We start from the raw sequence: 144,179 nt of genomic DNA, 5'->3' as shown, positions 1-144,179 counted from the left end.
TTTGCATGCACTTTTCCATTCATCTTCCACAAAGTTCTAGAGCAGTTCCCCTTTTGTCTATAGGGAAAACATGTAAAACTTTGGAGATGTGTGCAAAATTGGGGAGTTGTCACTCTCAATCCCTATTTTGTGAAATGTTCTTGTTCATGAAAAATGTTGATCACAAACAAGAATGCACATGGGATGTCAGATGAGAGGAGAGGTGATGACTGGAGAATCATAGCAAACTTGATTGCCCATCCCTAATTCTGAGGCTGTATTGGAATTTTATAGGCCATTGTAATGATGGTAAGATTATGTGCTGCACCACAAAAAATTAAAGTCTTCTGATTAGTGACTGTAAAATCTGTGTCAGTTGTACAAACATTCTGCGCAAGCTTTTCCTTTCAAAAGAAAATATTTTGAGCCAAAAGAGCCTGCCCTCTAGGTCCTATTGAAAGAACAGAAAATGATCGAAGCCACCACCCACAAACAGGTACTCGCAAAAGAATGCAGCCGGAAGCAGACTTGGATGTTAGCAGCTAGCAATGACTGAGAAACTGATATCTGATCCTTCTTTGGAAATCACTAAATTATTTGCTGGAGGGATTTTTCTGTAGCAAGAAATTCCATTAATTCAGCTTCTCTCAAGTTAAGTGCAGAGTGTTATGGAAGACACTGCAGTCTTCAGTGACAGTTAGCAACCATGGAGACAGGCATTTTAAGAAAACTTTACTAACTACAGGAAGCCAAGAACATAAAAAGTGGCAACAAAGTGTTCTTGCCTAATTACTCTGCAGCTCATCTATGAAAGGTCAGATCTGGGAGTAACAACCTATCCAAAGCAGCAAATATTTCGTAGCCATAGGAAATGCTAATATAATTTGGCATGTGGTTTACAGCACTGAAGTGATCTCCCTAAACATGAAAACTACAGCAATTTCAGCAACAGGTTACTCAAACCCAATGAGAAGTATCTTTTGAACGTATATCTTATTTTCAGGAAAACTTCATCTACTAAGTGTAACCTCCTAGTTTTCTGTTGCTGTTATTGTTGCACTGCTGTATATGTAAGTGTACAAATCTGGTTCAAATCTGGATATAATTTGGTTAGAGCTCAACCATGTAGTGCAAACTAGTGGGAAGAACTTTGGCCAGGTCTCCTGGTGCAACCCTTGTTTTCTCTCTATCCTAGATCTGTTAGCTGGGTCTTCTGGAAGAATTGGCTAAGCCGCATAATTGTAGCAAAGAAGAAATGGCTCATTCTTCTTGAATGGCAAAGAAATGTCACTGCCCTTTTCCCTGAGAAGAAACAAGAGAGATTGTACTGCATGCAGGGTGCTAGAAACTAGAACTGTGTGTGCTCTTGCCTAAAAGTAACCTTTTCCTAGCATCCCTTTTTGTTAATGTGATCATGAGCCAGGATTGGCAGATTGTTAGGTCAAACCCCTGTGAAATCCTTTCCTTTTCCTTATTCTGGAAAGCTTGCCCCCAAACTGTATTTTACTCTCTCGGTCATGTTAGGATTCCTTGTTTGCCTATCCCCAGCTTCCTTGCTGCTTCTGAATGAGGAAGCCCAGCCTCTATCTCAGCCACCAAGATACCCATACAAATTTATTTACAATTTAATTCACATTGCATATGTTTAACATTTTACATGCTGTGTTTGTTTTAAATTCTGAATGCTTCATCAGTTAATTTTTCCAGTTAACAAGTGCATATTCTAGACTCTTCTGTGTGTTTAATAAATACCCTGGTATTGAAGAAGCTGATGTGTGGGAGAGTCATTCTTCTAGATACCCTATTGCCAAGTTTAAATGTACCCTAATGAATGCATGAATGAGAGCCAGTGTGGCATAGTGGTTAGAGTGTCAGACTAGGGACCTTGGAGATCCAGGTTATAGTGTATATCCAGTGTATATACACATATATCCAGTTCCAAAGAATGTATCTGGGCCCCATTATGCAGCCCCATCAAGATATCCATGTGGAATGAAGATAGCAAGATCTGGAGACCCCATAGTAGGAGGCAAGAAATTTGACCAGGGAAAGTTGACCATTGGATCCTATGGGCCTCATGTTGCCTACCCTGTCTCATGATATGCATTTTTCTGTGGAAGTCTATGTATTTCTTGCATAGTTCTGCACTATACAAAAGTTACAAAAGGTGTCTTTCATTCTAACTGTGCTGCATTTTTCTTAAAGCTTGAAGTTCAGGCCCCACCAGGCACAATCATTGGCTATGTGAAGCAGAAGTGGCACCCATGTAAGCCTAGATTTTCTTTACAAAATGAGGCCAGAGAAGATATACTTAAAATGTCTGGGCCTTGTGTTCCATGCCGCTGTTTTGAGGATATTCTTTTTCAGGTAAGCTAACCTTTAAAAGCTGAATTGTTTTATTTTCTCAGCAAGACTGTTGATATTGAGAATATATTGTTTGTGAATGTTAACAGCACTGTGGTGGTTAACTGTATGAAGGAACTGAAGGAGCTTTGTTAGAAACAAACGAGCACGCTACCTCTGGCACTCTTGTTGCTTCAGCGTTCAAGCAGCAACCTACGATTATTGCATTCATAGATTGTTTGTGTGGTCACTCCAGGTTGTTTAGTCACTCCAGGTTGTTTAGTGGCTAAACATGCCAGAGATAACTCAATAACAAATAGTAGATTACTCTGAGTAGTTTGATTCCTAAGTTCTAAACCATACAGAATGTCCAGGTTTGTGAGCATAGTGGAAAGGAAAATGCACTGGAGGTGATGTGTTTGCTCACTCCTGATTGCAGCAACTCATGGGTTAGAAAAATTACCAATATGTTGATGTGCAAAATGTATCAATAAGCTGATCCATAAGTGCTGGAGTGAAGTTCTCAAAATACTACTTCCTGCTTTGCTCCAGCTCTGTGATTGTTGGTGTGTGTGTGTGTGTGTTTCATTTAGCTTTTAATAAATGTCTTACAATACAGTGTCCATAGATATACACATTTTAAAATCAATAATGAAAATCAACATACAAATTGTTTTAAAAATCCTACCATCGAGCATGAAAGACATGACAGCACAATAGGTTATATATGCACAATAGGTTATATACGCAACAACTAAAATCTAAAACAACTTTCAAGTATTATGGCATACTAAAATCTGTACAAATGCCTGTTTAATTAAGATAAGTTTCCAAAGAAGCAAAGCAAAGCAAAAACAATACCAGGCGAAACACTGGAAGCAGCTGGGCATCTGTTAAGAATACTTTAATGTGGAGTGCTGCATTGAGCAGGGTGTTTGTCCTGATGGCATTCTTGGCCTCTTCCAGGTCTATTTTATGATTCTGTGATTCATTATAGGTCTGAAGATTTCATTGCCTATAAAAGTGACACCTGTTGAACTAATAACTTGAAAGGTGGCATCTGTGATCTACACAATGAGTGCCATGATTGTGCAAAATTTCAAACCATTTATAGAAAGTTCTATGTAGCAGTAAAAAGAGTCAATGTGTCAACTGACCTTTCTATTCTAAATTATTTTGGAGTATACAACAATTGTATCTTTTTCTGAAACTTCAATGAAAACCATTGCATGCTTCATTTAGGCTTGTTGCAAAGGCACACAAACCTTGATTTTGTGAAGTTCTAAGTGATGGCTCAAAGGTTATTAAGGTTTTCATGCTCCATTATAACCTGTGGCAGCAAAGTTATGCGGTGCCTGAGCAGCTTCATTCTGAGGATAGAGAGCTGCCAGTACTCCAATTGTTGAAACTTTTACATCCTATGCACAGTGCCCATTTCTTTAATTATGGAACATTACTTGTATGCTTATGTTACTACACAGATTGGTACCCTAGCATGGGAAGTGCTTAAGGGGACCTTAATCCCCGTGGTTCCAATCTGGGTCAGGCTCTCCACAAGTACTGTTTACATTACTCAAAAGTCAACAGCTGTAATGCAACTTTCTGGGATAGGACAAAGGGTTAGATCTCTCCACTCTAGGATCTATACTGGGTGACATTTGGAGAAAAAAAGTTGGACAACCACCTTTAAAGTAACATCTAGTTTGATCCTCAGAGAGTTGTGAGGGGCTGGGGAGTGTTCAGAAGGGGGAAGCAGAAACATCAGACTTCACACTACCTTTCTGAAGGCAGAAATGTCATGCAAGGGTCCCAATCTTTTCTCTTTCTTTCTGTGTGACAGGTGAAGAAAAACAGCATATTGACACCCATTTGCTGTCTTTCTGGAAGCAGAAAAACAGTGGGAATGTCCCAGTCTTTGCTGTTCTTTTCTCTGTGGTACGAAAGGAATGTGTGAGGATCATGTCTCACAGTAGGACTAGTCACACATTACACACAACATAGATTCATACTCCATGCCTGCTCATCAAGATGGTTGTTGAGAATCTAGCTTTCTTCAGTTGATTTGCTCATGTGTAGGTTCTATAGTCTGGATGGAGTCACTGGGGTGGTGGGTGTGGGGTTGGGTGGACTCTGGGGGAAGGTAAAGAGCAAGAGAACCTGGAGAAACATTGTCCATGGGGTTGCAAAGGGTTGGACACAACTTTGCAACTAAACAAGAACCGTTCTATAGGCAAGGGATGGGAGTACGAACACATTCTGAAGTGCCATCCTCCCTCCATCACTGTTTGTTGCCCTCTATCCTCCTGTCTGCACAGGAGACTTTTCCTCCATATGTAAAATCTTCCCCAGGATTTTAGAATCTTGACGCTTGCCATTAAGTCCAGCTTGCCCAATGGAGCTCTGTCAGCATTTTGACAGCTTGGAAGAGGTAGCAGCAGGAAGCAGGAAACTGTCAAGTGAGACCAATGGGAAATAATTTTGAGGGCTACAGGAGTCACTCTGAGTGACTAACGGTCACTGATGAAAAGAGAGGGAAACATACAGGAGGATTCTTTTATCAACACCTATAAGACTCAGATGATTCCTGAGAAAATAGGTGTTTATTGACAACTATTGACATTTCTACGATTCATTGATGGAAAAGTTTGTGTAGATTTACTTATGATAAATTATGTAATACAATCACACTATATCTGAATTGTTTGAATATATCATTTGTTTTCATTAATATTACATATTATTCATGCTATCTTTTAAAAATGTTTACTAGGCACTTTCTTTTGTTGGATATTCACTCAGTAAAAATAATGAAAATCTTTTTTTTGAAAAAAGAAGAAACACTGCAGTGACAATTTTCCCAAACCTATTTAAAAACTAGGTGAAGGCACTAGATGAGATAGCCGTTCTTGGAACAATTTCTAGGAAGTGGACTGGCATGGCCAGAGAGGCTGCAACAGATGCCAGCATCTTCAACGTTACCTTCCCAGCAGATCTGGATATTAAAATGAAAGCAATTGTGATTGGGGCTTGCTTCCTCTTGGTAAGTCTTGAGGCTTGGTCTTTACAGTCAAATTAAAGCAGAGTTGCAGAGTCTCTTTCAGCCCAAGGGCTGACGCTCTCAGGAGCCAGAGTCTTTTGACCAAAGACAAAAAGGACAGGGACAAACCATCAGCCCACCAATGCCAGGCTGTTTACTTTTGGAGCTCTTACTTCAGTGCTCCCATATCAGTAGAAACTGGGTACCTGTTGTGCAATATAAAGACCTTTTTGGATTTCAGTTTGTAGTTCATCTAACTATTTTTCTTCTGTTTTGTTACCAAGGATTTCATGTATTTCGAACGGCAAGGAAACAGGAACAAACAGAACAGGAGAACTGGGGTGCATGGGGCTCCTCGGACATATGGACACCGCAGGCGTTAGTTTAGGCCCATGTTGCCTTATGAATACCTCAGAGCAATTACATTATCCCATGGCTTTTTTGATAGAATACTCTATGGAATCTGAGGGTGGGGGCATGGCAGGTTATGTTATATATTTGTACAACTTCCAGTTGTATCTGTACTGACAGTACCTATTGCATAATATGTCCTATAAGCAATTCAAAAGTTTGCAAAATACACTGAATATTTAAAAAGTATTACTTCAGTGCAGCAGGATGGCTGTGTACTTATATCAGAATAATAAGTATGAACAGATATTATGCATTATACTAATTTTCCAGAATACCAGCTGTCAACAGCAAATGGGGGGTCACTTTTTGCCCCTCCATTTCCAATTTGTGCTCTTGCCACCATTATGGAAGGACAGACACCTAGGAGGCAGCTAAACATCATTTCTCCAAGTTTACTTTGCTATGTCTCTTTTATGTTATTTTTTCTTTTATTCATATGATTCTTATGATTATATACTGAATGTTTCCAACTGTTTAGTGAAGTGAAAATTTTGTTAACCATGTTGGACTTCCAGTTGTTATACAACTAACATTAAATACCTACATGAAGCTAATGACAGCACTACTGCTTTGGTTTTGAACAGTTGCTTTAAAGAACCAAATAGTGAACACCTGCAAAGTAATCGTTGCACCCTGCAAGGGAAATCTCTGCTCATTAGAAAGTTGCTATGCATGAATTATCCATAACAATCCAGTTACCAATCCAACAAACTGGTGATGCCATGAAGAAAGAGCAGCAGCTCACATCCAGCACATGGGCTGTATTCACACATCATTCTGTGCTAAGCTGGGAAGAAGCCATGCTGGATGGATAGTTTGTCTTACTGCCCCGCAGAGGATATTCTGGTCCATAGCTTCTCAATATTGTTGTTCTTCTCTTAGTCTTTCTCAGTCCTCAAGCCTACTGCCAGCATGTAGTTCAGGGAGCTTTGCTGCCAAAATCTTCATGTTTTTGTTCCCTGTATCAGCTTCCTCTCTGTAATTGGTTGCTGGCTTACAAGGGAAATCCTCCCCATCCTCCATGGAAACACAAGCTTATCCCCACCTTACACTGAAGTAGGGGGAGCATAGTAATGTACTTTTTAAAAACTATTTTTCTGTCCTGAAATTTGTGCAATTTCCTTTTTTAGTGTTCTGTCTTCCAGTGTTCTGCCTTAATTGGGTGCTGCTTTTGCTTTTCCACTCACTATTCATATATATCTGACAGATTGCAACAAAGAGCTTACAAGCAAGTGCTGAAGACATCCCTTGCGCTCCCTGTGATCTTGCTAGTGCCCCTTCCATTCCCACTCATCACTTCACAACCCAAGGAATGTTCACTAGTGTGCATGTGATTTTTTTTTTAATTCTCTCTTGTGAATGAGCACTTCAAAGAGGATGACATTTACAAGGACATGGAGCTGGAAGTAAAGCTCTACACTTTAAGTTTATCTATGCAGTGCTGCTAGTCAGCTGTTTTTTTATGTATTTATTTGGGATACTTGCATGCCGTCCCATTCGCATAAGCCTCGGGTATTCATCCCAGGTATCTACTGCTGATGTTGTGATGAGAAGCTTTTCCTTTCCTGCTTCCAGCTACAGAACCTCTGGGTGGCACTGTGGTATAGTGGAACAGTGAAAGAGTGCAAATACACAATAGGAAATTGCTTCTTTCACTTTGATAGTTAAATGCCACTTTTGCCCTGCTCTAAAAAATGCATCAAAGGTTCTGGCTAAACACAGAGATAAAACTGCAAACATAGAAGTGAAACTCAGAATATTTGTGTGTGTCATTGAGTTATTTAGGATGCCATCTAGAGAATCCATAAACAACTATGAATAGGGCTTGATGAGCACCGAGTTGTCATGAACAAAATGAAAACATGTTATCCCCACAACCTTGTTCTCACTGCATCCAAGTGTGGAACTAAGCAACCCTCTGACACCCAGCTATGTGAGCAACCCATGATTTTGCAACCCATTGCAACCCATGATTTTGTGCTAATGTCCTTTTTTCAGGGTGGGGGGAATATCCAGAGAGATTCAGAGCTCAGGCCATATCAAAATGGAATGGAATGGAATGATGGAAGGATGGATAGATGGATGAAGGTCCTCAATATATGGGGCCAGACACATAGTGCTACCCTACATGGCCATCACTCAAAGGTTGAAAGACAACATAGCACATGGGATGCAGTCATCCCATCTTCCAACAATTCATTAGTTTCATAGAATTACAATAGTTACACTCACGAGAGAAACATGTATACATGAGGATGCATGATATCCACTTGATATTTATCTATGACTTGTACTCATGTTACTTTGGATATGATGGCTTCATTCTTGGTTCTTACTACCAGTGGTATGTGCAGGAAATTGCCATAGAGATGCATGTCCATTCAGAAAAACCTTTGACCTAGTAAAGGCTTCTGTTTGAGCAGAAGGAGAAGAAAAGTGATTTTCATTGATTCTCTTTCTCATGGTAGTCTGTCTGCCCTGCAAGTATCTTCTTCCGAAAGGTAGGGAGCCATCCTGAACGGCATAGGAGGTGGTGGGAGAGTGTAGCAGGAGAAAGGGAGAACTGGCAAAAGCAATGGTGCCTGCCCTTTCGTGCATGGAAGCATCTGCAGTATTCAGGATCCTTCTGTGAACAGAAAATCACTGGATGCAACCCTATTAATGCAGATGTAGTCTAACATCAGCACAGGCCTTTGCTGTAATTCTATGAAACTAAGGAAAGTAAATTTGGTTTTCCTAACTTTGAAAGCCACATTCCTTCATTCTGGAGGGAGGACCACATAACCATGCTGAGGATTAACGTAGTGCCAGAAACACAAGGGATCTTTCTTTTATCCGCTAGGCTGCAACACCACTCCGTTTATTTCCCCGTTCATAAATCCAGGCTTTTGAAAGTATTATAAGATTTTCAGCTTAGAATGTGTTACTTAATTCCTTCTGGTTTAGATAAAACTATTACATAAAACATTTATAGCATGAAATTCCCAGATGGCTTTCTGTTAAAGTCTTCTTCAGCTGTGTGATTGCTATAAATTACTCCCTCTTTCTCTCTCTGCATATAGGACAAGATACATTTATTGAAACTTTAATGTCTTTCTATAGGAGCTGAAAAGAATATTGACTGGTATGATGATATATTGCTAAAAAGAAAAATCTCATCTATCAAAGCTAAAATCATTTAATAAAACTATTTTTTCTATTACATTGACATAGAGAAATACAGAGAGAAAGAAAGTGATAATTCATAAGAAATGCAAATAAAATTTTAATTCTTTACAGTTTGTTGATATGATATCAGTTGCTATATTTTCTTGATAAATTTCATTTCAAAAATTGTTACTATGACTTGTTTAAAAATGTAAAAAAAGTGTATGTTTGTACTAATAGCTTGCTGTTAGCTTGAAATGCTACAGCATACTACATTTAAAGCATAAATACTAATGAATGAATGAATGAAACTGCTCCAATATAACTGCAAATATCAACCCCACCATATACATGTCCACTCAGAAGTACCTTCCATTCAGATTCAGTGAGACTTACTTCCTGGTAAACCCATTTAAAACAGCCAGCCTATGGACATCATTTATCAGACATATAGGCCTGTAAATTTTGAGACCTGCTAAGATCAGTATTGTAGCCTTCTAGACTACAGGTGTTATAAGTGATTTATTGCCAAAAAAGCAAATGCCTCATATGGGTAATGCAAAACTCTTTTTCAAGGACAAAATCTAGGCTATCCTCCTTGGCACATGAAGAATCTGTGACAAAGCAAGAATGAAGCTTGTTTCCAGGCCACAAATGGCCCCCGCTGGTGTGTCAGATAAGGCTCGGAATCTCGAAGCTATCCAGTATACTAATAACATCCATCCCATTTTCATTTTGTCAATGTCAACAAACAGCACCATCCACACACAAGAGGGAAATATCTTCTGGTGTAGGAAAACCTAATAATTGCAGTAATACAATAACCGAAAACTTGTGGAAGTAAAAATGCTGAGCAACTCCTGGTGGGGTAGGCTGAAGTACTCTGTGTGTGTGTGAGGAGGGGGGGGGATGGAAAATCAGGAATGGGGAGGAGTGAAATATCCCAGGAACAGAATGGGATATCCCAGGAGAAGTCATGGCTGCTTGGCTGTAATATTGAACCATGTGAGAAGTGTGCACTGTACCATCTGGTTGAAGAGTACAGTGTTTGTATTATCCTATTTCCAAATTCAGAACGTGTTATCCAACCTACCATAACAGTTGATCATATTTTGAGCGTCTCATGTGTTCTTAGCATACTTTTTACGCAAAATAACATTAAGTAAGCATAAATAAAAGGGAAGATGTAGTTCATTCAAATAAAGTAATACATAAAGCAAAGCCAGTAAACAACATCTGGAAAACTGTTCAAGTATCTCTACAGAAAACTGTATTCAGATGCATTCAAATATTCATTTAACATTGAGAGTACCATGTGGACAACAGAGGGCAGTGCTACCATAGTTTATTTCATATGTGTATTCTTTCAAGTTTGTTTGGAGTTCCAACAAATCTTGGAGTTACTGGGCCCATCTCCTCAGTGACAACATTATATCTCTTATTTAAAACTCTGACTTTTTCCCCCTAGAGTTGCTTGATACAAAGAACTGTTCTTCCCAGTGAAGCATCCAAATCAAACATTTCTAGACGTCAAGAACTCCTCGAAAATATTTAGAAAGATGTGCACATAACACCTGACTGTACAAACAAAATGAAACAAATATTTGTTTATTTCTTTAAGAGGCATTTTCCTGTTTATTAGGGTAGTGATAACAGGGGCTTCTGTTTCACCCAAGAGAGTAATAATAGTATAGCCTTCCCAGTAAATTTGACCCAGTGATGATTGCAAAAAAGAACAAGAGGTAGACAAATGTGAAAACTCCAAGCAGAGGGAGGTATGACATGAAAGCAGTCATGCAATCAAGTGAGGTATTTGTAACTCTGCTTGGGAACAAATCAATTTATCAATTAAATAATGGGAAACTAAAAGAGAGACAAGAAGAAAACCATGGAAAAAAGCCAGGTCAGAGAAATAACACTGGCAGGCCTCCTTCTCTGTGTTACAAGTTCAGAATACTTAAAACATTGAGGGTAAGATTCAGACTTAACCATATTTAAAGTGTATCCCCTGAAATCATTGAATATTCAGTCATCAGTCTGACATCAGTCCAGTTTATTTCAATGGAATCCTACTGTAAGCATGACTAAGCCTGCATGCAACTTTGTCAACTCCTAAAATGGAATTAAGAGTCCAACTAGATAGTCATTCCAGGAAAGTCAACCATCCAATGTGCTGAAACAGTGCTCTGTTTTCTCTTGGCCACAAACACACTGGCCAGCACCTTCAGCAGACTGGACTTGGTAATGGAGTGTCCTGAAATCAAATGGCATTCTGTACCTAAGGAATTCCAACATATTCCATTATACCCATGCCTCTTGCATATGTAATTTATCTGTTCCAAAGTTTCGGTAACCATCCCCTTTAATTCTCTTTAGACTTCTAGACCACCTCTTTCTCCTCTTTGCAACCACAAATGTTTACTTCTCAACCTTTTAGCTTCCTCTTTTTTGCAGTCTTCAATTACCTTGCCATCTTACAGTGGTTCAGTTCTTGGCCAAACATATGTTCTAGCTGTGCTAATGTGGCTTTATGTGCTCTGAGGCATCTGATACAGACTGTAGTTATACAATGACCATCTGATTGCTATGGGATTAGCAGATGATATAAGGTTTGATGTAACCCCATCCTCCTAGTATCAATCTTCAAATGGTTGTCCTGTGAACATAGCTGGTGGGTTTCACTTGAGGTGGAGGGTCACCACTTCTACAGTTTTGATTTGCTAACTCACGTATGGCTGGATAGTTGAAGAAGGATAATATGGATAGTAGTCAGTTGTGCTAATGGTCTGTGTAAATCAGCCTCTTATAAGGAAAAGGAGCAGTGCAAATCAAGTCTCGGCAGGATAGAAAAGGCATTACTAGTTATGGCTGTAGCTACACCCACTTTTCTGCTGTTTTGGTAAAAGATAAATTATATGACAAGCATCTTAGCCTCATACCTTGGAATATTTGAAAGGCCACAGTCCTATGAACTTAGCTTGCCCAGTAACTTAGTAGAGTTTACTTCTGATTGAATAGAGCTTACTTCTTATGAATAGAGTGGAGCAGAGGAAGTATGGTTCATACCCATGTTGCGTGCCTATTAAAAATAAAAAAAGCAGGAGATGCAAGGAACCTCCCAAATATTCAGAAAGCTCCACCTACATATATACTACTTCATTTGGTTTGAAACTCTACATGACATGAAAATAATTACCAATTTAACCATTTTTCCTCACTTAAGAAGTAAGTTCGGAATATACGCAGTTTCAGGCTTTATCAAACCTTCAAAAAATAGGTGTTCCATGTTCATTGCACAGGCATGGACCATGTTTATCTGGACTTCTTACTATCTGAGGTCATTGTACAGACAGCACTGTTAAAATGGAACCCTGGGAAGAAGAATAAAGGAAGATTTCAGCTCAGGAGTTTTAGCCACACACAAGTGCAGAAACACACATAATTATTTTTCAAGTGCTCCAATAACAAATTTTCAACCCCAATGCATGCACAATGTGTGGAGTCCTGAAAATCTGAGCCACATCTCCAAGCACTTCATGAATATTATTTTTATTCTGTTTTTTCTTCTTTTTTGGCAACCTAGAAGACAGAATACTAGCTATGCTGTTGAACACAGACAAGAACTTACTGTGCTGCTTCCACTGAGCAAACTGTGGAGAGACAAGGACAGCTCTGAGTTCATGTGAAAAAAAACCCTAAAAACTTTCAGAATTCAGTACTGCAGTAGAAAACACCAGTTAAAAACAAGTTTGCCTTTAGATTTCTAATTCAACATTGTGCAAAATCAGTTGTAACTGTATTCAGAATAACATTCAACTAAATAAGTATGACAACCATTTCATAATGTGATTGTGTTCCTTTCAAATATTCACCTGAATGTCTACTATATTTCATGTAAATATGTACTAGTAATGTGTGCTCTGAAAGAAAGTTTATGAAAAAATATTTTCCAGAGCAAACCTCACACATACCTCTCAGAGGAAAGTCAAACTGAAAGACTGAACAGACCCTTACATCTGTATCTTGCACTTAAGTCTTTTAATTTTTTTTACCCCAGAGCAAGCAGAAGGGGCCCAATCCATACTGTGCCAGCTGTGCCTACTCCACAGGAAGAAGAGAAAGAGAAAGAAATAAGTCATAGCTGCTAGATAATGTCTACTTTGAAACTCAGTTCTGTGGAACTTGCCTCTATCTCTGTCTCTGTCTCTGAGTTGCTACCTAAATGCCTTTGCTATGATGGCTAACTTTTCTACAGCTAGCTGGATAAATGTTTGTTGTGTATTTGGTCCCAAAATTAAGGGCCCAATGCTAGGCTCACTTATGCCAGATAAATACATTGCACCAGCATGTACTATCTAACACTAAATCATTACTGTTTTGGAGTAACACGGTGAGCAGGGAGAGCAGGGAGTTCCTGGCTTCAAAAATGAAATCACACAGCAACATGGGCCTTATGGTCAGCAACGCATTTCAGCAAAAGTATCTAGGAGACTGACACAGTTCAGATGTCCCACCGGGTAGGACTGATGGTGGAAAGAACCTGAATGAACCTTATCTAAGGCCTCTGGAAGTCTGGCTGGAAGTCACGGTCTTGTAAACCAGCAGCTTTTCCTCACTAAAATACTAAGTAATCTCATGCTGAGTCAACTCCGAACAGACAGCTCAAACTGGCTGGACGGAAAGCAGCCAACATGGAAAAAGTGTGTGAATGGCATACGTGCAACGGAGTTCATGTGCACAACGTTTATTTAAGGGAGTTCATATTCAGCTCTCAATGCCAATATCTTGTCTGTTCTCCAAAATTGCCCTATTATTTAAAAAAAAATCCACAATGTGCCATAAAAATGTCCTTGCTTATTAAAGCTGGGCCAATAATTAGTAATTTATGTCTGTTAAGGCTCATTTCATGTTCCAGGAATGGGATCTGTTTTGTACGTCCGAGGCTAGATGAGTGGAAAAGGCACTCTCTTTAAAACCTTCCCAATGCCTCTGAGTAACTTGTTTGTTCAGCTTCCTTTCCACATAGCCAGTCTTGCATTATACAGCGCAAGAGAGCACATCCTTTGCATGCAGAGGACCCAAGTTCGGACACAGGCTGCCTCTGGAAACCTATTCCAGGAACATTCTGCTGCATTCCTTCATCCAGGCAGAATGGACATGGGCAAGAGGCCGACACTGGCTTCCCAAGACCACGTGATGGCTTGTGTGCTGGCCCTGATTTGCCTTCAGCAACCAGCCCCCTGAGCAGAGTTGGGGCCGTTCTTGTTCTGGAGGCAGCCCTGACCTGTCACCATGCATGCTACTGTGCATGCATGTCTCATGCCGCATTGTGGTGTGGCATAGCATCTACCAGAGGGCTTTTCCTGTGTGGTAGGGTCTGCTGCATCCCACTTCTTCCTGCTGTGTCTGCCTATTACTGCTTTGCTCCCCCACCTGATTTTAGCTCAGAAGACACCTGGGAACTTTCTCCATTCCGCCTCTCACCCACAACATTGTTTCCCCCATGCGCCCCTCTCCTTCTCCACCTTTGCTTTGCTCTTTCAAAGCAGCATTGTGAGGCTTGAGGAAGAAGTACAGAGCTGTGAATGCCTAGTATCTAGACATGCTTGGTATGACTTTGCACACCATTTCAAAGACTCAGTTCAGTGATGGGGACATATCCACATGGGAAAAGTGTGTGCGTGTGTTTTCCTTCTTTTTCTGCTAGACTCTTTGAATCCTCTGCCCCCTTTGCAAGTTGCCTGTGTCAAGGGGAGGAGCATCTTGGCAGGGATGCCCCATTTAGTGGGGCCTCACCCCTTCTCCAAACAGCTCCAAGTGATGATGTTTGCTAGCTTGGAAGTGGCATGGTTGCTTCTTTAGTGACCAAGAACTAACTGTAGACAGATGCTTGGCCCAGTGATGAATGCTTCCTCATGAAGGAGAGTGGCTTTCCATGCTGGTCACAAATACTTGGATTGATATTTGAGTTCATATTACTTTCTGTGTGTCTAGAACCACTCTTGAGATCATTGCTTCTGAAATTAGACTGATAATCCAATGGCAAAACATGCTAATGAGTTATGCCATTGAGCCAAGGAAATGTCTCACAATCACCCTGTACAATCTGGCTTTCAGCATTGGCTATCTTCCTCTGAGTACAACCTTTGGAATAGGTAAGTCAATTCTGTAGAAGGGTTTCTGTACAAGAGAAATGACTTGCATCATCAATGAGTTCTAACTGATGGATGTGATCAAGGGGAAGGAAGAATGGAAAAAAATATGAAGGGCTTTTGCAGGCTGGGGTTTCTCAGGGTTAGGGTTGGGGGCTAGATTCTGCACACAGGTGTATTTTACTGCCAACCAGTCCAGAGAGGGGTGAAGAGTGCTACAATTGTAAATATTTTTAGAATATTGTTGTGAGCACTTCTCTCTCTTTTTCATTTCCCAGCAGATCAAGGCAAAAGGCATTTAACTACAGTCTTATACTATGTTTGGTGCCGACTTCGTAATACAGAGTGAGTAATATGGAAATCATTAAAAAAGAAACATCCATCAAGCAAATGAACTGTGGAATTAGTTTTGGTCCATGTCAGGTGTTGATTCCAAACTTAATTCCTCTCCATCCTTCAGCAACAGTTTGTTCCACTCCCAGTGAAGTTCAGACTGCTTGTGGGCTGGATGGTAGAAACACTGGACGAATCCATCTGTTTGATTTGGCAATGAACCACTAGGCCAATAAATTCACCCCTTGCCCTTCTGACCCTCTCTATTCTGTTTAAAGTCATTAATCCTGCCATTTCTTTGCCTAAACATTCTGACTCTGCTTCTTCTTCTAGTGCAGAGTTAGAGTCTGAAATTTCTGGCTTGGAATTCTGCATCTGGGGAGAATTGGGTTCAATCCCTTTAATAATGTGCTGCAAGTACTGGTGGACTCCAAGGGGAAATTTCTAGATACGTATATTGGGATTTTTGGGTGGAGTCATGTTATTGACATATTCTGGAAGTCTTCCTTAGCCGACAAACTGGAGACAGGCATCTTTTTCAGAATCCCCATCACACTTATCAATGGGAAGCCCACCAAACCCCTGATCCTGGGTGATCAGACTTTTGTTTTACAGTTGCTGCTAATGGTGCCCTATGATACCTACAGAACTGCCAAGCAGAACTTCAGCTACTACCACAGTTGAGTGTGGTGCTCACCTTTGGCTGCCACAAGGCATGACGGTGGTCCCCCTATGACCTGGTCAATGTAGATGATAATGGTGGACAGCGATAGTGAACAAAAATCAGTCTCTCTGCATGTCACAGATATTTGGGGTACTGGAAAGTAGCAAGCGAAAGAGAAGGGAGACAAAATAAGCCAGGAATTGGAAAAATAAACCCCAATTTTTCTAATCACTTCCTAGACACTTTTCGAATAGAGCAAGAAACCATGGATTAATTAAACTTGTATGAATCTGTAATTTGCCAGGTCAAGTCAGGAAATATTTTTAGCATAGGAAAAATAAACATAAGAGTACAGTTAGTTATGAAGAAATTAATTACACACAGCTTTGCAAATGCTTTCTTATTCACACATAATTACAGACAACAAATCATTAACATTTTCAACAATATGGTACAGAAGGGTGTTATAAATCCCCTGGAATATTCAAGAGTAGAAGCAAGTGGGTATATAGTAAGGAGTTTTAAATCGAATCCTTATAGACTGTAAACAGTTGCAATCACTTTTCCTTTTTATTTATTTATTGTTTCATAGAGGAGCCTTCTCCAAACTGGTACCCTTCAGATGTGCATTGTAGTCCAGCACATTGGGATGGTGCTAGGTTGAGAAGTTCTGGCATAGACGAAGATAGCTAGATAGAACAGAGATTAAGTCCATTCATACTGCTACAGTGCTAAAGATGTTTCCTAAACGGATAGACAATCCTTTGCCATGTCTCTTAATTCTTTGTGTCCCCAAAGGTCAATAAAAGCAAGATTCCAGTGGATTTTTATAAAACTATGGAAACTTGGAGACCTTTTGTAAGTACAGTTCCTTGTTAGGATACCTGTAATTGTATAAGTGGAATTTTCTTGCATGTCTAAGTACTTTTATACATTCGCAGTCTTACTGCAGTCTGGAATACTTCTTTTCTCTCTGTTTTATTTTTTCCAAACTTTATTACAGGCAAGTACTTCTATAGAATATTATTTGTGGAATTAAGAAATATGCCCCTCATACAAACACAGTATATATTTGCTAAAAGTATAACAATTCTATTTTGTTCTATTCTATTTCCTCCAGTGACCTTTTGCGGTGAATGTTTTCTTGTTATGTTTACATTTAAAACAGCATTCTACATGGTTTGTCCAAAGAGTATTAAGAGTTTCTTCCATTGCCTGCAGAACTTCCTGTACTAAAACAGAAACTAATGCTTGTGTTATACCATTTATGATGAGTCAAGTCATCATGAAGAATTCCCAGCCACAGAGAGAGGAAAATATAGACTAGCCCTTAGTGTCTTCCTCATTCCAGACATTCAGTTCTCCTTGCACATAACCAGGCTTAACAGAGACTGAGGGAAGTTTTGAAATCCCTAAACCAGAGAAGAGGTATATGTGGCCCTCCAGATGATGGCCCACAACTTCCCTCACAGCCACTGCTGAAGGATAATGGGAGCTGTAGGCCAAATCTCTGGAGGGCCACAAGTTGCTCACCCCTGCCCTAAAGGATATATAATGAACAATGAGTATATTAAGGGAAGCAGCAACCCATATTGTAACACATATATTTACACATGTATATCCGCTGCAAATACACACCACTAATGCGGATGTTCTATATTTTATTTTTTGTATTTTATAAAATTTTATTTTTGTCTCCTTTTTGTAAGCTATCTCAAGATGCTTGTAGAGGACAGCTTATAAAAGCTTTAAAAACATGAATGAATGAATGAATGAATGAATGAATATTTTGTCCTTGCTAAAACATGTGTCATTGCCACTGAAATCTATGGACAGTCCCATATTGGGTTTGGTGTGCATTGGGTTAGGTGTTTGAAGAAAGAGACAAAATTGTGTAATATGTTCCACAGGATTAGCAAGGAAAATTTCATGCCGCCTTGCCTCAGTTTTATATTACATTGGTTCTAGAATGGATTGAAGGAATTCTTTTCTGTAATTTTAGAAGCTGTTTTCATGTGATTATTGAATTTCAGCAGATTGTACCCCTAGCACAGCTTGATAACAAACACCATTAATCTCTTGTTCCTTGAGCACTGATTATACCTGGGCATCTATGAATTATGTTGAGAAAACAAATAGTCAGATCCATGGCCTAGCTGAAGTCACAGTTCTTGGATTTAAGCCGCTTGGGTTTTGCTTTGTAGTTAATCAGGCTGTAAGTAAGCTACTTCTCAAAGTGGTTTGGCAGAAGCTTATGGGCTGCCAAAATACACATTGAAAAATTAAATGGAAAAAGCCAAACAATCACACTTCAGCTTCAGTTTACAGATGAGTGCTCTGGTATAGATGGGCAAGTATAATGGATTGCAGGTTTAGCCTTCTATTATATAAGGTCCCGCTTAGGAATTCAAACTGCAAGAACCATAAGGATTCTTAGCAGCAGCTAACAAAGATTTCAGAATCCCATCCTGACAGGACAAAAGCACACACACAACCCTGTAACATTTCAAGGCCTCAATTAAGAGAAAGCATCTGACTAAAATTGGGATTAAAGGAACATAACTAAAATAAATCTATTTTTAGACACTAAGGTTACAATTATGGTAATAGTTATAATCAGACTTTTAAAATCAGCAGTCAAGCACTCCATTTCTTTCCAAGACTATAATCTCAGATGCTTAACACAAATTTAGTAGAGGTTTCACATTAGGTAGTTATACAGTTAGATGAACGATGGTACAACTTTTTCAGACATGTTTTTTCTGATATGCCTCTTCCCTCCCCTCCCCTTCCCCTTCCCCTTCCCTCCCCTCCCCTCTCCTCTCCTTTTCTTTTTTGTCTGAGTATGGGGGTAGAAGAATCTCTTTAGTACCAGACATATTAATAAAGTGTTTCTAAGTTATGTGGAGAAAAAGGTTAAAACGCCACCATGACCTATTCTGAGTACTATTTGAGTGGGCATTTTTTTCCATGAGATTGGGAAAAACAGAACATCTTCTGACTTTTCCATTATTTCAGTCTGTTTATTTTTATGTGCCTGATTAAGGCACACAGTTTTGTCATATTGAGAACAATCCACACCCCACTAAACTGAACAGTGTCAGTCTTTCCATGTCAGAAATCAGTTTATAATTTGAAAATAGGTGAACATTATTTTCAATGAGCTTGCTAAAGAAATGTTTTGATAACCAAGTAACAGGTATGACATAATAATTCAAAGCAGTAGCCCAAATAAATATCCCCATAATAAATGGTCCCAAGTCATATGAAGAACAAACACACACACAAATATAACTAGGTTCTAAATGGAATTACATTTAGATCTAACTTTATTTTGGTTATATTCATACTAAATAACAGTTGTGTGTGTGTGTGTGTGTGTGTGTGTGTGTGTGTTTCTTTCACGAGGAAAGAACAAGAGGATGTAGGATGGACTGTGGAAGAAAAGAATGAACTCTGTCATTTCATAAAGCCAGTAATGATCACAGTGGTACAGATGCATGAAGAATGATTCACCCCAGACAACACAGACCTGTTAATTTCTACCAGACATGTCAGATTTCCCATCTGTTCAAAGAATCTTCATAGCACTGAGGTGATGTAGTGTATCATTGTGAAAGATGTTTTCCTGTGGTTTTGTTCCATCTTTCTTCCTGCCTGCTATACCATGTTACACACACTTCATGTTTGTGCTGGAAAAGCATTAGTAGCTCCTAAGATCTTTGAGGTACACAAACATGGTCATTTTGCCTTCAGTATTTTACGAGGCCTTTTGTATGTCACCATGGTGATATAGGTTTTTCATTTGATGTCATGTAGCATGGTCTGAAGAATCAGCACTACCTGTGCAGAGCCGATTGTTGCCCAAACAGTTATGGTTTCCCTTCTGGCCATGATCAGCCACAACCAGCAAGTACAGCCATCCTGTCCCCATGATCCTTCAAGCTAGGGTGCCACTTATACATCACCAAATAAGAGAACAGAAGAGGACATAGATTTGCAAAAAAAATCCTGAGTATATGCTAGCACACAAATTTAAAAATAAACACTGTCATTTAAATAGAACTAAAATGCTTTTGCCCATTACAGGAAAGACTTTCAACAGGCGCTATTTGTGATGGTCAGCTTCAAGGCCCCTGCTGCTCTCCATACATATGGGTCATTATCTCTGGACTTAAAGGATGGTCCCCTATCAAGTAACACACATTGTTACCTGACTTCAAAGATTATTGTAATGGATTAGGAAAAGTTATTCCCAGGTGACTGTAGCAAGTGATGACTGTAGATGTAATGACTCCTAGTGGAAGTCCCAAAATGAATGGAAATGCTAATTCCTGGATGGGGTCAGCAAAACTTCTTTCTAACAAGCCCCTCTACCTGTCCCATTCTGGAAACAAGCATTTGCCTTGCTTTTGAGTGCTCTCAGAAGCACTAAGTCTCCATTCCAAAAGCAGTGGGTGCTGTTCGTGGGTGAATATTGGCAACAGAACTTGTGGTGGTATAAGTGCCCCATTGGAAGCTGTTCATTGAAAACAATGAGATTCCAAAGGGTTGTTTGAATGGGTCTATGTATGATGAATTTAGAATCCAGCTCCATAGTCAATTACACATTCAAATAAATTAACTGAAACCTTCCCAGAATAAAATCATAACCTACAATATATAAAATATATAGGAAAATCATTCTAACCATTTAAAGTACTGGAGATTTAAACTGACAGGCATTTGATCTAACATTAAAATACTGCTACAGCAGAATAGCTGCCCTAGCAGTGTGTGCTCCCTCTTGAAGGGAAAAGTGCAGTATAAGAAAATACGGAAAGCTTGCAAAAACAGCAGCCCCCATCCTCAGCATCCCTGGAAATTCCAGCACAGCTTACAGTCAAGGTATATGCTAGTGCCAGTGGCTGGCTTGCCATTTTGCTGGCTACACAAGAAGAGCTGGTGCACACCTTTCTTGATTTTAGTCTCACAGTAGCAAATAATTGGTGAACACATGCTTGGTATTTCCCATATTAGACTGACCCCCATACCCCCTTTTTCAGTCCTGCTGATTTTGCTCTGGGCTGTCTGCCAGAGCTTCCGACATGGGTGGTATTTATTAAATTACATGTTTTCATCATTGATGTTTCCATACTAGACCTCCCAGCTTGATTTTGTTGACATTATGATCACGGTAGAAGACTACCACTGTTTATTTTTGTATGCTAATTAATCCAAATACATGCACATAGTAAGAGACTAACTTCAAGTTCATCCAGACTTTCATGCCACTTCACCGACGTACAGGATTTCACAGTCTCATTTGGTGATTCACTGGTGGCAGGATACTTTTGTTCACAGTAAAAAGTTTCAGATTCCATCTCTGATATCTTTACCTACACGGAAAACAGACGGACAAAGGTGCCAGGCCTACTAGATCCTATGCTAGTTATTTTCATATAGGGCAGTATTAATTTAATTTTAATAAAACATTTCCAACCCATCCTTCAGGATAGCATTTCAGGACAGCTTACAAGGATAAAATCCACAACAATGATAAAATAATTCATAACACCATAACAATAATAAATAATTAGCAATCATAAATACAATCAATAAAATAAGAATACCGAGTTAAAATAAATAAATTTTAAAAAGTGACTGTTGGATTAACTCTAAAATCCCTTATTCTTAAAAAGATGTTCAAAGAAAAAGGAGGTATGCAAGCTGCAGTTTACAACTCTAACTCCTGATAAGTTCCTTGGGAATTTAAGAGCACAGTCATATGCATGTTTGGACAGAAAAAAGGTCCAACCAAGCTGGTAGGACCATGTTGGGGTCTGTAGGACTTTCAGTGTCGAAATAAGTGAAGGGTTGCATTCCTAAGCTTTGAAACTGACTGTTGTTCCCCAGTATTCTGATGATCATGCTGCCTATATTCTCTCTGGCAGAGAAACATCAGTCTCTGTCTGTGTTTTGTGTGCATGCATGGGTGTGTGTGAGAGAGAGAGAGTGTGAGAGGGAGAGTGGAGACAGAGAAAGAGAGAGAGAGAAGGGAGAGAGAGAATGGGGGGGGGAGAGAGAGAGAGAGAGAGAGAGAGAGAGAGAGAGAGAGAGAGAGAGAGAGAGAGGGGAGGGAAGCTAATGGCAGTGAGGGAAGCAGATATGCAGCCCTTGTAGATCTTTACAGCATTTGCCCTGCTTTGCTGCACCACTTGCACAGCATTTGTCCAGAAAGAAATGCCACTGGTATGGAATGGATTCAAAAGAGCATCTTTAGCTGTCAGTCATATTTGACTTTTCATAAAGATAAAAATTTCATAATAAAGCAAGGCAAAGAAGAATGTATTTTAACATTCATTTGATATAAAGAATTTTAGTTCTTACAATCACAAGTGCTCAGATTTCTAGAAGAATAATTGTATGTATTGTATACATTCTGGGAACATTTTCTGCATTCTATGTGTCCAGTATTTTTGGCCATGTGTATATAACTGCTGCCATTCTCTATCTGGAATGCCATTCTCTACTGAACTTTAACAGCTTAAAGTTTGGATATGCTTTTGAAAACAAACTTCTTAAGTTCTTACATCACTATTTGCTTTTGCTATTTTTGACACAGTTTACAGGAAACATGCATATTTTTCCCTGTTCTTAAAAGCCTTCAATAATTCCAATTGTACTAACTTCTTTTACATTATTGGCATCTCTTGCAAAACACTAACTGGGTTTGTATAACATGCCAACCCAACATGGGCTGCTACCAATGATGGGTTGTCATGCCATGCAAACAGATTGATTTCTCCATGGTAGTTACACGCTAACCTGACAATCCATGAGTTGTTCTAGGGATTGTTGTACCCTGTCTGAAACAGATGAGCTATGGAACTTGATCACAATTGTGGCAAAAGCCTCTTGCTGCTCTTGCTGTGGGGCTCCTAGGTGACTGCCAGAGCTAGTCACAGCCAAAGTGCCCAAGTGGCACTTGAGGGCAGCTAGCACTGGCTTCCCTTCCTTTCTGAATCACTCATGACCATAAGGAATTTGCTCTGGGCTTCCTGTTACATGTTTTTCCCATGGGAGATTGTGAAAGTCAGCTGTCATATCAGTCCCTTTAAAATGCCCCCAGCTGCAATTTAGAGGGACTCCCCATGGTTGCCAAGGCTTTAAAAATGTGCAATCTTTTTTTAAATTTTAAAATATATTTAGGTGCTGTTACAAAGATGCAATGCTTTGTAGTTGCACAACAGTGGGGATTTGAAACCTCAGTCTGGGTGATTGTCCAATGCCAAGGGGCAGCAAGTAGCAACCCTGGACATTACTCAGAAGCTTTTTCAAAGTGTATTCCCCCCTATGTTTTTTTACTCTTGGCAGCTGTTGGAAGGCAAACTGCCAAGAGAAAGCAAAGTCACAATGGATATTAGGATGTCAAAAAGGGGTGCATTGCATTTACATGTCAAGATCTCCATCTGTCCCAACCCGCTCAGTCCCCAATAAAGTGTATATTGCACATTGGGCTTGGAAATGTGTCAATATGCACACCCTTTCTCTAGGGAAAAATAGTTTTTACAGCTTTGACAGCTAGCTCTGGGTCCCTTTAGAAGGGAAGGTTTGACAGAAATTGTTGACATTTGACTAGAACTTAAGACTGTATGTTCTGGTTCAAATTTCCCACCATAAGGCATAGGTTTCTTCATGCTTTCCATTGCAACTTTAATTTCCGTGGATTTAACTTTTTGACCAATTGAAAATTTTTGTATATTGAATAAGTTATATGTCTTGCAGGAGGGAGTTAAATGATGAGAGCACTTCATTCTTGGAAGTGTGCTGAGAAACACCAACTTTGGCTTGTAAGTCCCATACCCATCAAATATTTAGTTAAGGTTTTAAAAAAAACCCCTTAATCCATTAAAAATTAAATTGATAGCAGTTCATTAAGAGTTCATCCCAACAAGGTGATAAACATGATACATCAATCAGGAATGGATCCAGAAATCTGTTTCTTTCCAAGAAACTTGCAGCCAAGTTTGAAAGACAGCAATATTTCATATTCTCAAGAGAAGTCTGTGCTGTGAAATCTCCATCTTGCGCCAGTGAACACTTGTTGGTGAAGGACTTCTGGCATGAACACTAGGGAGACCTACAGGAAATACAGGAATTTGGAGCAGAGGAATCTAACTCAGGTGCATGCCTGTGCTGAACTCAGGTTTTGCAAGAGCCTTGGCCATTGTGCTTCTTGACAGCAGTCCTCCACATCCTCGTCACAGTCAACTCAATTGCTCTCTCACTTTAGGCCTAGTCTGCACTCAGAAGGAAAAGTCAAGCTGAGTGAAGGCTGAACATCCTTCTTCTTGCCTTTCTGACTGTCCACAGTGGTCAGGTATACTGATAGAGAGAGCAAGGAGGAAGGAAAGGGCAGCCTGTCCCTCCATTGTCAAGCGGACCTCAGTAAGAAGTTGTTGACATTGAACTCTGGCACCAGCCCTTCACCTTTGTTGGGAGTATGATGCTTGGGAATGGACTTTTCAATCTACCACTAGGCAGACTGAGACAGCTGCCTCACTTGACATATGGAAAGGGTCCAGAGGAGGGCAGCAAAAATGATCCAGGGTTTGGAAACACTGCCCTATGAGGAAAGACTGAAAGAACTGGACATGTTCAGCCTTGAGAAGACTGAGGGGGGACATGATATCCCTCTATAAGTACCTCAAAGGCTGCCACAAAGAGGAAGGTCAAGATCTCTTCTTGCTGATACCAGAGCATAGGATACAGAATAATCAAGTCAAGCTGTGACAACCCAGATCCAGGCTAGATATCAGGAAAAGCTTCCTCATTGTAAGAGCAACGTGGCAGAGAAACCACCTGCCTAAAGAGGTGGTGGGCTCTTCCACACTAGAGACATTCATAAAGAAACTGGAGAGCCATCTGAGCGGGAAGGTGTACACTGGTGCCCTGCAACATCAGGGGGTTGGGCCTGATGGCCTTCATGGCCCCTTCCAACTCTACTATTCTATGATTGATTCTATGATGCTGGGGGACGCAGGTTCCCCTGGATCCAGCTTTCATTCTTCTCAGCTATTGCAAAGTAAGATAGCCTTGGGATTTTCATAGTCAAAATGGCTTTCTTGTAGTTTTTACTGGAAAATAGTGGAGCCTACCCTATCCCAGCAAACAGATATTTGAAATTCTGCTTCCATAAGTCCCAGCATGGCCAATGAAGAATGCTGAGAGATGTTTAGATTTTTCCTTGATGGAATCAGGAAAGAAACCTGAAATTGGTGATTCCCAATCCCAAAATGGTTGTTACTGCCATTGCAGTCTTGACATATTGATGGTCTTCCTGATAATGTATCTATAGCCAAGACATTCAACCTCCCTGAAAAGCCTTTGTAAAAAGTCTAAGGCAGAAGAAATAAACCCAAGCAGCCCTTAGCCTTCCAGCGAGAATTTTAGGGGTGTACAAGGCCACAAGAGGAAGAAGGAAAAGGGAAACTTCTTTAAGGCTTCAAAACGATATAGACATACTTGGGAATAAGTGTCATTGAACTGATTAAATATTTTTCCCCATAGGATTCTGTAAAATTGGATCCAAGGATCCAAGTCTCTGTCTCACATAGGTCATTCTCATTGCATATAAAAAGAATTGGAATTTTTACCTATGACAGCTTGTTAACCATCAAGGAAGAATAGTTTCTGACTAGATTAAAATGCCAAGCACTGAAAGCATAACAAAAAAATTCTGTTTGGGTTTTCCTCAGGGATCTGCAAAGAGACTGCTGCTTGAATTACATGGTGCAGTTACATATTATGTATACAACACTTAATCTTCCAAGATTAATCTAAATGTTTAACTTTCTGTAGGCTTCTTTGGTGGTCTAACCATCAATTATGGAACCTACACACTTCCTCACAACCGCAGGTTTCAATTTCAGTGGGGCTAACTCAGCCTTTCATTATTCTAGTGCTACAAATCTAGCACACTTCCCAAGAAGCAAGTCCCAAGCAGTATGCAAGCACCAGTCCTGTTCTGAATGCCAATTGCCCAGTTCCTGTTGGTTAAGAACAAAATCAGCATCTGGAAACATCCGAAGACACCACCGTTGGGGAAGGCTTTCCAAGAAGGTCCCTCAGTTTGGTGGAAGGCAGAAAGGAGGATTGCAGAGGAGCAAAAAGTATCTGGTTGCCCCAGCCACACGTTGTATGGCAGGCTGCAACTGATGAACCTCTTTTATACCAGGTCTGACCTAGTACTGTTCACTTAGATTGACCAACAGTCCTTCTCTGAGGTCTCAGAAATAGATCCTTCCTAGCTTAGCTCCTCGAACTGGTGATGTCAGGTTTTAGCCGTGGAACTTCTGCACGCAAAGCATGGGTTCTGTCAGATAAACTGCAGCCCTTCCAATGGTATCATTTTCCTTACAGTGTGCAGTTGGCTAGGATTCTATTTGGCAGATAGGAATCTGTTACTAAGAAATAGTGACTGGTCTAAGCTTTTGTTTTAGAGTACCCTTCTGCAACCTGGTGCCCTCCAGATGTGTGAGGCTACAACACCCCTTTCCTAGCTGCTACGCTTCTCCAACACAACTGAAGGGCACCTGGTTGGGAAGGCTATTATAAAGCTACCTTAAATACACACTAAGCTGCCTTCTAATTAGTCAGATTGCTTGGCTCTCTAGCCTAGTATTTTCAGTTCTGAGTCATGACAGCTCACTCAGGTCCTAGGCAAGAATCCCTGGGAGCTTTTAAAATGGTTATTGAACCCATGCCTCTCTGCATCAGGGCTCACATTGCTCACTGTGATATGAGCAGCCCTGACACACAGCCTTGCAGGACAGGGTACAAGCTCACTGGAGCACAGGCACGCCTGTACTTTCAGGCCCGGCATCAGTCTGCAGCATCCTTGACCAAATGCCAGAGCTCTGTAAGAAATCTACCTTACGCTCCCACTTTTTCTTCTGGAAATATCATTGCCAAGCATGCTAGCAGGGAAGTCTTGGCGTAGTCAGCAAAACTGTGAGGTGGGTCTCATCCCTCTTCCTAGCTGTGAGCTGCTTTGATGACCTGACTTGCTCTTCAAGGCTTGACAAATTTAGGGAAGCTATTTTGATGCTACATTTAAGTTTAAATGCAATGGACTTGGTTCTGTATGGTGAAACTGGAATTAATTTAGGGTTAGCATCACCTATACTGCAATGCTCAGCTGGATTGTTAGCAAATTTAAAGGAAACTCTGAAAAGGGGGCATTTAAAGATATTTCTTTTTAAATGTAATGTCTATACCACCCAATAGCTGAAACTCTCTGTGTGGTTCACAGCAACACTACCACCAAAATCTCTTTATCCTTTCCTGTTCAGATTCTCAAGAAAGAAAGCATACTTCTGAGAGACACATGATTACCACTGACAAGGTGACCAACAAAGGTCCAGCACTAGCTTTTTGCTGTCTCTCTCTTTGTGTGTGTGTGTGTGTGTGTGTGTGTGCGCGTGCACACACACACGTGTGCATCGACATTGGTGATTACAGGCAATAAGGCTGTGGGCTGCAGGTAACCTACCTGTCCCTGCAGTAGTGTTGCTCAGGAGTGATGTACTCTCTGGGGGCATAAGAAGGAATTAAAATAGCATCTAGCACCCTTACTCAGTATAGCTGCCTGGTGTACCTAATGATGTCAAACATGATGTATAATATTTCCTATAGTGCTTTCCTATAGTACTTAGACATCATTATCACCATCTTAATTTAAATGGTACTTTTTAGCACGCAAGAAATTATCTCTAATCTATAACTCTCTCTAAGACATAATTAATTATTCTCACCAAAATAATTTAAACAGTGCTTGTAGTTTTCAGAATCTTTGGATCATCTATAACATCATTCTAAAATTAGACTGTAGTTCTTAACCCTGTTCCAGCTGTAGCCAGATAGATGCCTGCAGGAAGCTTAAATGCACCACCAGCAATTGGCATTTTGTAGCATGTCATCTTTGAGAAAGGAAAATTGGTTTAGTTTGCATGCCTAACAGCTGCTGGAAGACTTTTTCTGCTCTGGAAACTATTCCTGCTTATTATATGCTGGACAAGATATGTACACATGGCAAAGAACCACTGTGATCCTAGCTCCATCATGCCAGGCCCAGTATGATGCACACCAGCAAAAACATATTTGCCATGTAGACATGTTTCAGTTTTGTATTGATCAGATACCATTATGCAAAATAAGCATTTTCCACACAGATCTTATTTTCATGTTTGTCAGTCAAATTTTGCAATAGTTTTTAGGAATAGTATTCCAGGAGATGTGGGGTGGCAAGAAAGGAAGCCAAGTCCCAAATACTGTGCATCATGCCACAACTTATTAGGGGATCAGTGCTTCCTTTGGAAGGGAAACAAAAAACAAAAAAACAGAGCCACATGGCTGCTTCTGGAAACTCAAATAAGTTTCATGTTGCTAATTTGAACACATCATGCAGAAGCAGGCAAAAAACCTAATTTGCACAATTTTCATGGCATAATGAAACACAGATGCATATTAATCTGAAAAATTCTACACAGAATTAAACCAGTATTGGAAAAACCAAAAAAAGAAAAGAAAAGAAAACAAAACACAAAACAAAACAAAAGCCTTAGACTTGATTGTTGTTCATGAAATAAGCTAATTTTGGCAGACCGTTTTGTAGTATGAAGATTTACCAGGAAGTAACATATTTCTTGGATCTAGCAAGCACTTATGGGTCATGAAGGACATTTTCATCAGCAATGCCAAGGAATTTCTTATGGAAACAGTGGCATGTGCTAGATGGCTTAAATGAGCTTGTCTTTCAATTGGTGAACCATTTAAATGTCTTATGCACCAGTTTATTTATTTATTTCATTTTTATATTGTCCAATGGCCAAGGCTCTTGATTTCTGTACTCACTCTGCCAACACTAACATTTTCTATGGTCATTCTATATCTAGGCAGTATAAATCCATGATTCAATATCTCAGCGTCTTTCACAAGACTTTTACAAGAAGCAGTTACTAGATCTTCCATTGGCAGTTAGGCCCTGGTGTTAAGGTTGTGAGTTTAACCCTTTCCACATCATTTCCTCAAATTAACTCCTGTCTGAAAGCTGTTTTTCCCTGTGCGCATGAGAGAATATGGGGTTACCTTTGACATTCCCTGCTATGGCTAATAACAGCTGCCAGAGAGTCAGGGAAGCATTTTGGAAAACTGATAGGGACACAGAAATCTATACATGTCTCTTCTGTGATGAATGTGACAATGACCTGGACAGGTACACCTGCTAGGAATGAAAGAACACATTATCAGAAAGGGTCTACACTAGCCCCCAGTGTCATGTGAGAACAGGAAAATGAGATCAGTATAGATCAAAAAGTAGAGAAAGGCAATTCTTCAGATCCTTATATGTTGGTTGGGGGGATGTTTGGAACTGTAGGAGGGTTTTCACTGTCAAAACATGCATAAGGGGCTTTAGAATTTAGCTTCAGGAAATTTATAAACAATTATTGATTTGCTTTTTAAAAAAGGAACTTGGGATACTAGAGTTACTCCAAAGAAATAATTCTCAGCAGGGGAGTTGTGTTGATCAGTTGCAGCAAAAGCAACAAGGATTTTGTTTTAACAAATGTTAATACATTTTGTATGAACAAATCAACTATGTAATGAACATGTACATTCTACTAGGGTACATTGTACAATTTCTGGTACCAGGTGCAGATCTTATTTTCCCAGGATTTCTAGGTTCACACTATTTTAAATTCTGTACTGTATTCTAAATCTTTCTTCAGCTTCAAGGATTTTCTTCAGTTATACTGTTGTTTTATCTATTTGTATACCGTATTTTATGTTGTGAGCAACACAGACAACATCTGCTATTGGGCTGTATAAAAATGTAACAACTAAGTAAGTATATACATAAATGTTAGTATGCCATAAGCATTTGTCCATTTCATCATATGCATGAGGTGTTATGCTGAGTTGCAGCTATGTTTGTAGTGTGTGCATGTGGAAAATGTAAACAGGTCAGAAGAAAATGGAATTCATGAAGCTAAGGCTTGATAAGAGCTATAAATTATTGCTAATTGCTGCAGAAGGTAAATGGCTGGAAATAGTATGACACTTTCCACACAGAAAGCCATGTGGTGTCATGGTTAAGAGTGTGGCACTGGGATTCAGGAAGTCTAGGTTCTAGTTCCCACTCATCCATGCAGCCAACTAGGTGACTTTTGGCCAGTTACAGACTCCTGGCCCAGTGGGCATAAGATTGAGAGCAGAAGGTGGGAAATGATGTACACTACTTCTGAATTCTTCGTAAGATATAAATCTAATAAACATATTAGATAAAACTATCTAAGGATATAAATTTAATAAACAAAAAATGTAGACAGCTCTTTATGAAACGTAGGCATCTTAACTTCATGTGCCACTATTCTGCTATACATTTATTTCTGTAGATAATTTCTATGCCACCTCCAAGTTAAAAAAAGGTGTTAAATCTTTAACATGCTATGCATGTTTTAAAAATGCTATGCACATGATTGAAAAATGCTACGCACATAAACTGGACTAGGAGGAACCAGTTCAGAATTTGGGGTTCAGAACGGTGGTGTCCCGTTGCATCTAAACAACTAAAATTGCAATGTTGCTAATAACGAAAATAATTAAGCATTCCACTACTATCAAGCCGGGAACCCCCAGAGTCTCCCCCGCGACCCACGGCAGCTGCCCCCTAGCGGGAAGCGCCTAAAGCTCCCGCGAGGAGCGCATCCCATCCTGAGCGCGCCTCTTCTGGTCCTGGAAGTCTGGAAAGGGGCAAGTCGAGAGACGAGCGTCGTCCCCCGGAGCGGCGGTCCCCCAGCGGCAAACTCTGGGTCTGGGCAAGGGCTTCATGCTCCTACCGAGCATGTGCGAGCGCTTCACACATGCTCATTTGGGGACGCCGCGCGCTGCCTTCGGCACCGGCACCGTGCAGGCGCGGCCGTGGGAAGGGCAAGGAGGGAGACTGGAAGCAAGAAGGAAGACACCCCCTTTCTTTCGTTCCCTCCCCCTCTGCCTTCCGCCCACCCCGCAAGTCCCATGGCCAATAGCACGAAACCTGCCGCTCCTGCTGCAGACGCTCTCACTTCGGCTGGCTGGGCTCTGCCTGCTCTCGGCCTTCCCGCCCACCCAGCAGCCGCGCGTATAAAGGCTCCAGCGCGCCCCGGGGATGCCCTTTGCCTATTGCCCTTAACAGAGGGTACAAGGGAGGACGAGGACGAGGGGGCCACGGCTCCACCCCGCTCCAATCTGCCGCTGCCGGAGGGGCCCTCCCACCCCCACGACTCCCCCATCAACTGGATTTTGCTGGCACAATTTCTTCCCCATTCCCCATTCCGATCCCACGGTCCTGGAGACCGTTCCCGAAGCACCCGCGTTCTCCCGGCTCTTTTGGCCTTTTAACCGCGACCACACGTGCTTCGGACCGGGCTGGAAGTTAAAAGGACGCCCCGGGCTGCGGCGGACCCCACGGATCGCCTCTTGAAACTCCTTCGCGGGGTTGCAGAGCGAAGACGCGTGGGAAAAGCCTCTGGGTGTATTTGCGAAATCGACTGGCTTTCGCTGCAGCGCCGAAGATGGCGAGGAGCATCGCCGGACAACTCGCCCTCTTCTTAGGTTTCGCCATCCATCTGCAGCCGGTCCACCCCGCTGAGCCGGAGCCCGAGCGATCGCCCATTCCCGCAGGTAAGAACTCACTCGGTCTAGCTCCTCTGTGTCTCCCCACACCCCTGCTTCCGCCCCATTTTCATTGGAACCAGGCCTCCCCCTCTTTACAAACTTTAGCGCATGGGCAATGCATGAAACTGAAGACCAGAGTGCCTCCTGTCATGTACAGAATGCTTGAGTGCAACAGGCTGCTTTCCAAGAGGGATTCCGATCAGATTTAAATCCCGATGCTTCTTTCCCTCTCCACTTCTCGTGTGCTACAGTGTTGCCCGGCTGAGTTAGCTCTGCGCTATATTAAAAGAGATGAATGGAAGAGTTGCTAATTTGTGACCAAAGGAGGAAACCCAGCTTTTGACGTCGTTAGTTTAAAGAGGTGCCCCCTGCGGCCCGAGCGTGTAAAGTTTAATCGGAAAGTAGCTGGCTCTTAGCTAGGTTTTGCTGGGGATGAGGCTCCAATATATTCTTAGTGGGTGCAGTGCGGTTCTTTAGATTGCAAGGCAAGTTTGAGCAAACCGTTACTTTCGAGACCGCCTTGGAAACACAAGACAAAAGCCCTCTGGAGATGTTGATTTCCCCAGTTTGCTGGTAGTCCTGATTTGGTTCTGATGGATTAGCTAAGTTATGTGCCTCTTTTCTTTTTGTTTCCTTATCTGTGTTTCTTTTTGTCAGTGTCTTTGTAAGCTTCATGGGGGACATAAATATTTGGCAAATGCCTTATGGGACCACGATATGCACATCACAGGCAGACGTATTTCCAGTTCTCTACACCAACACTCAAAAAGAAGTTTCTTTGGGATAACAGCAACAAGTTCATACTTTAAAATGTCAAGAGAGAGACATAGCTCTGAGATTCTTTGGCCCATTTTGCTATGGTTAGACTTCAACATAGAAACTTGGTCAGGTTGGAAAACAAATGAAACATAGATGTAGGGGTGTGATGTTCATAATCATGTAAACTTTACTGTATGTACTCCATATGTATGCATAGTTAGCTGTGCATGGTCATAGATGATTCATGTGATAGTTGCACACATTTTTAAACATGGGAATGGTTTCAGCCTAAGGAGACTGGAACTTGTGAAGCATCTTTTAAAGGCCTGGGCTGAAGGAGTTGAATCATGATTTTCAGTAATCACTATCTGTGTTGCATTTTCCAAGTTGTGTTAGGACCACCTTTGTTGCAGCAAAATAGAAATAAATATCTGAGGATAACACTATAGGCTTCTGAAGAAATGGACAGTAGTCTGTGAATATATGTGTCATAATAAATTATTTCAGATGGCACAAGATTCTGTTAGTCTTCTGAAAATGCAAGTTTCAGGACAGAATTTGCTTATTTTCCATTCCCCCCCCCCCCCCCAAAGGAGGGTGGAATTCCTGCTTCTTTGCTGTTTCTCTTGTAAGGGCTTTTTCACATCAGTATATTACAATGTAATCCTGCACATGTTTACTTGGAAGTAAGTCCTACTGTATTCAACAGCATTTACTCTCCAAGTGTATGTTGGATTTCACCTCGAGTCATGATATTTGGCAGAATAGAATTAGCCTATGGAAAAACACAGAGCTCCAGATAATTGTCTGTCAGACCTTTAGTAACTGTTGCTTTTGCAATCCTTTCTTTCCTGGCCCATTTTCCTCTTAATGGGATGAATGCCCTCCCAGCCACATTCTCATTCTACTCCTTGGATACTGTAAAATGCTTGCTCCAAAGAGCTAGAAAATAGTATGAAATTCAATCCTCAGTGTGTAAAACAGAAGAAAAAAAAAGACATGCATAAAACATGTTTTTTTTAAAGTGTCTGAGACATGTTCTCATACTTTCATTCAAAAGTGACAATGGATTTAAAACAGGCATCATATTGCTTGCCATATTCTTCATACTTGGAACCTTGAGCTAAAGTAGGCTTTCGATTCTTCCCCTGTGCTTACTCACATTTGGCATGGGAAATTTATCTCATGTTTATATGTTATGTGGTTCATCTGGTAGTAATAAAAAAAGTGCAAAGTCTTGATTCACACCTTTGGAGTAGTAAACAGCTAACTTTAAAAGCCTGTTTTAATTGTTTTGCCATGGAAAAGGGAAATCTATTACTTAAAGTATTAACCTTTTAATAAAACAAATATTTTAAAATAGTAACACTGTATTTAATGTGTAACACTTTGTTGTGGGGAAGAACAAGTGTTGTGAACATGAAAGATGCAATGAATAAACAAATTTTGCTGACAAATTCCATTTACATCTTGATACCTGTGCTCATGAGTGACTTGCATGAGGTGGTAGGGAGTATTTGTTTGTTTGTCTGATATTCAATTTCTGATGAAGCAGGTTTTTTTCTGAGGGTGCTGCAACATATATTGCGGGTTTAAAGATGCAGCCTAACACAAAGATGTGAGCTGAAGCTCTTTTCTGTTGCAACAAACCAACCAACCAATCAATCCAGGAATGCATTAAAGCTAATAAATAGTTACCCAGCTTGCTTGTGACATAGTTTCTACAAATGTCTGGCAATGCAGTCCTAAACTTGTCTACTCAAAAAGTAAGTTCAGTGGGTCATGTGCTGACTTACGACGGTCTTGGACTGAAGCCTGAACCTATTTCCGCATTCGTGGAGTGAACCTCGCAGGAGCAATGGATGAATGGGGGAGTTGAGTCTGGTGTTAGGAAAATCTCTTCTCTCTGCACATTCTGTGTCTTGTCCTGTTGGAAGACAAGCTGGGGTCATTCTAGGCTGGCTCAGAAACTAGTATAGATCGCTAAAGAATAGAAATGCAACGTGGGTAACTTTTATGCACAACATGGGTAACATAGGATGTTTGGCCTAGCTAGTAACTTTGGGAAGTAACTCCAAGAGGAGTGCTAATAAAAGATGATAACATACAAAGCCGTGGTCAAGTTACTGAAGGTTGTTCTAGAAAGCAAGGGAGGGAGACTGGGAGAGTTATAGCAAATCAAGGATTTCTGTGCCTAGATTGGATGATATGGGTGTAGAGAGGTGGGGGGCCAAGAACTAGCAAGGTGAGGAGGAAACAAAAGGAGCAACAAACCTAGTAAATTAAAGTTCGGGTGCAATGAGAGAAAAAGGGAATCTTTTACCCATCCATGTCTTCTGAGAGAAGGGGGAAGTGTTTGAGTAAGATTTAGTCAAAGGGGCAGGGAGTTCAGGATTTCCTAGGGCCTCTCAAGACATCCTCTGAGATGGAATGCAAAGATTCTAATCTAGGGAGTTAAATGTTTTCAGGCCACAGTAGGGGTTCTTCTGGGCACAAAAATAGCAAGAAGCTGAGAAACAAAGATGGTTGTCCCTGTGGCAGCTGGAAGAGCATAAAAGTGTGCACCTTGGACAGTTGGGTATATCAGAAAGACCATTTTTTGTCTATGGGTTGATAAGCAGTTAGAGAATTAAGAAACAAAAACTTGGGTGTCTGATCATACATTCCAAGTGGTGCAAAAGGGATAGAGACATCAAGGTTGTATGCTGAGACGCTAAGCAGCTATTCTTTGTTCCTAAACAACAAAGGTCACTAAAATGTTCAGTGTTCTCTGTATTGTCAGTGAATGAGTGGCAAGATACCGCCCTGATCGTGTGAGGAAGAGTGTCTCAGTTTGTCTTCAGTTCCGTAGCCACAGGCATTAAGAGGTTAAATATTCTCTCACTCTGCAGTCCTGAGGATCCAGCATACTTGGTTACTTACTTTTGCCAACATGGCAACTAGATACAAACGAGATGAAAAATGGAGGCTTTCTGACAACAGGATTTTATTGGCTTGGGGCTTTTGCAAATGGATCTTTGAGACATGAAGTCCCTTCAGTAGCAGATGGCTTTCCTGCAGGTCACACCTCCATTGCAGCGCTCCCAGCACTTAAACAGCAGTGCATTGTTTCTGGTGCCTGGCCTTTAGCTAGCTTCCTTCTTACAATGGACAAAGGGACTGTGGACTTAGCAACAGACGCCTGTGTGTAATGCAGCGTAGCTGTATGACTACACAGGCACCTCTCGATTAGTTGCTGTAGAAGCCACACTTTGTGGCATTTGTCAGTGTCATTTCCCCCCTTTTAAAAGTAATTTTAAGGCTAGCACTTCTCTGCTGTACTACATGAGGTCTCATATAATTATCTCCACAATATAAAAAGTACTGCCAAGCCAGAATATAACTCTTGGTGAAAAGGGGCCAGTTCAAATAGCCCTCCTGGTGGGCAGAGCAGTGACGCTTGAAATTGTGTCCAGCCATGCTCCCTATGAAGTAGAGTGCACTTGGGTTCACATATGTGAAATGCTATGTCCATACCTGATCAAGATACATGATAAGTCCCTTTCCTTTATTTGGAGGGCATAGATTTTAAGGATCTTGCATGTGAGCTATATACAAAATTGCACCACACGCCTAGGCTAATGTTACCCATTTTTTAAAAACAGAGTGGATTCTGGTTAAAGTAAACAGTAAGAAATTTGTCATCTCATTACTGGAATCCAGATACCACAGGCTTTGTTAACAGCAGTTTCCAGCCTTACATTCTCCTTAGATGAGGTTGTTTTGTTTTGCATATACTTCCTTGCTGTATATGATTCTTTGCAGCTAAACTCTAATGTTATTTACCTTGATGTAGTTTCCATTTCTTTGGCATTGTTTATCTCCAAACAGACCACTTCATTAAAGTAGATTCTGGACTCATGTCTGCATTAGTAACAATGAGAATAACTTGCAATACAAACCTAACTCCGCTTTGTTGTCTGGAAGGGATTGGGATGTAGCAGAGGTGGTACTCCATATGCAAAGAAAAGCTCTGCTGCTGGAAGGATCAGTATACTTTGGTTTGGCAAAAGCTTCCTCTGTTCTGAGAAAGTTCTACCACCAGCAGGTACAACATCTCAGGGACCAGGATACCAGGCGCTGTGGTTCTTGGTTACTAGAGGGCCCACTCCACAGGCCCATGAAACTATGCCACCACGAAACTGGGATAAAGAAAAGGGGAATAAATGCCCTCATCTTTTGCCTTGATCAGATCACATTGTCAAGACTTGGAATAAGGGAGTAGGTCTGTCATTCCAGAGCAAGAGCAAACCAAACTTGAACACAACCTATATTACAAGAAAAGTTTGCAAACCAACTGCACCAAATGGAATTTGTTCAGGACATTAGAACTAGATTGTGCAACCTTTTCTGGTGTCTCGGTGTCAGTGTAAGAATTATAATCCAGATTTCTGTCAAAATGATTTCTTACTGCTGGGTGCTTTCCCTCCCATCTCCAAACAATCAAAATGAATGAGCTTGTATGTATGGCACATTTATTTCATTTGGAAACGTGTCACAAATGTGTTCCATGTTAAACAGGGATGCACAGCACAATGCATCAGATACTGTGCAGTTTGATTTATGGAGTGGACGTGCCACTGAGTGTGACTCTAATAAAACTAAAGTTTCTCAGAGCTCATTAGTCCTGGGCTATTTCCTTTGAAAATTGCATACCTACCACATGGATAATGGTGAATCCACAGCTGCATGCATACTTTAATTTTTTTTCATTATTCTTCGTAAATGTTGGTGATCATAAATGTCAAAAAGGCATATATTTAGTGGAATCAGAAAGCTGGCGTGAATTTAGTTTCTAAATCTTCCAAACCTCCTAAATGGTACAAACTCACTATGTCAAAGTTGCTCACACAAGCTGACTATCTTGACCCACACACCAGTTTTTCTGAGGCATGTGAATGTAAACAAGCAGTTTCATTAATATTAAAAAACTGGAAGCTTTTAGCAGGTTGGCACATCAGGCAGTTAATTCTTTATTGTCAGAAAATAAATGTGGTTACTACTTCTATAAAGCATTCACTCTGGGCTTTCTGTGTTCAGTATATTTAAAATTATTTCTGACGTTTATGGTAGATTTGCAGCAGTGTGTACAGTGTGTTCGTAATTTGTTTGAAAATATAATATGTTAGGCAATTGTTTAATATCAACCTTTTAAACATCTAGTTGAATTAGGTCCACTGTAATGAGGTCATCTTAGAACTATGGGTAATGTCATTTTAAATTGAAAACAGCCATTTTTATTCTAAATGATATTTATCTAATTTAGGGTTATTCATGCTGCCTTTTCAGTTGTTAGAATAGCACTCAGGGCAGCTAACAACATTTGAGGTAGCAGACACTGGGAATGCAATGAAACCAGCTCCCCAGTTTTCCCTGAGACCCTTAAGCTAATGACTACCCTCCAGGTCCAATGGAGGGTGCTGTCTCATTGCCTGCTAGGAAGCAGGAGTTCATTGTCAGTCTGGTCAGATCCAGTCTATGGATAATGTGTGTGGCATTGCGTCCATCACCAAGATGCTTTGGGCCGGCTTTGTCCAAAATAAAGCAGTTCATCTCTGAATAGCTTAGTACAGTTTGTCTTAGTTACTTTGGCAATGTAAATGGTTTTCTCCTCCTTGCTAGGAGAAGGTGCAGAGGATCCGCTAGGATTCCTTTCCCTGCCCCCTGCTCTGAAGACAGCATTCCATCTTAAGACCCTGACCAGTACAGAATAACCCTGCTGCCTCTGAGGACAAAGGGAAGGTCTTCCAAGGGGACATGCTTCAACCTCAGTGTTTTTCCAAGGTCAGATCTGTGATTACAACCTATCCTATGCCACCATCACCCCAACAATGACTGGGAGTTATAGAATTGTGTTCTTACTATGGTTGGGTGTTCTCCGCACTGCACCCCAAAATTTGATATCTTAAGTGAAAGGAGGAACATAAAAAAGAGGGGAAACGATGATCAAGTGCCATGGAAAAACAGAAAACTGCTCCAGTCAAAATGTCAACAAACCAGGTGCTAAAAGAGTAGCTTAAAGCATACTGTGGATCTCATCTTTTACTGCTGCTGTTTAAACAGCTGGCCTTGTATAAAAAATAAAGAAAAGAAAAGAAAAGAAGAAAAGGCTTAAGGGCAAGAATTTTTTTTCTACTACTAAACTTTTCTCACTTTGTGAAATTGATGCCAGTTGCTGAGGATTTACCAATAAGTAGTCATGCTGGTTATTTAAAACAGCCAGCATCACCACCAAAACTGTATGATAAATTAAAAAAAAGCAAGATTGTTTGGTAATATGGTAAATGGAATACTTTTTTTTCCAGGATGTACTAGCATACATTCCAATTGAACAGTATTTTTTGTATTAAATGCTTTCTTGAAATAAGGGTTAGTTGAAAGCCTGTCTAAATAAGCTCCTGTATTCTTATTTATCACAAGCTATGTAGTAAGTAGAAATCTTTAGTGGTTGTTTCAGTTGGCCGTGCATCACACAAAGAGGCTAACTAGTTCTTCCATACTTAAGTTTTGCTCAGGATTCAGTTAAAGGTAAAATTAGTCATGACCAGTTTCCACTGAAAATAGTTTCCAGAGAGACCCAGGTTGCAATTCTAAAGTCAATTCTTTAAGTACCCAGGCCCATTTTTACTTGTCTCGCTTTCATAAGCTTGGTGTTCACAGACAGACAGACAGACAGACATCTTCTTTTATTATCACAGGTGAAGAAGGGAGCCCACAGCATAGTGGTAAAACACACAGCTTGGACACAGAACATTTAATACTATACATTTTCAGTTAAAAGCCTCATTATAGGTAAGTTTTCATCTGCGTCCTTAGAAATTCATCCCAGTCAGGATAGAAAGCACTGGACTTGATGGAACATCGTCTGACTCTGCATAAATTGTGCTTAAATTTGTATATTATTTTTATGACTTTATGAATGTAGCTTTTTAAAAGCACAAAAGGTTATGAAAATACACATTTGGCTATTGCATCTATGGATTTATTCAATTTCCTGTAGAGGGTGTATGTATAGTGCTTATGACACAATTTATGTGGGATCAAAATTGCCACTGTGCAAGTAATTGCAGTGTTCATTCAAGAACTGTCGCTTATTTACTTTTCTTTAACTCAGCCCCATTACTTCAGCATTCTGTAATGGGAAAAAGAAAGATGATGTCTAATTTGGCAGGGCAGCTTGCACCTTTTGGAGCTCAGCATACACTATTTGTCAAGTGTTATGCTGGGCTATGACCAAAGGAACATATAATTGAAAAGTGTTGGCTATACAAATTCTCTTCAAGTCTACAAAGTGGATGTGACTGATAACTCATGAATATTTTTAGAAGTCATTTTTGAGTGATTCAGGACCAGTACGCGGGAGTCTTGTACCAGTCTTTGAGTCCACCTGAGAAGCTGTACTTGGTACAAATATCGATCCTAGCAACCAACATTCCATGAAGTTGCATCATCTGCACAGTAGAACTTCATACACCTGAGGCAGTATTCTATCAATGTATGTGTTTATTACACTTATATTTTATTTATTTATTTAATAAAACATTTTTATGCTGCCCCATTCGCCGAAGCCTCGGGGTGGCTAACAACAATAAGTTAAAAATAATTATAACATTAAATTATATATTATATATTATATTCCTATTATATATTATAATCCTACCTTCTCCCTGTCCCATTGAAGGATCCCAGGGCAGCCTATGTAGTTGTCATCTTTTTATTTTCACAGTAACCCTGCAAGTTAGGCTGGCCTGAAGTTGCCCTGTGAATTTCATGACTGGATAGACACTAGAGTTCAGCCTTGATTCCCAGTTGAATCCTCTAATCACAATGCCACATCAGTTATGTGATGCTAGTGCTAATACAGATTGCATTGTACTAGCCCAAAGTGATGTCTAGTACAATGCCAATAGTGTTTGCTGGATTTTCTCCCTGGAAAATCCATTGTGCTCATACATGCTATTGGCATTGCACCAACTATTGCTTGTGCAAATACCTTGGTAATTTACAGTATATCTGCATTATTGCTGAGCAGGAAACTGCCCCTAGTATTCTCATCTAAGCAAACAAATGGAACTTGTTTTAGGTCTGGGTTTATAAATGCATACATATGCATACTTTTACAGGAGTCACTGCAGATTTACCTCTCTTTTGGATTACAGTGTTTATGCTTTTCTGACTAAGAAGTCACTGTTCGCAGTAGAGAAATATCTATGGCCTCTCCATCAAGCTTGTTTAGATGATAAATTTATTCCTCCTTTCAGCTCGGGCTTTTTATGTTTGCCTCTATCATATGCCACTTGTACACTGGAGTGGAAAGAAAGGACCCCCGGCCTTCATGTTTTGTATTAGTTCTGGGGCCCAGCATGCATATGAACTGGGTGCTTCCTTAAATGTATCTGTTCCATATATATAGGGAAACAAAAACATCTGAATTTTGGATGTGTACATTTAGCTTGCAATGGTGTGCCAACAATTTCTTTACAAATTGGCAGGGTGCCTCAAATGAACATTTTTAAGAAAAACTTTTCTTTGTTAAGCTGACTTGGTTTCAAATTCCTGCTATTTGGACTTAAAGCTGTTGTAACATCAGTTATCCACATGTTTAACACAGTGCAAATGATTGGACTCTGTGCATTGCAGGCATTTGCTTCCTCTTGTAAGGCCTAAGAATGCCTAAATTAGAAGTATCTCATGAAGATGAGGCTTTGGGTTCTTATTTTAGAAACAATTGTTACTTGTTATTCACCTGATAATCAGGGAGGGCTAGTCATCTCTAACTTTGTCCTAGCAGATACATTTTATACATAATCAGTATCTGAATTCTCATGCGAGTAGGATCTGTATAAAGTCTATCAGATCACCTGGCCGGATATGAATTTTAAATACCTGTAAAATAAAATAATGTTGATACGTTATCACAAAAGACAATAGTCAGAGATCTTGGATGCCTTGATATGCTATTATTCTAGCAAATCATTTACAGTCCAGTAAACTTGTAAAATAAGCTATCAACAGTTCATGTTGGAATTGGGGATTAGGGTACATTATAGGACCCTAGCCAACTTTCAAGACATGGAAGAATGAAGGAACCACGTATGGCCATAATTCACATATATTTATATCCAGTAGTGGGCTACAGATTCTTGCCAGTAAAATAATGCATCCAAGACAATCTGATAGGGAGTAGTTTTTTCCTTACTGAAGAGCCCAGCATTTGATTTTCATAACTGCCAGTGTGCTTTTTCAGCAGTGGAAAAGTAGCTGACTTGAGTCAAGCTGAGTATGTAATCATGGATTTATTTGAACAAACCACTCATATGTTAAGAATATTTGAAGAAAATAATGGGACTGAAGTGTTGTCTGCTGGATGACCACATACAATTTGTTTGGCTGGTCCTTTCCACTTGCTCCAGAAAAACAATATGCCATGTCTGGTCGTCTCTAACGGGGCATACAGTTATAGCAGCTGCACAAATCCTTGCTTGGTACTGGTTATGATGGATTCTACTCTGAATAGCTAATTTTTTGTTACTTTATATAACAAAGTATGCAGTAACTTTGAAGCATTACGTTTCTAAATTTGTTTCGAAGGACATTATGAGTGCTGCTCTGTTTTTTCTTTAAATTTTAGCTTATTATTCAAACACAATTATAGTATTCCTTGAAAAATATGGAGGAAGATTAACTGAATGGAAGCTTACATGCCCAAAAAGTGGTGTTTGCTTTCAGACTATTTTCAGTAATATTTTATTTTTAGTGAATTGTAGGCTGAGAGAAATAGCTCTGCATGAGCTAGGCTTGTTATTTGTATACTTAGTGTTGCTTTTGTTATTCTAACCTTGTTTTCTTGAGTAGTATCAGTAGCTAGAATTGTGTACTGTGAAATCAGTATAAGTAATCAAAAACTATGGATTAAACAGAGCTTCTTGCACAAGTGTTCTTTTCCTAATAGCCTGTATGAGGAAACCATTCCACAGTCTAGTAGTAAAGTATGGGAGTAGTGAATGTAACTGTAAATTAACACATTATTATGGTGTTATTCCAGACACATAATTGACAGGATGATAGCATGTTCTATCTGCTGATGGAGAGAGTTTTTGCAAGTTCATTCAGTTTATAAGGACTATCTTGTTACTTCAGACCTTTAGAATTCTATAATGTTTGTATTTTTTTGTGTAGCGCAATGAAGCCATGAGCTATGCTGGGCAGGGGCACCCAAGATGGACAGGCTCTGACAAAAGGTGATCTGTTAGAGAGGAAAATGGCAACCCACCACTTGCCATGGAAACTCTATGGACAGTATCGAAAGGCTAAAAGATATGACGCGAGAAGATGAGCCCCTCCGTTCGGAAAGAGTCCAATGTACTACTGGGGAAGAATGGAGCACAAGTACAAGTAACTCTGGGAGACAGTGGAGACCAGGAGGGCCTGGTGTGCTGTGGTCCACATGACTCTGAGACTGAACAGCACCAGCACCAACACCAACAAAAATGACTACTGACTACTGAACTACTGAAGCTTAAGGCTTTTAGCCTGAAATTAATCTCAAAAGAAGCTGTTGGTGTTTTTGCTTCCTCTACAAAGATAGTTCAGATTTGGATGACATTTTTCAGGGAACAGGGTTCAGGTTTTACGTTTCTGGTGTCTAAGGTATGTGTAGGTTTGGCTGCATGTGTTCTTTTCAACTTAGGTCCCATTCACCAGCTTTTTGTAGCCTTCTGAGCTTCTTGTGCTTTCTGAAAGGTCTGCTAGAAGAAGCAATAATAATTTTCTTCTGTGCGGCTTCACAGCACTGTTCTCCATTGGTCTCCCCAAAGCTGAGTGAGGCATTTTTGGCTACAATCACTACCATCGCTTCATTCAGCTTGCAGGCACACACAAATGCAGAAACGAGTTTAGCATATTCCATAGTTTGTATATTTTGCTCTGAGATGGTATGTGAACTCAAATGTTATGAATCCTGAGCAGTCATTCTGGGTCTGGTGGGCAGTCGCTGCCTTCATAGGAATTCCCTTTGCACCGAATACAACAGATCATCATTTTCATTGGCAGAATGGTAACCTGTCATTCATTGAATTGAGCAATACTTTCCTGGCTGAACAATCAGTCTTCTGATAACTGATTTGGGGTGATTGGGTCAACATTGTTGTTGCTATATGCCAAAAAGTTGTATCTGTCTTGTAGCAACTATATGAATGAATGTGTTCATTCCTAGATGTTCCCACCCATGACAGCCCTGCTCAAATCTTGTAAACTGAAGGCTGTGGCTTCATTTATGGAGTCAATCTATCTCATATTTTGTCTTCCTTTTCTTCTTCTGCCTTCACCTTTCACTAGCACGATTGTCTTCCCCAGGGAATTTTGCCTTCTTATGATGTGCCCACTTGAAGAATTTGGTCTCATTAGAAGAATAGTGCACTATACACTTTTCTAACAAAGTTGGTACCAAATCTAAATTGCTCATGTAGGAAAATGTAATTAAAATACAATCTGGTTTCTCTAGTCTGACTGCATTTTCAAGCATACTGTATACTAGTGATCTACTGCAAAATAAAAGGAGGAAACCTCTGCTAATTCTTTCTTTTGTTCTTTATATAATTCTTTCACAACCTGTATTAGTTCAAGGTGGGAGTATGATTAGAGGGAAATTGCTCAGAGCCATTTCATAATTTTAAGTAGAAATTGTTTATTAGATATGGTACCAATTTTCTGGCAATGTGTGAATGTTGTTGTTGTATCTTTAATTTGTTCCTACGGCTGAAATGTACCCAGTACTAGTGACAACCATATTTTAAAATAAGACTGAAATAGCCATGCATTTTTGATTGCCTAATCCCCAATTATGTTCAATCTGATGACATAAATATCTTGAAATAAAACCTTTAATGTACTGACTGGATTTTCTCTTTTGTGCCGTAAAAGCAAGCATATTGAAAATGTATAATCTTTCATGAGTCTGAAGGGCTTCCAAATGGCTTTGTTTCCATTTGCTCTCATCCTCAATGATTTGCATGGCTTTTATTGAGAGGCCGAGAATATCCTAGCTTTTGGAGCAGCAGTTGTACGTTGGGGATGATATCAATTTATGATTTTGGCCTGAATTTGTAGTGCCATGCATCCTGAATAATATGACACAAAGAATTAATTTATACAGATGTATTTCTGGATGGGGGCTGTTGACGCACTAGGTTATAGTGTATTTTTCCTTGAATAAAGAAGAAATCAGGGGTATACAGAGTCAATGGTGGTGCAGTGATTAGTAGCTAATCTAGATTCCATTTAGCTAGGAAAAACAATGAATAGCCATGTTCATTCTGTGCCCCAGCTTTCTGAAGACTATTGGGCAAGACACCCTCCATGGGTCCCTGTGCACAGTGAGTCTGCCTTCTTGGCACCATTGTCGTGAGGAACTCTTGCTCCTCATCCTCTTTTCTTCATGGACTCCACTTGCTTGCTTGACAGGCAGCCAGCCAGGCAGTGAGTAAAGGTAACTACTACCCTTCCTTCTCACCACCCTTCTTACCAACACCAACACCATCACCATCACCAGCTTCTCACCCTTTGTCAGTATAACCTCCTTGACAGGATGGTGGCTGCTAGATTCTTAGTTCCTCATGAATATATGTATTTGTTTATGCATTTCAGTATAAGGCAAAAGAAGGCTACACACCTGGTTTTGTTGACAGTTGCTTTAGGTGCTTTCATCATGGGCAAATGGGCTAAAACACGCTTGTAAACAGACACTCCTTTGATGGTTGATATTGCCTCAGGATACTCAGGGAAAATGTTATTTACAAGCTGGAAGTGAACCACTTCTGTCTTTCATTCAAGCCATTGGCATACCATGTATGAAGCTGCTTACTGAGCCTAACCATTAAGTGCATCCAATCCATTCCAATGCCACTCTTACTGAAGGTAAAAGACCTTTCTTAATGCTGGTACCTGAGAGGCCATTCCCATTATGGAATCTGGAGATTTCTTTGAAGATGCCACACTGTGTTGTCAAAGTCCCTTTTCAAAAAGGCAGGCGGATGAGGCCCTCCTCTAAACCAAATTGCCAGCATGGGGCTTGACTCCCCAGTCAGTATTACTGGCAGTATGTTCTGCACAACTAGCTTCCTGGAACAGATACAGGAATGTCTGGGCAAGTGGCCCAGCCAAATGTGCAACCAGTAATGTTTATGGGTTTGACTTGTAGAACTATGAGGAAAGTTTTATAAGTAAATGGAAGGAAAAAATAAACTGATGTAATCCCCTGCCCTTCTGCTTCATCATCACAGACTGGTTATTCAGCAATATTATTCATTATCTGTAAAGAAATGTTGTTAGTGAAGTCAAATTTACAACTCTTTATCATCCTTAAAGCACCTATGAAGGACTAATTCTTCTCTCTTTTCCTCTTTGCCAGATGAACTGTTAATTTTCACTGTTGCGACCAAGGAAAGAGATGGCTACCACCGATTCATGCAATCAGCAAAGCATTTCAACTACACAGTGAAGGTATTCTGTGGAAAGAATTTCACTCTGTATGTGGCATGTGTGCATGCTAAGGCCATATTATACTTAAATGTAACTACTATGGAATGAAATCACGGAAAATACTTCTTAGGTCATTTGCTGTATATCTCTGCCAATTAGGAATTATTCTCTGCTTTATAGTTTGCTAGTGTTTCCCCTAGTCTAGTTCAGTATTCCAGATGGTGGAGTCTTCCACTTTCCTCAAGCAATTATTCCACAGTGTGATAGATTTAAGCATTGGAAAGGTTTTGCTCATGGTCTGTGTAATATTACCTCTTTCCCTTTCCTTTCCATTCCATTCCATTCTCTTTATATTTGTTCACCATTTTAGTCATTCAAAAGCTATCCTTTTCCTGTGACTTCAGAAGAAGATGCTTCCATTTCCTACTATTTACAGCTTTTTATTCTGAATGTTAATCCTAGGCCAGCTTTTACTTTTACCCAGCTCACTTGTTCACGGAACATAGGTACCTCTTCTTAACTGTGTAAGAGCAAACTTGTTAGAATCAACAGTGCAACTTCAAGGGAAATCTCTTATCACAGAAGGCCAAGGCAATGGGGCAGCTCTAAAACTTTAGAAGGGCCTCTCTCAAGAACTGCAGCTGGGCTCCTGTTTGCTTGGTTTGTAGAAAGGTGTAAATACTTCCTTCCAATTTAGCCTTTTGAAACACGTAGTTTAATGTGTCAGGGTGCACTCCTATTGCCCAGCCTCAGTTGCACATGATCCTCTGAATTTGCAGGCTTATGTGCATCCAAGGCTGGAGGGGAGCTGGGTAATTGCTATTTCTACCATGCATTACCATGTTTTTGGCCATCTGGATAAAGCTCTTGGAAGTGGGAGGGAAGAAGGAAGCTGGGGCCTTGATCGCAATCAGCATAGGAAGGTGGCCCCAGCTTTCTCCCTGCCCTTCACCTTTCCTCCTCTCTGAGATGGATTTCTTTGCTTGGAGAGGCAGGTGGCATGGCTCTTCTGTGCTCGCTATGAGGGGGCAGGACAGCCTCTGCACTAATGTCAGTGCTGGGTCTCTGAAGAATCCTATTTCCCCAGTCCAGCCCTCCCCACCCCAATGATGTCTGGTAACATAGGTGTGTGCTCTTAATGATTTACTATTTTTAATGTTCATGTTTTTTAAAAAATATTTTACAGTTTTAAACTGCTGCAAAGTGTTCATAATAAATAGTAAAGTTTAGATTTATGCAGTCTGGATTGTCGTCGTTGCCTTCACACTCAACCTCTCTGAGTCCCTTTTCTTTACAAAAAAACAAAAAACCCAGAACCTATTCTTCTAGAAGTGGGGTTTCTGTAGATTCTCTTCACACAGTCAGGATTCCAGAACCTTAGCAAACACAGCTTCTGATCATGTGAAGATGGTCTGTGCCTGCACCAGTAATGTGCAGAGTATGAAGGAGACCTGTTTAGAGTCTGGTCTGTGCTTGAGGAGCAGCCAATCTTGCTCATTCCAAAGTAGCATCAAAACTACATTTTTGCACAAACCAAAGGAACAGTAGAACTCAGGGAGTGTAGATAATGGGTGTTATTCTGATCACATACTACACATTTACTTATACCTGTGTAATGATTTTATTAGGAGAGTTGTAGTCAGTATAAAAAGGACTGAATTAGACCATAATACTCACCATGTATGTCTGTGGCTTCTATTTTGTAACTCGCTGGGTCTGTTAGCCCTTTTTTCTAGCAAATAACACCACTGCAAATCCTAGCCAACCAGTTAAATGAATAATAGTCCAACCAAAACCCACCAGTTGTTCAGGCTCCCCAGTATGAAAGTACTTTAGCTGTGACAGCATGAATGCTTATCCCACTGCAACGGAACACCAGTGCTGCAGATTATTTGTTCCTGCAAGGTAGGCAAAAACTTTCTATTACCACGATCCAGCAAAATTTCTAACATATCCTTTAGTGGAATTTTTTTAATCCATTGTGATTCAACAGTCCTGTCCATCCAGCAAGCAAGTTGCATATAAAGCAGTTTAGCTGTTTTGAGAAGGATGGTTATGACTGCCAGAAGTTGATTTGAGAATCATGTTGACAAACAAACTGGGTTCACTGAGGAGGAAGATATTTGCCTGAAACTGCAAAATTCAGAGTCAAGCAGAATAATGATCATGTATAATATGTGCCATAAACATTGTTATTAACATTGGGGATCCATAAATTATGTTCAGCTTCCTGTTTTAAAAAAGCATTTCTGCTATCCAGTAGCAATAAATATGTCTCCAATCACATGGATAGTGGATTCCTCTCATCATTCAGGAACTGGCAGCTTGTCTCTTCAACAGGATTAGGAATTAAGGGTTTAGGTAGGCTAGTGGTACTGATGCTACTCTTTCTGCATCCCCCCCAGTCCTTTTAATATAGTTCCGTAGACCATCTAATCCATTGACACCTTTCTGGGCAACCTTGATAGCTTTATGTAGCCTTCTTTTATTTTTTTGTCAACCACAATGTGAACACATCTTTAATCCCTTTTTCATGGTTAAGCTGACTGGTTCCAAAAACCTTAAAGTTGTGAGCAGTAAGTCAGAGTTAATAAAAAGGTGGGTTCAGCAATTTTCTGATTTTCCAGCTAGACAACTGTCCAGAAAGGCATCCGTCAATCTCTGCAAAGAGACTTGCTTTTATTGAAGAGAATTCCCATCTGTCCCCCAACCCTAATTCAGGGCGAAAATACTCATACCCAAAGGCGGATTCTACAAATTGCCGTCTTACAGGCTGTTTTTCTACTCAGTTCAGGTGTTCTTTTCCCTTCCAAGTTGTCCAAGATCCTGGGATACTGGGGGGATCTCAGTTATTGTGACTCTAATCCAACTTCAGACATTTTCTCACCTGGCGCTCCTGGGCCTTGAAATGCCCATGCGTCCAATTCAGATTATCTAAAGTCATGGTTACGTGGGATCTTTTCAGCCCTCTCTTTCTTTCTCACCACTCTGAACACATTTCAGGCCCCTAGACTATAAGGGAAGACTTGTTTTGCCAACCCCAACCCTAACCTGGACTTCCACCTTAACCCTAATTCAGGTCAAAAATGGCCATAGCCAAAGGCAGATTCTCCAAATTGCCATTTTTCAGGGTGTTTTCCCACTCAGTTCAGGTGTTCTTTTTCCTCCCAAGTGCTCCAAACATCCTGGGATACTGAGAAGATCTCAGTAATTTTGACCCCCTAACCCAAATCCGGAATTTTCAGTTCTTCTAGTGCTTTTTTGTTTACCATCTATCTGGAAATCAGATTTTACCACCCCCACCCCCCCCCCACAGACAGACCTCAGATCATTCTTTAGCAATAGACTTGGCATATATTCTAGGATCCAAGATTGTACTCAAGTTGATAATCTGGCTAGGTAAGTTAGTCTGAATCCAGTGGAATCCTGTGTCTATATGCAATTTTTGCTTTCTCTGTGTGTATGTTGTTTAGGTCCAGAGAAAGTCCTTTTTCTATTTGGACTATTTTAAAAAGAGCCTTTTCACTAAATTTTTCCCCTCACGGAAGACTGCATGGCTACCATTTCTTTTTAAGAATTTTTAAGGTATTTTGGTAACCTCTCTGTTTCTGGAACTTCCTCATTTACTTCTTCCCTGGAGCAGGGCTGAAAGGAGGAGTCCTTCACAACACAGGTCAAAAACTCCCGAAACATCTGGACAGACAAGAGTGTAAGTTCATTCTGACTAGTGGCAACCTATCAGAAATTCATTTCCTGGGGAACCCATATAAAGAAAGTGTTCACCAGAGAAAGTTATCTATCCTTCCTGATTTGAAGCAGGTCCCAATAAGTCTTTGCCCCCTTTAGGGCTATTTTTGAAAACTAAATGCTATGTTTAGTTCCCTGGCAAACCTCACCTCAGCACAGTAAACATCTGTTTTCAAATGGGGAATAGGAAGGCTAGAAGACACAGTGTTTCCTCCTTTCTCAAAACTATGTATTCTGTTTTTTCCTTTCCCTGCAGCAGTTCCTCATAATTAGCCTCCTGAAAATAAAGCAAAGAAAATTGATGTTTTTTCTCTTTCTTCACAGTTAGAAATGTAGCTTGAAAGAAGTAAAAGTGGGTAAGAAGAATCCAATTGCAAGTGAGGGTGCAGCATGGAGAGAAGTTGCAGCTGACTATAAATTTCTTACTGCCTTCTCTTATCCAGGCAGGGAATCATTTTCCAAAGTAAATTTTGCTTAGTTCTGAGCAGCTACCTTGAAAAAGCACAGTACCATGTTGACTCTGAGGTATTTAGATGATGTATTTATTTATTTATTTATTTATTTGATTTATCCCTGCCATTTCAACCAAAATGTCACTCAGGGTGAGTTCTAACAACAACTTAGAACAATAAACCAGTATGGATTTAGTAACATATCTTGCCAAACTAGTTTGTTTCATTGATTGATTGATTGATTGATTGATTGGGCAACCTCCCTTGTAGACTGTGGGAAAGTTGAGGACATTCTATAATTTGACTTCAGTAAAGCTTATTATTTATTTATTTATTTATTTATTAAAACATTTTTATGCTGTCCCATTCGCCGAAGCCTCGGGGCGGCTTACAACAAAAAATTAAAATAACATTTTAAAATATATACAGTAACAAAGTGTCCCATGATTAGCATGGGGCACTTTGACAAAGTGCCCCATGATTAGCCAACTAGGTAAATGTGAGCGGGATGGAATAACCGTCTTGTGAAATCACAGTTTGCTACAGAATTGAACTCAAAAAAGAGTACTTTTGAATGGTGCCCTTTCATACTAGGGAATGGTAACAAGCGGGGTGACAGAAGGCTCAGTCTTAGAACCAGTGCCCTTCAACATTTGTATTAATGGAGTGGACAAGGAGGTGTAGCGAATGCTGATCGAATTTGCAGATGGCCCAAACTTGGGTGTGATAGCTAATGTTCTGGAAGACAGAAACAAAATTCAGAGTGTGCATGATAGGATGGAGTGTTCGGCTGATAACAACATAATGAAATTCAATAGGGATAACTGCCGAATTACACATCTAGGAAAAGGGAACCAAATGCACCATTACAGGATGGGTGATACTTTGCTTAACAATACTATAAGTGAGAAGGATCTTGGAATTGCTGTAGATTACAAGCTGCATATAAACCAGAGATGCGATGTAGCTAGAAAAAAGCTACAAAAATGCTATTTGGACTTCATTTATGGATGTATAGCTTCCAAAGTACATGAGGCAGTGTTGGTCCCCTCTAGCACCAGTTAGGCCCCATCTTGGGCACCACACGTCAGGTAGGAGGGGGAGAAACTGGGGGAATTCAGAGAGTGACAAGGATGATCAGGAGCTGAAAGCAAAGCTGCATGAGGAAATATTGAAAGAACTGGGCATGTTTAACCTGGAGAAGAGAAGGAAGATTTGATAGCACTTTTAAAATACAGAAAAGGTTGCCATGCAGAGGAGAGCCAGGATCTGTTCCCAGTCATCCCAGAATACAGGACACAAAATAATAGGATCAGGTTACAGGAAGCTAGACTCTGAGTGAACATCAGGGGAAACTTCCTGAAAGTTGGAACAGTATAGCAATTGAACCAATTCCTAGGAAGGTTGTGGACTCGCTCATATTGGAAGCGTTCAAGAAGCAGTTGGACAGTGATCTGGCAGGGAGTCCTTCACTGAGCAGCAGATTGGAATTGATGGTCTTAGAGGCCTCTTGCAACTCTACTGTTCTTGGCTATGAATTTAAAATTGATTAAGATAATGCACCTTTAAATGCAACAAAACATAACAATTATGGAATAAAAATAGCATCCAAATCAACAGACCCACAACACACTGAAAGGCCCTCTTGGTCTGCTTGCTGGCAGAAGGACAGCTGGCAGGGAGAAATACTTGTGGGAGATGGAAGGACTGTGTGCTAGAAGCAGGACAGTGCTGATGAGTGAAAGAGAGTGGCAGTTTTGCACATCGAAAGGGAGATTAATGAACTATGCAATACCAGAGAAAAACTAAAAATGGTGTTAGTGATGGTGCTTTCCCGTAGCCTGCCAACTCATAATCAATAGTGCCCAGAGGGAAAAGGGAAGAATCCCTTTCAGATTTCATTCAGAGCTAGGGAATACAGAATCTTTGCCAAAAATCTTTGCCAAATTTTTGCAGCAGGTACTATAATGCAATCTTCCCTTCTGAACATTCTTGTCTTTGGCCTAATGTCAAGTGAGTCCATCAAAAGTTTGTCAGCATGACATGAAGATCTGTGTCTGTCTGCATGTGTCTCTCTCTCTCTCTCTCTCTCTCTCTCTCTCTCTCTCTCTCTCTCTTTTTTTCTTCCTTCCTTCTCTCTTTCTTTCTTACTTGACAGACATGATTTAACTCCAGGAATCAATCAAAGGAAAGTTTCAACCCCAACCCATATCTAACCTGTTTTGTATCTCCTATTCATTGTTCGTCTTCCCTGCTCTGCAATCTCCTTCCAACATTGCAATTTATACTTTGAACTATTATACTACTAGGGCTTATCTTGTTTTAGGAATTGTAAAACTTTTTTTCTCCTTCCTAGCCAGATGGTGCTTTGAGTCACTTTATGTGGTGGCAAGTAATTGCTGGGTTAGTATTTGGTTAGGAATCGCCTCTCATATTTCTGTAGTTATGTCATTGAACTCAGTGCTGCTTACGGCATGGAAAATTTATGGGAAATGAAATGCTGGCTTAATATGTATTAACTGTAGGAGGGCATGGTATTTCAAGATGTGTGTGAGGCTTTGTTTTGGCTTGTTTTTAATAAAGAAAGGTGATACCATAAACATGAGCTCCATCTGTATTCAGTGACGTCTAGAAAATGTGTATGAAATTAAAATGTCAGAGGAAAGCAAGGTTTCTTGTTTAGGTGGGTGGACTGAGGGAAAGAAGTGCTTTCATTCTATTGAACTAAGTAGGATTATTGCTGCAACAGTAGTATCCTTTTTGGTGAGTGTGAGACAGGACGGGGCATTTTGACTAGCCAAAAAATGCCCCCTCATCAATTGACTGATGAAATATTATTGCATATAGTATGTATGCATATTTAAAATGCTAATTTCCTTTGAACAATAACATATTATTTGGATGTCAATTTTTCCCAGCTCTTCAAATTTTAGGGTTATATGTGTATACAAAAAAGTGTCCCACAATTCCCAGGATTCCTCAGGTGAGACTTTTTTCTCTCTAACCCTGTACAGAATTGCACCCTAAATTTTGAGTGTGGGCATTTCTTACTATGCAGAGCTGTTATAACTGCAGGTCTCTCCTAACAGGAACACAATCAATCACCAGTGGCAAATGTCACTGCCTAGGGTAGGTAGCTGGTAGGTTTGCCATTGTCTGATTCAGATCCAGGAACCAAGTATACCTCACCCTTGCTATTGCTAAGAGGTGACATCGTAATGAAATAGAAAGCTAATATTAATATTTGCTTGTATTTTCCCACAGTCAATATCAAGCATTTGGTTGACAATACTTGACCATTCAATGGACCAGCAAGTGAATTCCATGCCATGATCCTTTTAGATTTGTTCTTGAATTCTTAGGCAACTATATAAACCGAGTATCAGAGGTTCTGGTCAGGGTTGAAACAGGGGTGGTGAACCTTCATGTTGGAAGGCAGCTCTAGATTTCCTGGATTCACTCATTTTCCCCAAAGCACCCATCATTTAGTGGTTTCCCAGCTTTTGGGCAGTGGTATTTTCCATTCCAGAAGGTTGAAATGCCTTTCCTAACACTTAGTTACTGGCTGTAAGAGCTTTATGCTGCACTAGTTTTTGGTGTACTGCTCCTGCTTTTGCCTTCAGCCCTGTCCACTTTGTCTTTGGTCATGCCCACTACTAGAATGTGGTCCCCAGTGATTCACAAAAACTGACTTCAGCCCTCCCGCTGAAAGAGGTTCCCCACCTCTGTGTTAAAAGAGGAGAAAAGGTTATGATTGAATGTCTCTGAATTAGGCATTTTTATATGAGGTTTTTACACCACTTTACTTGATGCTGTGACTTCCAGATTCTTGAAGAGGTTCAGGTCCTTTACCCTTTTTTTCTTTTTTCTTTTCCTAAGCCTTTCTGTATACACCATTACACATCAACATGGTGACACTGTGGTCTAGCAGAATTGCAAAGTACAGAAGCTTTTAATTCCACCATTTTCGAGAATTCTCTTTCTGAAAGAAGTTGTAAAACTGTTTGGAAAACACAGGAGAGGCACTGGAGGATGGTGGCAGCATCATACAAAGCCCACACCCACTACTCCACGTAAAGAGTCACCTTGTGTTGAGCAGCCCTTAGACTCTCCCTTGTTGTAGCGGTACCTGCTGTTGCAGAGGCAGTCCTAGTCATGCAAGGGATGAATGAATGATTGAGACATATATATGATTAGCCAGCTAAAAGGTGGAAGGGAAGAGCGATAGCTAACCATTCCTGGTTTTGTACCTGCTTGATGTAAGAAAAAATTACTGTCTGAAACCAGGTGAGTCCTTGGTCAATGTAGACTGTATTAAACCAATAAGTCATAGGTCAAAGACAGTATAAGGAAGCTTTCCACATTCTTATTATTTATATGGGATTATCACATCAGGCTTAGCCTAACTGTTATGGTACCTTTGCTTTGGTTTGCATATCTGCTCAGTACATGAGAAACCACTGAATCCCTGTTCACAGGTCCTTGGTCAAGGTGAAGAATGGAAAAGTTCAGAAACTGTAAACTCAATTGGAGGTGGTCAGAAAGTACGCCTGTTGAAATCTGCGCTGGAAATGTATGCTGATCGGGAAAAGTTGGTGGTTATGTATCTTGACTGGTAAGATACCTTCCTTGTTTTGGATTTGACATTTCAGTCAGTAGGAAGTTTATAATATGTTGGGTTTTGCTGTGACTTGCCTTTTAACCATGCAGTTATTTTCACCCTGCCCAAGTAGGAAAAGTTGGTGGCTGTTTTTCACTTACAGAACTCTTGCACTGTGTTTGTTCAGTGGATTTACAGATGTAAAAAGCTGTCTGGGGGCTGTGTCTGCTGCACTCCTCAAGGGGCGGGGTGGAGATTTTATCTAGGCTTGACAGACTGAGACACACAGCCCAACTAAACATTCCTGCATTATGAGTTAGTTGTTTCTGTCAGAAATTATTGGGTAAAGAAATAGTCCAAATGGCAGTGAAATAGAAAGTGTTTCTGTAAAGAATGCATAATGAGCAGTAGCAGAGTGATGGCAATCTTATGTTAACTTAGAGTCATGCCTGATTTCTAAAGTGAGGGGTCAGAGACTAGGGCATAAGCCTTATAGATGCCATACTGGATATTGTGTGAATATTGTGTTTGCTTCTGGTTGCCTTGGCTGTAAAAGGACATTACTGAGTTGAAAAAAATACAAAGAAGGGCAATGAAAATGAACAGTGGGGAGGAGCACCATGAGGAGCAGCTACATGAACAGGGACAGACAGCTTAGAAAAATGGTGAGTAAGGGGAGAGAGGTGTTTAAAATTGTGCATAGTGTAGAGAAAATGAATAGGGAGGCATTTTTCTCCTTCTCCCATAATACTCAAACATAGATTGCTATGAGATGGATTGTGGTAAGGGTTAGAACAGGACAAAAGGAAGTACTTTTTCATGCAAGATATAGCTGAACTGTGGAATTTGTTGCAACAGGAAGTAGTGATGGACACGAATGTGAATAGCTTTAAATGGCATTTGGACAAATTTATGGAAGGAATGGCTATCAATGGCTACTAGCCTTACTGGCCATTTGTTACCTCCTTCACCAAAGGGGACATGCCTGCATACACCAGTTGCTGAGGTGGTTGGGAAGAGGAGGTCTTGACCCCAACCTGCTGGAGTGATCCTGTGGGCGGCTGACTTACCTCCATGAGTATAGAATTCTGAAATAGATAGACCTTTGGTCTGATCCAGCATGGCTTTTCTTATGTTCTTACTTTTGTTTGGCTTGCATTAGCTGTCTGTATGCTTTTGAATCTGAGGTAGAAACCGGTGAGAGCGTTGGAATTACTCAGTGGCCATTGGACACCTTTAGTCATCCTTTTGAACTGACAGTTAGGAGGCTTAAACGCTAACAAAATAATGATGTTTATAGGGAAAGTGCATTTTTATCCATCTTTGGAATTAGTTAATAGAGAACTGAATGTAATAATTAATCTGGAGCAAGATTGGTCACACCAAAGTCTCTGTGTGATCTAATAGCATAAAGATTCAAGCCCTGTGCAGATCCTAATTCCATTTACACATAATTCCATTCCACATGGTAGTGGTTTGGCATCATGGCTAGCTCTCTGCCCTGGCCTGACCTGCACATCTTGGAGATGATATCTACTGGGGGAGCTATCCATATACCTCATTTTTCCATTGCATGACATTACCTCCAAAGCATGGAGCTTGGACACAATGAACAAGTATGGTCATGACCCACAGAACACATGCAACTCCATAGAAAGTAGCTAAAATAGTATGGAACTAATCCAACTAGTATCCAACTTCTTTCCCATGAGTTAAATGGCTAATCCTCTGTCTGACCTACACCATACCAGAACAGCCTTCTCTGCTGCTAAGTAAGTAGTTTTTCCAAGAAGAGGGAGATTTTTTTAAAGGGAGAGGTCAAAGGAGAAGAAAAGGGCATGTAAGTGAATGTCTTAATGTGCATTCTAAAAAGCCATGTATGAATTTGTTAACTTGAATGCTTCTTGGAATAGTTTTCTGCCCATAGAAGTGAAGTGTGTGTTTCCACTTGAAAACAAAACTGTTTCAGGACTTGCTTATGGGATTAAGTAGCAAGAATTCTTTGCTATTTTTCCCCTAAAGTTGTAACAGGCAGTGAACAGAGAATGAATTCCGTTTGGTTCATCTCCATGGAGATTGGCCTCTCAAAACCTGAGACTGCTTTGCTTCCTACAGGCATTTTGGCAACCAGCTTCCTTTTCTGCAGCTGGCAAGTCTTTCCCCATTATTAGGAGCTGATCGGATTGTTAGTGGGAAACACCTCCAGCTGTTTGCAGTCCCTGGCATTTAAAAGTACTGGTTGGTGGCTGTGGGCCATGTGCAACAGGCAGGGATACAACTAAAGCTGCGATCTTGAGGCCATGACCAGGGCTCTGTAGCCCACATGGCCCAAAGCAAATTCCACTTTCTGTCTGTTGTTGTGATGGTGCTATTATTGATGTCAGTTTAAACAAAAAATTTCATATATTCAGAGTATGATTTAAAAACCAAATCACAGCTGTCAAACAGTGGTGAAGCCCAATGGAAGAGTTTTAAATTATGTCATGGTTGTTCTGGGTGGTGGTGGTGGAGAGAAGATAAATGTTAATTGTGTGCTTAACAACTGAAGGAATATACCTGGTCAGCTAAAGGGAATATCCATGCGATTTTTAAAGTCCAACTTCTTAAACTACCTAGCAGCAGTGTTCACTACAGTGGTGCACTATAAAATCCTCTGTAATAGCCCACGGCGGAGTTATATTGAAATATTGTATTTTGGTTCACTTGACTTATGTGTCATCTTTGGCAGCTGATTAGGTTTATAACAGCACCAGATTATTTCCTTTCTGTGACACATAATTTGGAATGTTGTTTGGGTTCATGGAAATGTGTTGATATTTGTTACATTGGATTAATTGAATACAAACTCATTCAATGGGTAATGGAGGTTTTTAATGTTTTAACTGAACAGTAATTCAAGTGTTCAGCACATAAAAACTTCCCTGCTGGGTTAGACCAAAGTCGATCCAGTCCAGCATCCTGTCACCACAGTAGCTATCCAGATGCCTGTGAGAAGCTCAGAAGCAGGACACGAGTGCCGTGGTGCCCTCCTGCTAGAGCTAGCTGCACACAGCAGCTGGAATCCAGAGGAATGTTGCCCCTAATCCTGAAGGGATCCTATAGCATTCATCACTAGTAGCCATTGGTAGGCTTTTCTCCCATGAAAGTGGCTAGTTGAAAGCTATTTGAGGCTGTCACCATATGCTGTGCCAGCAGATTTCATAATTAAGCTATGAACTGTGTGAAGAATTACTGTCATAATTTTCCTCACATTCAACATAACTGCTCTCACTGTTAGTATGAACCCTGAAAATCCTGATGGTTAGAATACAAGGTTTTGGAATGATTTGCACATTGGGATACACAATTATGCCTCAAATACTCTTTGCATGGCACAAGTGTTAGTGCCTGGTAAATTGAGTTATTGTATAATCCCAGCATCTTTTCTGAGAATCTTACGTGTTGGGATAAATACCCACTTCAGGCAAGGGAACAAGCCACTTCAGGCAAAGAATATATAGATTCAAGTGCATGTTGGCAGGAAAGCAATTTCAAAAAAGCTACGTAATGAGACATTGTTACAATGGATAACAAAGACACGGGTTGAAATTGTAAACACATTTCTTTCATATGGCTGCTGCTTTGGCCACATCAAAATAGTCGGCATGCCATCATATGCTACCACTCTGGGACAAAAGCAGGCACAGGAATAACATTAGGTCATTCTACCTTGTGGTGGAAAATGTAGTCTGGGAAGCAGTACTCCAGCTTGCATCTGGTTCTTGTCACTGGCTGAAAGTTTCTGCTGCAACTTGGGGAAAAGGGAAAGTAGCCAGCCACCACTTTCTCCTCTCTATCAAACTGTTCCCTCTTTTTACTGTGCTATATGTCAAATGTGCTTTGCTAGCATAAATAGAGGGGTTGTCTGTAGCAGAAGCCAACCACTTTTATTTATTTATTCTGAAAGCTGGAAACCTCCAAGGCATGCTTTCACATTTCTTCTGTCAAAGCTTGGAAAAAGCGAAACAGCAGGAGTCTTCATAAAGCCACCAGACAACTTTTTTTCATACCTTTTAATGGACATTACTTCCTACAAAGTTTCTAAATACCTGCCATTCTTCTTGGAACAGTGGAGGAATACTTCCCTTTCCCTCTTGACTCTTGTAAACCAGCCACTCTTCTCATCTCCATTTTCAGTGAGATTGTTTTTACTTAAGCACAACATCTCAGTCATTTGTACCTGTTTAATAGCTATGTTATCTAATTTCTTATATGTTCTGATTATCTGGGAGCTTCAGAGATCATTCTCTGGATCTCTTTACCATCAAACATCTGTCAGCTTTCTGTTAGAGGTCCTTCAGTGATGGTCCCCCATTTCTAGAATGCTCTCCTCAGAGAAGGCCCCCAATTTGGCTCCTCTTTATTTCCTCATTCTTAACTGTTGCTGATTCATATTACTGTTCACTTTATATGTTGTTCTGCTTTTAATTAGATGTTTTACTTGTTTTTGGTTGATTTTATAATATTTGTGGACTTTTTGTTGTAATTTGCCTTCATAATTTGGATTAAAATTTATTATCAGTGCAATTTCTGCCTCAGATGTGGAAGCATACCATACGTACACACCTTGGGTACTTGCTTATTAGCTTGCTTGCTATGGTGCAAGTTCTCATAATGAAATTCTGAGAAACAGTAGTGTCCTACAGCGTAAGACGAGCCATGCTAGATCAGACCAAAGGTCTGTCTAGTCTGTGATTTTCTTTCCACTGTGGTCAACCAGATGCCTATGAAGCCCACAAAGGGGACTTGGACAGAACAGCATCATCCCACTCCTAATCCCAACCACTGGTTTAGAGAGGAATGCTGCCTCTGATACCAGAGGTCACACATAGCCCTTATGACTTTCTCCCTTTGAGAGCTGCCCGTTACTGGATGTCATTACATCTAATGGCGATATTCTCCATGGTTCCATAATTTTCAGTTCCTTTCCTAATGATCCCCAGTGTGAAATTCATCCATGACAGTCTTCTATTGGGTTGATATTTCCAGCTTCTCCATTCTGGGCACATGTTAAACCACTCACAAGATCAAATCACTATGTGTGAAGCCATTGAAAAAGTCAACTCCCACTGATTTAAGAAGTTTTTTGAAAATCTGCCATGAACCATAAACATTTCCCACTTCAGAGAATTTTATATCTCTTTTCCAAGAAAACTCTTATCATGAGTTGCAGTATTCTTTGGCTGAATATTTGTGTGGAATTAGAGACATCTTAATGGATGATGTGAAGTGCTGCTGTACATTTTTACTCTTGTTTTCTGTGTTCAGGCAGGAATAGAGACTAGGTGTAGCAGTACATTAGTAATCATTTCCCCCATATCAGACACTGAAGTCTGAGTCTGAACAATATAAAGGTCACCAAGTTCGCCGTTAAAAGGAAGTGCACTTTTAAAGAAATATTAAATAGTTTATGACATTTCTAAGCTGCCCTTTCCACAGCTTACAAGAGAAGACTTAAAACTAAAATATAGTACATTTAAAACAGAGTAAATTTATTTCTTTTTGGCAGATGACTACATAATTTCTGTGAAATGGCTATATAACAAAAATAGAAAATTCATGTTTTCATTCTGTGAGGCGTATCAAGTTTCATTCTATGAAGCATATTAAGTTAGTCTTGCAAAGGCTAAGTTCCCCTCTTTTCCTACCTACTAAAGATTTTTATTTATAAAGGATGAAAAGTACCCAGATAAATAACATAATGGCCCTGAACAAGGCATTTCTTTGGCAGTAGAACTTGACCATGGCAGTGTGGCTTCTGTAATGGATTATAAGTAAGCAGTTACACATTGGTGGTTCCTTTTTAAGCTGACTCTGAAAAACCTTTCTTCACGCACTATCCTGACAGGGCTCTGTTCAATCATTATACATTACTTCTTCATCGAATCATAGAATAGTAGAGTTGGAAGAGGCCATGAAGGCCATTGGGTCCAAACCTCTGCTGTTGCAGGACACCAGGTTACACCATCCCACTCAGATGGCTGTTTCTCTTTTAATATATCTAGTGTGGGAGAGCCCACCACCTCTCCAAGCAGCTCTTTTATGAACTGTTTAGCCATCATGGAAATCACTTTTGTCTGTGGCTCCAACATTGAGATGCCTGGAATACATACCGTGTACAAAAAAGAGCAGTTTCTTTTCTATTTACACATCCTCAACCAAGCTCAATCATCGAGTCTTCAAAGTCAACATAATCTAGTGTCTACTTTTTGCCCTGACTTAATGAGAAAGCACCTTTATTCGTCCACTGCTTTGGCATTTCATGTGGCAATTTACTGGGGTGCAATGTCATAGTACGAAGTTTTATTTGGAAAAAGATGGAAATCTCCTTTATTAAATACTGAATAAGAACTCTACCCTACTCAATCACTTCAGGACATAGGAGTTGTTTTAGATATGTTATATGGGTCAAGCATCCCTACATCCTTAACTGAGAGAGAGAGAGAGAACGCATTATTGGGTGTGGGCTTTTTCAATGCCTCCTACGAGGTCTTTTGGTAACCACAGGATTCCCATATTTCAGGTTCCATATGGCACCTCTTCAGATTTGGTTCTTTCAAACCTTCCTTCCTTCTTCAAGCAGCAACTGTTCTCACCTTCTTATTCTGAAGCCTGTTGTGAGGACATTGTGATGGTCTCATTTATTGCAGAGAGTTTCTTTCCATATTTCTGTCCCTTTAAGGGTATTGACAGTGGATACAACACAGAGGGGCTGGGAAGCTCCTGCAGTGAACAACTCACCATTTAAGGAATCTGGTCCACAGTGAAATGTCTCATCACATTACCTTTTTAGAGTCTCTGGGATACAGAAACAAACTAGGGTTCAAGTTCTAGGGACAATACTATAGTTATGAGCATAAGAAGATATTTTGTGCTCTTTCAGTGGGGACTCAACTACAAGAAGTTTTGCTGTGTTTGCATCTGCAGCAGTTGCTTGAGAAACTGTGGAGGAGAGAAGAAATGGAGACCAGGAGAGGAAGGATGGCAGCAGGCCAAGGATCCTGGACTGCTGGAGTACTGGCAGCAGGGGAATACTTTTGGCAAGGCTGTGATGAAGGAGGAGGGAATGGAACAAGGCATAAATCTTCTTCATGCTTTAATAATGGATGTGTATGCCCAGAAAATATTTAAAGAGCTGGGGGGCAATTGGGGATAACTAAGAACTTGCAAAATATGAAGAACTGCAACATGAGCATACAGATGCAGCCACATCCACAAAGATGTAAAACTGTGATTCCAAGCCAAGAGAACAATTCTGGGCTTCTAGGTTTCTCATTGGTTTCAAAGGCCAATGAAACAGGTGTTGTCGAATGCCACAGTGTTCTTCCTCTAGTGTTTGAGCTTTGTACTTAAGGAAAGTGAAAAGCCTCTGCATTTGATTGATGGCACGTATTTTATTGATGGTATTTGTTAGAGGTGGCCCTTAGAGGCAAAGGGCAAGATGATGGCAGAGCAGTGATTTGCCTGACTGGAATGAAGTGAATAATTTGCTCCTGCTCCTTCACAATGACCTCTTTGATATAATGAATTGCAGTGCAATCATTGCAACTGGAAATGATGCTGTTTTACTGTCAGACTTTTTCTTGGGTATAGAGAGACAGAGTACGACACATTCTTAGTTATGTATTGTTGTGGTCCAAGACCTGCAATAAAACCTACAGTAACTTCATTGTCCCAAAAGTTGGCACACTTTTGTTACAATGTATCAGTTTCCTTCTACAAAGGAAGGGCAGACCAGAATGAGTGCTTATTATACACCATCTTGAAATAAGCAACTCATTTCGTGCTTTTCTCTTGGTAGAAAAGTGACCACAGCAAGGCATTTTGTATGTACCTGATACTGTGTTCTTAAGCGTTTCTTCTCAAATGTCTTCCTGCAAGTTTGTGCGAACTTTCAGCAACCCGAGAAAAATTCTGCAGTTCTGTGATATCCTTTGTTGCAGCAATCAGGGTCCTTCATAGAAACAGAGCGAGTCCCGGGCCATCTAGTCTGACCTCTGGCACCAGCTGGCTCCGCTCATGACATGCCCACCATGTGCATGTCAGATTCTGAGATCGCTTGCTCAGAATTTAAGCTGACTCAAGCATTTCAGCAGCAATGCACAATGCAGACCTCCGAGCTACACATCCTTCAGTCATCACCTCCACCACAACCCAATGAATGGTGCAGCTCCATAGGGTGGAACTTCTAGTCCTGAACTTATCAAGAATGAGTCAAGCAGAGGTGAAATCAAGGTTGCAGTGCACATGCAAAGAATCCTGATGGATTGGAACAAGCTCAGCCAAAACAACTCAAGGTCAACCCACGACCAGGGCGGGAATGCATTTGCACTCTCACCCCCATCTTCCACAGCAACCAATGTCTTCTACAATTATGTTTCACAGGCACAGTCCAGTACTCAGCAAGGTGGGAACCTCTGCTTTCCTCGAGGCAGTTTCTTACACTTATAACTGTGGATTATGGGACAATGATTGTTATGTGAACCCTAATCCTCTGCTTCCTTCTTTGCCTGCTACTAGCTCGAATGGACAGAACCAGCCCTGTCATTGGGCAGAGTGGAACAGCCATGTTGGGAAGCAGGTGCCGTGGGCTGGGAAGTCCAGGAGAGACAAAGCTGTACTTGCTGTACTTGAGGTCTGTTGTCCTCATGCACAGCCTGTTCCAATTTGGCCATGGAATTGGGGGCAATGGGAAGTGCATCACCTTGTCTTCTGGGAGCAAAGCATCTTGAGTAGGGAAACGCAGAATGTTCTGCCTCTAGTGCTTCCTTGCCCTAGCTAGGAACAGCAACACAAGCCAGACTCGGCTCAGACATCCCTTCACCCTTTGAGCTTAGCAGTAACTGGCGGAAATGCACTCTCCCAGCAACTTTATATTGCTCCTTCTTGAAATGCAAAGTATGTTAGCTTTGAAGTGGGACTTAAGTTCCATTCACTGAACAAAAAACCAGCTCCCAAGGAGAGGAAAGCTGCTAGGTATGGCTCAAATCAGCTGTGAGGAGTGCCAAAATTTACCATAACTCCACCGAACACACAGGGCTGAACTCTCCTGGTCCCCCTCCCTCCAGAAACTGGATGCAAATGCCATCATGTTAAAACCAAGCTTTTTTTTTGAGCTCCATGTATCAGAGGACAAATGCCCTTTCCTAGAACTTCAGCATAAGAGGGGCTATTTTCAAAGAGTTAATTTCATACCAAACGGTCATTTTGTTGATGTAAAAGGCATTGGGAACACTCCAGTTAAGCTCTGAAGAATTGTTGAGTGAATCATTGGTGCCATCGGAGAACATTGACTGTCACAGGTGCTTGGCACAGAAGTGCAACAACACAACAATGAGCATAAAGCATGTTAGACCACAGGATTATGGTAATTTGAGCAAGTACAGAAAGAACACACAATTTGGTACTCACCATACAGCTAAGCATTCTTTAGGGCCAAACCAGGTATAAAACACAAGACACAGCCATACCTTTATGGTTGATGAAAGCTGTATGCCTTTCATCTTGCCTTGTATCTATGCAGTGATAGAAGACCACATTGCATCTGGTTTATATCACAGGAAAGATTAAAGTGATATGGAGTAGCAGCAACTCTGTATGTTTAGTCTGCCCCTTAGAATCTCAGTGTTTGCATTTTAGGGGAATAGCCAATTTCTAGCTGATGTTGCTGCCAAGGTAGTCTTGGAAATGTGTGAGGCACGGCAAGGATTACAGTGGCCAAGAGCTGGTGTTCAGTGTTCTACCAAGTTCCGTCCACCCTCCCATGACAAATAGAAGCAAAATAAACACACAGGTTTACATAGGATTTAGCTTTGCTCAATGCAAAATGTGCATTTCCTTGGAGCAGAATACTGCATCATCATCATCATCATCATCATCATCATCATCTATTATTATTCATAGATTTCAAGCAGTTCTGCAGATTGTGTACTGGCCCTAAAAGCCCACATTGTTAGCCAAACCTGTAAACAAAGTCCATGCACATTCAGTGTGGCAGTCAGGGAAAGAGTAATTTACAATCTTACTTATCTTGTCACCCCATAGGAAGAATGCATTAACAGCCTTTGGTGTCTTCCTGATTTTTAAGTGCATATTGTATGTTCTACAATATTTACTTTTTTCTCCCTTAATCATTTAAATGGCTACACAGTTAAGATAATTTGAAGTCACTAACCTCTGTGTCCCCTCTTGGAGTTCCTCCAGGGGCATGGCTTAGGCACCAAGACCTTCCCACTGGAGGAGACCCTTCGGGGGACACCCCTGCTCCTGCCCATGGACTCAATGTACTGTATGCAGGACTGCCACTAAGGCTGGTCTCAAAGCTGAAGCCAGTGCAGAATGCAGGAGCACAGCATGCAAATCCTCTGCTGAGGGCATGGCACTGACTGCTTATTGACTGTGGGGCCGGGTTTAAGGTTTTGATACTAGTATCTAGAGCCCTAAGCAGTTTGGAGCCAGGGTGCTTAAGATAATGTCTTCTCATGCATCAGCCTACCTGGTCACTTAGGTCATTACCTGGTGTACATCTGGTGATCCATACATTCATGGATCTGAATGTTTCTATGATTGCTCTTGGGGAGTTTTCCGGGACCATAGCTGGCTATGATGTTCAAGCTCTGGTTGAATTCTGGAATGGAATTTGGATGAGGCACTGAACACAATCAGTCACTCTTGAGTATCCTCTCCCATGGAGTGAAGCCATATGGGTCCACAGTTCCCCATGACACTGTACACACTGCAGGTTCCACTGTCTTGAAATGTTGACTAGAGCAACACTGGTGGAGAAGTAGGAACAAGTTTGATAAAACATGGTCCAGAGTTTCTTTTAGAGACTGCTTCGTGGCAGTGAGGATGGTAAAGAAACTGTACTTCACCCACCACGATTGCATCTGCACAGAGAGCTTTACTGGATGGCTGGAGCCCTGTTACACTCTGGCCTGCAAGAAAAAAAGAGGATAACCACTTAATTGCCTGTTGTGAACACTTGTGGAATATTTTACAGATAAAACTGATTGTGTTGACTTGGGAATCACTGTTAATACAGGTCTAGTGGGTGAAACTTTCTCCCTGCTTGTCTATTTACAATGGGTACTTCTTCATTCGTACAGCCCAAAGATGTGAACAAGATCCTTAGAGAAGGAGCCCCACGACCCTTAGGTCCTTGCCCTTCCTACCTTATAAAAGCAGCCAGGCAGGGGAGGCACTGTGTGGAATTGTATCATTCTAAATTTGTGATGGATGCTGACTGCAGGTTGGGAGCACATTGCTCCTACCAATGGCTGCGCCCCCATCTACTTCTTAATTTAAGTAGTGGCAATCCATTGCATGGTTTTACATGAAAACAAGTCACAAGGAGTATACAGTTTGATTTTCAGTAAAACAAAACTCTTGGGAAGAGAGTAAGGGAACATGTTTGTCTGAAAACTAAGTATGTAGTCTGTGCTCACCTTGTTTCAAGGCATAACCATTATTGCATTTTGCTGCCTCAGCACTCCAAATTCTGGCAGCAGATTTGGTGATGCTGCAATGGTCAGGGTCACGTGTTGCTCACCTGTGCTCTAAATATAAAATTGCATTTGAAATAACATCTGTTTGTGAAATGTCATTTAAATCCTTACAATGTGCGGGACAACATAGCCTTGAGCTCTGTTTCTGCTTGGAAAGAAAGACAGACTATGCATTTAATAAATAATTATTTCTGTTTTGAATGTTTAATGGAGAAAACACTTTTAACACATTTCCCTCTGTTCCTTCAAACTTCAGCTATGATGTTATATTTGCTGGGGGACCTGAGGAGTTGTTAAGGAAGTTCCAGCAAGCTAATCACAAAGTAGTATTTGCAGCTGATGGCCGGATATGGCCGGATAAAAGACTGTCAGATAAATATCCAGTTGTTCGCAGTGGAAAACGATTCCTTAATGCAGGAGGTAAGCTGTACTTGTGGAAAATGAAGCTTTTCTTTAACTGTTTTTAGAAAAAACACACACACATCTTTGTTCTCTCACTGTCATAAACTTGCATACAAATTCATTTTTTATCTGTTACACTTTTGGAGGGTTTTCAAGGTGAAATGCAGGGTAAATTATGAGTAACCATGTCTCCAGACATGCTCTTTTTTACCCTCCTCAACGCTGGAATATGGAAGATAAAGAAAAGAGTGGGGGGGGGAGTGGGTGTGAGGGTAACTCTATGGGAAAAACCACTGGCAGACTGATGCATCTTAAAGCCTGTATTCAAACCAGTAAACTTGAAGGAATACAAGAATCTGGTGCAGAGCAGGGGAAATGTTGAGGCAATATCTGCTCCATCTTTGCTTCTCTCACTCTGCAATGCAGGTAGGTGGCTGGTTCCAGAAGTCTATCAGGGTGGAAGTGGAGCAGACTGGGGCATCTGTAGGACACTGATGGGCTCTGTCTTCTTCCCTTTCCCACTTCCTGAAGCACTCCCTTTCTCCCATCTCTCCATGGCCTTTTCAAACCCTGGAGAAGCAGCCAGTATGGTTCTTTCTGTGCTTGCTGCAAAGAGGTGGAGAAAGAGTGAAGCAAGAATCCCCAGCTCCAAGGTGACAGCTTTGTTTTTGCCCTTGGGTTTGGAAATCCAAACACTTCCCTGAGAGACAGTGTGGTGCAGTGGTTAGAGTGCTGGTCTGGACATGTGGGAGACATAGCTTCTGGTTCCCACTCAGCTATGAAGCTCATTGGGTATTATAGGCCAATTACAGTTCTTAGCCCAGCCTCCTTGTTGTGGAGTTGTAGGGTGGTTTTTGTAGGGTTCCATCAACTCTAACCAGCATGCTGTGACTTTTTTGCATGCAGGAAAAGTTCACACTTCATGTTTTAGGACAGTTCATCTCACTCTTTCATGGAATAAAGATAGCTTCGAAGGGTTGACATGTTTACAAGTAGACATGTAAGGATTGCATAGGATTGGACTTTTTTCTTGCCTACTTCCCTTTCTTCTGATGACAGCTGGAAGAAAAAGCTTCATGCTCTGTCCTAGAGTCTGATTTTTCTCTCAAGAGCGATTAACAGGACAAGAACCATGGCTGGAGGATTTTTAAAAAAGTTATATGGAGGGGAAAACCTAACTAAAATATAAAGAAAGCAGAGTGATTCAGGAGCTAAATAGTGCCCACTTCTTGAAGAAAGCTCTGCCTGAAAATTGATGGGTAAATTTCATATAGGCTCTCAAAGGGATGTTAATGTTTGCATAAAGTTTGAAATTGGATCCTGGAAAACACAGAAAACTCACTATTGAGTACACATTATGACATAAGTGTTTATTTAGTTGAATCTGAATGATTTCTTGCAGGATTTATTGGTTATTCTCCATCTGTAAACAGCATTGTACAACAGTGGGACCTCCAAGATAATGATGACGATCAGCTTTTTTATACCAAAATATATATTGACCCACTGAAGAGGGTATGTACAACCTACTCTTTGCTGATTCTTGTGATCTGGAGTACATCTACTTTGCAAAGAATTGCCCCAAATGTTTGCACTTCTGGCTTCAATAGGGCCAGCTGAAAAATTCAGAAAGGCACGCAGTCTATTTTTACATTTAATGCCATGGTTTGCTGGATTGGTAGTATTCTATAAGTACTTTTGAGTATGCGGAAAATACATTTCTTCATTTTGAAATGTGTCTCAGGTTGAATAGCACAGTGTAATCTAGAGCTCAGATAAAGGATGCTTTCATTTGTTCAGAGTTCTCAAAAATTTCATTGGTATCCTAAAATGAAAGCCCGTGTCAAGTTTAAGAACGTTGGATTTCTACAGTTACACATCATTGGTTCAGTTCCAGCAGTTGCAACATTATGTCTATGGAAAGAGGAAATTATGTATGTGTCCCCATGTACATGAAAATTGTACATATACATTGATGCTGCATGTGTAATTCTTCAGTGTCACATATGGAGATATGCATGGAGACTCCTTTAAAGGAAGTGAGAATCCTTTTTTTATAATAAGTTTTATTTGAGAAATTATACAAAAACAAAAAGAGAACTACAAACAACATCCATGATCAAAAAACATCGAGCCCACTGAGTCAGCCCCCACATCTTTCTTTTTCTATCTATAATAACTAAAAAACATATTTAAGTCTATGTGAAGTCCCGTTTCTCTAGCCAATAATAAAAAGATTGCCAAGTTTGATAGAAGTGGAAGTGAGAATCCTTGAAAGCAGCTGTTCAGGTGGGGAAGCAAGTGGTTGGATTCAACCTGACTCATACCCCATTCCCCTTTCAATGAGAAATCTCGAGGCATAACAAATCAGCATTGATTGATTACAATGTTTAGCAGCCTGTCTTTCAGAATGCAAAATTCTTCTAAGGTGCTTCACAAGTAATATCAAACATGTAAAAGTATACTATCAACACATAACAGGTCATCAGGATCTTTCTCATAGGGTGGCTGAGGAGATGGATTGCTGAAAAGACGGTGCTTGCTGTCATCTTTGTCTGCATCACTGTCCTGGCCCTTTTTTTGAAAAAGATGCTCTTGTCTGTGAAGCTAAAGTTGCTCTTCATATGCTATTTTGGATTGGAACAGCGAGTTTTAGGATTTAGACACCCAGAATATAAAGCTAGTACATGGACACTGCATCAATTTCAATTTGAAGTACACAGTTCTGAGATTTCTATAGAAGTGGTCCCTAGGAACATGTTCTGCTGATCTCTTTTGCAAACCACAGATAAAGAATCCCAGTTTGTATATAGCAGCCATATCGGTATTGGAATCACTAATATTATTCTGTATGTATCATGATACATTTTCATCTTGTATTCTGTGTTTTTTAAAGCTGCTAATCTGCTAGTGTTATTTTGGAAATTCCTCTGTGGCTATATGCTGCCAGATCACCATTCTTTGAGAAGTCATGAACTTTATTTGTTTAGCTTAGAAAACAAGACTTCAGTGCTAGGGTGATATAAACAGTTTTCCAATTAAGTCACAAGTTCTCGATGAAGGATAATCTGTGAGACATGCTGAACTGTAAAGAAATGTTAAGTGTTAAGAAAGATCTGGCTAAACAAATAAGTCTCTGAAAATGAATCGTCAGTGAGGTATGCTGCCATGGTTTTTAGATAGTTTACATTTGTCAACATGTTTAAATTCAGTTAATACTATCCTGGATTTTACAGTGCCTCCTTTAGCATATTTTTCTGTTTTTTCATCTTAGGAACATATTAATATCACCTTGGATCACAAGTGCAACATTTTCCAGACTCTAAATGGAGCTGTTGGTATGCATGATGAAGTGCCTATTGAGTGATGTCTTCCTTGCCTGTGTTCTTTTATCTGTTACCTGATAGATTCAAGGGTCTATTTGCACATCATATTTAGTTGTAGGTCTTGGACATATGGTTTTTCACCAGAAGAAGAGGTTAAATACCATCTAGGAGATCCTGCAGTTATTGGAACATTCCTGACCTTTACAAATTAAAACCACTTTAAATACAGTAACTCAAAGTAGGAGGAGGAGGAGTGGTAAGAAGAAGCAGGAGGTCTGTGCACATTTTTTCCCAGGAACAATCTTAAGGGAAATGATACAATCTAAACAAGCTTTCATTTGCCAAGCAAGTGTAGGAGAAAAGAAATCTTTTCTTCAGAAGTCTGAAGAAGGAGATTGTCCACTGAAATAAACAGGATCTGTAGATACAGAAAATTTGATCATCATCTAGTGCTACTTAATATTTACTGTGATACAGTCTGCTGATTTTTGGAATGAGTGACTTGAGGATTGTATGGTTGAGTGAGAAGAAATAAAGAAATACGTATAAAAGTGGATTCTCAAGATAATTCAAAGATAACTGTGTCATCCTTGTTTGAGTAAAATAAGCGTGATGTATTGATTTTCTGGTATAGATGAAGTTCTTCTGAAGTTTGAAGAAGGAAGAGGTCGAGCTTGGAACTCAGTGTATGATACTATGCCAGTCACTCTTCATGGAAATGGCCCAACTAAAGTAAGTGACAGTGTCTTCATTTCAGTGTAGACTTTTCAGTGGGAGCAAAAGCAAATTGAAATTGCAGCAAAATTCTTGTTTGTAATATAATAAGAATTAATTAGGAGTGACAAGAGGACCCTCTGCCTCACTACATCATGCCCAGTTTCCATCCACTTCAGTTGAGTGAGTGCAACAACAGAGCTCTGCAGGGTGGGCTTTTAACTGAAAAGGGTTTATTATCCACTTGAACTGACTCAAGCTGTTTTTCGCTCCCTTCCCTAGCTTAATCTCCACTACTTTGGAAATTATATACCCAATGGCTGGACTCGTGAATCTGGATGTGGTGTCTGTGATTCAGATTTACTAGATCTAGACACACTTCAGGTAAGTATGCTTCATGTAGCTGAATTATGTCATAAGCAGAACTATGTAATCATGATGGCAGCATTGTCCACGATGTGGCTTCATATGCACCTAAGTGGTGGGGCTTCTGCTTCCTTTTCCAGTCTCTCCCTCCGCCCCTGCCCATTGTTCCTTCACCAGTACTTCCTGTTCTCTTGCACCCTCTGCCTTTACTACTTCCCCATGACTTTTAATTAGCATTGCATCTTAGCCATGTAAAGTGGGATCTTGGTACTGGTAAAAATCAAAGTTCCAACTATTTTTTAGGAACAGTTCCAAATCTTTCAGGAACAGTTGGAACACTACCAAGTTGATTACCTGTAGATTTCTGCTCTGGGAAGACCCAGTGAGGATAGTGCAGTCTGTAGTTTCTGTTTCATTTAGTTAAAATACAATGGAAGGGCAATTCTTTACTATTTGACTGTTAAGGCATCCCAGAAAAACTCCTTATTTTGATGCAAAATTTTTAACTTTACTCATTTCTGCTATTTTCCAAATCCTTCCTCAGTCTGGCTTTTCTCCCATCTACATGCATGCATTTGTCACCATGGCTTTTCTTGTTGTTGTGATAATAGGGCAATATTCAAGGTTTCCACAGGGAAAGAAATATGGAAGTCAGGGACTAATGGAATAATTTTATTGATTTATTTATTGATTTCATTTATGTACCACCCAATAGCTGAAGCTGTCTGGATGGTTCACAACAATATAAAGGAGAATGCAGGCAGCCACAAGAAAAAGCCAAGGACAAAAATGGAATTGTAGAGAGAAGCAGGGTTAAATAAAAGCAGAGACTGAGTTAAAGAGTGGGTGGAAAAAGAGGATAAGTTGAGAAGCTGAGATTGAGGAAAGGTGACTGACAGCTAAGATGTCTGAGGAATAGTTCGGATCCAAAAGCGATATCATGTCAAGGTGAAACTTAAGGCTGAGTCTTCAGTGGGGTACCAGTGTTCTCATGGAGCTCTCTCTTGATGCCTGCTGGCTTGGTTTGCATGCCATTAATATTTTTATTTTTTAACTGTGATCCTGGAATGTGCTAAGGCAAAGGACTACCCACCTGTGCTAGTTATGTACACAAAATAGTAGTTTTGTGTTTTGGGGCTCAAACCGCACCCCTGTCTTATGCTTAAGTTCACAGGATGATGATGATGATGATGATGATGATGATGAGTCTCAGAAGGTTGCTTCTGCAGACTGAATTTTTTGAGAATGGCTGTGCTTTCCCATAGCGGTCTTTTTGTGAGAGCACTCATGGCAGACTCTCAAAATTACAAATTTCAAGCTCTCCCACTAACCCAGAAAGGTTGGGAACCCTTGTCTTCTGAATAGGAAGGTACATAACAGGGAGGAGATATATATATATATAGAGAGAGAGAGTGCAAAAAGCTCTTGGAGGATAGGGAACTTCAGCTGAGGAAGCCCAAAGGAGTACAGTAGGATGTGGGTCTCTGCTGACATATTAATTTGGTAGTAAAACTATAAAAGCTTTAAAACTTATGTTCAAGAAGGCCATTGTGGCATAATGTTTAAACCATTGTAGCAGGACTCATGAGACCTGGGTTCTTACCCCGTTTGTCAATGGAGCTCACTGAGCGACCTTGGATCAATCCATCTAAGTTGCGAAGGGATTTTTGCAAAAGGAAAAAAGACAAGGTATAAATGTAATAAATAAATAGAAATATGTAGTTGTAAATATTGTAATTGTCTTAAGGCACAATTTGAGGGAGGGAAAGAGAAAATGCATTGACCATAACCTGGTCCATCTAAAGGTTGAAAGAAAGAAAAAATGGTGCTTTTTAGGATAAGCAAGATGGCATGTCTTGTGGTTTCACAACTAGATACTGACTTTATGAAAATGTAGACAGATATCTTAGGCAGAGGGATCTTGGGGTGTGTGGAATTAGCCAGTCCCTTTCTTTATTTAGTTTCAATCTGAAGTGCTGTTCAATCTGTTTCCAAGTGTTTATATAAAGTGTCTAGTACTGAACTAGAAACATAATGTTGTCCTGGGACATTCTTGTTCATGTTGTTGTAGTACATTCTTAGTCTTTGCTGATTTGACTGTACAGAACGTTTTGCAACTGCGAAATCTTGCACAGAAAGAGCCCCCATGGGAACACTGAAAATATTGAATAGATATAAGTAGAACCATCCAGTTCTGTTCTTGAAAAGTCTTGGCAGATCTGGATTTTCTAACAAATGAGAAGTTGATAGTCTTCCCTGAAATGATCCTAGGATATACGAAGGGAAAAATTATGGATTCCAGTAGCTTTGCTGATGCAGTAGAACAGGGGTCTCAAACTCGCGGCCCGCGGGCCAATTGCCGGGACGGGCGGGGCACGGGGGAGGGGCCCTGCGGCCTTCAAAGTGCTGGCGGCATCTGGGCCGGCTGCGGGATGAGCGGCCCACCCCCACCGCGGTGGTGGAATACTTGGTGCGGCCCAGCCTCACCCAGACTCTACTTCCAGCGGCCCCCAGGTACGTTGAGATTGAGACCCCTGCAGTAGAACATTCCACTCAGCAGCATTTTGTGAATATTGGTACCCATCCTGCCTTTAGCATGTTGAGTTCCGTGGAAGCATGGAACAGTAAACCTACAAACTTGGCACATAATCCTTTTCAGTGCTGAATTAGGCGATGCCTCTACAAGAATTAAGAAATGCTTTCAAGATAGCAATCTGCACCAATATTTAATGGGATTGTTGTATGTTTTCTGTTAAAATCATTTTATTCGATTTCATTAATATATGGAGGAATCGTGATTTAAAACTGCAATTAAAAATGCTGTTCAAAGTTGTAACTTGTATAAAATGATGAAGGAAAAAACTATGTTGTGTGCTCACAAACTTGTAATTTATTTTACAAAATATATTATGGGGTTCATTTTTGTTGAATGTAATACTGGGTCAGACTTTGAAGTAAACACTTCACATTTTTTTCCACATGCTGTATTTGTAGGAGATTCCAAAAGTAACAATTGGTGTTTTCATTGAACAACCAACTCCTTTCCTGCCTAGATTTTTAGACATATTGTTGAATCTGGACTATCCAAAGGAAAAACTTAGCTTCTTCATTCATAATAATGTAAGTACTTTCTAAATGGTGGTACAATGGTATGTGGCAAATGAGCAGTTATTTCTGTAAAGTAGTAAGCGAATCTTATGTGCTAATTCGTCCATTCTACACCAATGTATTGTCATGTTAAAATCAATATAAAGCTTTTACAGACTTGGTTTCTATGGTGCTTGAAAGATCATTTTAGAGATTTGCAGGGGGGAAAAACCTGCATCCACAAATACTAAATGAACCCTGCAGATCATTACTGATACCCACTGGTTTATATCTTATATCCAAATTCCTGGGAAGTGGAAACTGTAGTGCTAACCAACAGAAGTGTATTTTTGCAGTGTGTGTGTGTGTGTGTATGGGTGTGTGTGGAGAGGGTGGAGATTGTGCTATGGAAGACATTTCCTAAGTTTTAGAACAAAAGCCATGCTGGATAAGAACAAAGGTCCATCTAGTCCAGCATTCTGTTCATACAGTGACAAATCAGCTATCCACAGAATCGAACAACAGGATATGAGTACAACAGCACAGTTTGGGATGGGGATTATATTTGGTCATGAGTAGGCTCCAGAGAAGGATTTGATATCAGAAAATATTCAAACTAAAATTATATCCCGTTTAAATCCTATATTTGGTATTCTGAACAGAAAATAGAAAAATCGAAAGCATTTTTGAAAAGGCCTCCTGCTTTTCAACATGATTTTCTTTGACCATTGTGCACCCAGTCTTTATGCAAAAAGTATTCTTTGGATAGATTTTGAAAAGTGCTAGAACAACTTCCTTTGTTATAGTTGGAATTAAAAAGAAGCAATGGGTGAGTGAGCAGGGCATAAATTTATTCTCTGTTTGCCCTGTGATTCCTCAAACCATTAATAACAGTGCTACAGTATAAATACAAACTTTATATTCTGCCCAAACCAGGAATTGTAAGAGGACATTTTAGAGGAGCCAGTTAAAATGTCTTCTGATCCTTTGCTGTTTGCACACCTAAACCACACATTTCTTTCTTTTCTCTTTATACACTGTATATCTGGGATTCCTTTTAATTCCTTTCAGGCATTTGTTTGAGCTTGTTCCAGGTGCATAATCTTGCATGGGCAACTACCTGCAAGGGAAGAGATAGCATTACGGTGGCATACTGCATTGCCAATCTGTGTGCGTTTGCTTCTGTGTCTGGAGCAAGTCTATGTAGGTAGCCTTATTTCAGATTCTGAAACAAATGCCTCTTGGCCAGAGATGCTGCTGCCATAAGTCACCTTCCTACACATGTGAGATTTCTGCATGGACTGAATAACTAAAATTGACCCTTACCAAGTATTCTTTCAAATGATTTGCTTCTCTTCACCTCCTCCACACATCCCTCCTTTTATGTTAAAAAACATACTCAAGATTCATTTGGTTGAGCTAGTTTAGGTCTAACAATTCTTGGCCTTTTCATTCTTCAGTGTTTAATTTCATTTTATGTTTTATGGTTGGTCCATTATTTTCCACATTTGATCATAAAACCATTGGTTGCAGTTGGTCTTGTGTGTTTTGCTAATGCAGTTTCTTGCTAATAAGGTCATCTTATCATTGCTTTGTTTGTGTGCTACCTCATGATATAGTTAGGGAGAAATCCTAGTGCTGGTCTAGTGGCTGTACATGACTGTTTCCCTCCTTCATTTCTCCATCCTATATAAGCACAAGACAACCAACCCAGACTTCATCCTCCACAACACTTCCGATTAGGACAGTGACAGTGCAATCCTATATATGTCTACTCTGAATTAAGTCCTCTTGAAGTCAGTGGAACTTCTATCCGTTGCAGCTTGAGGGAGAATATGAGCAAAACCAGAGAAGGAAGCATAATTTATTCTAGACTTAATGGCTCAACTACCTGGAAGCTATTTCCAGTTTACTTTCAGATATATTGCAGACTAGCACAGACCTGTATTACAGCATATTTAATTTTCAGATGACATTACTGCTTTCCCACTAATTCTGAATTTTAACATTTCCAGGAAGTTTACCATGAAAAGCATATCAAGAGATTTTGGGAAAAAGCCAAACATATGATCAAACCTATAAAAATTGTTGGACCTGAAGAATACCTGAGTCAAGCTGATGCTAGGAACATGGGAATGTAATGTTATATTTTAATTGTTTTTCATTTAAATGTTCATTTTAATGCAAAGACCATGCTGAGTGGAATCAAAATAAGCAAGCAACAGCTTGTTTATGATGTTTCCAATGACGTATTTCATTTATGAGCAATGTCTGTGCTTATTTGTAGGATTTTTTCTTGTTTGCCAGGGTATATGATTAATCACTGTGATTCCCACTTATGTTTCTGAACTAGAGAAGATAATAGTTTATGTTGAAATAGAGGAGATGTTGTGGATTATTCATCACTGTCTCTGCTAAGAACATTACTGTATTTTTAGTTTATTTTGTAAAAATATTATGCTACTTTTCAATAGAAGCCTCTAGAAAAATAATAATGCAACAATAAAAACCAACAGAATTGCAGGAAGAAGAGCAATAAAAACAGAGAAACTGCAAGAATGAAATAAATCACCCATTAAAAGTTTAGGAAGATAAAATGTCTTCATTTGGCATTAAAAGACTAGTAAAGCGGGCAAAAATTGTGAAGCTCCAGAACATCAAAAAGTGCTGTTTCTAATCACTGTCTACCTCCAAGAGTGTCAAAAATATTTGAGCATGAGAACTCAGTGCAGAAAACATCCGTGCTCAAATACTTCTGAGCAGAATTAATCCTACTTGCAAGTTTTCATAGGGCTTTGCTCATCTGATCCTTCTTGCCCCATAGGCCAGAAACTTATCGCTGAGGCATGGGAAACTAGCTGCAGTAGCAATAGCAATGGTGATTGAAATTATGTCCTAGAGTTCCCAGTGGGAAGTGGATGTTATGCCCAATGAAGATAGGTGTTTTCCTTTGGTGGAAATAGCAAAAGTGACAACAGTTTTCCATCATATAGTCTGGGATTTATTTTCCTAGTCCTCAGGGGGAAAAGTTGATCTGCCAGGATGCTGGGATCACTCTCTACCATCTTCTCTTGCCCCAACAGTTAGTTCCTTGTTCTTGGGGAAGGAGAGGTGGTAGAGGTTGGCACTTGGTGAGCTCCTTAAACCTTTGCATGCTGACAACACCTTTAAGATTTTGTGAATATTAATTTGAAACATGAGCAAAGGTACAGTTAGTAGAATGGTCATGTTATAGGCCAGTAATGGCGAACCTTTTAGAGACCAAGTGCCCAAACTGCAACCCAAAACCCACTTATTTATTGCAAAGTGCTAAACTGCAATAAAACCTGAAAACTGAGGGTTTAGTTTAGAAAAAACACCTCACAGCCAGTCCAAGCAAATATATATATATATATCCTTGGCAGTGCACTGACCGGCCTTGCGAAAGCTCGGACAAGCCGTGGCTAATGAGGCTCGTGACATCATCGCCTGGCACTGCTACTCCTTCCGAGCATGCGCATGGCCCCTATGTGCGCTGTTATCCGATGCTCAGTTGCTGGGGCAATGCGGGGGCAACTTGGCTCATGTGCTGACAGAGGGGGCTCTGTGTGCCCACTGTGGCATCCGTACCATAGGTTTGCCATCACTGCTCCAAGCTATTGGAATTTTTAAATAGGAGACATCTTTTTGTAGATCTTAAAGTTTCAGTGTGTGTTTAAGTCAATAGCATTCTTAAATATGGATATAAAATAACTTAATGTGTAGCTGATATCCATTCAAGCGAGTTCTGTAACATGTTCAGTCAAGTTCTGCTGCTTCTTTCCTGTTAGTTCCACATACACTATCCATTCCTGTAAACCAAGATGCTTCATATTGAAGCATCCAGATGTGACTGTTGACCACTTAAGGTACAATCACCAACACTTGATCCTGGAGTCTTATGGTCATCCTATTCAGGGTAGGAGGAATAATGGATGCAATTTTTACTTCCTCATTCTCCTTTCCTGCATTTTAGATAGACAGGGCCTGGGGAATTTCAGAAGATGAACGGTGGTGGAGATAACTCATATCCTCGACAGAGTGTATGTTCAGGCATCTCCAGTTTCTTCCACATTTTGCCCACCACATTTTCTTTCACCCCCTCTCAAAGGTTGAGTTCCATTCTCATAGAACTTTCTACACTGGCTGGAAGTGGGGTGTGCAATGGGGTCAAAGTTCCAATTCCGACTTTGAGGTCAGAGCACAATTTCCATTCTCGGAATCAGGAATCCAAAATAGTTTCTGGCCCTCAGTCATTATCTAAAAGCTATCTGAGTGCTTCCCAAGTCATTAAGCTATTCCAAATAACAGCCAGGTTATTGGTAAGATTACCATAAATGTCTGCAGGGTAATTTCCGCAGAGGGTTGTGGAAACCAGCTCAAATCACATGACTGTAGGGACACACTATCTGAAGTTGTACTCTACCCCTAAGTTACAGTCTGGTCCATTTCCAGATCTATGAAAAATCACACTGCTCTTTAATCCAAATGGCCATTTCAAAGAACAGTGAGGATTGATTCATTCCATGTATGACTTGCAGCTGGTTTCTGTCTCCTCAGAGGCCACACAAAATTAAGCAACATGCTATAGATTATGATTAGGAAAAAAGTACTATAGATGGGAACATTCATAACATTAGACAAATGATAAATATAGTACAGATTTCATGATGAGCTCTTAAATTGTGTTCTACCCTTACATTGAGGGAGATGAACTTTCTACTACACACATCTCTACCTGCAGAAAGCAATCTGTATATACCTAAGTATAAAGTATTGTGTTGCTTATTTTTATTTAAATTAAATCATATCACTTTGCCAAAATAGTTCAAAGCAGGTTTTAGAAAATTGCAAGCAGAAACTGTAAAAGATAAACCCAGCAAAACCCAGGATATGTTGTTTGACTACAAAAACAGCTCTCTCACCTTCCTTTCTCCTTCCCAATTAATTAACTAAAACATTTGTTGCTTTAAATTGTTTACTCTAATAGCTGAGTTGCCAATAGGGGTGTCTAATCAAACATAGTTCTTACATTTGCTTATTCTGTATTTCGCTAGAAGTGTCTGTTTAAAGCTATGGCAAGCTGTTTGGAATTAGACATTTTTACAGGGCTAATGACTTTCCTTTATTTTCTTCTTCAAGGGATATCTGTCGGCAGAATAAAGAATGTGACTATTATTTCAGCATAGATGCAGATGTCGTTTTAACAAATCCAAAGACTTTAAAACTCCTCATAGAACAAAATAGGTAGGTGAGGTTTGCAGAGTAATTCCCTGATGTAACTTTATCATGGAAGGAAGGACACCATTTCTTACAGTGGAGAATATTTGTACACTCCTTTATGTGAAAGCTTTCTTGTCATCATGATTTTGGATGGTGCTGTTAATGTATGCTGTGTTTTGTCACTGAGGTTGGTGGTATTGATGTGCTACATGCATATTATTTGTGCACTGTGACATAAAGACATGTTTTCAGAACATTTGCTACAGGTTAAGTTTAATGACAATGTGTCTGTAAGTGAAAGAATCCATTTTGATACGTGTTACTCAAAGACATAAAGAACTACTTTTAATTCATCTTGGCAAGTACTTTTGCTCTGATTCGCAGCAACTCTGCAAGATCTTGAACAGAGGTCTTCTCCAGCTATGGACTTGGAAGAGACAGAGTGTGAGATCTTTCCTATGGAAAGCATGTTGTGGGGCTCTCCATAGGCTTGGAACCACTCCAGTTCCTTTTACTTGGATTTGGTGCCTGAGATCTTCATGCTTAGTTGCTGAGGACTATCCTTCCTTCCTTCCTTCCTTCCTATAAACCAAGAAGAATGCAGTCTTTTGGTTGTTCAGACAAAAAATAAATCCTATGACATTCAACATTCCTTAGCAAGCAGTGCACCTTAAATATTTCAAGAATCTTTCTTCTTCTCTGGAGCTCTGCTACACCAGTTTCTTCACCATCTCTCACTGGGTTATATCCAATGTTAGTCCAACATAAGGGAGCCTTATGGCTAATGAGGTGGGATAAAAAGCTAATAAATAAATAACTTAAATCCCATACATTTTAATGGTCTACTTTAAGTTGGCACTAATATTCAGTACAAACCTCTGTCTTCCTCCTTTTCCCTTAGTATTTGTTGCTGCTTTTAAGACTGAAGCTGTCCCACCTGTCCATCACACACCTCTGCTTTCTTGCTCTGGCCCTTGTCCAATGCAGCTGGATTTAATTTGAGCCAGCTGTCCTGAGCTGTGAGCCAAATCTCTCACTCTCTCTCCCTCTCCCCTCGCATCTCCCTCTCCCCCCACATGCTTACTTCCTGAAACTGTCACATAACAAATAGGCATTATATTCCAGTGATAGAAATGTCTGTATTCTGACAGTAATCTTATAAGGAAGTGGCTAGAAGCAATGGCTGGAATCTAAAGAGGTCTTTGGTATCAGTATGTAACTGTTCTGTATTTCCTGATTCCCTGCAGTTACTCAATTATACAGCTACATATTGTGTGTGTGTTTATTATTTATTTACTATTCATTAGATTTATATCCCCTCCACACACATATATAATATTTATATACCTCTCTCTCAGATAGATAGATAGATAGATACACACACACACACACACACGCCTCATGTTTTACTTCTAAAAGAATCAAAGTGTTAGCACTTATTAATGTCCTACTTAACCGTTTTTGAACAGAAAGATGATTGCTCCTCTTGTAACACGTCATGGGAAACTCTGGTCCAACTTTTGGGGTGCACTAAGTGCTGATGGATATTATGCTCGATCTGAAGACTATGTGGATATTGTCCAAGGAAACAGAATGTGAGTTACCTTTGTCCTGTTAAGTAATTTTGCATTTGGATATGTATCAAACAACAATGGTTGATACCTATCCACATGAACATTGCACACAAACATGCAATGTTTGATCCATATCCATATTTATTAGCGTTTGACTAGCAAATATGAATACTAGCAGCTTCAGATATTAGAGAGATAGGGTTGCCAATGGGGGAAGAGATTGTTCTGTATTTTACAGAACCAATTTATTTGATGTGTGATTATGATTTATTTCTGTACCTCCCAATAACTGAAGTTCTCTGGGTAGTTCACAACAACACATAAAGTACAATAAATGCATTCAGAAATTCAGATAATGATAAAAACATCATCCATTTTACTATAAAATTTAAAACCAAATGTGAACAATTACAACAGCTAGTGCAAGTGAAAACAACCAGACCTGTTAAATGGCTGACATAATGTTACACTGTACCATTTAGAGCTATAAAATGCCTTGTCATAGAGAACAAACTTACCCTGGTGCTGGATGGATAGTGAAGTTGGTGTCATGTTGCAGGGCCTCATTGTGGGCAGGTTGATCCGTAGGTGTTGGTCTGCCACTGAGAAGACACTGCTTGTTGTCACCAAGCAAGCTTACCTTGGAGGTGGTAGTCAGAGACAGGCCCTGGAAAGTGACTGTAGTAGGGAGATTTCAGCTGGGAGAGATGTTTGGCCAAGTATTGTAGACCCAAGCCATTGTTCGGTGTGTGTTGTTGTACATGGGATTGACTCTTTCTTCACTGAAGGTTTTCAAAAGTTGAAGGACAGATATGAGGGTCTAACTTTTGGGTGCATAATACCTATAGCATATTGTGATATCGTGTAGTACCCCAGCCCTTCCCTTGCCCATCTCAAACACTGAGAAAAAGACCCTTGGTAATAAGTAATTTATGTAACATTTTCACAGTTTCATGCAGACCCATTTGAAGCCATCTTAGAATTCTGCCTCGTTTGGAAGAAGTTGGCCACATTTCCAGTTCAGACAAAATGAGAATCCCTGGTTAGTTTGTTCTCACACATGGAAGAGGAAAGAAATTGTATGAGTGGCACTGCCAAAAAGTCTCCATTACATCTTTCCTAGTCATGTGACTATTACGCATAACTCCATTTACCTTGCTTTCACAGAGGTGTATGGAATGTCCCTTTTGTAGCTAATATATACTTGATCAAAGGACAGACTCTGAGATCTGAGCTGAAAGACAGAAACTACTTTGCACGTGACAGACTGGATTCTGACATGGCCCTCTGCAGAAATGTCAGGGAAATGGTAAGATGCATGTGATACAGCTGCTTTGAATATGTCTTGCTACACTTTGGTTGTTACTCTTCCTTTCAAATGAAATGTACTAGCCAATTTTGGGGAGTTAAAATCATTTTTGTTAGTTCTTACCATAATTACAATGGCAGCAGTTTAACTAATTTACATTGTAGTTCTTTTACTTAAGATACTTGACATTCATTAATATTATATGCTGTCAAGTTCTGGTTCTGAATGCAAAATTACTTTTTATAATGTTAACTTATTAGTATCTATTTCATATGGTTATGCACTGATTTTCTTTTTCTAAATTGTGGTCTTCCATTAATGAAAAATGGCAAACCCTGTGTATTATTTGAAATTCGTAATAGCACCGATGTCACATTGCTGCATTTTAGAATTGTCTTTTTCAAGGGCATGAATGATTGATTCTATTACTTCAAGGCAGATTAAATTTTGCTAAACAGGAGCAATGCTCCTTGTCATTAATAGCATCGAATAGATGTTAGTGTGATGAGAACGTTATATGAATATCATTGCAATACAAATGTAAATCTGTATTTGTACTGATATTTACATTAGTTCCAGAGCAGAAACAAATGACAGCTATTTCCAGGCAATGTAGCATTGAAAAATAATTTTGCTGAATTGAACAAGAAAAGTTGGCAAGTATTAAACTTTATTCCCTCCTTTAACAAGGCATGATTTTCTTTTGTTCATACTCATTCTCCAGAATAGCCCAATCAACATTCTGTTGTTCTCAACCTTCAGTTATTGCAATCTGTCCTTACCATGTGTTCATGTTCAACTAATCTGACTTGGTGGCTTATCAGGAAAAAAACCCAGCACCTTTTCTTATTCTCATGCTGTGAAGCAGCCTGGTAGAGCTTGTTTTTGTGTTGTTGTTTTTATGGCACAGATAAGGAGCTGCTAGATTGCATTTTTAACCTGTACATGATAAGCTTTGCTTGGAGCTGCATGCTGTTTGCAAAGGTTCCTTGAGCATACTAGCTTTTGACTAAAGGAGATTGTTTATCTAACATGGCAGCAGAAACCTAATACAGCTGTAAGCATGCAAAAGAGAAGAACAATTTTTAAGTCAACTGATGTGGTGCTTCTCCTCCTTCATTTTAGAACTTGCAAAGGGAAAAAGACTCCCCTTCTGTGGAAACATTCCATATGCTCAGACCCCCAAAGGTTTTGCACTTTTTTATTCATTTATTACAATGCGGTATTATTCTCCTAGAGGAAGAGTTTCACTCCTCTTCCAGTCTCATAATAATAATTGGATGCATCTTTTTGTCTTGACTTTTTACAAAATGAGTCTGCTTTTTGGTGACCATCCAAAAAGATAAGGTTCAATCCTAAGGTCATGGAAAACAGATGTTAGTGACATTCTGCAAATGCTTGTGCAAGAGTTCATGTAGTGATATATTACCTGGCTTCTGTAGGTAATTCTTACACATCCACTTGCACAATGTCTTGCCAAGCCATTTGCAGAAGCAAATGGATATAGCTTTAATTTTCCTCAGATGTCCTACTTTTGCTGCAACTCCCATCATCCTTAGGCAACATGACCAGTGGTGCAAGATGATGGGATTCGTTCAAACATTTCTGATATATGTGGGGAGAAAGCCCTTTACAAACTAAAGATACCTTATGTGTGTAGAATGGCACCTTTCAGTGTGACCTTAGCCAATTTTCCACAATTTTGAAAGTTTAAGCTAGTATGTTTGTATACTTAACTGTGTATACAATTGCAAGAAGCACAAAATATGTACCCTGTACCTGCCCTATTTTAACAGCCACATTTGGTGTGGCATAATTACCAAATATTGCTTTCCTCCTTCTAATATACAGTGTTCTCGGATGTAGCTCCCTACCGGTAAAACAAAACTGTCCACATCCTGAGAATCTTTAATTTTGATACAACATGCAGTAGCACATGCTGGCAATGATACACTCTGTGATGCAGTCTCTATTAGTTTTGCTGGAATGACTGTAATTTCCTCTGAGAAAATGTATACTGAGTAATTCTTTCACCCTGTGCCATTTCTATTTACTACTTAAAATGCAAACTATGTGGTCTGGTTAAGGTGCAATTGCATCACCTCCCAATATTGTCTGGGGAGGGGGTGGAAACAGAAGATTATTTGATGTCTCCACCCCATTATTTGATGTCTCCTTTGGCTGTGGACTCCAAATGCAGAGCTCTTTCCAGCACCACCCCATAGCCGGGGTAGAAAGAATTGCACTGGTTGCTTCTCTGAGGTCAGAAACATATCCAAATGAAACCCCAGCCTCCTTGCCTTCCCATCCATGGCACTTTATTTGGACAGTTGAAAATGAAGTGCAGGGCAGCAGAAATCACTGTACCTCAAAGCCTCTATTGAATGCTCCCAAGTCTCCATGTCCAGAGGCTGATGTTCATTGAGCATACAGGTGTTAGACTGCACCTAAATAAATCAATGAGGCCATTCCACATCACAGAACAGGTCATGGAAAAGACTACAGCTAGTGGTATGAAGCTACATTTCAAAATGAGCATGATTACTATGACAGAGTAGTACGATCTTTAGAATATACTGCTAAAACAAGTGAGACCTCCTTCAAGTCATCCAAAAAAAGAAAAAAATCATTTAGTTACATGCCTATAACTGGGTACATTTCAGTGGTCCATGGTGTGGAGGCCAAGTTAGCCAATCTCCATTGTCTGTTCCAGCCTTAGAATAATGTTGTTGCTTAATAAAGGTTGCTTGCGGTTCCCCTAACAAACGTTTTATCACTCCCCTGTTTTGAAGAAAGAGGGTGAGCCTATACTGTGGTTTTCTCATTTGATATGAGAAATTATGTCTTTAAAGCAGTAACAATATCTTAAATACACCCACTATCGGTAGCATGTTTTACCACTGCATTTTCCAGTTCTATGCTGAAGCAACTCCATTGAAAGTAATGGAGCATAGCACTGGACAGTGGTGTGGTGTATTTTTGTCATGGAGAGAAGTGTTAAATAAGCTCTATTTAGCTACTTGTGAAAAAGATCTTTGATGCAGCTTTCTATATTTATTAATAAGAGCCATGAACTCAGTACATTTAATATATTACTAAGATATGCTTCAACTTCTTTGTTTCTTTATTTTTTCTTGTGACTTTCACAAAAACAAGACAAAATCTAAATTTTAAAAAGAAAATATGCAAATATTTATATAATTGTATAGATGTAAATGTATCAATTATATGTATGGTCTGCCAAGGCAGACCAAATATCCATATATATGCCCATTTACTAGTGGCATCTGTATGACATTCACTCAGATCATGAAAGTGTCATTAGGTCAATAATCCAGTGCAATACATAAGGTGAGCATTTATCTTTCCAGTGTGGTATCAGCCTTTATCCACTGAAAAATCCAGGCCCATTCACAACACCTTAACTTCCATGACAGATAGATAATTTAAGAAAATGTATACATTAGAAAACATTAAAGAGCATTCCAATACGAAATTCACATATATTGTCATCGACATCTTTGTAGAAGAAAAGTAGACTTACACTGAACCCTTAAAAATGCCAGAATTGGTATATGTGTGTGCAATAATATAGCCAGAAATACTATTTTTGATTCTGTATTCTAAGCACCTGGAGACATTTACAAACATCTGCTTCCTTAGCAACACAGAAGCAAAACAGGCATGTCCTTGTGGAAGAGGTATCCATTATCATTTACGATATGAAGTTGCTATCATTGCCTTTGTTCAGCAGCTGCTGCCCACATTGATCCTACTATCTTTGGGCAGTGGTAATCAGTGTGAGTGCACATCAGTGGATATCATCTGGCTTGTACATGCCACTAGATCTGCCAGAAAAAGCAAATGTCTCGAAGCACGCTCATTCCAGATAGTGGAAGTCATTGTATTGGGCATGACAAGCACAACTGTATCTCTGATTGAAACTAAAGATATGATACGTTGGTCTAGAAAAAGAAAATACTCTTCCTACATTCATTTCCTAGTTTGACATCATAGAGTTTTTGCTGTAGTTCTACATTAATTTTGGTTTTCATACTTGTTCAAATGTTATATCGACGTTTCTGGTTTTCATCTTATTTATAAAATTAACAACTTTGAGATTCACATTTCATTACAGCTGAACTCATCAAAGGAACCCACAGGAAATGGACTGAAATAGTCCATGTTATTCAGACACAGACTTCATTCTTAGAAAACTTTTTATCTGAATTAATCAAATTCATATTTTTGAATATTTATTCTCAGGACAGCTACTTTAAAAATTAATGTTAACACATTAAAAAGGTTTAAAAAAATCTCCTTTGATGATAGTTTGTCACCCATTAAATCATAATCCAGAGTTCTATGCATGCATCTCTGATATAAACATGGAAATCATGTGCAGGGACTTCCCTTCATTGCCATGGATTTGGAATGTTCTGTGTCAGCCTTCCCAACCCAGTGGTGTCCAGATGTTTTGAACATTAACCCCATCCACAATAGTGAGGAATCCTAAGGGTTGTCGTGCAAAGCATCTGGAGACCACCAGGTTGTAGGAACCTTCTACATATGCACAGTGAAAGTCTTCCATTGCAGGCACTGGCTGTAAAAAGAAAAGCATCCAATAGCCTTTTCATTCAAAGAATCCATCCTTTGTTCACAACCTGTGAGCAGGCAGTTAGTGCTATAGCATCTCTATATCTTCCCAAAGAACCTTACCTAGTTAGAATTTTGTAGAAAGACAAGTGCCATTTGTACAGAGTTTTGTTGCTTTTACAATGGACTGATACCGAATGAGTCTTGAATGAGCAGAAGAAGAATGTAGGGTTGGCTCTGTATTAAGTTAATTGAACTTAACATCCGTTGATTCAATAGGAAGTAACTCAAGTTGTGACTACCTTTGGCCCCTCTCATTTCATTGAGCCTGCTCAGAGTATGACCAGCTCTGGATCCAACTCAGTTTCTTCAGCATTTCCAAATGTTAAGTGCATTCACTAATATAAGAATGTTTCTGTCTGGTGGTAGGGTATCTTTATGTACATCACTAACAGACATGAATTTGGAAGACTTTTATCAACTGCGAACTACAATACTTCTCACCACAGTAATGATCTCTGGCAGATTTTTGAAAATCCTGTGGTATGTATGCACTAAAATACATTTCTAGTTTTTTATCTTTATGTTTGTTTTAAAGTTGCTATTCTTTTTGTTAGTTAAAAAAAGCTAAAAAAGAAGGAATGTACCCTAGTGTCACACTTCCAGTTTAATTTTTTAACTGAATTTGTTTGCCATGGTTTCATTGTTCGATCTGAAGAAAAACTAAGTGCTCCAATGATGATTCCAGATTTAAAAAAATCAGCTAAGTTAGGCATTATCCTATTTCATTTGTAAATTTATTTTCTGTTCACCAGAAAACAAATATATGAATGTAGAAAAGACAGAATAACGGCACTTTTTATTTTGACTTGGAAGCTCTCTGTCTAGAAGCATTCTAAGCAATTCTGTGCAGTTTCAAAACCTAACAAGCAATTTTTAATTCCAATTACTCTTTCCAGGACTGGAAGGAAATCTACATAAATCCCAACTATTCAAAAATCTTCACTGAAAATATAGTTGAGCAGGTAGGTGGAAATTTTCCTTGACAAGGGTCTTACAGTGTGCACAGGGCAATTAGTACTGCAATTCATGTAGAGAGAATAAATACTCTAGTCATGGTTGTCCTGTGTTATCTATGCTGTTTTTTGTGTCTTTTCACAGACAATAATTGGTTGTTTTTTGTTTGTCTGTTGAAGGAAGTATAACAGTAATGTAATCTGCACAAATATAGAAGCATTTAGTGCTACTCTTTCATCTTTTTAAAAGCTGCTGTTTTGACATAGGCAGTGACATATTGGACCGGTGAACCTTGGACAACTCACTCCTAATTATTTTGGCAGAAGGTGCCCTTTTATCACCCTGAATTCTGTACAATTTTGCTGTGTGTGGGTGTGAAAGCTGGACAGTGAAGAAAGCTGACAGGAAGAAAATTGTTACATTCAAAATATGATGCTTGCAGAGAGTTTTGCAAATACACAGGAGTAATGGAAAGACAAATGAGGGAGCCCTAGATCAAATCAAGCAAGAACTTTCTGTGGAAGAAAAAAATATACAACTGAAGCTGTCATCTCTTAGGCACATCACAAGAAGGCAAAACTCACAGGAAAAGACATTCATGCTAGGGAAAGTGGGAAACAGCGGAAGAGGAAGACCAGATATTGAGACTGATGGACTCCATAAAGAAAGGCACAACCTTGGTTTAGAAGAGATGAACAGGGCTGTCAAAGATAGGAGCGTTTAGAGGGCATTCATTCATAGGCTGACAGGAAGTCAGAGACAGCTTGATAGCACACAACATTTCTTTGCACTGACCTTTTGATTAGTTCTAAAATGCTCTTCCGGGTAGCTTTAAAATGTTTGCTGAAATAATACTTAAACCATGTTCAATATTATAAAGCTAATTATGCCAAAAACAAGGGCAAAAATACATTTCAGCAATGAGGTGGATTTTTGTGTAATTAAATATTTACAGTTTACACTGTAAATCTAAAAATTGTACTCTTTTGTTTTAATTGCCATTGTTCAACATTTCATAAATAGTGACAATGGTGCTTAAATAAATAGTTTAACTATAGCTAAATAGTTTTAAAGGATTGCTTTGCTTTGCTCCAAATGATACAATTTTGATGTGGGTGGGCTATGAAGATCCATGAAAAATGAATTGTGGCCAGTACTAATGAAAGTGTAAGTCTGCTTGTAGTTTACACTGGAAGAGTAATGATTATTAGCACAAGGCAACATATGCCTGAAAGCAACGCAGGAACCTACTTGGGTTCATTTCAGGCCAGGCTGCGAGTTGTGCCGTGATGAAAAAAATCCCCACATATTTTTTTGATCATTTTCATTCAATTAATGAAAAGTAATTCAGAGAAGAAGAAATTACTGAGACATCTTATGAGTTTGCATACATGTTCTTATGAGATGGCCAAGCAGTGTGTCTGACTGTGTGATTCAGTACGATCAAAAAGACCACTAACAAATCCTTCAGAAAAATAAAGGCCTCTTACATTAGGAAAAGAAAATGTTCAGGGAATTGGAGGTTAGATTTTGACACACTTTACCTCTGCCTCTTGTGGGTACAACACAGCCCCCTTGCACATGGATGTGAAAATGTGCATGCACACACGCATGCACATGTGCACACACAAGCACAACTACAGGCCTTGCAGGGAAGCAGTCATGTTATCAGCACTTGCATTAGAGGTGAGAGTACAGTCAACTGCCACGGCCCTTCCCTCTGGGCAAGGTGCTGAACCCTGCAGACCTGGACAGCTGCTGGATAGGCAAGCATTGCTAGGCAAGTCAATCTAGGGGTAAATGCTAAGCCAAGCACAAAGTGCTAACCTCAGTCTGCGTTTGCTTCCCACTTACAGCCATGCCCAGATGTGTTTTGGTTCCCCATATTTTCTGAAACAGCTTGTGACGAACTGGTTCAAGAGATGGAACATTTCGGCCAATGGTCTGGTGGAAAGCACCATGTAAGCATAATTTCTGGGAACTCTTTACATTACCATAATGAAGTATGCATAGTTGACAAAGGCAAGCATTATCCAATCCTTCTGCCCATGCAGAGCAGTACTGCTGGCTGCTACTGTTGGAAGTTCCTTTGGGAATCCCATTGCTAGCGACAGTCAGCGTACTGCTTCCAGCAGGCACATGCACACATCCAAGGGCCAGAGGAGGACTTAATGGAGTCCACTCAGTTATGTAGAGCAGGGGTCCCCAGGCCGTGGACTGGTACCAGTCTGTGGCCTGTTAGGAACTGGGCAACACAGCAGGAGGTGAGCGGTGGGTGAGCAAGCAGAGCTTCATCTGTATTTGCAGCCGCTCCCCAGTGCTAGCATCACTGCTGGGAAGGGAAATTGGTGACAATTGTGCCTCTCCCTTGTTCATCAAAAAAATAAATAAAAAATAAATGCTCAGTTGCTTCAGAGACTTTCTGTAGATGGAAAGAGCCTTCCACCTGCAGCAGGCAGATCTGGATCCAACCCACTAATTGGAACATGATAGAAATAATTCTACAGTAAAACTGACAGTACAATAAAAACAACATTGCAGATACAAACGCACTATCAAAAATCATCTACAAGAACATTCATCATAGATTTAAACTGAAGTACACAATTAGTTTAGGTTTAACTCCATATTAAATTTTAACTTCATAAACATGATATGGAGTTAGGTTAGGGTTTTGAGCGTTGCTGTAGTATGAAATGCTAAATAAAATATTTAAGATGGCATTTTCTTCTAACAATGAATGATGTTGTTGTCATTTCGATTATTAAATTGTAAGTTGGATTATCAGCACCAGCATCTTTAAAGGAAGATGATGAATCATATGGAATTTCTTCATTTATCAGACTGTTCGAGCATAAAGATTTTTACGCCATGTACATTTAGTATCTACCAGTTAATTGGTGCAAAGAATAATGCTTTGTATTTTCAATTCCTTACCCAGTAAGTTTGATATGTCTGTCATTTTGTCCTCAAATGATGCAGGACGACTGTTTCATTTGTGTAGCAAGACATGTTAGAAGGTTTTAAGATATGAAGACTTAGATTGGCAAATGCTGCATATTTCATGTGGAAGCATAATCTTATGCCCAAAGAAGCAGGTCTAATAAAATATATAAGCTGATTCCAAATAATGTGAACTCCATGATGTCTTGTCATAGGACAGTCGCATTGCTGGAGGATATGAAAATGTTCCAACTGATGACATCCACATGAAACAAGTTGGCCTGGAAAAAGTATGGCTACACTTTATTAGAGAGTTCATAGCACCTGTTACACTAAAAGTATTTGCTGGCTACTATACAAAGGTAAGTTAAAAATATTCATCCAATATAAAGTGTATTGATGGAACATGGCTTAGGTACCTGTTACTTATACTACTATTCATTGAAATCTAAGGATAAGATTCATTAAAATCTAAGGAGGTCTCTTTTAATTCAGGACTCTCCATGAGAATGTTCTGAGAATTTTTCAGTGTGAGAGGTAGTCTTGCCTCTGTTATTTATGCAACTCCAAATAGGCATGAATCCCTCCAGGCTTTAAAAGACATAAGATGAAACAGAGATGGAAGCTGTGAGTGAAGGTGACATGGCACAAGCTGGGACAGAGATTGCATGAAAGGCACACGTAGCTGAAGCCAAACCGTAAATTTCAGCGTCTGTAGGAAAATGCTAGACATGCTAATTCCATCATGATGAGTTATCCTTTTTATAGAAAAACAACCATCTTTTAAATTGCTTTCTAGGGTCATGCCTTGCTGAACTTTGTTGTGAAATACACTACTGAAAGACAGCGTTCCCTCAGACCTCATCATGACTCATCTACATTTACCATCAACATTGCTCTCAACAAAGTTGGAGAAGACTTTCAAGTAAGTTTGGAGCATTTCCAGATTGCTTTTTGCAACATCTCAGCTGTAGCTCTGAAAAAATGTTTCTCACGGGTGCACTTAGGAGATACAGGTAAGAATATGGTACCAGATTAGTACATTTGGTTCTGGCCTAGGTTTTGGTAAAGTATTAGAATAGTGTTATTTGCATGATGCTAGGAGATGATGGGAGAGCACCATACTGGGGAAACCTAAGAAGACTTCCAGTTACAGTTGCCTAATTAAGATAGCAGGTAATATCCAGTTGTTCCCCATGGCCAGCACTAACAGCATTGTACAAGCATGCACTTATGCTTACATAATGTAACTAATGCTTGGTAGGGCAACATTGCTGTGCTGTGCTAGGGGTTTGTTTAAATAGGTACCCATGTATGATGTCAGTCCCGACACTGTACCCCCCGGATTGCCTAAAGAACTTTTGTTGAACTCTAAAATGTGTTTGACCTTGGTGTTCTCTATATTTCTCTTCCTAACAATCGCATGGACACAATTTGAACACAAAGAATGTTTATATTACATGAAAAATAGAACTGATAGAGGGACACTGGGAAAGGCTTCCTGGATTGGAATGGGAACCTCAAATGCTATAGGGAATTAAGATGCAATATCATCCAACTACAGTATATTGCTGGCCCAAATCCACACATTCATTGCAGAATGGGGTTGTAATGCCCGTTGTTGTTGTGGCCTGGAAAACTCCACTGGAAAACTCCCAGTTTCTATTTCTATCTGTGGGATTAATTAGAAGACCATGATCTAAGACTGTATTTCTGATTCTCTCATAGGGAGGTGGATGTAAATTTCTGAGGTACAACTGCTCAATTGAATCACCCAGGAAAGGATGGAGTTTCATGCATCCAGGAAGACTTACTCATTTGCATGAAGGACTTCCCATTTTGAAAGGAACAAGATACATTGCAGTATCATTCATTGATCCTTAATTTTATTTCCCTGGCCACTTACAAAGTTTGGCAATCAATGACAAACTCTTATTTATGATTCTTCTCCCAGAAGATGGTGACAAAAGAAGCTTCTTCTAGACAACTATGCTTTACTTCAGGCTAAAATATTGGGGAAGGAAAGGAATCAGCACTTGCAATAAACTGCTCTGAGCCTTGAGTTGCAAAGTAAATAATAATGATAATAATAATTCTTATCTCCCTTTTTGTTTTAAAGGGAGAGAAGATTCCCTGATACAGACAATCTATAAAGCATTTTTCATCCATAACATTATGAATAAATATCAAGGTGCATATCTTGAGAAGAAAAAAGCATTGGCTAAATATGAATTATATTCTAAGAAATAAATACTTTATAGATAAATGAAAAATATTGGCAAAAATGTATATGATTTATTAGAGTACTATGCAGTGACTCTAAAAGAAGAAATGAAGCAATAGGAAGTCTTTTCTGCTTCGCTAAAGTCCATTAATTGGACTGAGCTATTCTGAAAATAACTTTTTGCACCAACTCAGCTGTGGCAGTCCAAGTCCTTTTTATGGAAACTTTTCGGTACCAACTTGTCATAAAAACCAAATTTTCTACTCTTATTTAAAACTACTTGAATTTTGTATGAAATCAAAAACGTTGAAGTTGCTCTTTTAAAAACATGCAGGGTTTTTTGCCTTTTTTTTAAGGAATCAGTTTTAAATAATTCCTGCTGTGCCTACTGTTTGTAATTTAAAGGTTACACTTGAAAAATGCTAAAACCATGAAACCTGAGGTGCTAAAATAAATGCACATGTTTTTAAGTCTTAAAGGAAAATAAAGAACTTTTAAATTAAGTGAAAGTTTTGGTGTGCCTGTTTTTTGGAAAAAAATGCAGCATTTAGGCTCTGTTTTATAAGTAGTTTGTGCTAGTTTTATTTTAATTAAAATTACATTTTAGGGAGCTCTGAGCAAAACAAATATTTTGCATCTTTCCTTCAAACTTAGGCAGCTTACAGTAAAGAAGTTTGTTTTCCATTTTGGCTACCACAGTGACAAAGCTGCAGTAGACTAGCTTGCTGAAAGTACCTTAGTCAAGGAACACCTTCTGCATTCTACCCCTACAGGTCAAAAGGATGGGATTCTACTTCACAATGACTCCAGGAATCCTTGCAGAAAAGTACTTTAGCTTCTATTTTTTTCTAAGTAGTGGTTCAGAGTGGAAGGGTAGGCTACATATGGGGAGAATAAGTAGCATTGATGCATAAGTACAGTCCAGTTAGGCAAAAAAAACCTTAATCCTGTTTCTTAAAAAAGAAAAAGTAGTTAAACAGCAACAGGTTTGGCAGCACTTAATACTCAGTGCGTGCCTCTGCTGCCCCATATGAAATGAGTGTCAGCAGCTCAAGGCTAAGAAGGCAATGAGGTGAATCTCACCAAGTGCTCAAGGAAATGGTGTAATTTATTTATAAATGCAAGTTATGTGGAGTGCAATTACTTCTTGTCAGAAGCAATGGTTCTTTGTAGCCTTCTGAGTGGAGAATTTCTTTGGCCTTGGGGAGAACATTTCAGAGGAGCCTTCAGTTTGTGCCTAAAATAGTTCCATGTGTGCATGGAACGTTGGTTTCCATCTGCAGCCCTTCCTCAACGGATCCGGACATGTCCTGAGCACTTTCAGGTGATTCCCTTTCTGCTCCCCACTCTGCCTTGAGCATTGGTAATGGGAATTCTGCTAATGTGCAGATGGCAGCAACTTTATTGCTCTCTGTATCTCCAACACCTTATGAAAACAAGCCTAACCTACATAACTAGATCTGAACTTTTTATTCAACTTAGCCATCTCCTTATTTTCTGTCTCATTGTTTAAGTACTGCAAAAGAGCCGAGGCACGATTGGTTTCCCGCTCTGGACAACTTTTTTAAATGTAAATGCTGCTGAATGACTGGCCTACTTTTGGTGAGGTCTGTGCTATCCTACACAAATCACAGAACTCCAAAACCTCCAGGATTCCCCATCATCAAAAGTGTCTTTGTTTAAAGTGGTTATTTCTGGCATTAGACTGATCTCTTGGGGTAGCACAGCACTGTGTGGCCCACCTAGATGACAAACAAACAGAAACTAGCAGTCTTCATTAAAACAGTCTCTGCAGGAAATCAAGTTAAATTCTTCGGGTTACTTTTGCAGACACTGATGATTAGTTTGGTGCTGTGGGCACTGAACTAAAATGAGTTTTATTTGCATTTTTATGTCATGCAGGATTTAGCATTTATACTTCCTTTGCAATAATGCTTTTGAAGCGCAGAATCTCTCACCAAATTGGCACTGTCAAAGCTGATTTAGCCCTTTCAGGCAGAGTATCATCCGTAACAGCACAATCCTGTATGTTTCTACTTAGATGTGCATCCCATTGGTTTAAATACGGCTTACTGCCAGGTAAAGGTACTGAGGTTAGAGGACTCTGTGACTTTTTATATCAAGGAAAAGAAGTGGCAGTACAGAAATCTCTTGTCTGAAAGGGTAAGCTACTTACATAAATGACATCACTTATCACAAAGGACTTTGATATAGGGCAATGCTGAACTCCTGCCTATGAAGACAGCAGGGAAGATGCCTTCCAGAACTTCAAAGAAGCAAAGAAAAAGGACAGTGTAACTCCATGTCCAGCTCATACCACCATTTTACCTGCTGTGCTTAAGTCTCCAAATTATTAGGAGCTCCTCCTAGGGAAATAATGTTCTTTCACTCTGCATTATGTTCCTTGGAAAACTGTGTAATTTGAGCTCATCTGTGGCTTTCCCAGAGAAGATGACAGGAAAGGAAAGAATAGGAGAACCAGGGGATAAGTTACCTTACTCACTGGCTTCCAATCTTCCATATATCCAAGTAGGATAACTACATTTCTTGCACAAAAATTATGTTCTAAAACAAAAGTGCCTTCCAGGTATTTTAGAACTACGATTGCAAGAATTCCTGCTGACTGACCATGCTGGTTGGGGCTTGTCCAGAGCATCCAGGAAATTACCAGGTTGAAGATCTTTGGACCAGAAAGATCAGTTCATCTTAAAGGTATGTTGCAATAATCTTTGAGGCCAGCAAAAAAGCAGAAACATGTCACCAAAAAAGGACTAAAGAAGACACAGGGTTGCATAAAACATCTCTGCACTAATCTATGGGTTCAAATTTAGAATTACTATAATTGAAATACAGTAATTACTGTGCCTGCTCAGACTTATACTTACCAGATGGTAGCTGTTGATGGGCAATTTTATGTCCCCGATGACTCCCTCTTCTAGGGTTCTTTATCTTTAAACCCTCAGTGCTTCCGATGGGAGACATCGTCCAACAAAGGGCAAACTGTGTTTCCAATAGAGGGCTTCCCTCAAGTTCAAAGAACGTTTGAATTGTCTAAAAATTCCTCCCACTTACTTCTTTCAGAAAGAACTCAAGACATTCATTAGGAAGACATTTGATGACTCTGGGTAAACATGGTATTATTTTAGTCACATGCAGATTGATGGGTCTGATACATTTTGTTTACAGTTTATGTATAATTCTTTGCATGCTTACCTTTTTGGCTTATTCCACTGCCTGTGCACATGTTTGCATACATATGCATGCACACAGAGTATTATTAGCAATAAGTTGACCATATGAATAAAGAGCCATTCAAAGGTATTCTTAGATTTGTCTCTGAACTTAGGCCAAATTGGTTTTAGCAAATTTGACCAGCTCCATATTTATTTAAAATCTAAAAGAATCAGACAAAAAAGCTTTTCTATTTAGAGCTTTTTAGTAGCAGAAAATCAAGCTCCTGACTGAGAAACTATTTTCTTACCCAATATGAAGGTTTCATAGTTTCCACAGGAGCAGATGAATGGACCCATTACATGACCAACCTCTCTGGAAAGGTACAGAAGGGAGTTTCTATTTTGTTAGGTTTATTTTTACTACCTGCCTATTTTTGCTTGTTTTATTTTGTACAAATTCAAGGGCATGATCCAACCAAAGTAAGTGAGTTTTAAAATCCATTGATTTGTGTTTGAGAAAGTTAAACACACACACTTAACTCTTCCCTTGAAATCAATATCATTTAACAGTGCAGTAGTTTTGGCCTCAATGTGCTGAGATGTCTGGATAAACAAGCTTAAAACTGAGTTATCTGTTTAAGCCAATGTCCCAAAGAAATTTCTCAAAGGTCCCCCCACATTGAGTTTTATTTGTTTGTTTTTGTTTTAATATGTTTAACGCTTGAGTCTACTTTCTTTATTTTAAAAGACAAATTTAATTTAAAATATAGAATACCAAAGGCAATCCAGTGTATACTGAAATGTTTCCATAATCTTTTCTTTAACACTTACATACTCATAAGCTTTTTCATAATAGTTATAGCTAAGCTTTATTCTTTCTCCAGATGAATTAAGCTTCCTGGTTTGTTTTTAAGAAATTAGCATTGTCTATACTTGGTAATGCAACTGTGTCAACTGCAAGTACAGAAGGATCTGATGATGAACCTTAAATGTGCTGATGATCAACAACTATGAAACCTTTCAGCAAGGGCAGCTTAAGCTAAGCATTTTCTGATTCTGATCAGTAAAGTGCAGTTGTCAGTAACAGAGCAGGAAGTTGCCAATGCAATCTTAATGATCATAGTTCAGAGAAGTTTCCAATTCAAGCATGCTGCTGACCCAGCCAAGTTCAAATTTCCCTTTCAGATTCCATGCTTTTTTAAATAAGCACAGCTGTATGACACTGTGCCTGGAAAGATCCAAAAAAGTTTTAATGTTTGGCTGGCTTCTATATCCATAATGGAAGGTACAACTTAATGGAAGTTTTCTCAGCAGGCCTCAGGCCTATCATTTTTTCATGATTCTTGCATGTAAAACTGCTTTATAGACTACAGAATTTTACCACCACTATAACATTGACGTCTTTTTCATTTCCCACTACTGTTAGTTTTTTATTTTCTATGAGTGCTGTTTGGGACTTAATTTACATAAAATGTTTATATTTACAGTTCAATTCTTAAACAAAATTACTGCTCTTAGTGATGTTTCTGGTCTGATTCATAAGTATCCACAGAATAAGCTATCTGTACCAATAGCTGTACAAACTATAATGATTCAGCATTCAATACATATTGTTGCATGCTAAGATCTCTGCAGCTTAACAGTGAAAGCATTTGGGGTGCTTCCAAAGAGACTTTTGTGTTGCAAGTGTGTAATGCATATGGTGCACCCATAGAGCAATTTCTCCAGTTTGTAATCTTCTTTCTTTTATTCGTTGGTTTGTTCATTCCACATTAAAATATAAGGAAGGGAAAACTGAAGAGCTACACAATGCCTTTTGTCAGGTAGTACTAGGAACTGTCCATGTGGAAGCACTCTCAATCAGTCTTGCTTCCAGCAACACTCAGGCTCAATAGCATTGATGCTTTGTTCAGCAGCAAGACAGCCCCAAAGGGGCATCTGGCCCTTGGCATTTTGATGCAAGTTTTTTTTTTCCACAGTAGCCAATAACTGGCTAGGGGAGGTAACCAGTGTTGATATTTTGCCACTTCTAGACCTGTTGTGCTGGTAGGAATGGCAAAACTAGACCATGGGAAACAAGTGCTTCATAACTTAGTTTAAGGGAATGGGCTGAAATTACCACAATTGGAATAAAAAAGTCTCTGGAGATCCTTGCCACAAGCACCACTTACTTATCCCATAGTTTCATCTCATTTCTAGCCAGCACTAGTTTCCTATTGCGTTATTCAACATTCCTACTAGTCCAGTAGCAGGACTGGATGCTGGCCTAGGGCATTGTGTTATGCCTGCATTTTATTTGTTTGATTATTTAATATATTACAATATTGCTTGGCTGCTTTTTGGAGCAACCCTTCCAAGGCAATGTGCAACATCCTAAAGCAATAAAGCAATATGAACCAACAGCAACAGCCATATCAGGAGAAGGCTGGAGTAAAATAATATTTTTAAAGGACCTGCAATAATGTAGTATGGTGTAGTTCAGATGGAAACTTGTTTCAGAAGTGTGATGCCACTGCAGAGAAGACCTCATCACATGTGGTCATCTACCTAAGTGTTCTTCTGCCTGTCTAAAAGTGTGAGCAGGCTGGATACGGGTACTGAGTAGAACACCCACACAACTGCTTTGGAGGCTGGAGGAACAAGATTGGTAATTTGGTCCTTTACGTTTGTAGCTCTGCTAGCATGGAAGAGGAGAGATTCTGATCTGTATCCAGGCCCCACCCTAGGGGTGATCAGTCTGCACAACCAGTCAGTGCAAGATATGGAACCATGGTCACAGAATATGATAGTGGTAGATTGGCCCAGATGTCTGCCTGAGCATACCGAGAAGTCTCTGGCCCCCTCCAACAGACACAGTAGAGTCTGCAAGCGTCATTGCTTTCACTGAGCTCCCTTGTCATGTATGGAATTGCATTCAAAAGAAAGCCTATTCACATGCATAGATCATGTTTGCCAGAAAACATAATTTAGCAAAGTTTCAAACGTCTGGGAAGATTTACTCCTCATAATTTACTGCAAGTTATTTCTGAGGAGAAAATATATGAAAATTAAATTGAGACTCAACATTGGCTCCTAGGGATGGGGGAAACATGATACTGAAATTGCAATTGAATTTTATCTCCATATTTAAATGATTCCCCTGCATGTTGATTTGCAGTAATTACAATCCTATAGTAAAATCCAATTTTTAGCTAATTATTATTGAGGATATATACAGAGAAACTAATAATGAAATGTCATATCTTATTTGTTTTGCTAAATATGTTAATAAAAAGTGAATGTTATTTTCCAATTTGTTCTGTAGATGGTTGCCCCTTTCTGTGAGTTTATGGTAACCCGTATACACTACAGGATAAACAATTCTAATAAGGTGAGAATTAATGATAAGGACCAATTTTATTGTGAGGAGACAGAGGCAGTTCCTCAGGGAACTGATCTGGAGTGCCACGAAAAGGCATAAAATGTTTTCAGTTTATTACTGTTGGAGTTCTACCTCTGAAGAAGGGGAGACTTTGAATTTTTAAAATTGTTTCATGATTTATTTTATTTTATTTTTGCTTCAGGTACCAACATAATTTGGCTGGCCTTGGGTAGTATGCCTCTTGAACGGGAGAAGATGCCTTTGTTACTTCAGTTCAGACCAAAAAATGTCAGGGGTGAGCCCTTTGCTTGATGGGAATAGCCCTTGGCTAGTTTGGCAATTTCTCCCCCTAGCAAGAATGCAGTCCACTTATATAAATCAAACTAAACATACCACAAAGACAGTTTTAACTGAATTGATTTAGTTGTTCCTGGAAGTCACCATGGCAAGAATTAAAAAAGTTCTACTAAGTGTAAAATAAACAGTCATAATTTTAGCCTTGTCCACAACAAAGGAGATAGACTCAGCACAGAGTCTGTGTAAAGCAACTCATAATTTCCATTTGGGAGTTCTGCCTGAAGACTGTAGTGTAGCCACTGGATTTGGTTTGAGAGCATAAGCAGAATAACAATTATAGGGTGGTGTCCTGTGCTACTGTGAGCAGACTAACTATACCTGTTGCTCCAGTAGACCACCAGTGGAGAAGATGAATCACCAGTGGAACAGTTGTAGGTTCATCTGTAGAACAGGAGAGATCAGCCGAAGATCAAAGATCAACTTCTGTCAGTTGCACTTTTCATGATCTTTGTGACTTACACATATTGGTGTTTGTGCCCTCTCAAAATGGAGTTTGGAATGTACTAGAACTAACAGAGTTTTTTGGTGGGAGCTCCTCCCCCTTCTCTAGACTTGCTGCGCCTGAATGTCTGTTCCTTCTTTTCCACCACAATAAGAGGCAGCAGTTTGGGATGCTCAGACTTGCCACAAAATTTATCTTTTTTTTCCTGCCACGGAGGCACTTAACATAGCTTCTCTCCTCTCCTGTCTTCTCCCTTTGCTCTTTGCCCCTTTCCAGCAAGACTTACTTTAAAAAGTGTCCCTGCTGTAAGTGTAATCATCAACAGCCACAACAGCCTGAGTCAATTTAAATGTGCATAGTACATCTTCTTTCAGAGATGCCCTTTCAAACTATGGAAGGGGTTCATTTGGATGCTCCCCTATTTAAAAACCACAATAATGTACCTTCACACTGAAAGAATACGTCAGGAAGGGGTTTGAATTAGCCTTCTCCCTTACATACCAGTTTTTTTTACCTGCAGTGTACTTTAAGTGGGTCAACAATAAAACATGTGATCCTGTTTGTTATGATGCTATATCTCACTTTAGCATATGCAGGTTTTGATTAGCACAACAGCATTCTTTCTGAACAATCATGTTAGGATCTTAGTTTAATTACAAAAGATATGCTTTGCACACAGACGATCCAATCCCTGGCATCTACAGTTAAAAAAGATGATGAAGAAGGGAAAAGATCTTCAAACAGGTGATCTGAAAGACACCTGCTGGCTCCTCCAGAGACTTGCTGCCAGCCAGAATTGACAACTTTTGGCTAGATAGAGAAATAATCTGAACTGGCAGATAGCAGCTTCCTGTCCCTTCTGTATTTCCCTCTGATGGCATTTGGGAGAATGAAGTCATCTTGCCAGTGTGTGGGAGCGCCATGCATGCATCTGAGCTGCTGTATCTCAAGGTCAAAGTAGAATTCTCACCTCCCTGCAGCTCACAGGTCTTCATTCTGAGCAAAATGGAGTGGATTGTCAGTCCAGTAGCATTGTGGTGGACTCATTAGATTTATTAGCAAACCTTTGATAGACTTCCTTGTTAATCCCCTTTTCTCTGCCTTATCATTGGAGACTCCTTCTCTACAGGCTTGAGCTCATTTCTCCGGCTTTGCCATTGATGCTTCAAATTGACTCTGCTGGAATTTCCCTTTCGTTTACTTTCTCTTTGATAATCCTGTTGCATTGACTGCAGTATTTTAAGGGCATTAGTCTTTTCTTATACTTTAATCCTGCTGCTTTTTAATTGCTCTACATGTTGCGATAGCAGGCGAAAACTCTTTGTCCACTTCAGGCTGCCTTTGTTTTCAGACCTGCAGATAACTGACAGTTTTCTAGGCTTTGTGCTGGAAGCTTTTCCTTTAATTCAGATCCTTCACAGAATTAGAGAGCTGAAAATGGTCCAATAGATTATCAGGTTTCTTGTCTCCCTGGACTCTGTCGAGGGGCTAGATGACATAAGGGAGAGGGCTCTCTTTCTCCCAAGGCTACCCCATCTCCCAAAGCCAACCCACTCCCTGACAGCATCTGACTCCTTTCCTCATGCAGCTCATTCCATGTCCAGTTCTGCAGAGAGAAAGAGATTGCCTTTCCCTGTTTAATGCTAGAGAATGATGCCCTTTCCATGCTGAGCAATGGCTGGAGACTCAGAGTTAAGGTGGTGGGTCAGAAGGGAAACCCCTGTAAGCTGGAAACTGCCTTGAGTCTAATTTTTGCTTCAAGAGGAAATGTTTTGTGCAGAAATTGTAATGTGTTCTTGTCAAACCATTTCTCCTTCTACGAAAGGAGAATGACTGTCCTCATCAGCTGAGAACTGCTACCCACAGAAGAACTTTTAGGATTTTGAAAGGATTGACTCATTTCATTCTAACCCACAAGGCTTGTTTCAGGCAGGAAAATTCTGGAATTTCTCCAAGGGGAATGAGAGCCAAGATGGCATCAGGTGCTGGACCATCACTGGACACTGTGCTGGCAGTTGCTGCTTCACAACTGGCTTTACCAGCCTATATGCCCTTGCTCTTTATGTTTGTATTTACTTATTATTAATTTCATTATTAATAGTATTTATTATTTGACTGCAGCTATTAATATTATTAATGTCATTTATTGTCTATATTTCCCTCTCCCTCACAGGGATCTCAGGGTAGCTAACCGCCCACACAAAATAGTGCAAACTAGAAACACCAATAATATAATAATTCTAAAATTAGAGTTATTGTTTCAGTTATGAGTACAATAAATACAATGCAACTCTCACTAAATCAGATGAAACATTTATCTATATCTCAAATGCCTGTATAAATAAGTTGATCTTTGACTGGTATAAGTGTAACAGTGTTGGATACAGCCAAAGAAGTATACAGTAAGAAAATACATTTTAAAACCAAACAAGGTAACTTAATTCTACAACAGCATAGAAACAGCCTTAACATTTTCACTGCTTCAGGCAGTTAGGAGTCTCCCACAATTTCTGCTCTTGTTTATTTCTTTATTTTCTATATCATATTAAATAATAAAAAGCTTAGCATACAAATTTAAAACCAAATTTAGAACAGATACAAAAAATTACCATAACCTGACGAAAAGCTTAGGTCCTGTTATTGGAGGTCTGGTTTCATTGTTTCAATTTGACTGACCTTCAGCCTCTTCCTTGCTGTTGCAGGAAGTGCCCTGTAGTTATTATGTATGCTGCCCTCCAGTCTCATTCCCAAATACTAGCAAGTGGTTCCATAGTTCTGTGATTTCTACTGCTTCCAGTGGGCAGAGTGTCTTCCAGTTCTTCTGCTCCAATCTGTCATCCCTTTCCAGGAAGATTCCTCCACTTCATTTTCCTTTGTCTTGGGATTTTCCTCTCCTTCCTCATCCTCCTGATGTTCTTGCAATTCCTGCACTTCATTTGATGTTGCAGTTCTACTGCTCTCTCTTCGAAAGCTTTGTCTTATTTTCCTGGGGATGGACACTCACTGCTTCTGTACTCTCACTTTTATTTCCAACTGGGCATTCAGATTACACTTGTTGCACATATAGGTTATGTTGATCTCAGGAAAGAAAAGAGATATTACAGACCTTGCAGGTCACCACCACTGGAGAGTCCTTTCCATCCATTGCCTCTGTTCCCTTTTTATTCTACCTTGCTGATTGTATTGCAATGACCTGCATTGTCCTGACTGAAGGTTAGTGACATCATCCATCCCATGGGATGATGTGAATATAATCCTGGAGGCTAGACAGTTCTCAGCACTGTATAAATCTTATTCCTTCTTTCCTCTTCTCTGCTTTTCATAACATTTTACCACTGATGGGCACTAGGCACTTTTAAACGAAGTATTAACTATCACTCTTAACTACTCCATAAAGTCATTTTAACTCCAATTTGGTAAAATTAATTGGAAGTACTTTGAAATGGTTAGGAAATTTCAAATGCCTCTTTTATGGCTACATTCTGACTTCCAACTGGACTGAATACTAAAACATTAAAAATAGTGTTATGCGAAAGCAATCAATAGTTTAAAGGGGTATTTTACAAAAACAGATGAGATATCCTAGTGAGCCATATAGTAACTACTCAAAACAATGCAATATGTAACCATATAAAAAAGAAACTATTCCCTATTTTCATTTAGCAAGGACCCCCAGTTAAGGGAGTGATCCTATGGCCATGAGACATCATCTAGATCTCTCAGACTAGGAATCTGCACTGTAATTATCTAAAATGCAAAATGGGAGATGTAGGGAGACAGAGATTGCCTCCAGCACTTTTCCGGCTCTGCATCAGATCCTTACCATCTGATTCAAGCATCAAGGTCACATTTGATAAGACTGCACCCAGCACACACCTATAAGTAGTCAATGACGATCTGTAAATGCAACATACTCCATGCCAGCCTTCCTATCCCTCTGTTTCAACTGCTCTCTTCTGTCTGTCTAGAATATTCTTAGAAATCCTCACACATCTGACTACCCATCCCCATAAAATCAGTAAAACTCTTTGAATGAACTAGACTAAAAAGAGCCTTGTTAGGAAACAATCACCCTATGTATGCTGAATTTCATATTTAGAAGATAATTAAGATAATGTGGGAGAACTCTTAATAACAAACTGCATAAACTGACCACATGTGGTCTGTCTTGAGAGTTAGAGGGACAAATTTTATAAACAGAGAATTAATAATTCAAAGACATAACCAGTACATTTCCACACCATCACAAGTTTCCAAATTCATGCCCATCTTCCAGAAATACAGTTATAAAGAATGTTTCTATATACTAATAATTTGCTCTTGAAGACAGTTCTGTTATAATTTACAACAAACCATGGAAACCATGTATGGAAATATATCTTTAGAGAACACACATGATCAAGATTTGAACAGATACACTAGCCCAATAATGTCTCTAAAAAGAAACATGTTGGACAATTTTGCACTGAATACCATAGAAGGGAATGAATCCCCATGGACACATAGACGCCTTGGACTCATTACTTATTTCAAATGTGTATGTAGCAAAACCCAAATGAATTGATTTTCGGATTCCATGCACCCCTCAAATTTTCTGAGAGCTGAGTTTTTATTCTTAAAAAGAACATGCATTTAGCCTAAGTTTTAGACTCTTTAAAAAGTGCAGTCAATGACTCTAATCCTAGATGCTTCTACTGGACAGGGTGAAAATATTTGTTATTATTCTTAGGGAACACTGCCTTGGGCAGAAGAAGGAACAAACCATAGGCATGACTAAGAAAAAGTTTGATTCAATGGTTGAAGCATCTCTTCAAGCGTACAATTTTATTCTCTTTGAGAGCCATTCTAGCTCAGTAGAAATTCAGTCTATTTCCCAAGCCAGAAGATAAATGTCCAGTTAACAACTTGTAGTAAACTGGCATCCCATATTATGTTCAAAAGCTGCCAACAGACAAACTTTTCAGCTGCTATGTTGAAAAAAGCAAAATCATGGCTCCCTTCTACATGTATTTTTCTACAATCTAAGGAGCTTAAGTCTGTGTATACTTAAGCTTGCATGAGAACAGTATTCATATTCCCCTTTCAGACTCATTTATTTATCAGAGTGTTTTGGAATTAATGCAAACATGTCGTCACCTTTCTGCTGTGCTAGGAAGTACTTTTGCTACAGCAATAACTTCTATCAACAGCATGATATGGCTGCACTGGCTGCGATTATGCTGTCTCGAACTGATGCAATCCAACACAGCTGGAGGATGCCAAATTGGAGAGAGCTGATAGAAATTTAGGCTGCGCACAGTGATAGGGGTTATCACTTGAGCTTTAAAAAAAATCAATACCCACAACCTTGCTTGAATTATAAATCTGAGTGTAAGCAATTTTCTCAGAAAAGGTTTTGGAGGTTTTTAATGTGGAGAGCTGACCTAGCATTTCCACTTCAGACATGCAAAATGAAACCAGCACAGCTTATTCTTCTAATGGTATCATTAGATGAAAGTAAATTCAGTATTTTGCAAAGGAGCGATTCTGTAGCTGTGTGCGCAAAACCATATGTTGCAACAACCAAAGGCTGGCTTCCCATAAAAGGAGGATGGTTCTACTCAGTCATTAGCTCCCAAATGGATTTGGTATCAACGTTCTTAATGTAAACTCCAGGTTGAATTGGTAGAGTATTATTTCTTATAATATGCAGCTGATTTAGCCCATCTTATGTAATGAATCTAGACAAGTGGTGATGAAGTCAGTGGATATAATTTCAGCAAGAGCGAAGCCTCAGTTTTGACTGCAAGCCCTGGCAAATACGGAAGACACACAAACATGCATTTGCTGCCTTCTTGCTTCTTTTCCCTTGCCAGTTTCTTCTTACTCTGTCTTTCCATGTGGAGAAAATTGGCAAGCAGCATCTCTGTTTTGAAGCGATGTTTGCCTTTTTGCCCTGTGTGATGCACTGATCTTTAAGTCTGCAGTGAATTCAGATGAATCGCTGAGTGGTGGTGTTGGTGGTGGAGGCCCAGTAGGTCTGGCAAAAGTACTATGGACACTTGGCACTCTGGACCAGTAATTCTTTCCATCCATTCTCTTGAGCAATTTGTTTCCTATCTTGTATTATTGCCCAACCATTCTTTCAACTGTGTGTTGTTATGGTGACTTTGGGACAGGGCTGACACTGAGGAAGGGGGTTGAAATGTTTGGCACCTGCTGAGGCCCCCAACTAAGTTGGGGGACCAATTCTGCCCTCAGAGCTCCCAGGTCCTCCTGCTGCTGGCACCTGCTGCTGCACCCATTTGTTTTTTTGCTCTGGTGAGAATCGGCAGGTGCCATCCTTTCCTTCTGGATAGCAAAGGAAAAGCCAAATGGACAATGGAAAGGAGGAGGGCAGCCAAGGAAGAGCCCCCCGCTCCATGGCCACCACTCAACAACCACCTCCTTCAATGAGCTGGCATAAAGCTCCTTCTTTTATTACAGGGAGAGGTTTCTTCTCCTACTTAGGTGAGTTGAGTCTAGAAGGAATGTCAAATTTCAGAGGAAATTTGACATGTTAGGATAAAACTGGTGTTCTATGTCACCATCTCTGTGGTGTTGCCTCACAAAAGCAACATCATGGAACTTAAGAGTGTCATAGAAAGATCTTCAGTGAACTGCTTTTAAGAACGGTTGGAGAATGTCAGTCAGGGAAGAGAAGGGGAGGGAAAATGGAGAGAAGAAGGGAAAGTGATTTTGCCTACCCTTCTAAGATTAAAGCCAGACTTCCTTAACAGATGTAGAAGAAAAGTTTCCAGCTGTAACTAGCAGAACTGCTTCACCAAGAAACTCTGCCACTATCTATTTAATCCTCAAGAAAAAAAAATAGAGAACTTCTAAATTGCCAGATTTTTGCAGACTTTATACAACAGCCCTTCATGAACCATGTAGTAATGATCCCTAGTGCATTTGAAGTGTACATAATTGCATCGTTGAGTTCAGAATCTACAGCTGGCCTATTTTGCACAAGCTGATAAATCATTGTTCCTTCTGAAATGTAACACTGACAAATTGTGAAGGAAGATCATCAAACTCAAGATGCTCCTTACGAGAGTCATTTGCCTCTTTCATTACATCCCATTTTAAAAACTTCAATTTATCCTGAAAAGGTTTTCATTCCTTTTTATTCCCCCTTTCTCCCCCTCTGTTCATTTTTAAAACTTCCTGTGAGTTTCATCATTGTACCACGGAACTTTTCTCTCTTTTATTTAATATGCTGGTAGCAGTTCACACACCCCTCAAGGGAAACAGTTTTCTAACAGATGGCAGTTACAAGATCCATCTCCTGGGACAAAGTAGCACAGGTGCTTTCATATGAAGATCACCATATTTAATTGTCAGCATATTTCTGATTAGATATATAGAGATTTTGTTAAATCCATTCCAACTGCATTTTGAAGTTTGTCAGGTGCCTTTTATATGCTGTCTGTCCATTGGCAGAATTCAATCTTTACCCATTTTTCTCATTTTTACTTTTTCCAAATCTAGATTTGCACATGTTCAAGTGCACTTGTGTAAATTTACACTTCAAATGTTCAGATTCTCCCAAAATGCTTTGGCTTTAAGGAGGAAAAATGTACATTTTTAGTCAGTAATGGTGTTGCTGTTGTTCTGTTTTTGTATTTTTCTACAAGTAAATTTGCATAAAACTTGTATGGTAAAAAAGTTATCCACAGGTCTACGTAATGCAGAAAATGCCATCTCACTGCAAAATCTGCAAGTTGGATTCCCAGAAATCAAAACAGACTTGAATTCTGTGTGGCTTTCTCTGACGTCCCTATGACATGACCTTTTGCAGTCTAAACAGATGCTATTTTCCCTACAGGTTCTTTCCAAAAGTCCTCACAAAGCAGCTGTGTGCACATGGCTAGGAGAAAACTTTTTTCTTTAGGTCTTGAACAGGATTTTTTTTTTTTTTTTTTTTTTTCTAATTTTTCTTTTTAATTTAGGGGGAGAAAATTTCTTTTTTTTAAATTTTTTTTTTTTTTTTTTTAAAAAGGTTTTTTTTTTTTTTTTTTTTTTGCCAATCTTCCTCTTGGATTCAGAGGAAGGAAATTCCCTTACTGTTAACATTGTTTTCATCCTTGGCAACAAGGCTTTTGGCTCATCTTCTGATTTTCTTTGCAGCATTACTGCTAGTTCCAGATGTTTTCTCTGGATGTTTCCCCCATGACCTTGTTTGAATTGGGCTGGTCACGTCATTATTAACATGCACCTCTCCTCAAAGAAATGCCTTTAGAAAGCATATCTCTAAGCCACTCATTTCATAACTTCGCTCCTTGCAAATTCAGAATTGATGGGAACAAGGTTTTGACTTAGCATATTGTGCTAAGATTTGGATGTGGATTTGGTTAAATGGTAAAAGCATTTCACACAATTGATTTATGTCCCCTCCCCTCCCTCTTATCAGTGGCTAAATACATCAGTTCTCTTTTTGATTCCATTGACATTCCTTTATACAAAATCCTCCATTGTTACTGAAAGAAAGAATATAATTCTACTTTTGATGAATCCATTCATTGGTCTGTGGATGTGCTCAAATCCTACAGATTATTCTATGTATTCAGAGCAGAATGCTCAGTGATGTTGAACTTCCATATTCCGTTTATGGACACAGGGGTGGTTCACGGGCTTCTTTTTGATGTTTAGAAAATTGATGCATTTGAATCATGGTACCTTGCAAGCACCCTAGATGGACAGAAAGACATTCAAAAATGACAACACTGAGGCTGTCATACTTTAGACATTTCATAAGAAGGCAAGCCTCACTGCAGAAGACAATCATGCTAGCAAAATTCAAAGGCAGAAGAACAGGAGTAATATAAGATGGCGTGACCTCATAAAGGAATCCTTGAACTTAGATTAGGACTGTCACGGACAGGACATTTTGGAAAGCTTTCTTTCAAAGGGACACCATAAATGGGAGATGTCTTGATGACACATAACAATGACAGCAATAACAGCATTGTTGAACCTCTTTCAGTCTGAGGACTGATTGCAGTTGAACCTGTTTTGGCACAAGAAACAAATTCTAATTTATTCCCATCATGAGCAGGACTGAAGGCAAAATGCATGTGGCTAAAGGACTTGGACCAAATATTGTAGATTTTAGTTCACATATCTTAACAATAGATGGCAAAAGAAGAAGGGGACGGCAGAGGATGAGGTGGCTAGATGGAGTCACTGAAGCAGTCAGTGTGAGCTTGAGTGGACACTGGGGGATGGAGGAGGACTGGAAGGCCTGGAGGAATGTTGCCCATGAGGTCACGATGGGTCGAATGCGACTTCGCGACTAAGAACAACAACAATCTTACTATCTGTGACTAAGCCTTAGTAAAATTTTTCCAACCTTTTAGAATGAAAAGAAGTAAGAGGGAAAGGGAAAGGGAAAGGGAAGGCTAAAAAAAGGAAAAGGAATGCAGGGAATCTAGCCTGGATATCAGTGGTTGGAGGAAAGGGTGTAGGGCCACTGAGAAACAGCAGAGGAATTGATTTTGCCCCCAAATCTGAGATTCCTCACCATTGCTATAGGGTCATTGCTGTGGATAAGCTTTTGGAATGGAATTAACATACTGGGGCTTCCTTCTACAAGTAAAGTAGGTCTTTATGAATTATTTCAGTTGAAATTAAGAATGATTAAGGAAGAAATTTCATACTTACAAACTCAGTCAAAGTGAAGTATTGCCTTCACTCTGAAAAATTTTTGATGGCTCTGCATAACCAGAATTGGCTACCAAATAATGTCACTACACAAAAACGGGATATCAATGGCAAACATTTTCACCAGTCCCCTAAATAATTTCCCATGCTTTGGTGCACAATTCATGAAGGGCACTCTCTCATTGGTTTCCCTATCTAATGCATGCATTCAGATGTTTTTGCTACCCTGTACTTACTATCCAGGTGGCAGCTAGGGTTGTCCTCAGACCCCACCTATGTCTTATGTTTAGAGTTTTGGGCAAATCGGTTGTGCTTTAGCCTCACCGCCTCTTAGGAAATGGGTGTTTTGTGACTACCATGGAAGCCATTTTGTGAATGGGCATACACCCATGGTAGCCATTTTGTGAAAATGTGCACAATACTCTCTCAACATTGTAGATGTGGCTACTGACCCAAAAGAACTTGGAATGCCTGGTAAAATATCAGAAGGCAGCTACATATAGTTATATGTGATTGTAAATCAATCAAGAAGGATGCAATAGGAAAGTAGGCTATCACTTGCAGAGTATATACCTCTGGGGAACTAACATTATTTACATATTTGGATGTAGTTTTCGAATGTGTATGTGTTTGTGATACCATTCCATTTGATTCAAATTTCCTTTGTTAGTTCGTAAGCATTTACCTGAATTTGTCACAAATGTGGAAAGATCCATATGTCAAATTATGTATTATGAATGAGCCAAGAAAGCATCTTTAACAACCAACAATGCAACAAGCTCTGTTATATTCAAGATTTAAAGGAATTCAAAGGAGACACACAAACAAAAGGATCAGTGTGATTTGATTGTTTTAAATGCAGTATCTTTGGTGCTATGTTGTCCCAAATAAAAATGAGAAGCCACATATATTTACAATTTAGATTGAACGTTAAAATAGCTGGAACATCACACATGCTTTCCTTCAATCCAGAAGAGGGCAACATTGAACTGCAGTTGAAAGCAAACAAAGCCTTGGTCAGACCAGGTGTATATTAGTTAATTTAAAAATTAATGAATGGAAAAATAGTTAATATTTGAAAACTTTGCCTTCAGTATAGATATTTATGATTATGTCAGTTAACATCTAGACTGACTTCCTGCATTGATTTCTATTTAAGCATAATAGTTATTTTAAAAAAATCACATAGAGGATCTTAGTCAAATCTGCATTTCTGGTGGAAATCCCATTCTTTCATTGGAAAAAAAATGGAGAAGCAAAGTATATTTTGCAGAGAAAAATGCTGAATAGGTTGGAAACAAAAAAGCAGGATTGCTGTGGTTTATTTTATGCGGCAAATCTTGATTGTAAACTCAACTTAGCGTAGTCTATTTCCCCTTCTTTTAACTTCTGTAATCGAAGTTGGTGGGAAGAAAGGGGAGTTTTAAATGTGCAGCCCTCAACTAGTTAAGACTTACTTTGGAGTAAGTCGTGTTGCTATCCATTGAACTTACTACTATGTCTTAAAGTCCTGGGTTGGACCTTAATAGCATTTCCCTATTCTTTGCTTCCCATTGCATTTCCATATATAATAATGTGCAATAGTTCCTAGAAGAAGTGCTATTTCACTCCAAAATGGCATGAAAGGGAAAGGCAACTTTGTGTATTGGCAGAAAGCTGGCATCTGTGATCATTTATCTGTAACAGTGCAGTCTTTTCCAATGTAACACTGAAATTAGCATACAGGTTCATAGATTTCATTTTACCTTTTCTCTGGCTCATTTCCAAGCCTAGGCTGGAGATTTATGGACAGATTGTCTCAAGAATAAAGGCAAGGCTGTGTGGGTAAAACAAAGATAATGATGCTCTGAAATGTAATGATCTTGATGCTTTCAGAAACCTCTTTTAAAGAACTGCAGAAAATAGGCAATTATGAAGTAGAATATTTTCTGGTTAAAATATCAACATAGCTGCACACACATAATAAAAAGATTCCTGTTAAATTTCCTTTAATGCAGAATGAGATGTAGAGCAGGCTCATTTTTTAGGAAACTAAGCTATTAATGAAGAAGTGAGGAAAGGCGTTCTACCTTTTAAAGCAAAATGTGCATGCCAGAAAAGAACTAATCACTGCTTTCCATATAATAAATCATTTTAACATACATAAGCTATGGACCTATATGCAATGGTCTAGCAGCCTATTGTGAAGCAAGACCTGAAGATGGTCTAATCTTCCCATCCTTTCCCCACAGCAGCACGCAGAGCACTTCCTATGTCTAAGGTCCTGTGTGGTTGTTTATCCTGCCTAATCTTGGAAGCAAAGCAGGGTCAGGCCTGGCCGGAATTGGGATGGGTGACTTGAGTATATGATTCTATGACTATTGTAGTAAACTGCCCAGAGTGCTTTGGCTGTGGACAGTATCAAAATGCAATCATCATCATCATCATCATCATCATCATCCTCTGTTCCTCTTCTTTGGTTGTCCTGCTCTCAGCTGCTTTGCCTCCCAGACCCACTTCGAATGTTTTGTCCCGCTTCACTTTTTTTAAGTGTTATAGTGAAATCCTATGCAAGCCTATTCAGAAGTAAGCCTATGGAATTCACTGGGACTTACTCTGAGGTTAATTAGAACAGCACTGTAGCCTTAATTTGCTAGTGCAGTAATGTCCTAAAAACATTTATCTCGGAGTAAATTATACTAGATGCAAGAGAAACTACTTCCCAATAAATGTGTTTAGGGCTACTCTGGAATCAGTGGACTGCAGAATGTGGTTTTACAGCACCCTCCTAAGGATGTTGACTCAGAAAATGTCCCAGTGTGACCCTAGGATGCACTCCTAGGGTGCTGTCAGATGACTCTTGGCTCATTCACAGCCCTGGGTAATTTCTGGAGTATTATGGGGGAGTACATATCATCATCCTCTTCTGCTTTCCCACCACTTGTTTCATCTTTTGCTTTACTGCAGAAAATGTGCTAAGGAGAAAAAGATACAACAGCTTCATAACTAATGGCACTAGGAACCCTGTCTTTGAGAGGGGAAAGACTTTGGCCCAATGTGGATTTAGAATTGCAGTCTTAGGATAGATAGGAGTCCTTTAAGAATCCCTAAACATATGCATGCTTTTCTGTGGTCAGCTTCCCCCTTTCCCCTGCAAAAAATGGCATCTGAACAGTGAGCTGTGATGAAGGTGAATTCTGGAGCTCAGTGGCTCATTTTGAATGTGACGGTAACCAAAGTCAATTGTTTTGTGGACAAGCAGGAATGATGTTTGGATGTCTTCCTGCTGTGTAGTGGCAAGGTGGCAATCAAAAGCATTCACTCCCTGGTTTAAATGAGTCTGAGTTTCCCATTGTTCCCCAACTGGGATATCACTGATTACTTTAACTGTATTTAAAAAAACAAACAAACAAACAAACACAGGTTGGGGTGCCCCATTGAGAAGGATCCCTAGATGCTTCCTCTTCTGACTGTGAAAAGCAAACTGCCCTTAGTGCTCTTTTCCCACCCAACTCTCTCTTTTTTACAGAGTTCCAGTTTTAGTACTAAAGGGACGTCTGTGTGATCTTGGGCCATCAAAGCCTCTGGCTTTAATTAAACTGCTCTTTCCCACATAAAGAGCTAATCAATGGGAAACAAATCTTATGGCATCATCCTCTGTCATTTCCCGCTTGTGTGTCGGAAAAAGTTTATCTATATGCTGACTCTGCACAGTGCTTGTTTCATTGCAGAAAAGATCCCAGGAGAGCAGTACCTGCAGTTTTAAAATGACCATATCATGGTATCCCGTGGTTCATACTGGCTGGCATAATTAAAATTAGCGATTCTACTGTAATGTGGAATGTTGGGCATGGGGTCGTGAATAGTCCAACATGACTTAGGGGCTATAAACAAAACAAAAACTGTAATGTGGAGTCTTGCACAACCATGGGTGGAATTCAGGGTATAAACCTCCAGCTTATGCCCTTATCAAATGTCTTCCATGTATCTAATACTCTCTTTCCGGGATGATGTCCACACAGTGGGAGTGGGACAGAAGCAATTCATGCCACTCCATGCTCTTCCTATTTCCTTTCCTTTCCTTCTGAACCCATCCAAAGTAGACATGCTGGCATTGGAGGGTGGCAAGGGCTGTGAGCTTTAAGGATTAGTCATAATCTATTTTCACTTTCCCCTTTCCCTCCTTGCTTACCCTAACACCCCTTTGCAGAACTCTCCAATATCCCTACAGGCTACATTTCGACCTTGGAAGGATGTGGAGGTGTTGCATGAATGAAGCTTTGCCCCATGTCCTCTGCCCAATGGGAGAAGGCACAAGGTGGGTTAAGCAGCTTCTCTAGAAAGAGAAGGCCTGGGCATAGTGAAGGGGATCCCAGTGGTCATGTAAAGAAAATGATCTTCTTAACACTCAAAGGGCTGTGTGCATGCACCTTTTGACACATTTAGCCCATGAAGCATAGTGGTGTGTTGCAGTCTTGCAGTTGGCTTGGGTTGGCCTCCCTTGATCTAGTGGATAAATAATTTTGGAGAAACTTGAGATTGTATTGTATACTCCTTGGCACAGTAGCAGTGAAGTTTTCCTCTAGAATATGAAGGTATATTTTGTATTGCTAAGCAGAGAAGCATAGGATTCTAGGTCAGGGGTAAGCAATGTGGTATTCTCCAGATATTGTGGATTGCAATGTAGCCAGCCTGCCTCATGGATAGGGATTGTGGTCCAAAGCATTTCAAGGACATCACATTAGCTACCCGTTCTAGGTGACAGGTGCCTTATAGTAGCATAGCAAATTGGTAGAGTGGTGATATGAGGAACAGGAAACACAAAAGCTTGGAGTAGTTCTTTCTACCACCTACAGAATTGTAGCCTTAAATAATTTTATGCACAGAGATCACCATTTTCAGCATCTGTTATCAGGAAACTGAAGCACCCTTTGCAACTTCGATTACATATATATTAATGCATCAAAGCAATAGGGCTGATCTCAAGAGTAAGTGCAGGAAAGCATAGGGCAGCTGCATGGTCCCACTGACAAGAACCCACTGGCATTTATCTCTTCTTCATCATTGCAACCTGCATCACTGCAAGCTAACTCTACTCCTGCCCAGAGAACAGTGGTGGTATCAAAGAGGAGCAGTAGAGAGTGCTGCCCACTAACTCGGTGGCTCTTGGTTTGTCACGCAAACAAGTACTAGCAATGATGGGAAAGCAGATGGCATGCAACATCAGTTAGTGGCAATGACAGTGAGAAGGTTGATACATTTGAAGAAGGGGGTTCATTGTGGTGTCTTGGCCATGGGCCTACCAAAACCTGGAAGTGGCACTGAGTATAAGCTTATGTGAAGCTGCAGCTCCGGCCTCTTGGATCTTTAGGTAGAGATGGAAGCATTTCTGCCTGCAACCCTGGAGAGTCAGTGTACAATGCTGGACTAGATAGATGAAGGGTCTGACCCAGCATATGGAAGCTTCCTATGTTGCTACACACATAGTACTAACTTTCTGTCAAGGGCACAGAGACTGAGGATGAATCTTGCTCCCCTTTTCATGTTAAGTATTCACTCATTTGGAAGTGCAAAGGGGACCCATAGCACATTCTCAGCCTGATGCATTCTAAATTGTCATGAATAGTTCTCCTACTTGCATCCTACATAGAGTGAATGCACATTATGGTTGTTTCAAATAAGGTGTATGTTTGTACTTGCATTGCTGGAGTGAGCCTGATGTACTATTTGGATAAGCTTGCATTTATCCAGGTTTATATTTGCATATACCATCAGCAAAGTCTTAGGAAGGTGATACAAAATATGGCAACAATTACCAATGACACAATGGGGTGATTTTTAAGGTGTGAAGTTACAGAATGTAGGATTGTGTCTCACTCATCTCTAAATGTGCTTTATGTGTATAATACTTGGATATTCTGTTTTTCCCCCACTTGGTAATGCAAATACTTGGCTTCAGATTATGCAGACTATTTTTAATCTATATAACTCCTTTCTGTAAGCATAGTTTCCATATGAAAATGATCAAACAGCTCCAGATTTCCTTCAAGCAAGAGTTTTAAGGTAAATAAGTGATATTGAAAGTAAAAGCTAGACTGAAATAAAATGTCCACTTCTCACTAATGTTACCATGCATTTTAATGGATGTCCACTTTTATGTTTCTACTTGTGTTTATCTTTTAGCTTTCTATTTCAGGCTGAATTTAATAGAGGTGGATAAGGTGAGACACACAGGTTCCTATTACAAATGAAAGAAAAACATTCTGACAACTCTTCCCCTGTCAGTCACCTTCACCCCGCAGAAGTCTCTATCAACAGGACCATCCTGAACAACGGCTACACTGGTTGAAGATGACAGAAGTTGCAGTCCAGCACTTCTGGAGGGCAACCAATTATAGAAGAGCAACCAAGGTTTCCTCTTCTCCAGCAGCTCCTACACCCAGCCCACCCAGGGATAATTTTTTGGCACTAAAGAGAAAAGGAAGGGATGGGGAAAAAATCCCTACCATTGATTTTCTTAAAGGAACATAGCTCTGAATCTAAGCTCTCAGTTCATAACATCCTCTGATCACAACTTCTGACTCAAAATTTCTCCATTCAAAATAGTTTTGAAACTCTGTTTCACGTCCATAGCTGGATATTGAGGAAAGAGGCTCCCCTCAAACTTCTAATCTCAAAGGAAAAGCGGGTCTTGGTCTGCCTGAGGTCAGAATGTTACTTGGGCAATAGAAGTGCCGTGGAAGGGCACTCTGTCTTGATCCGGTTGCTCCACAGTTCACTTAAGGGCTCAGTTTCCTCAGCTCCATCTGCAGCAATCCTTGCTATATCTCTCCCAAACCACAGAAGCAGATTTGGGGTTGTGGGCAGGGAGTCAGAAGAATGAAGTAAAGCACAGGAAATCCTTATTCCATGAGCTCTGTTTCATTCTTGGAAAGAAAGTTAGGATCAAAGTCTGTGTGCTCTCACAATGAACATTTTTCACTTCAGGACTGACCTTGGGGATCATTTCCCATGAATTTGCAGCTGAAGCTGGCTGTGCACATCATTGATTGGCTTGAACTATGAAGCTTCATGTGACATGGCAGCTGTGTGACTGACTTCAATATCTTTCTCTATGATAAACACAACTGTGGGTGCAGCTGATTTAGACCATGATGGGGAACCTACGCCTTCGCCTCCATAGCACAGCCCAGGGATAAAACCACAATATATTCAAATGAGCTTGAATTTCTATTAATATGACCTTCAGTTTCTGCAGCAAATGGGGTTTTTCCTGAATTTTGGGGATTCTGTGGACCTGTGCACTATTTTACAAACTTTTCTGGAATAAAAAGGTTTGCCCTTGCAGAGCCTCCATCCCTGCATCGTGGGTGAGAAACTTCTGCTGCTCCTGTCTCTCTACTGTCAGCACTGCAATAATGGTAATGGAAAAGGGGGGATTTGCAGGGTGGGGAGAGGAACCCTGGATCCAAGGTCTGCCCTAGAACTAGCATATTGATTTCCCCTCCCATTAGGAACAAAAGGAGTGGGGGTGGGGGGAAATTTCATACCAAAAGTAGAAAAAAGGAGGCAGCCAGGGTCGGCTGCTCTCAGTTATCAAGTGTGGTTGTTGTTGTTGTTATAAACCACATTATATTCTGGCACAATGGAGAAAAGGAGCAGTGTGTCTGGCAGCCTTACCTCTTCTCTTCACCTCTTGCAAATGTTAATGCAATGAAGCAAATTACTGTGAAGCAAATTATGCTGCTGCAAGTCATGTTACATTGTCAGTTTTGGCTAAAGTATTAAACCTTTCTACTGGATTAGTACATGATGCATGCTTATTTATGCATGCTTGTTTACATTCTCTCTCTCTCATTCGCTCTCTCTCCAATTTCCCTAGAATAGAAGGACGAAAATTTCTTGCCAGAATGACATGGCAAGGTCTTTTGATGGAACCAGCCATACTCAGCCGGTGGTCAGGCTCGGCCAGATTCCCCCCCCCCCCCGCCCTCTTCCTACAGTGTGTTCTATGTTCTAAAGCCAAGTTGTAGAAACGAAAGCCCAGCAAAAACAGATGCAAACCATTATCTTCAGTTTGAATGCTCAGATTTTCCCCCTCAGGTGGTTCTTTGTACATGGCATATAGCTTATAACACATCATACCCAGGGTTGGCCTTTTTGCTGTTGGAAGTGTTAAAAGTCACATCTAAAGCTTTGTGCAAACAGTATTTTGACATTCTCCACCATCCTATTTCTGGGAAGAGGACTGGGTGGTAGGAGACCATTTCACAGTTTCTCTGAGGTGCCCCATTTAGTGCTAGCAGTGCCAGTAGCAAACTTCTTTCTGCTCTCTTAATGTGTGTGTGTGTGTTCATTATATAATTGCCAGAAACAGCAAACATGGCTGCAGGCTCATCACTATTTTGCATCCTCTGGAATGTTCAATACCCAGAGTTACTCTACAGCACTGAGAGACAGGAGCAGGGGCCAATCAGGAAGCATCCTGCAAGGTGGCCCTTTCTGCCCACTCCAGGCATGGGGCTGTGTGCAGAAGGAACATGCCTTTCAGGAATTCTGGCTGAGCAATGTCTGCAACCCCACCTTGACCCCATACCCAAATTTCACAACTGTCATCTCTCACTGAACACTGTCTGTGCATCCAGAGGCAGAACACAGCCCAAAAATGATTGCAGCCTAAACATATTTAGTGCCAGGGTCTAGCTGCTCTGTGGCTGGCTAGTGAAGCTGGAGATGAAAGACAATGAAACCAAGTGGCTTTCACATCATGAATTGTTGCATACATTGCCAAGCAGGTTGTTAGGGCACGATCCTACATTTCCCACCCTTGATGCATGCAGCATCCAGACTCATTGCTCACAGGCATCCAGTGCATTGCGAGAACTGTGGAAGGGGCAATATTTGCTGTCCTAGACATCCTGCATTTTATCTAGATGGCTATATTTGGCTGTAGGTCAGCATAGAAATCAATGGGTGGGTGGGTGGGTGGATGATGTGCCACAAAGAGGGAAGGAGGCTGGCATGCATTTGGACATCACATCAACCACTGGGCCCAGACTCTCCCCCTCCCTGCCCCTAGCACTCTCCTTTTGCTCCTTCCCAAGGTCAATTCCTTGAAGAAGCAACTAGCACAGTTTCTCCTGTTCAGGTTTTGATTGGGGATGGAATGGGGCTCCGTGTTTTAAATCTCAGCTCTGAGGTCACAGGATTGGAGCCAAGCAATCCTAGCACATCCACAGACAGTACTGGAAGGCCATCGAATTTCACTGCTAGGTTAGCCTCTTAAAAAACAACATTCAGCATAATCTCACACTACTCACTTGCTGTATTTATATGCCACATTTATGCAATATTGTGCTTATACATAATGCATTTAAAGTAAATGTATATATTGTGTTCAAGGCAGATTTCTAGGTAAAATACAAAAATAGAAACACAAGAAAGAAATGACAACACCTAAGAATGCAAAAGGAGTCCCACTGGCACCATCTAGTGCAGCGCCTAAGCAGGAGGGGCTTCAGACAGCTGGCAGCCTGTGTACAATGTTGCCAGTGGGCCATACTCCATCTCAGTGTCATTGTTAAGATGCCCTCTTCTTCAGGGTCAATAGCCACCACTACCCTGGAGGAGGAGGAGGAGGAGGAGTAGGAGGAGGAAGAGGAGGAGGCAGTGATGGCACATTAAGGGACTTAAAATAGATTATCTTTCTGTTTACTCTTGTCATTCTTTTCACGTTTGGAAATGGCAGCTGAACAGCCATAACAGCAAAAGATGGTACTGGGACAGGAGAATCAAGAGTTCAGTATTAGGTCACCTGCTCAGCTGCGGGTCTTTGCCATTCCCTGGTGGTACCAACCCTGCACCATTCCTGTACATAGTGAATTTATGCCATGCTTGTGGTGACCCAGGCCATCAGAAACACTCATCACAAACACACATCAGGTTACAAGCACCAGTTATCCTGCTTTTGGAAGCTTTCTTCTGGCATGCAAAATCTACAATTATTTTTGCAATATATGATTTTGATCCATTTTCTGTTTGCACAGAACAATCCAGGAAGAGAAAAATTGCCCAACCATGTATACTTTCTGACTCATTTTGTTTTATGGATTGAATACAATAGTAACATCAAAAGTGCCAAGAGAACTGAGACCAAACATTTGAAGCAACTTTTAAAATTAGTATTATTACCTTTAAAAAGTAGTTTTAAATTTGAATATGAAGCCATTATTTTTCACATATGACTTCCATGGAAACATTCCAGTTGGGGAAAAGAAACAAAGTGTCTGTTATTTATAGAAAGCAAAAAAGGAAGCCTTTCAAAATTAAAATTGTATATACTATAGAATAATAAAGTTTAAATAACTTTGTTTTCATGTAAGATTTTTAATAGAAAGCCCTCTTTTAAAAAAAATAAAGCAAAACAAAACAAACAGATGACTGGAATGAAACTCCTACTGAAAGTACAGTTCCCATATTATTGATATTGGCTTGATCCTTGGAAAGTATGAGGTTTTGCCATTTTGAGTCAGAACTATGAAATATATGATCCAGCAACATATCACCACTTTATTCTTTTTAAAAATGAAGCTGTGAGAAATGCAGAAAGGATCATCTAATCACAGTGACTCTAAAACAGTACGGTTGATTTCAACACAACTGCCTCTGCATATGAGATTTGAAGGTCTGCAAACCTAGCTGTTTTGCTTCAGCAAATTGATGTGCCAGGATTTCAGTCGCAATACACAGATTGTTTAAGTCTGTGCTTGGGCTAAGCTTTCTTGCATACACAGTAAGCAGAAAGATTCAAAATATTTTAGCAACATGCAAATCTTTGAATCCCAGTGTATAAATTAAAAGAAAGCCATTTAATCTTCAGAACTTCTGCAGCTGCATTTATCCTTTAGTGCACAACAGTTGCCTTCAGGGAATTTCTAATTCGTACAGACCTAAAAATGTTATGTGGTTCTTTGAATATATGCTACTAGCTTGGATTTTTGGTAGGATCACGTAACATTTATTTCTGTATTTTATAACACCCTTCATGCTATTTCCAAAGTTTATTCACAAAGCAATTATGAAAAAATTCTACAGACTTGTAGAACAATTTTATGAAATTCATGGATCAAAGCCACCTGTCTTGGAACTGATGTCTTACTCCAGTTATGTTCTGTCAGCATTTAGTATTTTCCAGTAAGTAAACAGTGCTTTGTGACTCAATTCTCATGATCAAGTTAAGTCAAGGTAGATTTCTTGATTCAGCAAACATGCCTTGTACCTGGGGAGAAAATCTACAGTGCCAAACAGAAATTACAAATCAGATAAAGTTGGTCAGCTGGGAATGAAGAACACATTTTAACCGGTTAAACCTCATCTGACCTCAGTGTTTACATATAGTTTACATCCAACCATATGACCAGTCAAACGGTCAGAATCAGAAAATAGGGAAGCTACTTATGTATCACCGAAAAAGAAAAAGAAAATGAGTACAGGATAGCATAACGTGTGTATATGCTTATAGATAGATACGTGCATTTTAAAGTACTATAGTTTCAACAGATATATATCTTATCATAGTGAGGAAAGCTGTGACTGAGAGAATTATGGGTCTGCCTGGTCTCCCACACTTGTTGTTGTTGTTGTTAGTCGCGAAGTTGTGTTGGACCCATTGCAACCCCATGGACAACATTCCTCCAGACCTTCCTGTCCTCCACCTTCCCCTGGAGTCCACTTAAGCTCACACCAACTGCTTCAGTCACTCCATCTAGCCACCTCATCCTCTGCCGTCCCCTTCTTCTTTTGCTATCTATTGTTCCCAGCATTAGGCATTTCTCCAGGAAGTCCTTCCTTCTCATTAGGTGGCCAAAGTATTTGAGTTTCATCTTCAGTATCTGGCCTTCTAAAGAGCAGTCAGGGTTGATCTCCTCTAGGACTGACCGGTTTGATCACCTTGCGGTCCAAGGGACTCGCAGGAGTTTCCTCCAGCACCACAATTCAAAGGCCTCAATTCTTCAGTGCTCAGCCTTCCTTATGGTCCAGCTTTCACAGCCATACATTGCTACTGGGAAAACCATAGCCTTGACTACACGCACTTCTGTCGGCAGGGTGATGTCCCTGCTTTTTAGTATGCTGTCTAGATCTGCCATTGCTTTCCTCTCCAGGAGCAAGTGTCTTTTAATTTCTTGGCTGCAGTCCCCATCTGCAGTGATCTTGGAGCCCAGGAAAATAAAATCTGTCACTACCTCCATTTCTCCCCATCTATTTGCTCGGAAGTGAGAAGACTGGATGCCATGATCTTAGTTTTCTTAATGTTGGGTTTCAAGCCAACTTTTGCACCCTCCTCCTTCACCTGCATCAAGAGGCTCTTTAGGTGCTCTTTACTTTCTGCCATGAGAGTGGTATCATCTTCATATCTGAGGCTGTTGGTATTTCTCCCAGCAATCTTAATTCCAACTGGTGATTCATCTAGCCCCACCTTTCTCATGATGTGCTCTGCATATAAGTTAAATAGGCAGGGAGACAGTATACCGCTTTCCGAACTCCTTTCTCAATTTTTAACCAATCAGTGGTTCCGTGTCCAGTTCTCACTGTTGTTTCTTGACCCACATATAGGTTTCTCAAGAGACAAAAAAGATGGTCTGGTACTCCCATCTCTTTAAGAACTTGCCACAATTTGTTGTGATCTACACAATCAAAGACTTTAGCATAGTCAATGAAGCAGAAGTAGATGTTTTTCTGGAACTCCCTAGCTTTCTCCATGATCCAGCGTATGTTGGCAACTTGATCTCTAGTTCCTCTGCCTCTTCAGAATCCTGCCTGTACTTCTGGTAGTTCTCAGTCCACATACTGCTGGGGCCTAGCTTGTAGGATTTTGAGCATAACTTTGCTAGCATGTGAAATGAGTGCAATGGTGCGGTAGTTTGAACATTCTTTGGCGTTGCCCTTCTTTGGGATCAGATTGTAAACTGACCTTTTCCATTCCTGTGGCCACTGTTGAGTTTTCCAAGTTTGCTGGCATATTGAGCGCAACACTTTTACTGCATCGTCTTTTAAGATTTTGAATAGCTCAGCTGGAATACTGTCACCCCCACTAGCTTTGTTGTTGCTCAGACTTCCTAAGGCCCATTTGACTTCACATTCCAGGATGTCTGGTTCGAGGTCAGTGACCTCCCCATCATGGTTATCAGGGACATTAAACTCTTTCTTGTATAGTTCTTTTGTGTAATCTTGCCACTGCTTCTTAATCTCTTAGGCCTTTGAATTGTGGTGCTGGAGGAGACTCCTGCGAGTCCCTTGGACTGCAAGGCGATCAAACCGGTCAGTCCTAGAGGAGATCAACCCTGACTGCTCTTTAGAAAGCCAGATCCTGAAGATGAAACTCAAATACTTTGGCCACCTAATGAGAAGGAAGGACTCCTTGGAGAAGAGTCTAATGCTGGGAACAATAGATGGAAAAAGAAGAAGGGTACAGCAGAAGATGAGGTGGCTAGATGGAGTCAGTGAGGCAGTTTGTGTGAGCTTGGTGGACTCCAGGAGATGGTGGAGGACAAGAAGACCTGGAGGAGTGTTGTCCATGAGGTTGCGATGGGTCGGACACGACTTCGCAACTAACAACAACAACAACTCTGTTAGGTCCCTGCCATTTTGGTCCTTTATCATGCCCATCTTTGCATGAAACTTCCCCTTCATATCTGCAATTTTCTTGAAGAGATCTCTGGCTCTCCCTATTCTATTGTTTTCTTCTATTTCTTTGCACTGTTCATTTAAGAAGGCATTCAAAAAGAAACTGGACAGCCGTCTGAGTGGGATGGTGTAAACTGGTGTTCTGCAACAGCAGGGGGTTGGACCTGATGCCCTTCATGGCCCATTCTACCTCTACTATTCTATGATTCTGTAAAATAGGGCACATGGAAATCTAATGAGGTCAGATTCTTTCCCCTTACATCACAGTCCTGATCCAAATAAGCTCTTTGGAGCTGCTATTAGCCATGGAGAAGAAAACCTCTCATTCACTATAGGGATGGGAAAATTTAAGAGCTCCAGATTTAGTTTCACATTTATTATGTTGAATTGTAGAGCTGGAAAGATCCCTCTAAGATTATCTGGTTCAACCCTATGCCAATCCAGGACATCTCTAACAAGTGGTTATCCAGTGTTTGCTGAAGTTCCCCTCAGCATGGAGAGTCTACCAACTACTGTTCCAGTGCCATGAAGTTCTATTATCAAGAATGTATTTTTACTATGTCATTTTAAGATGATCGCTATGTTTTTAAGGCTAGTTATAATGCTTTTCTATGCTTTTATTTGATTATAGAGTGTAGAAATGTTTTAATAAATAAATAAATAGATAGATTTGGAACATCCTGTAAACAACACTTGTTGACTTTCAAAGGTATAGAAATACACAAAGAAATAATCATAATCCAACAGTCATTTTAGTACCCCCTGCACTGACAACTTATGCTCAACATGCAGTCTGCTAAAACCTCTAGATCCTTTGTGTCAACCCATCTTACATTTGTGGAACTGATTTCCCCCCGATCCAGTTAGAGATCTTTATATTTATTTTTGTTGAAATCCATTTTGGTTCAGTTTTCCATCCTGTGAAGATCAAGCTGAATCTTGTCTCTGTCTAGGTATTGAGCCAGCTCACCAATTTTGGTGACACGCTTAGGTCTTATGGGTACCCTCTGCTTCTTTGCCCAAGTTATTAATAAAGAAGTGGCACCCAGGACTGAACCCTGTGGTATTTATCCCTACTCTTTCCACAAGCTGACAAGAAGACATTGAGGAGCACTGTTTGGAAAATGTCCAAATCTGTCAAACTATAACCTATCTTAGGTCACATCTTATCATCTTGTACACAATAACAACATGGGAGACCTTTCCAAAACCCAAACGCCTTATTTGTTTGAACAAATAAATTAACCATTTATTTAACCATTGACCATAGGCTCTCTGGGCAGCTTACATCATGATAAAATCCATATATACAACACAGTAAACAATATAATATGCAATAAACTCCACAATTACAATGAAGCCAATAAAAATAAAAATCCATAAATAATCTGCCAAAATTAAATAAGACAAGTTAAGAATAACAAAGTTTCTATTTCTTCATATAGAAATTATATTTTTAAAATTAACTGTCCTTCAGAAGAATGATATTGCAGCAATGTCAATTTCCCACCAATCCCTGCATAATAATGGGATTTTATGCAGCATGTTGATATGTCATGCTGCAAGCATTTGGCATTTCTCTTCCTGTAGCTTCTAGGTTATGCCAGGATAAAGTCTACCAACATGGTAGGGTCGGGGCAACCTTGGCAAAAGGCAAAAATAACCTAGGCTACTTTTCAGTCATAGACAGATAAATATGTCATAGTTATTACAACCCTGCTTTTCCAGACTCACTTCACTTTTCAGCCAACTGAATTTCTGGCACTGTTATTTATCATTTTGGAACCGTTAGCCAAAAACACCAGCATGTTTATTTTCAAAGGAATATCTTTGCCTTGACAAGTAGAAAGAGTCTATTTAAGATGAAACAGAATCCAAGAAACCTTTCAACTTTCCCATTTCAAGCCAATTCATTCCTAGAATATCTCAAATAATAAAAAGAACCCCCTTTGTTTAAAACTCACTTCTGATTTCTTTCTCCTTCTAAAATTGTACGCCACTTCTGTAAGAGCAGAAGCCCAAGGTCTCAAAATCGATCACCTTTATCCCCAAACTATGGCAGGAAAAGAACTTGTCTGGTTGCACTCAGTGCAGAACAACCATTCCCAGCCTGGTGCTTTCAAGAAGTGTTGATCTTCACCTCCCAAAGCTGCCACCCATCAAACGGCTGTTGGCCAAAGCATCTGGAGAGCCACATGTTGCTTACCCCTGATGTAGGCAGTTAATTGTACCCACATGTGGAATGGATTTCTGTGGTCCCAACTGCTGCACTAGCACTGCTATCCCCACAAAGCTCCTATGGAATAAGAGAAGGCCTGGTGATCATATGTGCTACATTGCTTCTAAGGAACCAAATAAGGCTCTGAGTTAATATGGCCTGGAGCAATAATGACCTCCTTCAACTGATTAAACCAACTGCTGCCAAATCAGCAATGGGCAAACCCATTTCTCTCAATGATGTTTAACTGAGCTTGGCAAATTAAGCTGTTAAGCCCCGTTGATTATTTCCTTTGTAACTTTTCTTTGATGCTCATCTCCTCAATCTTTATCTTTACCCAAAACCTAAAGGCATTCTTTTCTTCAAACAATTTTATCCCTACTCAGCAATGTGAAGCATTGTTCATTTCTACTATTGCACATCTTAGTATGGGTTTCTTAGCTGTTATTTTCTAAGACTTTTATGTAGTAGAACATGCAATAAATCCAATAATGGGCAGGTAGAGAGTCGGAAAATTGAAATGAATCCTCAACAAGAAAAAGCTTCATCTGAATGGAGAGGGCTTGTCTTTAACTTCTTTAGAAATGGGTTGTTCTCCCCTTAAAAGGTCAGATTTGTAGTTTGAGAACCAACAGATCCAGGATTACTACTGCAGGCTGGCATGGCACTTGTAGCATAAAGCTGCTTTTAGCAGCCATATGGCTGGGTGACCCGGATGCCTCCTGTAATTGAGCAGGCCTTCAATTATCCATATTCTGGATACTTTTTATTCTCCCCTGCACGGCACTTTCTTGTGTGTATGATATCTGTTTGGATTGTAAACTTGCAGGGACTGCTTTGTTTAGCTGATGGTATGTAAGCTTCTCCAGAAGCCTTTTTTTATCAAGAAGGGTAAAAATACTTTAAATACATAAAACTTCTGATTAGTTAATTTCAGTGAGTCTCATTCAAGTAATCTCCATTCAGAATCATTGAAGAACATATGTATTGTATATTTGTACTTTCAAATCCTATGTTCACTCAGTCTTTTCCCTCTTGCTAAAACTTGTTTGTTGTTAAAAGTAAAAAAAATCCAGTTTTTTTCTGGTAAGCTGGTCTGGTGCAGTGGCTCAGAGAATTAAGTTGTAAATCAAGAAATTCCAAGTCTGAATCTTGTCTCTACCAACTCCCAAACTTCCATATGCATAAATAAGTCCCACTGTAATTTTCTCCTAATGCACATGCTTAGAATGGGAGTTTTTGGTAAGTCATTCTTCTTTGGCCTTTTCCTGAGATCTGCAACATGATAGCAATACAGATCTATCTTACATGGCTGCTGCTGTGATCCTTACAATATAAAGCATGTGATGTCCTTTGCACACACTTAGTGGTACATAAACATTCAGTAGAACTCTTACATACTCACAGTACAATCAGCTCAAAAGTCAGTCAGACTGAATTCAGTGGGGCTTATTTCCAGTTAAGAGGGTAAAGAGCCAAAAGGATTCACAGGTGAAAGCCAATTATTCAGTTCCCTTGACAAATATTTGAATCTGAAACTGTGCTGAGCCTTGCTCTGAATTAACCGACATTAAATGATTTGCCTGGCTCACATTTATCTTAACTGCCATTACAAATGGGTGTTCATATTATATTGGAGGTCAGCTTTAACTGCAAACTAATTTGCAACTGATAGCAAGGCTTTACTGCTACTGAAATTCAGTTTTGCACCCAAGCAGGATCATAAGAGGAGACACTGCAGCGCCTTGTAATGTGCCGGCTCCAGGCTTTTGAGGACTTAGGACAAGGCACACACAGTAGACCTCTTCTGACAGCGAGCCTACCCTCTCACTTCTCCCAGCTGCTTGTGCTCCTTATCCTTTCCCCCATCATTGCTCCCACTTGCTTGCCTGACAAACAGGGAGCCACAGAAGAAGTGGTATCTACTTCTCCTCCTTGTCACCAACACTGTCAGCTTGGCCAGGGTTAGAGGAATGCGAACAAGCAGGTTGCAAAAGGAACAGCAAGTCCAGGCCACTGCTGTCAGTGGGCCCCTGCCAGGCTATGGGACTTAAGCAGGTGTCTGCCCATGGCTGCCCTTTATGCTAGCCCTGCCCTGGAACTGTGTTCTTGTGCATAGCTTGGGGTTTCCCACAGCTACCATGAAGAGATGAATGGTGAGCATGGCTGAGCATGGCTACACTTAAATATAATTAAAAGGTCTGTTTTTCAGCTCAAGGCCCCCAACTTCAGTGGCCTGCACTGGAGAAGCTGCAGCGTGTTGAGCAGATTGTGTTGAGCCAACAAAGGCAGAAGTCCAGTCTCCTAATATATAGGGCAACCTGGAGCATCTTACCACCAATGCTTCAGAGCCAGAGGTGCCTTGTTCAAACATTGGCTCACTGGCAGCAGATCTACGAATCAAAGACCGTTCTTAGGACTTTCCCAGAAGAAGAATGAGGCAGTAGGTACTATAATGATTCAACATGGAGCTCTCTTTTGTTATATTGTTGTTCTTTGAAAAGATTCCAGCTACGTACAATTAGGACTGGCAATGAAGCATCACATGGTATTGAGCTGCTGCTCAGGAATGTGTCCCATTCCAGTTCTCCTCGCTCTTGGTTTTCTCCATCTCTCTCTCCCCCACATCAGTCAGAATTCTGTACTCAAAGGATATGCTCAGTCCTCATTGGACTGTTCTCACAGTCCCCCTTCCACATATACATACTTAGGTTTTTCCATATCCTAAAGTATTTTTGTGCACTTTTCCAAATCTTGTGTGTAGCTAATGCTGTTTTAGCTACATAAAAATCCACAGTGGGAAAATGACTTTCTATTACTGTAGACACTTGACTGGTGAAGATTCCTATAAGATTTTCACAAAGAAAAATGAAGCCTTGATGATCTAACACTGTGGAATAAAAGGGTATGGTGTTTGATTGCTAGAGGTTTTGTGTTTTAGCTATAATGGGCACAGCACATCATAAACATTGCCGGGATATCTCTTTTCAGCCAGATGTTATATACAGCAAGCAAGAGAGGTCTTTGAAGTACTAAGATCATAATGCTCATCCTGCAGCGCTGATGTCTAAATTGATTTCTAAAGGACAAACTACTGACATAAACACAATTCATTCTTTCTCTCTCTGACTGTATAGATAGGCACTGGGAACATATACACTATGGAGGGAATAAATCTTAGCCAGGCATGCATCCTACATGGCTAAAATTTTGCATGACTTGACTGTTCACTTGACTTTTAACATTCCCTGCTTTCAAAGCATTCTTATCATGACCCCAGAAGGCTACTGGATTACATCTTTTCTGTAATGCTTTCCAAATGGAAGATCCTCACTACCTTGCATTCTGTTTATATTGAAAATACTGAATAGGTTTCTAGTCTCTTCTGAAAAGCAAATGGAATTCCATGCATTCATGGAATAATCCCCTTGGAAAGGACTACAAATTCATATGTTGTCATTTTCTTCTTAACAGTTCACTCCTATACATTGCTATATAGAATTCAACATCATTGGGATGATTAAATTCAACTGGATTCCCGGATAATCATGTATAGTAGGATCAGCCTACAGCCCTAGGGCTGGATCTTGGCCCATGACCTAATTTAATGTGACTGTCCATCTAATTTTGACAGTTCCCTGAAACTGCTCGATTAATCAATTTGTTTATATCTTACATTTCTACCAAGAAAATGATGCTCAAGATGGCTTACAACTATAAATAAAAAAACTTGAAAAAGACAGTAATATATCAAGTATTTTTAAAATGGTTAAAAGCAAATAAGTTTAGTCTTCTGGTGACCTTTTCCTTCCCTGGTGACCTGCTAGGACACAGAGAAAAGGGGTTGTTTTAAAGAGAAAAGGGTAAACTACCCACTTAGTTCTGGTCCTACCATTGCTGGTGTTGGTTCTTATCTTGACCAAGATGTCCCTCCTACCACATGTGGGATTACCATGTGGTAATGTGACCCTGAACAAAAGAAAGCTTGCCCACTCTTGCTGATAGGATTGTGCCCTATCACTGCAATTGTGCATATTTATCCTAGATTAAGTCCCACTAAATTAATGAAATTTACACCCCATATATATACAATATTAAATCATTATTCTAGAGACAAGACATGAAAAAAGTATAGATTGACAGTGTACACTGTAAGACAATGCAATGTGTTTCTTTTATCAATTTAGAGCTTTTAAGTACCTGGTTTTAAGAAAATTCATCCCCTTTTATTCATTATATTTCCTTTAAAATGACAACCATATTTTGATCTTCTCATTCTCCTCTTTTGATTTAGTTATTTTGGAGACCCTAAAACCCATATTCCTGGACTGATAGTCATAGAAACTGCCAGTATTCCAAAGCTTCAAACATATGGTTTTCAGATCCAATATGCTTGATGAAGTAAAGTTGTGGAGTGTAATTTCTATTTTCAGTCACTCAGACTAAGCTTCCAAACCACTGACATATACTGTAATGAGCAGCAAAATATAGCTACATTTTCTCCCTTTTTGTTAAATCAGCAAGCTTTTTTCAAGCCAATTTATTGCTAGGCTTGCTGGGATGAAACTCAAACAGATCTGTGTGCTAGATTTGGAGATCTAATTAGTGTAGCCCATACAAAGCCATGTTTTGTATGTTTACCCTTGACCCTATTGTGGGTTCAAAGCAGTTTTAACATGTCATAACTCTCATACTTCGCCCACATCTGATTTTTTTGCCTATATTTCTAGATATGATTATCCTGATAGCCTTATGACTCAGTCTGGCCCATTTTCCATGGATCTCTGCAAATGTGGGATTTGTGAACGCAAGAGTGTGAGCATTCAGCAGGTACCAATAACCAGAAAGCAACTCTGCCAACTGTAATTGCAAAATAGTCTAGTTGTTAGTTATCTTTGCATCCTCATTAGCACTGAGTATTTCAATACCACTTAGTTCTTTCCAGAGGCAGGGAAGTGATCATTAATTCAATACTGATGTCCAGTGCAGAGGCATTTTACAAAGATAAGAGCAGGAGAAAAGCCCTGCTGGGAAGACAAGGCTTATCTAGTCCAACATTCTGTTCCCTGTCGCCAACATGCTGCCTATAAAAAACTGCAAGCAGCCCATGGGTGCGGCAGCTCCCTGGCAATCACATTCCCCAACAATGGCTTTGGGCACTGACATGCCATATAACCATAATGACTACAAGTCATTGATAGCCTGATCTTTAATAAATGTGTGTAATATATTTTAAACCAATCCAAGTTGGTGCTGTTATTCAACTTCTGGTAACAAGTTCCATATGCTGTCTCAAGAAGTGCTTCCATTTGTCTGTCCTGAACTTTAGTTTCATTGGTTGGGTTTTAGTATGAGGAGCAGGAAAAAAACTTACCTCTATCTTTCTTGCACCATGCATAATTTTGTACACCTGTGTCATGTCCCCCTTAAACATCTTTTTTCCTTGGGCTGCAAATGTCAAAATGGCTATCTTTACGGCTACATAAAAATGAGCTATTTTAGACATTTAATTTGTTTTACCCAAATTGGCTTCAAATGCTTCAAATGTCAATAGCATATGGTAAAGGAGGAAATAGAGCCTGTGTTTGTGTTGGGGCACATCTTTCCCAGGGGGTAATCCATGGGGGACTTAGCAAGTAGGACCAAAGACAGTGGTAGGCCAAGCCAGAGCCCAAATTGGGTTGGGCCAGAGCTTTTTCTGTCCATCACTCTCTTTCACACTGACTGTCCATTCTCCTTCTCTCTCCCTGCCGCCTTCTCTCTCCCTGCTTCTCCTTTTTCTTCCCAGGCAGCAGGCTGCTATTGAGGGACAGAAGTCTCTCACCACCATTCTGAACTTACAGCTTACAGGGCACTTTTGAAATAAGGCTAAGGACTGCAGGTTACTAACCTGTAATGCAGTCACACATTTATACTGGAGATCTCGGCAAACTTCTTCTGATGAATATGGAACCTGTCCCTTCTTGTTTGAGTTTAATTAGTCTTCTGTATCTTGGGTGGATAGAAACATCAGTGTCTGTGAGGTAAATCAAACATCATCCACTGGAGAAAATGAAACTTTAGTAGTTAAGGCAAGCTTCACCTGGCTCAGCTCTGGATGGACTTCAAGCTTTCATGGCATTTACAAAAGTATCCGTCCAACCTTTTTGAGGAAGCTCAGAAAAAGACAAATGAAAGGCCCCACACCTTCTTTGCTACATACTTAAGCAAACAGCAACAGAACTTGATTCTTGGAATGGACAAGGCTGCATCAAGAAATAGATGGGAGAGTATTTTCAGAGTTAGAAGATAACTTGCTGTAGCTTCATTAGCGAAAATAATGCTCTGAAGCATGGCCAGGAGTGCAGTCCTCTGCGAAGTAGCATGGATTTTACACTTTCCTTTGTCTCTTATTTGAAGCAGCTGGCAGAGGAAAAATTGCAAGCCCATGCTCCACAGCTGGACATGCTGAACCTCTGCATATTCAGTACTATTATGGGATGGCCAGCTGTCCTACTTTACAGAGGGCAGTCTTCTGTTTGATGGTGCCTTCTAACTGAAGGGTTCTCTGGGTCCGTTTAAAGATAAAGAACCGTAGGAAAGCTTCAGGCTTGACACTGTCCAACAACAGTCTATTCTCAATAACAGTTTGAGTAAGCACAGTGTTCCTCACTATGGTGAACTGTATTTCACTTCTCTTTGATTATATTTAAATTTGCAGCAATGCAATTTTTGTGCAGCCCTGTGTCTTCTTTTTTTCACCCACCCTCTCACTTCCCCCACCCACTGCGCACATTGTTACATGAATCAGGCCTTACCTGTACTAATCTCTCCCCAGAGTGTTACCTCCTCTCCTTTTCTAGGATAAGTGTTTTGTAGTGTGTGTCTGTGTGGACTTGTGAAGGAGGAAACAGGCAGGTTTAATGGTAGAACACAGATTGTTATAGTGTATTATAATACGGTATGTTTATAACTTAGAATCAGTCCAAAGGGTCTGGAATGAAGTTTTTCCTACTGGATCGGTTTGTATGCCAAAATCTAATTCCCAATGCATATCCATTGCTGCTCTTGAGCACTTGGGAATTTTCACAGGGCAAGCATCCACCAGCAAGCATAAACTTTTGTTGGAGCAATGTTCCATCTAGAGCAGTATCTAGAGAAATTACACACATTTTGCAAAGTATCAGCAAATCTCAGTCATATACACCAGGACAGTATCACTATCCTTGATGCTGGCTGTTCACATCTATACATAAAACTGAACCATGTGTGACTTTTAGCCCATGAAAAATTGAAACATGTGACTGAATGTTTCTGCATCTGCTGGCATTGTTGCAAAATCACTGGAGTCCTATTCAGTGCTACTAAACAGTTTCATAAATAGAGAATTTATGTTGCTCTTTTCCTTTGTTTTGCTTTCCTAACTGGTTTTGTTAGCAGAGCCTTGAGCCTGACAATATATCAAGTGAGTTTCATGTTAACAAGTTTATTGTCTGGCCTTATTTTTCTAACAACGCACACCTCGCATTGTATATGTTAGTACGTCTGAAATCCTAATATATCTAGAGCAAAACATAGTGAATGTTTTACTGCACAGTTCATCTTTGAAGGTCTTGGAATGGAACAAATTTATTTTAAAACCACCTGGGCTGCACATCCCCAACTAGATTTGTACATGGAGGTCAGTAATGAACGTGCGCATGGAACTGCCTTTAGAAGTGTGCTATTGTAATTTTTGTCCATATTTGTAATTGAGCAAAACTGTGTTAGTCAGAGGTGCATAAGGTCCAGCTTGTTTTTGAGGATGAATGACATCCATGTGTTGTCACTGATATGTATGCAGTATATGTCTAACGCTATGCCTATCAGAGAAATCTCTAGTTGCTCCTTTTCTCTGTTCTCCTTGTGCAAGCACATTTCATAAGTTTTCTTTCTTGAGAAACAACTCACCTTCTTTGCCATAAGATTCTGAGAGAAGAGAAGCTGCTTTCTACTGAGTCAGATTGTTGACCATGAAACTCATACTAACTAGCTGGAAGGTCCTTGGCACAGACAACGCCGAAGCTCAGCTGGGGATGCTAGGGAATAAATCCAGAGCCTTCTGCATATGCAGAATCACTGCTGTCTCCTTTCCCCAAACAGGATGGGCTACTGCAGAATATATCTGAAAGAATCTGTTCACAGACTGAGATTCCATCAGTGGAAAAAAGGGAAGGCTTTGATAACCACATGCAAAAAACACGTGTTTAATTGTTCTTCATACACAAAACTGAGAAAATGTAACGAAGAGGAAATGTTTAGTCATTTTGGCGAGCAAAGGGCTTGAAAGGACTTTGATGTCTTAACACAGAGTGACAAAAATGTGGTATAGGAAAATTCTCCCCTGTTCTGTGTTGGCGTTTTCAGTGATGCCACCGTATTGTCAAATCTGGCTATGTATGGTCATCACTGGGTTACCACCCAAATGGACAGAGAAAATTCAGTGGATATAATTTACCTAGACTTTAACAAAGCCTTCAACAAAGTGCCCCACAACATCCTAATAATTAAGTAGCAAAATGTGGGCTTGATAGAACTACTATTAGGTGGATCCACAACTGACTTCAAAATAGCTCACAGATAGTGATAATCAACAGTAGCTTTTCAACCTGGAAAGAAGTTATGAGTGGTGTACCACAGGGATCAGTTCTGGGCCCTGTATTCTTCAACATCTTTATTAATGATCTTGATGAGGAAATCCTGAATACTAACATCCTGGAAGACAAAAAGAAGAAAGAGTTCTAGACAAGCTTGAATGCTGGGCAAAAACCAACAGAATGGAATTCAGCAGGGACAAATGCCAAGCTCCTTACCTATGCAAAAATAAAACCAAACCAAACCACAAGGATACAAGATAGGGGATACTTGCCTCAACAATAATGAGAGTGAAAGGGACCTTCTAGTTGTTGTAGACAACAAGGCACAGGATGTGTGATGGAGCCACAGAAAAGGCAAACACTATTTTGGGATGCATAAATATTGGTATCACTTCCAGAAAGAGAGAAGTGCTCATTCCCCTCTACTCTGCATTAGTCAGAACTCACCTGGCATTCCATTTTGGGAACCCAGTTTTTAAAAGGATGTTGATAATCTGGAGAGGGTTCAGAAGAGAGCAAAGCTGGTACAGGGCCTTGAAAATAAGTCTTATGATGAAAGGCTGAAAGAAGTGGCCCTGTTCAGCCTTAAGGAAAGAACACTACAAGGTGACGTGAAAGCATTCTACAGGTACCTTAAAGGCTATCAGAAAGGATATCAGAAAGACCTCTTCTTACTCAACCCAGACTGTAAGACACGCAGCACACCAGGTACAGGCTAGACACAAGGAAGAACTTCCTAACTGTCAGAGCAATATGACAGTGGAACCAGCTGCAAGAGAGGGTGTTTGCTCTTCCACACTAGAGACAGTCAGGAAGCAATTAGACAGTTATCTGAGTTGCATGGTGTAACAGGTATCCTGCCCCAATAGGTGGTTGGACTCAATAATCTTCTTGGTCCCTTCTCACCCAACTATTCTATGTTCACTATCCCAAAATGAAGACTGTAACTAAAAGGTAGATAATATCATGTTGGATTTTGACTGGATAACTTGTATATTAGGACTTATACATTAGTTATATTAAACATAACCAACTTTCCAGGGTTGCTGTGAAGGTAACAATGTGCCCTAAACTTCCTGGGAGAAGGCAGGAAGAGTCAAGTAATAAATGACATATTCCTTATATATGCTTAAGGGCACAATCCTATGTGTATTTAAACAGAAAAAGTCCTACAATTCCCAAAACTTCCCCATTTCTGACTGGGTAATGCTAGAAGCTGTGGGACTTTGTTCAGTCTAAATATGCATAATATCATCCCCTAATAGTTTTTAATTCCTTTCTCCTTGATAAAACGAATGTTCTTCTGCTGTGAAGCAAGAACCAGTAACAGTTGCTAGTAACAAACTTTTAGAGTAAGTTCCTTTACGACATACAAGTTGTATATCTATTTGCTGGCATAATAACTGTACTAACAGAAGATAGCTTATGAGAAGCCACTGCATTGACTCTGCTATAACTGTGTACTCTTCAAAGTTGTAAAATAGCCTTCCTTTCCCATGGTCCTCCCACCCAACAAATAGCAGATTTACACAAACATCTTGCATTGATAATCTGATGTTTAGTTTAGGAAAACCAGAACCAGAAATGATGAAGGTTACCATCTTAAACAATTAAGTCCATATTTAGTCTGGCTTGTAGAAGCCGTGTAAATATAGCAGGACTAAAATGGATCAAATTGACTGAATGTCTTATCCTCACTTTTTGGCACAATACAAGAGTCAAACCAGTCCTTTTAATACTGAAATGTAATATATCCCTGATGGGGTTTTGTTGCTTGTATTGAGCCCCTCATTGTTATCATATAATTTATTCTATGGGGTAGAAATACAGAACATACAGAATTCTAAGAGGCATTTTTGCTTCTTAGAATGGGGAAACAACTGATAAATTTCCAAATAGTTGGTGGTTAAGATAAAAGGTGTAGGTCCAAAGGAATTGTCATGGTCCATTAAGGATACTTGGAGTGCCAGATTAGGACCCCAAAGGGCCAGCTTTGTCCCCAAGTCTGAGGTTCTGCACCTGCTGTAGAGTAAATTGAATACAACAGTGGCATGTATTATCTCCACTAAGACAAAGGTGACAAAGAAAAGGCAGAAATAATTGATTCCTATTTGGTTCATTCTCCTAAAGGATAGTCTATTTTCACTATGGCAAAGGAGGAGCAGGATTGCAACTTGGAACTGATAGGCAAATTGGCAAGGAACACCTCATTACTTTGAGTGAGTTCAACTCTCCAGGGCTGGATGCACCCCAACTTAGAGTAATGAATGAACTGACAGAAGAATTCTCAGAAACACTGTCTATTATCTGTACAAAATCATGGAGTATGGATGCTATTTTGACCATCATTGATAGAAGTATCACTTCCAAATCATGTGAAGTATTAGTTCCCCCTGTCCCCTACTCAGCACTGGTTAGACCTGGGCTGCATCAAATTCTGGTCACCACAACTCTGGAAACAAAGCCCTATATGGAGAGATTGGACAAACTGGTCATGTTTAGCCTGGAAAAGAAAATACTGAGGGAATTTGAAAGTTGTTCAATAAAGGAGGTCTGGGATCTCTTTTCAATCATCCAGGTGTACATGACACAGAATAATGGGTTCAAGTTACTAGAAGACAGATTCCAGCTGATCATGAGGAAAACTTCCTGACTATGAGAAGAATATGACAATGGAACCGTTCCGTAGGTGGAATGGAACCAACCTCTATTTACCAGGTTGTGGGTTTTTCTCATGCTGGAGGCATTCAAGATGCAGCTGGACAGCCCATGCTGCCCAGGGCAATGTAAGGAAACAAATCACAGCCTTTTTTAAAAGATCACCTTACAAACTGTGTTGAGGGGTTTAAAATGGGCATCTAGCTTTCACAAAGTGAGGAATCTTCATTTTTAAACTAATGTTATTAATTTATTATATTTTGGACTGCCCAAAATTCACAGGACCATGTACAATTTATTATCAGAAGATATAGGAAAACCATTAAACATCAATAATAAGGTTAGATAAAAACAAAAGAAAATTCACATAGAATGGGATGCAAAGTAAAAACAGCAGTTGAGGTGAAACACTTCAAAGACCTAAGAGAGCTGCTAAAATCCCAAGGAAACTTGGCACTGAAAATGTCCTAGTGTAAACATTGCTATGGGTAGTCTCCCACAGGTAGACTCTACCACAGAAAAGGCCTCTCTCTTGCAACCACCACCTCATGTCATTTCATGGGGACACCTGGAGAACAGCTTCAGAGAACGACTGTATGGTCCTTGTAGGTAAACATAGGAGGAAATGCTCCTGCAGGAGAGCTGTCTCCAGCCATTTAAAGCTTAAAGATTATAGCCAGCACTGCAATTTGGGCCTGGAAGCAGGCTGGCTGCCAATGCAGATAGCAAAATTCTAGCATAATGTGACATTGTCATTAGGTCCCTATTAACAATTTAACTGCCCGATTTTGGTCTCACTGAGATTTCTAGATCATTTTCAAAGGCAGCTTCACTTATAATGCACTGTAGTAATCAAAGCTGATTATGCTATTTAGGAACATCAGTCCTGTCTGTCTTCTGGAAATCCTACATCAGCTGGAAGATTTCATGCTGTTGGACCTACTTGGTTTTTTTATTAAAAAGATGTACCGATCAGAACCTGATGCAAAGGCACACACTTTAAATTAAAGGATTCTGGGGCAAGGCATTTGTTTTGAGTGATAGAACTTAATGCAACTTACTTTCTTTCCACACACAAAACCACTTTTGGCTTCCCCAGGATTTCTTCATTTCAGCAGTATAATTTTGCGCAGTGACAGTTGGGGTGGATGGGGGAAAAACATCATTTTGTTGCTGTGAGTTTATAATAATTGAAGGTTTAAAAAAACATAGCCGATATACAGCAAATAATTCACAGATCTCCCAGTGGATCTAGGTCTTCCTTCTGTTCATCCTTGCCCTACCAAAGGAAATCTTTCCATTTTGAATTATATGCAAGTTGGATGATGAAAAAGCAATATTATTGTGACTTGTTGTTCTCTTATCAGTGTCAGAATATTAGATAATCTATTTAAATAAGCTGAACTTTGATCTGAATGGATCCCCATAAAGAATGGAATATATTATCTCTGTCTATTGCTTATTCGGTTTGGTCTGCATTCCTTGCAATATAGATATAAAGAACCACGTGTATCGTTGTAGCAGTATATTTAGTTCGTGATAGAATATCTAGAACTATTGGCAGACCTTCTCTTTGCTATTTATCAGAAGGCTAATTTGACCAATCATGCAGGAGGCACGCGCCTGGGACTCCTCCAGAGGATTTCAAACATGCTGCTTTGGCACAAAAGGCACGGTAAATCTACTGTCGGTTACCAAGCTGATGCTACAGGATACAAGGGTATTGATAAATAGGCAGTTGTGTTTTTGCTTTACCTATGCAATCTCTCTCTCTCTCTGCATCTTTTCAGGATAAAGGTTTTTAGAAGAAAGGAAACAACTAAATTAGAAGAATGTAGAACCACTCTGGGAAGACAGTATTACTCAGTGATGCAATGTGATACCAACAATCCCACCTCCTTCTATTAGCTTTGGTAAAGGTAGTTATTGATGCAGTAATTATACTTCTGGTTATGAAGAGCTTATTAGATTCTTTGTATTTTCCAAAACAATACAAATAGTAAGCCTGTCCACCACCTAACTCCTGGTCTATCTCCCATCGAGAAAACTTTGGCTATTATTATTCATAATAATGACCTTTCTCTTTTCCATCTTCATGTTAGCCTCTATTTAAAGTGTGAAGATTTCATTTCTATAATAAAATCATTAAGCAAAAAATTGGATAAATGATTGTAACACAGAAAAAAACCAACAATTTTAAACTAAAATAAAACAAAATAATAGAATTGTGTCAATCATGTCTGTTTTGGGCCTGTACAGACTTTTATTTTCCTGGGCTCCAAGATCACCGCAGATGGGGACTGCAGCCAAGAAATTAAAAGACGCTTGCTCCTGGGGCGGAAAGCTAGACAGCATACTAAAAAGCAGAGACATCACCCTGCCAACAAAAGTGTGTATAGTCAAGGCTATGGTTTTCCTAGTTGCAATGTATGACTGTGAAAGTTGGACCATAAGGAAGAATTAAGGTCTTTGAATTGTGGTGCTGGAGAAGACTCCTGCAAGTCCCTTGGACTGCAAGCAGATCAAACCAGTCAGTCCTGGAGGAGATCAACCCTGACTGCTCTTTAGAAGGGCAGATACTAAAGATGAAACTCAAATACTTTGGCCACCTAATGAGAAGGAAGGATTCACTAGAGAAGAGCTAATGCTGGGAACAATTGATGGCAAAAGAAGGGGACAGCAGAGAATGAGGTGGCTGGATGGAGTCACTGAAGCAGTTGCCATTAGCTTAAGTGGACTCCGGGGGATGGTGGATGACAGGAAGACCTGGAGGAATGTTGTCCATGGGGTCGTGATGGGTCGGACACGAATTCACGACTAACAACAACAACAGACTTTTGGGGGGATTGCATTAATCTGTGTATAATTCAAAAGAACTTTCCCCTTTAATTGGAACTCATTTCCATTTAGTAATTTGGTAAATTTTAGTTCTTTTCTTTTACTAAATTTTGCTCAATAAATCCTAAATCCAGCTGTGCATATTTGGAGTTTCATTGGCTTTCCAGTGTTGAAGGAATAACACTCTTAGCTGTTAGTGTGGCCTTCTGCCAGGTAAATTACATTTGACCAGGTAGATTGCATTTGACATAGCAAGGGACAGGTATGCCAGGTCCATGTCAATTCGTGTTAGGACCTCAGACCAGAAAGGCACCACTATGGGGCAGCTTCATAACACAGGCACTGGATTAGAACTATTACACTTCCAGCACTTACTGTTTGAGGAATTGGAATCATTTTGGTGTCTAATGTGCCCTGTGTAAAGTAGTTGGCTATATAAGAGGCTGCCTGAGCTGCTGATGGCTTAAAGGACTAGAGTTTCCAAATAAGCATCTGTTGATTGATTGTGGCTATATTTCCAGACTAGCTTTAGTGCTACAAATAATGCACCTTTCCATCGTTTAGCATATTGATGGCTATCTGAGAGACCAGCCACCTGCAAAAACCGGGCATTGACTGGAATAATTTGTTAAGGTTGGGACAAATTTCGGCTTATTACATTCCTCTCAGGTCTATGCCACACAGGCAACATTCCTAACTTTGGCAACTGCAAAATAGCTATTTGAAAAGGGAATAGAGTTTTCAAGGCAATTTCATGCACAATAGCTAGTCAGCTTAAGTACACACGATTGGAGAGCAATTCCAAGATGGTTTCAACCCAGTTAGGAAACTTAGCTCAGCAATGGCATTTTGTGACTCACCCAGAGAGGAAATCAGTCTGAGGTCAATGTATAATCCCAAAGGTTGCATTCCATGATTACTGGCTTTGATCAGCATTTGAACCACAAATCTATATGTGGCAACTTGTTCCAACTGAAATGTCATCTTCATCCAGAGTATAGGAAAAGTTTCCATTTGGGATGAATAGTTCATAGTTTAGAACCCAACGGCACATCATGAGGCTTTTGGTGAGAGTATACAGATATATACTAATGAGCCACAGCTGGAATAAGTGAAATAGTGACAGATGACCATTCTTTTTCTTTTCTTCTGACCTATTTTTTTATTAAATGGGTCACTGAGCCTTCTGTTCCTTTGGCCAAATTAAAAAGAAGAGTAGCAAAAATTTAATGCTAAAACATGACCCACCTTTTTCCTTGGTAGTTTATGTGTAGTAATCCAAGTTCTTACTTTTTTACTGTTTTCTTACTAAATTCAGAAGAGAGGAAAGGTGGATTTTCCAGAAGCCTCGCTCCCTTCTTCCATGGGGGCATATTTCATGTTGTGCCAGGGTAGAAGGGAATAGATCAGAAGCTGCACATCCAAGCTGCCAGTTTTAGTGATGGGCTATGTCTTATCTTGACTAATCTCCTTCCCCTTCAGTCAATCAATCCATTGATCCACAGAACCAAAGTAATGGGGTTTTCCACAGACCTAGTCATGCTATTCTAGCCTATTAACACGTCTGTTTTCTTCTTATTCTTTTAGTGTTGCAATATTAAGCTACAAGGATCATTGCTATGGATCCATTGTTAGCTCCTAGTTGATGGGCTTAGAAGGAACCAATTCCCTCCTGTGCATTCAATTACTTTCTGGTGGTGGATCACTAGGCAAGACTCTTAGTTGATAAGGAAATGAGAATGAAGTAATCTCCAGTCTCTCCAGTCTCCTGAGGGCTATGTGACATGTACCAGTCAACCCAGTGTCTAACAGCATTGTTGCATCCCTGGGTAGCTGTTATGGAACTTGACCCTAGAGATCCACATCTGCCTAAGTCTCAGTGGAAGTGCTACCTCAAGAGGTCTGTGAGCATCAAGTGGACACCTGGGTCAGAACATTCTGAGGGCCCCAAGAAAAGCCTTGAAGATGGTGAAGCTCCTCTTTGTTTCTCTAGGAAATCCCACTGCCTGCAGGAGAAAAGCAACTGATGCAGCTCTCCACTGCTTTGCCTGAAGGAATCTTTCCTCAAAGCAGTCAACACATTCTGGGTAAGGTGGCCTTGAAGATTGTCTTTGCTATAATCAGTTTGCAGTCGCTCAAGTAGCAATACCAGCGGTTAGTGTTACTTGATAAGGATGTCATGATAGGATTCTTTTTTTCTCTTATAGGTTTAGAATATGGTATTATGTTGGGGATGCCATGAAGTCAAAATTTTCAACCCATTTTAATCTGGGTTGTTGTGAACAGGGCAAGAGTGAGTGAGCATGTTGGCCATGCAGTGGGAAGTGCCTCATTTTTTGTTTGGCCTCCTCTTTCCTTCCTTTCCTGCTACTATTCACTAACACACAGGCTTTTGGAATCCACAGTGAATGGTAAAATATTCAATACAGATCTAATGTGTCATGAAATTGTAAACAAAGCTTTCTAAGTCTTGGCAATATCCTTAATTTCCTGGGCTCGCTGCATAGTTCATTTTAACAAACTGTTTTTATTTTCCCAATGTAATAAAATTAATGAGTGGGCATGATTAATTAACATATAAATGATTTGTTTCTGTCATGAAATTTTTGATGGGTTAAAAAAGGGGACTTCTACAATATTTATGGCACCTGCATAAGTCTTTGAAAAGCTGTTAATGAAATGAGTTCAGTTTATAAAACTTTTTAAAAAATCAGGTTATTATAAATGTATGAAGATTGAAAGAATAATAAAATACACAAATATAAGATGAAATGTAGGGCAGAAAGATACATTTTGTCAGGCTGTGAGTTATTCCAATTAGAGACAGCTAATAAGCAATTTTCTGAGGTGAAGCTGAATTACTTCCCCAACTTCAATGCAGTTTTGTTAGTAGAAAAGGCTCTTATTATGTGTACCTTAAATAAGAACCTTGACAGCATGTCAATCTTGACTTCTCTTCACTAATGAACCATGTGAATGTAGATCAAAGTACAGTAGCTTAGCAGAGACTGTGAAAGATGACACAGAACCCAATTAATTTTCTAGGTGGAAGAGATGAAAAAAATTGTCACAGCTGATTTTTTTCTGATTTCATCAGTTGAAATGGGTAGTAACAATATCATATGCTGTATATTTCAATGAAGACTTGAAGTACTACTCTCTGAATAATACCTCTATATAAATTGGGTAGTGGAAAGAGTATAGCACTGGGTGATTTTATCCCCACTTTTCAAGGCCAGATCTTTCTCTCTCCCCTTCCCCTTTCCCCTTTCCCCTCTCCCCTCTCCCCTCCTGTTCCCTTCATTAGCTTTTTTACTTCATTTGTTTCAAGTAATATAAAACTTTATCAGCTTTATTTGTTTGATGGTTTGGTAGCACTGAAGCACTGCTAGCAGAAAAGCATTGGTTTCAACATGGCTTCTAACAGCAAAAAATGGAAAAAAATATACCATCTCTATGAGGCTGGGAAAATAAGATGTAACAAATTGTTGAAGTATTATGTACTACTTATGCAATATGATGTATTACTATTCCAGAAGATCCCATATTGCAAAAACATATGGTAATGCCCAGAACATTGTCCCAAATTGCCAGATGTGCCCACAGTCCAAAACAATTGCCTGCTCGTGTTTTAGATCCATGCAACAGATTTATTCAGTGTTAGAACCTAAAGAATGATTTTTGGATTATAAGGAATAATGGTTAGAAATTATTAATAATTGTTTATATCAATATTTTACAATGTAAGCAATTGTATTTCATTGGAGCAGGGGTTAAATTATCTTGTTAATACTACTACTAATATTAATCATGTGTTTTTATGTGTTTTTAAAAAGAAAAAGCTAATTAATTTTGAAAACTTTAAATCTATCAAAGGCTGATAAACTACTAAGGAACTAATTACATGTCAAGTATTAGCCAGTGTTTGACTGATCCCATTAAAATCAATAGGTATGTTATTGCATATATCAGACATTATTTCCAG

General features: G+C 39.9%; 2 protein-coding genes across 9 annotated transcripts in view; both read left to right on the top strand.

Annotated features, from left to right (window-relative positions):
* Positions 1-6,327, top strand: part of LOC123024674 (phospholipid scramblase 1-like) — a 59,116-nt gene extending 52,789 nt beyond the window's left edge. For all 7 annotated transcript variants that reach the window (XM_044432700.1, XM_044432701.1, XM_044432694.1 and 4 more), the window contains 3 exons: positions 2,185-2,346; positions 5,201-5,362; positions 5,644-6,327. In XM_044432700.1, coding sequence (XP_044288635.1) covers positions 2,185-2,346; positions 5,201-5,362; positions 5,644-5,742 — 423 coding nt within the window. In that variant the 3' untranslated portion in view covers positions 5,743-6,327. The remainder of the gene's footprint in view (positions 1-2,184; positions 2,347-5,200; positions 5,363-5,643) is intronic.
* A 25,038-nt stretch (positions 6,328-31,365) lies between these two features.
* On the top strand, positions 31,366-93,692 carry PLOD2 (procollagen-lysine,2-oxoglutarate 5-dioxygenase 2). 2 transcript variants are annotated; one of them, XM_044432890.1, is made up of 20 exons: positions 31,366-31,774; positions 45,975-46,066; positions 54,723-54,859; positions 66,647-66,810; positions 68,195-68,307; positions 70,067-70,130; positions 70,753-70,850; positions 71,115-71,216; positions 74,193-74,318; positions 76,301-76,422; positions 79,446-79,550; positions 80,996-81,121; positions 82,268-82,409; positions 83,535-83,597; positions 87,435-87,548; positions 87,965-88,030; positions 89,879-89,983; positions 91,181-91,327; positions 91,765-91,890; positions 92,694-93,692. In XM_044432890.1, the coding sequence occupies exons 1-20, from the start codon at positions 31,666-31,668 to the stop codon at positions 92,847-92,849; spliced, it is 2,277 nt and encodes a 758-aa protein (XP_044288825.1). In that variant the 5' UTR covers positions 31,366-31,665; the 3' UTR covers positions 92,850-93,692. The 2 variants fall into 2 exon arrangements, with proteins under 2 accessions (XP_044288825.1, XP_044288826.1); XM_044432891.1 differs by lacking the exon at positions 31,366-31,774 and adding an exon at positions 37,955-38,350.
* The last annotated feature ends 50,487 nt before the right edge of the window (positions 93,693-144,179 follow it).

The sequence above is a fragment of the Varanus komodoensis genome, unplaced genomic scaffold (genome assembly GCF_004798865.1).
Source record: "Varanus komodoensis strain SLA01 unplaced genomic scaffold, ASM479886v1 scaffold25, whole genome shotgun sequence".
Taxonomy (NCBI): Eukaryota; Metazoa; Chordata; class Lepidosauria; order Squamata; family Varanidae; genus Varanus; species Varanus komodoensis.
The sequence above is the reverse complement of the archived record's forward strand: the minus strand, read 5'-3'. Positions and strand labels throughout refer to the sequence as shown.

What these genes read in the sequence shown, in the direction of transcription:
- PLOD2 (XM_044432890.1), top strand. Translation starts at nt 31,666, where the DNA reads ATGGCGAGGAGCATCGCCGGACAACTCGCCCTCTTCTTAGGTTTCGCC. An exon ending in GCTTCTTCATTCATAATAAT is followed by an intron (nt 74,319 to 76,300) that starts GTAAGTACTTTC and finishes TAACATTTCCAG; the next exon opens with GAAGTTTACCATGAAAAGCA. An exon ending in GCAGAAATGTCAGGGAAATG is followed by an intron (nt 82,410 to 83,534) that starts GTAAGATGCATG and finishes CCTTCATTTTAG; the next exon opens with AACTTGCAAAGGGAAAAAGA.